Below are 114,841 nucleotides of genomic sequence, written 5' to 3'. Positions count from 1 at the left end.
GTTTTACAAGAAAAGCAAGGGAATTCCCTGGTGGTCCAGTGGTTAAGACTCTGCACTTCCACCCCTGAGGGCGCAGGTTCAATCCCTGGTTGGGCAACAGAGATCCCGCGTGGTGTGGCCAAAAAGGAAAAAAAAAAAAAAAAGCAGTTTCATAGTTTTGTTATCCTTTTTCAGGCTACTGATGGTCAGTGCCACCATTCTGGCCTCAAGAGAACAAGCTTCAAAGGGCATGCATAACCTGTGACTAAACCACATCTGTGCAGTAAAAGGAACGATGTTTAGAAAAGATTCATAGGCACCGGTTTCTTCTTACTAAGCAGTTTATTTGTTTTTAGTTCTAACATTGACTTTTTCATAAATATTCATCTCACATCTCCAATAAGGCTCCTTGAGAGCAGTGCCCATATCTAATTTTTATCATGAATTAGCACCTGGTACACAACAGATGCTCATCAAGTATTCTGCTACCTCTTTCCTAACAATTTCCCACTGGCCAATGCTTCCCCAAATGTGACAGATCAAAGGTTTATAGGAAAACAGACCCAGCGGTATCATTTCAAAAGGAAGGTATCTTTCAATTCTTTTGATTATATGAAAGTATAACTGTTGCTTACTACCCTTTAACACATGCTGGCTTTTCTTTCTTACAGATTCAGAAACTTCCAAAGCAACAGTATTTATCTAAAATAAAATGTTTATTCATTTTCCACTGATAGTATCTATGTATGGCAATTTATACTGGTTTTCCATTCATGAGACATCAAATTTTCTTTTCAAATATATTTAAGTAGAAGTAACTCAATTTAAAGAAAAACAAAACCGAAAAAACCCTGAAGTAATGCAGAGGTGGAACACAAATGAGGTAAAACATTGTGAAGGTGATTCACCAAGGACTGAAGATTGGGAAACAATGCCCTAGGCAAAGTGTTCCCGTTCTTGAGGGGTAAGTAGGTATGCTTCTAATGGTGCAGGTGTGTCCGATTCATCAGGCCTTTGAGAGTTCAGTGATGTGACAGGATCAACATCACATGTTAACAAGATTCTGCTATATCTTGTGAAGGAGGACCACATACCATACAGTGTACCACAAAAGCAGAGATCAAAAACTGAAGCCAAAGCAAATTCATGAAACTTAAAAAAAATCCTTTATAAAGCAAGATATATCCTAGTATTGAACTGCTCCCAGACCAAAAAATAATACGGGGCGGGGGGGGCGGGGGTGTTGGTGGTTGTGGTGGTGCATTCAGCCACTGGCTGTATTTAACAAGCAAAGTGTCACCAAAATCTACTTATCCAACTTTTATTATTCCAACTACAGTGTAAAGAGAGATGTCACAGCCACTTGTGGGAATGTACAACTTCTGCAGCCTTCAAACCAAGGCAGAAAGCCACGCAACTCTTAAGACAAGCCCGTGAGGTACACTTTTCTGAAGGAAATGGCTGGGTCTCTTCACCAAAATAGTATTCCAGCATCATATACCCTAGTACTGCTTATAAACCAAAGAAGAAAGAACAATGCATTATATAACACATCCCCTGAAACAGGGAAAGGAGGATCATTCTGTGGGAATAGCATCTTTGGACTCTGCATCAGTTTGTTCCACTTCGGCTTCTGCAGCAGCTTGGACAGGAGCAGTGACTGTCAAGGTGCCTTCTGACTCTGCTGCCAGGGTTTCCACTTCACCTCCAGCCTCAGCAGCTTCACCTCCAGCCTCAGCAGCTTCACCTCCAGCCTCAGCAGCTTCACCTCCAGCCTCTGCTTCAGTGTTGCCCTTCTCAGGTGCCATTCCACAGGGTGCTTCCGCTTCCAGCTGCTCTCCAGGGTGGGGACCACTAATGGTCTCAGCTGTGTCCGTAGGGCCTGCCCCTTCCACGAGCATTTCACTACTTTCCGGGATAGGTGCTCCTTCCCCATCTACTGCCCTCACTGCTGCCGTAATCACCTCAGCTAAGACCTCGGCAGCTACCTCCTCCGGCGTCTCTTCCTTATCCTCACCTCCTAAATTGTCATCTCCTTCTATTTCTGGATCAACGGCTTCACTGGTGAAAGGATCTTCACCCTGGCCAAGAAGAGGAAACACAGGTTAGTGCAGTCTAAAGAACTGTCCAAATGAGAGACTGAGGCTCAGGTTGCTGGGAGTTAATCTTTTTCTAATGGGCAGAGTCAACGAGAGAAACCTTTTAAATCACACCAGGTGAGTCAATCCTACAGCTGCTCAGAGCCCACAGACTCAGAAAAGACACCTCAGAAAAGCTTCACCAGTACTATTTTGCACTTATTATTCAAGCATGTGAGGAAAGGTTTAAAAGACCTAGGCTTTCTTAACCCAATTAAAGAAAAAAAAAAAAAAGCCTCATTTTAACAGGAAGTTAAGGCTCTTTCGTAAGTTTCGATTAAGCACTCAGCCCAGGCATGAAGGTTATCCCCATTTTACAGAGAAGTATATGAGACTTAAAGATCGTTAACTTGCCAGGTCACACAGCCATTAAACATCAGTCAGGATTCAATCCAAGTGTACCTCTCTCAGAAGCTGAATTTCTCACGAGCATATGCTAAAACTATGTCTAGTTTAGAAAAAGTAAACTAAACATTATCACTAGCAGATTAGAAAACGTGTTTTAAAATACGCTGTTTAGAGTTCCCCCCGATGGCCTAGTGGATAGGATTCTGGGCTTTCACTGCCATGGCCCAGGGTTCAATCCCTGGTTGGGGAACTGAGATCCCGCAAGCCGCAAGGTGGGACCCAAAACAAAAACAAAGACACTTATTAGAAGCTTGAGTCTACAGCTGACTCCAGGAACTTTAAGTCTGTTTAAGCCACAAAGTAAACACTGATCAGTTATGGTTCTTAAACTGGTTATTTAGATTCTATCCCTTTATGGTTGAAATGAACTGTCAAACACTGAAGCAGTTAATAACTGAGAGGAGGGCAAACACATCCTAGTCAGGTTATGCTGAATCTTAACTCCCAGCCCTAAACGCTGAAGTCATGGGGCTGAGCACTTAGCAAAATATGCTTCCCAAGGAGGAACCAGAGACTCTTCCAACCAGACTCCTCGCTAGGGTACCCTCTTTGGGATTCTTTTATTACTCTGCTCCTGTTACTCCGTAGTATGGCACCACTGGCTCTTCCCTCCCCCTCGTTCCCCACCTCATTGTTGGTTGTCTCTGCCTGCAAAACCTTGTTTTAGCTTCTACCTGGACAATTATCATTTACTTTGGTTTGTTCTGAAGCATCTCACCAGCGTTTTGCTTGGTATTTTATGGAAAGTCAGGGTTTCTCATGGTGAGAGTCAGCACCATCACACAGATTAATCAAGTAGGACCAAACTCCAGAGTGCCCAGGCAAGCAGTGAGTCTCAGGAAGTGCGCAGTTGTGGAATCCCAAGCCCGATACATTCCAACATCTCTCAATTCTTCAAAAGACTCAGAAATGCCAAATACTGCACTCTGGATATAATTCCAAACCCACAGAGTTAGTTCATCCTCCATCTCAAAAGCTCTTCCCACCTACTGGACTCCTGAGCACAAACCTTGAGGTATTTTTCCAGCATCTTCACAATATGTCTGTTGTTCAAAACACTCTTAGCCACATGGAGACTTGTTTTCTTGAACTGTTCAGCAGCCAGCTACAAAGGGAATCAAACATGGGCTTTTACAAATGGCGTGCATAGAGAAGCATGAGAACAAATCAGCCTGGTTACACTCAGCTGCTCTGAGAGTAGTCCTATGCAGAGAGACAACTAACATCTTTCTGCACTATGGTAAGTCCCCAAATGCTAGGCTCCAATAATGAAAGCAAGAAGGCACTGGAGAGGCACCGGAACTGAGATTGTGAAATAGTGTAGAAAAGTCTGATAATCTCGAAAGACAAAAGCACAGGCACATGACTGATGTATACTATGTGCACAAGCGAGGATGAAATAAGAACATTTACAGATCAGAAGCTATGGGGACTCAGTAGGGGAAAAGGGCAAGCTGCTTCTTCAGTTTTTTGAGTTTTATTGACTTTACAAGTAAATTCTAGAGCAAAAGTCTGAACGCTGCAACCATTTGACTGTTCTAGAGCTTGACACATTCATAGGATAATCCCATATTCGAACAGTGGTTTTCGGCTGATCTTTAATAATACCAGGAGACGGGTGGGCAGGTAGCTCCAATTTGGTAGTCAGGGTAAACCAACAATAGACAGAGATGCTCAACCAGGGCTTGGCGAGCTACAGCCCGCAGACCAAACGTGGCCACACCCATTCCTTTACTTATGGCCTGTGGCTGCTTTTGCCCATCAGCAGCGGACTTGAGGCGTTAGGCAGGCGTTAGGCAGAGACCTGATGGCCTTCAAAGCTGAAAATATTTACAATTTGACCCTTTAAAAAAAAAAAAATTGCCAACGCCTTGAGCTAAACATTTAGCCTCAGGCCCCATCAGCTAGTAAGGATCAAACCAGTCCTTAGTCCTGGGTCCCCTAGGCCATTCTGCTCTGAGTGGCCCTCAGCCTCAGCTTATAAGAAATCCAGTTTTTCAGCAACTGGGGAATTTACCCGTGTGGTTTACAAAGAACATTCTCAACCCAGGAGATCTGCAGCTACTGGATTTAGTCAATCTTAAGCAACACATTTTTCTCACGTTTTAATAGAAACTGGGGTGCATTTTACAACCACCTGATGAAATGATGGACTTGATGGTATGTGGCAAAAGCCCCTAAAGATGTTAGCTTCCCCATAAGAGACAGAAAGTTCGGAACCCCTCCCACTAGCAGCCAGGACTGCCTGCCCCAGCCAGCATCAGGGGGGCACTCACCCGGCGGTTGTGATTGTGGTCGACAGAGTGCAGGTGCCGCTGGAGGAGCTGGGGCTGCGCAGGGATGAGCATGTCACAAGCCAGGCAGTGAGCAGCCTCTATTTTCTTGAAGAAGTGCTCCTGGCCAATCCCTGTTGACAAAGCCCAAGTCTTGTGGGATCGGGGACAGCATGCAAGTGATGCTTTCTTCCCACCTACTCCCCATCAAGGCCCACATTTTCTCCCTGTAGCCCCTCTCTAAGGATTCAGTTAGGACAGACTCTCAGACGGGCATCACCTGCCCTCCAGAAGGGGTATGGAGACAGACAAATGGCCTCTACACCTGGCAACTTTATACTTAACTTTTCTCATTCTTCTGGTCCTTTCTCTTCATACAAAGGAGAAAAAAACATCAGAGTGCTTAATGTCACTCCAATAAGCTGCCTGTGGAGGTGTCATCTACATTAGGCCACACCTGAAGGCTTCTTTCCCCTGCTAAGTGCCCCTCCCACTTGTCTTCATGTCACATGCTCAACCACCCCGAGCTGGGCTCTGTGATTTGGAATAGCACACACCCCAGGATCACAACTCACCTTTGAAAGGATCTGGTTTTGGTTTTGCAGTTTCCTTCTCCATCAGTTCCTGACGCCGCTTCTCAATTTTCTTATTCCTGTTTACAATGTATTCCTAGAGAGGTTGTGAGATGGCACCAAAGGAAATGAGGAGAGGGTGACACATGTGGATATTTTCCAACTGCACCAGAGGCAGCCCCCCAAGGGTGACTGCCAAGCCCATGGGGGGCAGTGACAGCCTTATCTCAGCTGCTCCAAGGAAGGGAAGACAGCTATCAGAGCAGCTCCATGGGCAGAATTAGTGGGAACTACAATGACGGGAGCTCTCAGTTGTCCCTCTGACTTCGGGACTTGTACACTGCTATTCTGGAAAACGAAATCTTGACCAAGTTTAGGCCTCTTATTTCCCTTCCCTTCTCTGTGAGGGATCTGACACTTGCAGGATCACTGGGAAATGCCGTGATGGAGGCCAAGCGTGATTTACCTGGAGGAACTCCACCGTCTTGTCAGGCAATTTGGTACTTATAAACCGCAGTGTCTCTTTGTGAAATTTGCTTTGCAGATGCTTCTGGATTTCTTCATCTTCAAAGCTACGAAACTTGCACACGGAACAGGCAAACTGAATCCTGGAGAAGGAAGACAAAAAGAAAAGCGGTGATGCACAGATAACCAAATCATCTCTGCTTAGAACTGAAATGGAAATGGGAAAGCAATTTCTGAATTAAGTCTTCTGACTTGTCACAGGGTGTCAGAGCAGCAGTTACCCCAAGTTTCCCCACCTTAAGAATGAGAGTACAACCTTGCAAGTATTTCAGGAAAATGATTCACGTAGCACTTTACTACCTTACCACTCTTTTTGGTCCAAAGGCTCACAAGAGAACAGCCAAAGGTGGAGACTTTTCAGAACTGTGAGCTCCCTAAGTCTCCAGCCCACTGCTCTGGGGGCCTAGTACCTAACTTCAAAGCTTCTCAGATGTCTCCTTCTACAGCCACTCAGAAGATACAAGGCAACCCCATTTAATACAACAGAGGAACTCCCGAAGACCTCACACAGTTCAAAACTCACATATCCTAAGATCAATTCTCCAATGGGACTCAACGTAAAGACATCACAATCAAGTTCTATGAAGGAAAACTGAGGCTTCTTGTGTGCTTTCAAAATCTCACCAAATGCATGCATGCTGTACGGCAAGGGGAGAGCACGCTACAGACCCTCAAACCCCCACAGTGGGGTGCTGCTTCCCTCAGCTCTGCTCCACTTGGGGTGTAATAGCACAGGCCCTGGGGCACTCAGGAGTCCTCCCCTGCCAACTTAGAGATCTCCTGGCCCCCAACGCCTGCCTTCTGATCTCTGGACAAGTGCCACAAGACACTCTTGCCTTTGCAGATACCCCCGAAAGAGGAGTGAAGAGGGAAGTCTCCCAGGCCCTATGTGCAGGACTATCAGGAAGCTACCAAGGAAATACAGGGTTCCTACTTCCCTGCTGCAACTTTACCTCCCCCATGACAATTTCTCCAAGTTTCTTTGAGGATCTTCAGTCACTAGGGCAGTCTAAAGATTCCTTTATAAAAAAGTCATCTCGGTTCCCATGTGGCATGAAAACAGATCTAATATAGCTGTCATTTTATTCATCTGTTTAAAAACAAGGATTTCAATGAATTCTGTGTAACACTTGGAACTCCTACTTTTCAGTTCCTGGCTTTCCAGCCTCTACTGTTAGCTCTTCCGCTAAGCATTTCTTTGCACAGGGAAACCACTACCCCCATTTAAGCCTCAAGGGCCAGGGTTCCCTTCCAAGTCATCAAGAGAACCTGTGCATGGAGACATAGCCACCTGTGGTCATGGGCCTCATCAACCATGCACTCACGTGGCCACCTGTGAGCGGAAGGAAGACACGGGGAGAGGCGCATGGTGTGGTCACAGCACACAGCCCTTTGGGGTTTGCACTTTTGCATTTTTTTCTATTTAGAGACAAAATCTTGAAGGTAGCAACTATACATATGTAATCGTCATGTCAAACTCCACAGGTGGTTTGGATTTATTTGGACAAGGGACCCAAAGCACCTTCTTGGCAGGTATGCTGAATGAACTTCACCTGTCTGGGATGACAGACACAAGCCAAGGGGCAAGGGAACTCCTCACAGCCCTGCAGGAGGGCAATCAAGAGAGCCGCCAGCTGGGAATGTGAGGCCACACAGACCCACCAGCAAGAATAAGATTCAGTGTGTTTCCCAAGTTTTGTCTCCCATCGACCTGACTTGGATTTCCTGACATACACCTGGAGTCAGAAGATCAAACCAGGCCCCACCCCTGCATTGTGGAGTGATGACAGATGAGCTCAGGGGAGTCTTGACAGTGCTCACCTCCCACCTCGCCTGCCTCCTCACCTGTCAGCTGCTCGGTCTCTCATCCTGTCTCTCCTCCTTTGCTTTTCCCTCCTCTTCTTCACTTCATCATCCTCATCGTCCTTCTCTCCTGCAACAGAAAAGTCCCTTCGAGACACTCTGAGGAGCCTGCAGATGAGCTGAGCACCAGGGCCTTGAATGGGGGCCACAGTTCGGCCACCATACCCCATGCCCTGCCACGGCCTCCACACATGGCGGGGGCAGGACACCCTGAGGTACCAAAGGGCTGTCAAAGGCTCCCAACAGGGGTAGCCTTTGATGAGAACCCTCAGTAGTTCCCAAGGGAGTCACCTCACTCCCCCCATGGTCTGATAAGGCTGGCATGGGCCAGGGACATGGCCCGCCCATCCCACTCACACCATGGCCCACCTGCTCTCTGTGTCCTTCCCTATCTTGCTTTTCTAATCCAGCACCCTACAATTGGGTCTTCTCCCAATGTTACTTAAGGAGAGAGAGAAGCAATTCTTCCCAGATAAAGAGGCAGCAGCTGGAAGGCCTCATAAAATAAAGCAAGCCACTCTCCTGCCCTCCGTCCCACCTCTAGGTGGACCATGACAACTGTCCCATTGGCCTCCTCTGAACTAGGGCCTCAGCAGGTCTGACAATCCCTGGTGGCCCAAACTCTATCTTCCACTCACAAAAACCGTCAATCTAGGGCTTTCCCAAGAATATGTGGGAAGCAATCCCAGAAATAAAAATGGGAAGAGACCAACTGGTCCTCCGTCCATCCCGTGGGGCCAGTGTGGGAGCGCCTCTGAGAGCTGTGCAGCCCAGAGTCCCAGCATGAGGCGAGGCCAGGCCAGGTCACCGCGGCTCAGGGCCAGGGCCAGACACTGAAAACAGGTTGGATAAGCATCTGAACTGTAACCCCTACCCCTGATGCCAGTCACGAGACTGTCCCACGAAGATGGCGACCGGCGTGCGCTGCTCAGAAGCCTCTCAAAAGGGCGTGTGGGATATTTGGCAAGAGGTCACTGCCTGAAACTATTACTGCTGTTTAATAGCAAAGTCATCCCGGGTAGGTAGCAGGACCTGCGCGCAATAAACACGTCACCTTTGCTGTAGCATTTACCCCGCTGCATGAGCTGCAAAATGCTCTCTGTGGTCCCATGCTATAAACGTTAACTGCCTCAATCAACAGGGCAGGAGGACCTCAGAGGGTTGGCTGAACCTGAACATATGAGAGAAGGAGCATCTAAGCCAGGGGCCTTCAGAATTTATGGGAGCAGAGTCACACAGGAGGCAGCCTGTGATTCTTAGGGGAAACCAGCTATGGACAGACCCATGGGAACAGGAAAAGAAACAAGTGGCTGCTTCTCCACGTCCCCCCGAAGGGCTTAATACTGCTCTGTTCTTGCTGCTTATTTTGGTCTCTTAGGTTTCCCTCGCTCGAACTGGTGAGATCTGCTGAGCAGTGACTGCCTCTGGAGGATCTGGGCCTGAGTGTCCCGACAGTCCCCCCCCTTCCCGAGCTCCCCACCCAGGCAGGTGTCTGAACTCTGCCCCATGCCGTGCCAGTGTCCCCACCACAGAGGCTGAGAGCATGGCCCTGGCCTGGCAAGCAAGGGAACTGTGGACAGAATGAAGCCCGGGAGAAAACAGTACAGGGACCTGCACTGGCCAAGGGGGGAGCAGAGAAGACAAGCTGGAGGGCGCCTTTTCTTTTCTCTCTTGCATTTCTGAGACTCTCCCTTCCCTACCACTGCGAGCTACTGCAGACACCCAGAGATGAGTTTCCCCCTGCCTCTGCAGCCTGCACTGAGTGAGGCAAACAGACCTGTCTCCAGCAAGTGTTGCTCCAAACACCAAGACAAAGCCTCAGGGTAACTGGCATGGCCAAGGCCCACCTTGCAGGCATGGCCCCTCTTCTGCCCTGAGCCACAAGCCCCTCCACCCAGGCCCTGGGCTCGCTCAGAAACCCAGCCCGCCTGGGCCTTAGGCAGGGCGTGCAAGGTAGCTGGGCAGACACAGGAAAGCTCAAAGAGATGCTGGGTGATGCCTACCTCTCTGCCTCCCGGATTCGAAGAATTCGTCCTCCTAAAAAGGCACAAAGTCAGACCGTGAGGTGGAATTTCTAGAACTCTCCACGACCAGCCCAGCATCCTGCCACCACCTGGTGGTCGCTGTGCCACCAGGAACACGCCCAAAATGTGTCAGGACAAGTTCCAGGGCCATGGGATGGAGCCTGAGTGTCCTCTCACTAGTCCTGGTTGCCTTCTGAGATTCTGTGATGATGACTAACTTGCTTTTTTATTAAAGACAGTCCAGCTTTTAGTTCTTCCTAAAGCTAGAGAACTACCTCTGGCAAGTGAACGGTTCTGCACATGGGAAGACCAAGAGCCCATCCATCAACTGTGTTAAGCAACCTCAATTTGTAGGAAGCTAGTTCCTGTACTCTTTAATGAAAATGGGCTTTATGAAGTTTCCCAGCTACTTGTTTACGTTATTAACAAGCCAGGTATAGATAAAAACGACTCATCTAACTGAAAACTGAAACTGAGGCCATTCCTTAGACATTAAGCTAAAGATTAAATTAGCCATCAGCAGATATGCAGAGATTTTCAGACTCAAGATCTAAGCAACCTAGACATGGAGCAAGCAAGACCCTCAGAAAAGTTGAAAATTCACTGTATCCTGCCCCTTCCTCAAACTCGTCTGACCATCAGAAGCACCTGGATGAAGCCTTCATACACCCAGATTTCCAGGCCCTACCCCAGACCTGGATCAGAATTTGCAGGAGGTGGCGAAGGCTTGCTCCCCAGGTGCTTGTGCATGGTCCTGGCTAAGAGCCAGCCTTCAACACCCATCTCCCATGACTGGTTTTGAGAGCTGAATGACAAGGATGCAGCTCAGCACCAGCAGAGCTGGCAGCAAATGAGTCTTCGGTGCTTGTTTGAAAGCCTCAGCCTACACAGCCACTGCAGTTACCACGTGTATAGCTAGGCACATCACTGCGAGGACACAGGTATGGCTGGGGAGAGGGCTGGGAAGGTCTTCAAGAAAAGAAGGATTGTTGCAAGTGGAAAACTCTTAGAAACCTAGCTGCAAATCTGATTATTAAATCTACTCATGAGGGCTTCCCTGGTGGCGCAGCGGTTGAGAGTCCGCCTGCCGATGCAGGGGACACGGGTTGGTGCCCCGGTCCGGGAGGATCCCACATGCTGCGGAGCGGCTGGGCCCGTGAGCCATGGCCGCTGAGCCTGCGCGTCCGGAGCCTGCACTCCGCAACGGGAGAGGCCACAACAGTGAGAGGCCCACGTACCGCAAAAAAAAAAAAAAAAAATCTACTCGTGAGGTAGAGTTGAATCTACCACAGCAGCTGTTTCTGCCTCTTTGTAAGGAAGACACTAAAGTAAGGAAAAAAATCCCACACTAGAGACACTGGAGGTTGATGAGTAAAGGCGAACTTACACCCCTGAATTCTTCATCTCCTGACCGGAAGTCACCAGCTCCATCATCTACCAAACACAAAGGAATAGGTAAAGTCAGCACCTCGGCAGCTGGCCCACTCCCTGTTTTCACCTCCCAAACTCACTGTCCAGAGCGACTGCGCTTGTCCTGACTACAGTGGGGATTTTGAGAGTGCAGGTGACACACACAGCCCTTGAGTTCCTGTGTGTCCCCTGTCCAGACAAGCAGGCAGAACACCAAGCATGCAACTGACTCATACACAGCCGGGCCTACTGGCCCCAGGGCATACCGTTTTCAGAAAAATCTCCTTCACTGTCAGCCCGGGCTTGTTTGGTGTCTGGCTCATCGTAAATCTGCAACTGCTTCCGTTTCCTGCCCAAGCTATCTGGGCCGCAGCGATCGAACTCTCTCCGCCTAGGCTACAGACAAAAGCATATTCCAATGCGTTGCTTACTCGGACGGTTAACAAACCCCAGAGAAATGAAGAAAAAAGAGGTTGTAAGATCAGAGAACAAGGACAGAAAAGGTCTTTTCAGAAAGCAAAGAAATACAACATGGTTGGACGCCCCCACCCCAACCAAAACACAAAAATTTTATGCTGAGTGAAAGAACCCAGACACAAAAGGCCAAGTATTATATGACTGCATTCATATGAAACGTCCAGAAAAAAACAAATCTACGGAGACAGAAAGTACATTAGTGGCTGCCAGGGGCTGGGGGAGAGAACGGGGAATGACTGCTAATAACAGAGGTTTCTTTCTGGGATGACGGAAACGCTCCAAAATTACGTGGTGGTGAAGGATGCACAATTCTGTACGTTTTTACTAAAAGTTGAAGTGCATTTTAAAATATGAGTGAATCTTACAGACAAAGCTATTTAAAAGGAAAAGCAAATAAGGCAGATGAGAACTTGGCAAGGGCATACCCGATCTCTCATCCGGGTCTGTGACCGGCCACATCCGTAGGGCACAGAGCTGTCATAACCACCTGCCCCCTGCATGCCCATCACGCCAAAGTCAGGGGCCATGGACTGGGAGAAGAGGGAAGGTGGAGGCCTGCTGGCGGAGGGGCCTCCCAGGCCCCGCCCACCCACATAGTTCATTTCCGTCCATGGAGCAGAAAGAGGCTCAGAAGAGGCTGCAGGTGGCATGAAGGGGTCGCTGCGCATAAAGGTGCCGGGGTTGCTGCGGTCCTGGAAGCGGCCCTGGCCTCGGCCCCGCATGAAGTCATCGAGGGAGCCCCGCTCACGGCCTGGGTCCCGGCAGTCACTGTACTGACCACCAAAGCCACCGTTGCGGTCGGGCCCCAGGTCAAAGTCATAGTCATAGCTGTAGCTGGGGCGGTAAGGATTGTGCTCGGGCAGGCAAGGCCTGGAATCATAGGACTCGAACGACTGGAAGCGGAAGGAGCTGCAAAGAAAGCACAACCCATCACCACACTGTCCGGGCACCTCAACGCCTTCTGCAAAGCTGACTTCCCTATATTCAGAACAGCAAAGCCACACCACCACGCATCCCTCCTAAATGCTCAGAAAATAAACAGACCAAAATCCCTTTCAAACACTGTTGAAAAGGGGCATGAAGCCCTGGCCACAGGAATGGGGAGAGTCTGCTAGGCGCCTGATACAGAAATAAGGAGTCTGGCACAGTTTAGCTAACAGTCATGCCCTAAGCCCCACCACTCAAGAAACCAGCAAGTCCTATTACATACCTCGGCCCCAACAATGGCTCAATTTATCTATCCTACACTCAGGAGGGAGCTGGGGAAGAGCCCTCCCTGGAAGAGCAGGTGCCCACTCCCGTCTACACAAAGCTGGGCATGCGGGATCCCCCGGGAAGGGCTCAGGTCTATAATCACCTCTCCCGGTCCTGCATGCCCTCCCCACTGCCGCTGCTCCCGCCCCTGCCTCCTTCCTTGGACATCATGTCCAAACGCTGGTTGATCTTGGCAATGAGGGAGTCGGAATTGTCGGTGCACGGCTCTGGGCCATAAGAAGCCATATGCATGGCGGGGCCCCCAGGTGCCAGGCCATCACTGGCCTTGGTGGCCTCCCATGAGGCTGGGCCGTAGCTGTAGGTTGCTCCTGTGGTGACGCTGGTGTTCTGGGCACCATAATAATTGTAGTTTTCATAACCTGACAGAGGGAAGAAAAACAATCAGATCTCAGCAGCCACAAGGCCAGCCCATGGTGGACAAGTCTGGGGAGGAGCACCCACTGCCCACGGAGAAGGAAAAGGGTCATGGGTCCAAGTGCTTCTGGCATTACCCCAACACTGCACAAGTCATCTGCCAAGAGGCAGCAGGAGGAGGGCAGGGGCACGGCCTCAACTCTGAGCAGTGGGTTTTCTATACCAAATCCTAAGACTTGCTTCTCATCCAAAGCGAGAGCCCAGGAGTCAGCAGTTGGGACTACTGACGGACCCACCAAACAGCTGCTGCTCCCAGAATACAACCACAACTCTCCCCACCCCCCATATCCAGCAAGTTCCCCTGGAGGCCTGCCCCCCAGCCCTCCTCAACACCTCAGGCCCAGTCTGTTGAGCCTTCACAACAGCTGTGAGCACATCTAGGAGTGGAGGTGGGGATCCCTGCACCCCAGCCTCTCTAGGTAGCTGATCGGAGGCCCACTCACCCACCCATGGACCCCCAGAAGGGCCTACCTTGCCAACTGGCCACACCAGTTCCATATGCACCTTAGAAGAAACAAAAACATACGAGTTTTGTTTGCAAAACAAAGGCATCTGAGACACATCCCCTGCCCCCACCACAGCCGGGTGCTGAAGAACAGTTATCACCTCATCCACTATGCACAGGCCAGGGCTGAGGGTGGCTATGTCAGTGCTCCAGGAGGCACCCTTGGCTGCCCATTATGGCCAGGAAAGGCTGCAGTCCACTAGCTGTAAAACTCGTTTCCTACAGAGCACTCAGCGGAGCACAGTCAGGGCTTCTCTCCTAAGCAAGCCTGATCTCCTCCATTAGGGCAACAGAAAGGACACAGCAGCCCTTTTCCAGGAAGCTTGTCCAGCGTGGGCCACCAGCCAAGAGGCCGCCCAGGCCAGGTCCCTAGGTAGAGAGCCCTTCTAAAGTGCCAGTTCTCACCAGGAGCCAGAACTAAGGCACTGCCAACAGCACGGGGAGTGCACTGGTGGAAAATCATGTCTCTAACTCAACTGAGCAAGGGGTCGTCATGTGCCTGAATTACACAGACCTTCTCCTGCGAAACTCAGTGATGGGCAGAAAAGTCACCCTGCTCCCAGTGGTGCTAGGGCCAAGCTCCAGGCTCAGAGAACAAAGTAAACCCTTATCCCATCCCCTGGAACAGATGCTGGCAAAAAGAAGAAAACCTCGCCCGCCAAAAAGCACGTTCTGGTACTTCAAACACACTTAGCACCATGATATAGACTCACAAGCAGGGTCAGCAAATGGGCCAAACCTAGTCCATAGCCCAGTTTTTGTAGGGCCTGCAAGCTAAGAATGGGTTTTATGTTTTTAAATGGTCAGGAAAGAAAAAAAAAACAAAATCAAAAGAATACTTCATAACATACGAATTTTGACAAAAGACACATCATTTACACATTTGTCAAAACTCACAGAACTGTTTAACAGAGTTAACGTTAATATAAACTCTAGGCTATAGTTAATAACGATACATCAACATTGGCTTATAAATTGTAACATATAAGGGAACTGTACTGGGGTGAAGGTAGGGGGAGTGTATGGGATTCTATGCACTATCTGCTCAATCCTATAAATCTAAAGCTACTAAAAAATAAAGTCTATTAATTATAAAAACCTTTCGTTATACCCTCGGCTATTTACTTAGAATTAAACAACAAAAGCTGTTAAAAGAAAGACTATTCCGCAACACATGAAAATCATACGATGTGCAAATTCCAGTGTCTTTAAGTAAATATTATCGGCACACAGGCCTACCTACTTGTTTATAAACTGTCTATGGTGGCTTTTGCACTACAGAGACCACGTAGCCTGCAAAGCGCCCCCAAATTTACTATCCGGCCCTTTACAAAAAAGGTTTCTTGGTCCCAGCTATGTCATGCTGGTGCTGGGGGGTGGGTAGCCCATGCCTCCCTGAAAAGCAGGTCCATCCCACTTACCCTGGGTGTTGGTAGGTCCAGCACTCCATGCCCCATAGCCTGTGAACAGATCTGTGAGTTAGGGTCATATGTGTCATACCAGAGAACAAGTGCTTCTGAGATGCTCTGAGGAACATAAAAGAATCTCCTTGAAGGAGCTCAGTGCCAGCCTTCCAAGAAGGCAGCACAACCACAACAATGTCTCCTTAAAAGTCATCCCACAGCTGGGTGTTGCACTATCACACTCCACCTGCCTGAGGTCAAAGCAGAAAAGAGAGGAGGTGGATGGGCTTCCGGGACAGTTCTGTCCATTGCCCGATGAGGGACCTTGACCTAAGCCTCAACCCGCAGCTGAGGAAGACACAGAACCAGCCACCAGCTAGCTCATCATTAGGACACAGTCCCCCGCCCCCACCCCAAGCAGCCATAAGTATCCCACAACTGAGAACAAACTTCGAAAATCTGGAGACAACAGCTGTGCCTCTCTAGGCCTCGCTTCTGTGTGACTCTGAACCGTCCACTGCTCCGCTGGGCCTTTAAGTCCCAGGGCTTCAGCCTGGCCCTGAGGCATCAGACTGCACTCCTCTCTGTGGTGGCTCCCTCTGCCCCTCCAGACATTCCCATGATAGCATCTGTCTAGCCCTGCTTCATCTGTGTCCCTGGAGCCTGGCACAGAGCTGGGCACGGGCAACCATTCATACCTGTCAAACGACTTCACCTTTACAAAGCCTCCTCTCTCTCAAATACATCCTTTCTCTCCTACCAGGACAACCCAAACCACTGAGTGCCTACTGTATGCCAACACACGACAGGCACTCAGCACACATTAGTTGTGACATTCAGAGAATGACATTCAGAGATGTTGTGGGAGCTAAGGCTCAGAGGTTAGGGGACTTGATCCAAAGTCACCCTGCTGAAGGTTACGACCTCCCCATGTCACACAGCTTTCCACATCTGTGCAGCAGAAAGGCAGTGATTCTAACAGCAACTGACCAACTGTGGGGCACTGGTCTAACTAAGGAGCATGTGGTATTCACATAACCTCACAATGACCCTTGAGATAGGTACTACTTACTCTGTCGTACACAGAGACTCCAGAGGATAAGTCACTTGCCCAAGAACATGGAGCTGAGGAGAACAAGGACCTGGACCCAGATCGACGTGCCTCCTATGGCCAAAGAGTAACTCTTAAGCCTCAACAAATCTTAGGAAATAGCTCTAGATGGAAAAGCTACAGAAGGATTCAGGGAGGCCTCTGCATCTAAACTGAGTCTGAAAAGGTTTTCAGTAAGTAGGAAGATGGGCGTGTGTGTGTGTCTGTGTGTGTGTGTGACCTCTCTAAGCTAAGGGCATGCATAAAGCAGAATTACTACTAGCTGAAAACTCTGGTAGGGAGGCAGGTAAAGAAGAGTGAGATCCAGTCACACTGCAGAAAAGACAGGAGTACCAGGTAGAGCCACAAGCACACCATGCACCTCAGGACCTCTCTGCTTCTCTGCAATTCCTGCTGCTGGCCTCCTGCTAATGCTGCCACCTTTCAAAACATGCGCCTTCGCTGCGGCAGCCATGATCAGATCGCTTGCTTCTCGAACCTCATATACCTGAATAGGGATCTGCGCCGGGTCAAGCCCAACCCTGCATATTCCAACTGTTCCCTGCGGGCAAACGCGGCTTCCAGCATAGAGCAAAGGCCTCCCAGCATAGAGCAAAGGCCTCCCAGCATAGAGCAAAGGCCTCCCAGGCGGCTCAGATTCCAAAGACTGAGAGCAGATCGCCCGAGAAGGTCTGTCCTGCCGCAGGCCCTGAAACCCAAGTGAGTAAGGGCACGTTCCCTCTCACACAGCCCCTCTGGCGTTTCCAGGCCACCACAAAGGACTGCCTTAAGGAAAGCCCCCAATCTGTCACGACCCCAGAGCTCATCGTGTTTCCAAGCTTTGACCAAGATACCCCGCATCTGACCCTTAAATGTGTCGTCCCCGATCTGCACGAGCTAGGTCCGCGGTAGACGCCCAGTGAGGCTAACCACTGCAGAGGCCGCACTAGGCCCCGCTGCTCTGCACCGTGGGCCTGGCGGGGTCCATACGGCTTCCGGGACCGGCGTCCCAGGTCACGTGTGCCGCGCGGAGGCCCCAGCCAAGCCCCGCAGGTCCCCGGACAGGCCCGACGGCCCGAAAAGAGGCAGCGGTTCCACCTCGGCCCCCGGCCGAAGACCCCGCGCCCCACAAACTCGCGCCATAGCTCCGCCCCCCGGCGCCGCCATTTTGTGGCGTCTTCCAAAAGGGACAGCAAGCCTGCTAGCGGCGAGGATCCGCAGGGCCCGGCCAACCCCGCCGGGGTTAAGGAACTGAAACTGCCCCAACCGCCTGAGGCGCCCCCCGAAGCCCGCCGCAACGTCGGCACGCCGAAATCTGCCAACTTCCTCAGGCCCTGTCGGCCAATCCGCACGCAGCGTCCCGGGAGCGACGGGGCCGAGATCCAATAAGCTGCGCGCGCGCGCCCCTGTCGCCTCGCCGCAGGGCCGGACTGCGGTAACCGCGCTCGGGTGTAGTCCCCGGCCCGCAGTCCTCTGCGTGGCGGTGGCCCTGCCACCCGGGCACCACCTGCCGGTCCCACCCCGCACTGAGTTGCCCACACTAACCTCCGTAGCCCTGCTCCATGTCTTCAGCTCGGCCCGCCAGCAGCTCCTTTTTCTAAGCCACCACAGGACGCATGCGCTCAACGCACTTCCCGCCGTCCTCTACTGGTAGACCAGACGCATGTGTCACCCCTTCCACGGGCTACCATTGGCTGGAGTTCACAGCGGGACCGCCCTTACCACCCCAGCTGGCCTTCCGGTTGTTGTGGATCGGTGTTCACAGCACTCTGGGAGTTTTGGTCCGGACCGCGGTGCCTTGCTGCTCGCAGGCGTATCGCTTCTCCTCCCCGCCAGTGCGCAGGCGCAACCCACCCTTCCCAGGCCCCACCCGCAGGCACACACAGCCCAGCGGCTAGGTGCCGACACACGCCCACGGGGACCGCGCCGCACATAGACAAAAGAGGAAGAGGTAAGATGGGAAGAACTTTATTAGACTCGGCTTGCAGCCTCGGCCACGCGGGCCCCGCCCGCCCCGGGCCCGGGTCATGGAGCGCCCCCCCCGCCCTCCTCGTCGTCGTCATCAGCCTCCACGTCCAGGCCCGGGATGCCTCGGATCTGGCGCTCCAGCGCACCGCCCAGTAGGGGCACGGCCGCCTCTTCGTCTTCCTCGGGGGGCGGCGGTGGGGGCGGGGATGCGGCCCCGGGGGCCGGCTCCGGGGGCACTGGGGGCTGCGCCGGCGCGCCCTCTGCACCCTCCGCGACCCCTGCCGCTTCGACCAGCGCCCCCTCATCCAGGGCACCGCCCTCGGCCTCCTCCTGTTCCTTCTCCTCCTCCGGGCTGTCGGTGAAAGGGTTCTCGCCCTGCGGAGAGGGGCGCCATACTGAAGAAAGGGAGGACCCGCGGGGCTGGGGCCGGGACCAGGACCAGGGGCTGGGGCTGGGACCGGGGCCGGGGCCAGCATGCCAGGGGCGTGCAGCTCACCTTCAGATAGCGCTCCAGCTTCTTGCTGATTAGCTTGTTGTTGAGGATGCTGCGAGCCACCATGAGCGAGGACTTCTTAGACTGCTCCATCATGAGCTACGGGCAAGGCAGGCAGGGCTGCAGAGGCTGCCCCCGGTATCCAAAACTCCCCACCCCACCCCGCCGGATCGGGCAGAGACCACTCACACCCGCACACCTCTCCACCTCCACCTCGGGGCCCAGCACCGCCAATGACTACTACCAGACTGCGTAGTTCTGTAAGCACACCCTTGGGTACAAGCGTGGGTCCACTCTACAAGCATGGAGCCACGACCCGATTTGATCTTTGCTCAAATGCTCCATCTTTCCATACCATACTTACTGTATGTAACTGATTACAGACATATGTCTTTACAGCTGTACTGCAGAAATCTGATTTGCTTACTTAAAAATTATAAGCAGCGAACAAATAAAAAAACCTACTAAAAACCAAATGTGCAACACCTAACAAGGGGGCAAATGCCCTAAAATGCATGGAACTCTTTAGGATAAACAGGGAGGATATAAAAGCAGGAATACGAATGTCAAACCGTGTATTTTAATGATATACATCCTTTTAATCCATAGGATTCCCAGGAGGAAGAATTATACCCGCTAATGTAAAGGTTGAAAAGAGACACTTATACTCTGTTGGTGAGAGGCTCAAGTGTTTATTTTCTGGAAAACAGTTTGATAGAATATATCAAAAGTAAAAATTTCTCAGTAATTCCTTCCCAGCATCTAGCCTAAGTTTAAAATTGGAAACATGCATGCACATTGATTGCAGTAGTGAAAAATTGGAAAGCACCTTAATGTTCTTCAGTGGAGAAGTGGTTAAGTAAATCAAACATTGAAAAGAACACCATGCGGTCCTTAAAGTAGGGCTCAGGGACAGTGTGCACAGCATGTCAGAGCCTTTCCCTCTGGGAGGATTTATACCAAAATGCTACATGATTTTCTCGGTGGTGAGAATGAAGGCAACGCTTACTTCCATCATTAATGCAAGTAATGGTAATGCAAGTATAAAGCCATAAACAGGAAAAACAGGTAAAGCTATTTTTGGAGGGGTGGGGATGTTGATCTCTAGGACCTCTACTCTACCCTAGTCACTCTATTATCACATTTCAAAAAATCATCTCACTTTCTGTTTCTACTCCCTTTCCCCACCTTCATCTTTTTTTCCTTACATATTTTTCTCTACTACTTGGGGAAAATATTAATAGCCCTCATGCATGCTGAAAATGAAACAAGTTAAAGATACACAAAAGAAAACTGCCTACATATTGTTTTGTCCTTGTGGGGAATAAAAGGGATAACTGGTTCCAGTCACAGATGTAGTTGTGGGTACTTTAAGGTTTGGCACACTTACAAGGCTGTAGTAGAAATAGATATCCCGTGGATATTACACGTTAAACTATGTGTTATCTGCAGAACACCCAGTCTCAATGTGCACACTGCTGACTACAGCTACAGAAGCGTTCCTTTAGATGTGACCCAATTTACTCTGGATAAGAGCAAAAACGGTTCACATTCCATTATTTATAAAGTTACCTGCTGTTTGCTTTCAGTATTTTTGCTACACTCATTATATTTGCATTTAAATGTTTTAGGCAACTTAAGAACGAATGTACAAGATGCAGTAAAAATGAATCGCTTGGGCTTCCCTGGTGGCGCAGTGGTTAAGAATACACCTGCCAATGCAGGGGACATGGGTTTGAGCCCTGGTCTGGGAAGATCCCACATGCCACGGAGCAACTAAGCCCATGCGCCCCAACTACTGAGCCTGTGCTCTAGAGCCCGTGAGCCACAACTACCGGAGCCCGTGAGCCTAGAGCCTGTGCTCCACAACAAAAGAAGCCACTGCAATGAGAAGCCCACGCATGGCAACGAAGAGCAGCCCCTGCTCGCCGCAACTAGAGAAAGCCCGCGTGCAGCAACGAAGACCCAACACAGCCAAAAATAAATAAATAAAAATTAAAAAAAAAAATGAATTGCTTGATATCCAGTACTTCACGTATATCAAGCACAGTAGTAAAACAAAAAAAACCCATATATTTAATTTTTTCTTAAGTTTTTTTTTGCTTTTGTGATTTTTGATGCTTGACTAACATGCACGTGCTGTAACAATAGTTAACATGGAACTTGAGATGATGGCTTTTTTAATGTCTTATGAGATTTTCATGAACAATTCAAGCATAATTGTTAAGAACACGTGTATTAAGTCCATGTTAAGTGGAAAAAAAGTTTTATGAACGGAAAAAAAAAAAGATGCACAATTAGGATACTATTCTCACTCGCCAATACATTATCCTCCTCCCTTTAGGTGCACGGATGGACACACCAGAATGTCTCCCAACTGAGGCACACTTACAATGTTTTTAGATTTTTGCTACAACAACCACATACCACATACTAGCAGACCTTATAAGAAATACCAAAGGAGGTTCTTCAAGCAGAAAGGAAGTGATCCCAGACAATAATGCAAATCCACATGAAAGAACAATAAAGGTAATTATGTAATTACAAAAAACACTACAAATGCAATATGTTTTCCTGTCTTCTCAACTGGTTTAAAAAGGAGTTGTATAAAACTATACATATATTTAAGTATTAAAAATATATATAGTTCTAAATACATATAAATAATTGTATTGTTTGGCCTGTAACAGAGAAATGTAATATATTTGCCAATAATGGCACAAAGAAGGTTGGGGGAGTAAAATTGTATTGGGCTAATAAGGAAATGACTGTAGATGGTAACTTCAATCCACAGGAAGAATTCAAATGAAGAGAACCAGTAATGAGCAATAAGAAGGCCAATGTAACAAAAACTAGAAATATGTAACTGCTCTCCTTTCTTCTGTCAGCTTCCTTAAAAGACAAATTATATAAAGTAATAACTACATTGTATTACATTATTGGGTTTGTACCACATACAGAGGTACTACTTTACATAACAAAAACCTCCTATGTAGAGAGGTACATAGGAGTAACTTAATCTCACTGAAATTAAGTTACTGTATCTAAAGGAAAACTTAAAAACTTAGTATGTACAAGGTAAGGCCTAGAGAAACCACTAGGAAAATAATGCCCCAAAATGCAGTGCAAAAAAACCATTAAAGAAAATTAAATGTTATACTAAAGAAATACTTAATACAAAGAAAGCAGTAAAGCGTGAATAGAAGAATGATGTAAATCTAATAATATCAACAATAATGTTAAATGTGAATGAATTAAACAATCCAGTCAAAAGGCAGAGACTGTCAAACTGGATAGAAAAACAAGATCAAATTATATGCTATTCATAGGAGATACACTTTAGATCCAATAGATTCAATAAATAGAAATGAAAAGGATGGGAAAAATACACAATCATCAACCATAAGAAAAATGAACTGGCTATACTAATAGCAGACAAAATAGAGTGTTAAAAAATGGTACTAAGACAGAAAGGGACATTTTATAAGGATAAAGGGTCACTCCATCAGGAGGATATAACAATTGTAAGTATAGATGCACCTAACAACAGAGCACCAAAATACATAAGACAAAAACCGACAGAAATAAAGGGAGAAACAGACAATTCAACAATAGCTGATATCCCACTGTCAATAATGCATAGAACAACTTGGCAGAAGACCAACAAGGAAATAAAAGGCTTAAACAACACTATAAAACCAAACAAGCATAACAGGTATCTATAGAACACTCCACACAGCAAGAGCAGAAAATCCATTCTTTTCAAATGCACAAGGCACAGCATAGGCCATAGAACAAACTTCAGTAAATTAAAAGGACTGAAATAATAGAATGTATATTCTCTGACCACATTGAATAAAATTAGAAATCAGTAACAGAAAGGAATTTGGGAAATTCAGAAATATGTGAAAATTAAATGACACACTGCTGAATAACTAGTGGGTCTAAGAAAAAGAAATCAGAGGGAAATTAGAAAATAACCTGAGATGAATGAAAATGAGGACGTGACATGCCAAAAGTTATGGGATACAGTGAAAGCAGTACTCAGAGAAAAAATTATAGCTATAAATGCCTACATTAAAATAGAAAAAACCTAAGCAAGCAGAATATTAGAGTAGAAATTAATGAAGCAGAGGACAGAAAAACAGAAGAGGAAAAAAAAAAAATCAATAAAGCCATAAGTTTGTTCTTTTTAAAGATCAACAAAATTAACAAACCTTAACAAGACTGACCAAGAAAAAAACAAGACTCAAATTACCAGTCAAAAATGAAAGAAGCGGGGGCTTCCCTGGTGGCGCAGTGGTTGGGGGTCTGTCTGCCGATGCAGGGGATGCGGGTTCGTGCCCCGGTCCGGGAGGATCCCACATGCCGCGGAGTGGCTGGGCCCATGAGCTGTGGCCGCTGGGCCTGCGCGTCCGGAGCCTGTGCTCCGCAGCAGGAGAGGCCACAGCGGTGAGAGGCCAGCGAACCGCAAAAAAAAAAAAAAAATAAGGGGACTACTGACATTACAGAAATAAAAAGGATTATAATGGAACACTAGAAATAAATGTGTGCTGATAAATTGGATAATAGATGAAACAGACATATTTCTAGAAAGACACAAACTACTGAAACTGACTCAAGAAGAAATAGAGGGAGTTCCCTGGTGTTCCAGTGGTTAGGACCACTCGGCACCTTCACTGCTGGAGCCCAGGTTCAATCCCTGGCCCAGAAGTAAGGTCCTGAAAGATGCGTGGCGCAGCCAAAGAAAGAAGAAGAAACAGAAAATCTAAATAGACCAATAACAAGTAAAGAAATAGAATTAGCAATGAAAAAAAAGCAGCTACCCACAAAGAAAAGCCCAGGTCCAGATGGCTTCAGGGGCAAATTCTACCAATTTAATACCAATTCTTCACATACTTCCAAACAAAAGGAGGGAAAACTTCCCAACTCATTTTTTGAGGCCAGTATTACTTTGATACCCAAACCAAAGACATCACAAAAAAACACAGATGAATTATCTCTTATGAGTACAGATGCAAAAATTCTCAACAAAACATCAGCAAAGCCAATCCAACAACATATAAAAATATTATACACCATGACCAAGTAGGATTTTTCCCAGGAACACCAAGCGTGGCTTAACAACCCAAGTTAATGTAATATACCATACCAATAGAATAAAAAACAAAAGCCACATGAGCATCTCAATAAATGCAGAAAAAGCATTTGACAAAATCCAATATCCTTCCAGAATAAAAACACTCAACAAGATACGAACAGAAGGGAATTCAGCAACCAGAAAAAGGGCACCTATGAAAAATCCACAGCTAACATCATACTTAATGGTCAAAGACCGATGCTTCCTCCCCTACCAAGATCAGGAACAAGAAGATACTTCTCTTCAAAATTGTGTTGGATGTTCTAGCCAGGGCAATTAAAGAAGAAAAAAAAATATTAAACAGCATCCAGATTGGAAAGGAAGTAGTTAAACTATCTCTATTTGCAGATAACTGATCTTATATATAGAAAATGCTAAGGAATCCACTAAACTATTAGAATTAATAAACAACTTCAGTGAAGTTACGGGATAAAATATCAACATACAAAAATCAATTGCATTTTGATACACATACAAAGAACAACCCAGAAATGGAATTAAAGAACACAATTCCATTTATAATAGTATCAAAAGAATAAAATACTTAGGAATAAATTAAGAGCCCCAAAAGTGCAAAACTTATACACTGGAAACTATAAAACACTGTTGAAAGAAATTAAAGAAGGTCTAAATAAATGCAAAGACACCCCATATTTACAGACTGGAAGACTTAATACTGCTGAGATGGCAACACGCTTCAAATTGATACAGAAATTGAATATAGTCCTATCAGAATAACAGCTGGCTTCTTTGTAGAAACTGACATGCTGGTCCTAAAATTCTTGGAAGCTCAAAGACACAATCTTAAAAAAAAAGGAACAAAAGTTGGAGAAGTCACACTTTCCGATTCTTAATCTTGCTATGAAGCTAAAGTGTGGTAATGGCATAAGAATATAGAGAACAAAAGAATAAAGAGTCCAGAAATAAATCCATGTAGCTATGGTCAACTGATTTTTGAGAAGGGTGCCATAGTGAAAATGGGAAAATAGTCACGGGGGAAAGTAGTTTCTTCTACAGATGGTGCTGCGACAACTGGAAAATCACATGGAATAGAATGAAGTTGAACCTTACCTTATACCATATACAAAAATTAACTAAAATGCATCAAAGATCCAAAATTTTAGGAGCTGAAACTGTAAAATTCTTATTATAAGAAAACATAGGGGGGCTTCCCTGGTGGCGCAGTGGTTGGGGGTCCGCCTGCCGATGCAGGGGATGCGGGTTCGTGCCCCGGTCCGGGAAGATCCCACATGCCACGGAGCGACTGGGCCCGTGAGCCATGGCTGCTGAGCCTGTGCTCCGCAACAGGAGAGGCCACAGCAGTGAGAGGCCCCCTGCGTATCGCAATAAAAGAAAAAAAAAAAAGAGAAAGAAAACATAGGGGAGCTTCCCTGGTGGCGCAGGTTAAGAATCCGCCTGCCAATGCAGGGGACACAGGTTTGAGCCCTGGTCTGGGAAGATCCCACATGTCGCAGAGCAACTAAGCCCGTGCGCCACAACTACTAAGCCTGGGCTCTAGAGCCCATAAGCCACAACTACAAGCCTGTGCACCACAACTACTGAAGCCTGCGCACCTAGAGCCCGTGCTCTGCGACAAGAGAAGCCACCGCAATGAGAAGCCTGTGCACCGCAACCAAGAGTAGACCCCGCTCGCTGCAACTGAAGAAAGCCTGCGAGCAGCAATGAAGACCCGACGCAGCCAAAAATAAATAAATAAATATTTTAAAAAAAGAAAAGATAGGGGTAAATCTTTGTGACCTTTTATTTGACAATGGATTCTTAGATATGATACCCCAAGCACAGGAACAAAAGAAAAAAAACAGATAAACTGGATTTCATCAAAATTAAACTTTTGGGGCTTCCCTGGTGGTGCAGTGGTTGAGAGTCCGCCTGCCGATGCAGGGGACACGGGTTCATGCCGCGGTCCGGGAGGATCCCACATGCTGCGGAGCGGCTGGGCCTGTGAGCCATGGCCGCTGAGCCTGCGCGTCCGGAGCCTGTGCTCCGCAACGGGAGAGGCCACAACAGTGAGAGGCCCGCATAATGCAAAAAAAAAAAAAAAATTAAACTTTGTGCTGCAAAGACACATTAAAAAGGTGAAAAAAAAACAACCCACAGAATGGGAGAAAATATTTGCAAATCATATGCCTGATAATGTACTTGTATCTAGAATACATAAAGAACCCTCAACTCAAAAAGACCACACAATTAAAAAATAAAGTATGTGAACAGACATTTCTTCACCTCTAAGAATGTAGACACATGGCCAACAAGCCGCTGAAAAGATGCTCAACATCATTAGTCAGTTATCAGGGAAATGCGAATGAAAAATACAACAGATACCACTGCACACCCACTAGAATGGCTGGAATCAAAAAGTCAGATAATAACTAGTGTTGGTGAGATATGAATAAATCAGAGCTCTCATATATTGCTGATGGGGATATAAAATGGTACAGCCACTTTGGAAAACAATCTGGCAGTTCCTCAGGAAGTTAAAATGTTACTATTTGACCCAGATATTCCACTCCTGTCTAAAAGAAATGAAAATACATGTCCACACAAAAACTTGCATCATAACAGAATTATCCATAATAGCCAAGAGGTAGAAACAATCCAAATTCTAAAGAATGAATAAACCAAATGAGGTATGTGTCCATACAAGAGAATATTTTTAGGCCATACAAAGGAATGAAGTTCTGACACATTCTACAATATGGAAGAACATTGAACACACGCTAAATTGAAGAAGCCGATCACAGAAGACCACATACTATGTGATTGCAGTTTTATGAAATGTTCAGAATAAGCAAATACATGGAGACAGACAGCAGATCAGTGGTCGCCTAAGGCTGGCGGAGCATGGGGGTTGGCGTGATAGCTAAAGGGTATGGGTTTCTTTTTGAGGTGATGAAAAGGTTCTATAATTGACTGTGCTGATAGCTGCATAACTGTGAATATTATTAAAAACTACTGACTTGTACACCTTACATGGATGAACCGTATGATATGTGAATTGTATATCAATAAAGCTGTCACCAAAATAATAATAATAATAATAATTAGAAGCTTTTTATTCACTTCTAACTCTGGAATTTTAAAAAATATAGTGTTTATATTGAAACTATCTCTATAAACTAACTACTTCTGGTGTCTTCAAAGTAACTTTTATCATGCTTCCAATCCCCTCTACAGTTGCTGGTTCTTTTTTTTTCAACTTGCTTTAGAATCAGTTTTGAGTTTATTTTTTGCTAGCTATCATTCATTTCATCCAGATTTTCCAAGTTTTAATACCATGCACTGTCCAGCCTCTACATCTGCTCTCTGTTCTCTTTTGGTATACCCCTTTTATCAGCTCCCAAACCAAGAATCTCACCTTGGCAAGATCCCTACAGCTTCTCTGCTGCCAAAGCCAACGGACATTTTCCTTATCTTTCCATATCTCTCAATTGCATATGCCAATCCCAAATCTCCTCAACCACCCAAGCCAGATCTCTAAACCCATCCCACTGTTAAGAATCACTGCACTGAGAAAGACCAGCGATGAATCTGATGGGCATGGAAAAAGGTTGAGAAATGCTATTTCTTATACCATTTTGCTGCTATTATCTGCTCATAAATCCCATCAGCCTCCTCCAGGTGATGGCACCCAAGACTCTCTTTCTAGCCCAGACCGGGTCCTGAGCCTCTCAGCTCTTTCCCTACTGCAAAGCCCCACCACCCTCACTTGATCTCTAACAGACACCTCTAACCTAGGATGTCACCCATTCAACAACAAAAAAAACCCACCTACTCTGGCTTCTGTGATAGGCACTGGGAATACACTGGAATGCAAGACAGAATTTTTTCAATTTCTTGCCAAACTCGCTCCTTTCCCTGTACCATATACCGCCCTCCCCATCATAGCAGCAACACTGTCCACCAGCTAAGGCAGAAATCTGCCACATCCCAGACTTCTGGTCCCTCCCTCATGCCAACCTCCTGTTCACTTCCTTAACACCTCTTCTATCCTGCCTGTCTTCATCTCCAAGGTGGAAGCATACCTCTGGCTTGATACTGCAGCAGCCCTTCCTTGATCCCCAACCTCCCTCCCACAACAGGTGCCCAAAGTCTCTAGTCCAACACTGACTCTAATCCTACTGGTCCCCCACTTAAAAGCTTTGCTGCCTACAGGAGCAAGATCAGGCCCCTCAGCCCAGCCCTTGTGAACCTTGTGTCCAATTCTTCCTCCAACAACACTTGCACCATACACGTCTCCCTGTTTGGTTTCTGAACCTATGTGGCCATTGACCCATATGCACATGGAGGTCACCATATCCCACGGACCTTACTTCTTAAGGTCTAGCTCTGATGCCACCACCTGCCAGGCAGAGTCCCCATTTCCCAGCCCTCTCTCTGTAGCTTCGCTGACTGAACTGGGCTGGAAATGTCTACATCTTCCTGAGCCCTGCAGTCCCTGCAGTTTCTCATGGGCAAGCAGGGGTTATAACCCCAGGACCTCCCCAGTGGCCTCACCCAGTCAACCCACAGGCTGGTGGGAGGGCACTGGTAGCCACTCACCCTGCGGTTCCGGTTGTGATCCATGGTCTTGAGGTGCTTCTGAATGATCCCAAACTGCATGGGAATGAAGAGGTCACAGGCTGCACAGTGGGCTGCCTCTACCTTCTTCACAAAATGTTCCATGGCAATTTCTGTAGAGGGGAGAAGGAGGGGAGTTGCCACTGGTCCCAGGCACCTAAGAAAGACCCAGGAGTTGGGAGAAAACAGCAGACCAGCTCCTCACCTCACCCTGCCACTTCCACGTGGGCCTGAGGCTGTTCTCAGTGACCCTCCCTGGGAGAACAGAGGGGTGTTGTGACCCCACTCTGAGAACCAGAGGAGGGAAGGCTCAGGCCCTGCCTGATAGGACTGGGATGGAACCTCCTCACCTTGGGTCAGATCTTGGTCTCTGTAGATCTGCTGGATCAGACCATCAAGGTCCTCCACGGTTTTTCGGAGCTCCTCTGTCTTCTTGGTCTTGTTGGCAACGTAGTCCTGCCGGAGATCCCAAGGAGATATTAAGGTTTGTGTGGGCTGCTCTATGTCCTGAGGGTAAAAGCAGCTGTACCACTCCAAAGCTCACCTGCAGAAAGTCAGCTGTCTGCTTCGGAAGCTTGGTGCCTACGTACTTAAAGTGTTCCTTGTGAAACTTGCTGTCGAGGTGGCTGGCCATCTCATCCTCGTAAAAGGTCCGGTATTTGCAGAGAGAACACACAAACTGGATCCTGCCACAGGAGGGAAATGAGGGACTGAGACCAAGAGGGTCCCAGGGAACAGTGCTGCTGCCTCACCCAACCCAGCTGCGAGCCCTGAAACAGGCCTTGCTCATGGGCCTGTGAAGTACGGTCCCAGCAGGGGGACAGGCTAGGACCAGTGGGGTTGGGTGTAGAGAGGGACAGAACGTCTGCAGGCTGCAGTTACTGCAACGTAGGGGACAGGGGAGGAGCTCTTCCTTCCCGTAGGCAGGAGGCTGAAGCCTGAGGCAGCAGCTGCTGCAACAGGCAAGGAGTCGCTGGAAGGTTGCCGGAGGGCATCTCTACCAAGGCTGGGCAGGAGCTTGTGTACTTGGCCCAGCTGGGGACCGGAAGGAGGATGCCCTGGCGTGAGCCAGGTGGCCCTGAGGTGCAGAGTGGAGTACGCAGTCCTGAGGCAGGGCCCGAAAAGGTGCTGCATCTTCCTTCTGGGGTCTGAGGGACTGAAAGGCCCAGCCCATCCTTTGCTCAGAATGCTTGGGGGTGGTGTCGGGAGGGATGGGAGGCAAGCAGGCCTGGGCACCTGCTGCCTCATCTTCCTCTTCTGAGAAGAGACCAGTCTGAGCTGGAAGGAGGGCGCCCGCCCGGCCTGCCAGAGGGCAGCCTGGAGTCACCTGAGCGAGGTGCTCTGTCTGGGCCTCGTGTCCACAGCAGAAGCCCGGGGTCTGGGGCCTGGGCTGGAGCAGGCCGCCGTGGCAAGGGGCGGAGGAGGCCAGCCGCCACCGAGGCCTTGGGGCAGGTCCCTACCTCTGCCGGACGTCCTTATCTGGGCCACGGGGTCAGCTTTGTCTGGAGAGCCCAGGGGCCAGGCGCCGGCGAGGCTGAGGAAGGTCCAGCAAGAGCAAGAGTCTGAGGCGGAGGAGGAGGAGGCAAGCGCCAGTGCGGGAGCCCTGAGGGCAGACAGACCCGACCAAGGGGCGTGAAGGGCTCAGCCGCAGACAGGCCCGGCCTGACAGGGCCGGCGGGCAGGGCAGAGGGCAGGCCCGAGGCTGCCACAGCCCACAGGTGCTGCCATCTCTCCTGAGCACGGTGATGGCCTCTTGGCAGCTAGCTGGGGTGGCACAGGCGCCTTGGACCTTGAGTCTCTGATGAGCTGGCCCCCTCCCGCAGGGGCATCAGGCCCCCAGTGCACCTCGGGGCTCGTGCGCTGAGTGACCTAGTGCTGGAGCTTCTGGGCAACGGTGGTGAGCAGTGTCAGATCTCAGGCCAAAGTCGCTAGCGGTCGCCAGGCGGCCGCAGAGGGGCAAGGGACGAATCAGGCCTTGGGAGCTGGGCCTGGCGGAAAGCAGGGTCCATGCACGGCCGAGCAGGTGGGCAGCTCCCAAGGGAGGCCAGAGGGCGGTGAGGCAGCAGAGCTATGGCCCTGCTCTCCTGGAGGCAGCCCCAGAGCGAGGCAGAGGCAAAGGGGTGGAGGGAAGCTGGTTACCTTTCCACCATGCGGTCTCGCTGCCGCTTTTTCTGCTTGTCCTGGTTCTTTTTGCCTGCCTGCAACTTGCGCTTGGTCTGGCCACTCTCATCCTGGGTGCTCAGGGCCCCTGTGGGAACAGAGGAGCACAGTTACCAGTTTGTGGCCTCTGGCTGGATCATCCACCATCTACTCCAGAGGGTCCATTCTGAAAGCAGCTGTCGAGCAAGGCCTCTGGCTGTGAGCAGGGCTGGGTACCCTGGAATGGGTGGGGAGTGATTTTGGTCTAGGCCCTGAAGAGGGGAGGACACGTGCTGACCCCACCACTCTCCAGGACATCTATACTCTGCAGAGTGGGCCACAGGGAGGCTGGAAGGTAAAGAGAGGCTGTCTCAGTGGGGACACTGGCACAAGTTCAGAGGGCCCAGGTGGCAGGATGCAGGAAGGCCTCAGTTGGGGCCTAAGAGCAGCCTCCAAGTGGTAAAGGCCCCAAAGCTTGCATGGCCCTGCCCACCTCACACTGGGCACCACGGCAACAGTAGGCTGAGGCTGGATTTATGGTTAGGTACCTGCTGGCACTCATCACTTGAATAGGGGGACAGGGACTCCCAACAGGGGCTGTTGAGGCGCTAAGGGAAAAGACACGCAAACCAGAGCCGTAAAAACTGCACCAAGGGTCCCGGCTTGGACACCAGCCATTAAGGACTCAGAACTGCATGTTACTAAGGGCCTGAGGGCAGGGGGTGTGCCTGGGGTTCCCCCACACTTTTGCTTGCTGCCCCCACCTGAAGGCAAAACCAGTGTACTAGGCAGGGGCCATCACCACCCATAGCCTCGGTCTGGGAAGATTAGGGGCAGAGTGGGGAGGGGGTGAAGAGGGAGGTTACTCCCTACCAGCACATACCCAGCCACACAAGGGAGGATCCAAGCTGGACACGTTTCTGCCAAAACCCTGCCCTTGGCTGGACCCCTCCCACCATGAGCACCTGGAAGAGCCACCCCAGCACCCAGGCCACTCAGAAGACTCACCTTTCTCTGCATCCTCTTTGCCCTCTTCCTTCCCATCCTCTTTTCCCTCTTCGTCTTCTCCTTCCTAAGACATAATTTCAAAAATTCAATGTTAAAGCATGTATAGCTGTTCGTAACAGTTGTAAATGACAAGGCCCTGTTCAAGGCCAGGCACTAAGCCAAGAGCCTCACATCCTCCCAACAGCCCTTGCACAGAGGGCTCACTCTGCCATTTTTCTGATAAGGAAATCCAACCTCTGGTTAGGCAGCCTGCCAGCAGCTTGTGCTCTCTACCAGACCTCCACCTCCTTGTACTAGTCATGTGTGCATGCAGAGATGACTCAGGCGGTCCACTGTTCACAGGTCTCACCTACAGACAGAGAGAGTGCAGGGCTGGGGCCACTTACTGCTCTGAAGCCCTTCTCCACAGCCTCAGCGCCTTCAGTGCCCTCTGCAGCTTCCCCCTCGGTGCCCTCGTCTGAAAGGTAAGAGGAAGCAAGCTCAGCCCAGGAGCCCCAAGGGGCAGAGGACAGGGTTATGCCAGTGCCTGGCCTCACCATTGTCTGAATCACTGTTATCGGAGCAGTCCGTCCGGGTGGCTTTGCTGTCGGGCTCGTCGGGACTGCCACATTGCTTTCTCTTCTTTTTCTTGGTCTGGGTCAGAAAGAGGGAGCAGGGTCAGGGTGGATGGCTCCAGGCCCCTCGCTCTGCTCAGTCACAAAACAGGAAGGCCTCCTCCACTCACCCGAAAGTCAGCTGTGGTCCAGGTCTTCCAGGTCCGCCTCATCTGTTTCATGCCATTGCCAAACCCAAAGCCAAAGCGGGAGCCACCTGGAAAGGTGCCCCCGCCACGCATGCCCTGGAACATGCCGTACTCAGGGATGATGTTCTGGGAGAAGAGGGAGGGCAGCCGGGAGGCACCAGGCATGCACTGGCCCCGGGCCCCCATGGGGTCTTCCCACACGCGCCCATAGCCTGAGGCCATCGGCCGGCCACTCCGGGAGTCCCGGGCCCAGCCCTGAGCCCGTGGGCCAAAGGTGTCGCCACCACGCATGCGGAACTGGTCGCGGTAGGCATCATACTGGCCCTCGTAGGCCATTTCCATCTCAGGGTCAAGCTCGCCGTAGTCATAGCCCGACCGGTACAGATCACGCTCACTCAGGACTGCCCTCGAGTCACAGGCCTCGTAGGAATCGTATCTGCAGGGGCAGGTGGCAAGCATCAGGGAGGGCCTCAGGTCCTATCACCCTTCTGCTCCTGCCTGCCACCGAACCTCTCTGTCATGGGGACAGAAAACCCACTCCAGCACCTACCCCATTGATCCCCATCAGAGGATCAATATTTGGAAATGCCAATTTAAAAGGTCTCTCAGGAGCAGACTTCTAGAAGCCAGAAGGGCCTCTCAGATGATGTCCCCAAGCTTGCATGTGGGCCACACCAGCTTGAGGACCCTAAGAAGGACTGACTATTAGGGTAAAGTAGGTCTCAGTTAGGAGAAGAGACAGCCCACAGCCCATAAGAAACGTGCATGTGTCTGCGGCAGTCACAACGCCCAAGGTTGCTCCTCGAGGGGCAGAGCCAAGCACCCCAGCATCCTGCAGTACATGGGCAGTTCAGCACATCAGTGTTTGTCCACTGGGGCTGATGACACCCACGAGAGACTGCCAAACCCTTCAAAGCCCATCACCACTCGAAACGAAAAGGAAGACAAAACAAGGAATGTTGCCAGGAAAGACAATGTGACCTTGCCCAGGGACAAGAAAAAGAGTTCTTATGAGCTCATATCAACTCTGGAGCCCAGGACAGGGAATCACATCCTACATAGCAACTGGGAAGGCAGGCCAAACATTCTACCTGCGCAAGACAGGGCACCAGAGAGAGCCGTTCTAACCATGGCTGCAACCCACAGGCCCAGACCCCACATGTCTCTTTGCCAAAGCTGGGTAGTCAAGAAGCACCAGCAGCATGAAAGAATAGGCCAGTGCTACCCAATTATAATTGCCACTCCATCCCTCAAACCTGCTCTCCAGCTCCAGGTTGCCACAAGAAGGTACACAGGCAGCTGGCACCAGCAGCAATGTCAGCCCAACTGCACGGCCCCCCGCCCACCCCCTGCCTGCAATTTGGCAGCCTCAGCTCCAAGCACTATGACTGTCAGGCAGGGGATGTGCTGGGCATCCCCCAACACTTTTTGCTTGCTACACAGCCCATGCAAGCAAAAGTCCCCTTGGTACCCTCTGCCCCCTAGTGGTCCTGGTGCCTCACTTGGCCCCATCAGTGCCTGGCCAGGCCCCTCCTTACTCTCTGCTCTCTCCCATTTGTCAGCTGGAGCCATTAGGCCACTCCACTCCAACCTGTGCCAGAAATACATGTGCCCTCCTCACTGAAACCTCTCACTAGGGCACAAGAACTTCTAGGCCAGCACCACTTCAGACAATGACAAATGCCCACAGCATGATGCTGTGGGGTAGGGCAGATCCGAGTGGGAGGCCCAGCTCCACTATTTACTCCTGGGTGCCTGTGGGCAAGAGGTGTGACCTGCCTGCGCTTCACTTTCCCCATTTGCAAAGTAAGGATGTCAACAGTTCCTCACGGGCACTTCTACGGCTCAACAGGTACATGTTTATAAGGCACTGAAGGGTGGCCAGGACATGCCCACATCTTCCTTGTCCCTTATGTGGGATGCGCAGCTCACAGTGGTCAGCCCCAAGGGTTCATCCCACCCTTCACACCCAGCCCAATCTGTCCTGCCCTGACAGAGCGCAGGATGTAAAGTATCTGAAGAATGTCAAATGGCTGTCTCCAGAGGGAAGAGCCATTTAACAATGCTCCTGAGAAGAGCCACTCGGAGGGTACAGTGAAGCCAGCCCAGTCTGGGCTTGTTCCTCTCTCTAAAAGCTGGAAGAGAGGCTCACCATCAGGCAGCTGGGGAGGGTGGAGGGAGGAGGGGACACAGGCCAAAGAAGGGAAGTGCACTGGACCCCAAGCAGTCTCTGGGAAGCCCCGACAGCAGAGCAAAGAAGGAGAAAGCAGACGTAAGAGGCAGTTTAGAAGAGGGAGACGCCAAGGGGCAATAGGCAGGAGGTGACCCTGCAGAGCCTCAGCCCCTAGGCAGGTGTCCACTCACCTTTCTCCACCTGAGCCGTACACGCCTCCTTGTATCATGTCTGTCTCCAAATGCGGCACCATATCTAAGCGTTGGTTAATTCTGGACAAAACGGAATCAGCACTGGCACTACCCATGGCACTAGGGTTTGCATTTGTGTCAGAGCTAGGCATTTCCCAAGAGTTTGAAGTGGCCATACCATACCCATAGTTGGTGGTGTTATCCTGGCCATAGCCATAGCCATAACCATAGTTCTCGTAGCCTGCAATGAGGGAGACAGAAAGACAGACAAGATGGAGGGGGCGAGGAGAGACAGACAAACACAGAGACAAGGACACCTTCGGTCACAGAGACAAGACTGGATCTTAGCCACCTAAGGCTGGCTGGGCCCTAGTTCATACTAATAAGGCCTCCTGGGAAGGAGTAGCCAGCTCCAGGGCACCTGGGACCCCCAAAGGCGACCCCCAGCCCAAAACCTTGGCTAAGCTGGGCAGTGGCTGAAAGACTCAACCAGTTCAATCCCAAGGGAGAGGAGAATGATCATGGGTATAATACTTGCCTCTGTTTGTCCCAGAGCTCCAAGTTCCATATCCTACAAAAAGTAGAACAACAATTACACCTATAATTGCTTACAATACAGTAAGAGTTTAATTCAGGCACAAAGACAACGATTCCTAGAACATGAGCGGTTACAGGAGACTGAACCTCCCCTAATTGAGAAGCTCTGAGCTTGAGAGCACTACATAAATGACCCAGGCCACCTGCTGCCCTGGTGCCTGACCTTTCGTGGTTCTGACCATCTGCTATTGAAGGAACCTCCCATTCCTAACACTCTCAGCTAAGGAATTTGGCTCCTATACACCTTCCTTAAAAAGCCAGAATTGGGGGCTTCCCTGGTGGCGCAGTGGTTGAGAGTCCGCCTGCCGATGCAGGGGACACGGGTTCGTGCCCTGGTCCAGGAAGATCCCACATGCCGCGGAGCGGCTGGGCCCGTGAGCCATGGCCGCTGAGCCTGCGCGTCCGGAGCCTGTGCTCCGCAAACCGCAAAAAAAAAAAAGCCAGTATTGGAAGATTACTCTTGCCCCTGGCTAAACACCAATCAGAGGAGGAGGAGAGCAGTTTCCAGTGCCTTACACCAACACTGTGCTGTACAAGAAGCTCAGCGCAGAGCTCATAGCCACTCTGAAATCGTGTCAATCAAATCACGCGACAAAGCCATATGGAGCAGAGAAACTGACTGCCCTAGTCTCTTAAATGTCTGTCTTAACAGGGAGAGCCACCAACACTTGAATTGTGAGTGTGCTGTGCTGGAACACATAAGCAGAGGGGGACAAAACACCACTCCCAGCTTGAGAAAAGCTGTTGAGAAAACAATCTGGATTATAAACTAAATGTGCTTTGGATTTTATTACAGCATGTAAGAAAAATTCATTCCTTCAGAAACATAAAGCCACTGAAAACTGACAAAGTGCAAAGCCAAGAGGGACCTCTGAGTCAAGCAGACATGTTTCTTTCCCAAGGGAGTCCATTAGAACAGGTGACTGCTTTTCCAGTGCCTCGGGTGAGACCTCAGAGTTACCTGCTACTCCACACTGTCTACCCTGCAGACAGACAGGTCAGGCTCATCCCAGGGCAGGGGACCAAGCTCAGTGAGACGGCAGTGTGATGAACAACAGAATCCAGCCACAGGAAAGCAATACTGCATACACTGAGAAGATGAATCAGAATGAAGGGGGATGGGGGCAGGCTGAGATCCTACACTCAGGCTCCTCCTCAATCCACTGCACAAACGAATGGGGAGACACTGGAAACCAACAAGGAACTTTAGACGAACACTACTTTAATGAACCGTGGGCATGCTAGAGCTCACAAAGCAAAAATCCTCTTCAGCTGGGCTGAAGCAAGGGCTTCTCATTCGTTTGTTTATTCAACAATTATGCTCAGAGGACACAGAACAGAGGCTGGCAGTCCTGGGCACTCCTCAGGCCCAGAGCAATGTGTGTTAAAGGAGACACTAAGTAATCAGAGCAGCAAGGGACAGCAGCTGGACATCATGTAAGGAGTGCGTAGTGAAAGAGGCGTTCTTACAGGCAGAAGAGAGGCTGGCAGAGCCATACAAGGAATAATGCACTTAGTCCCAGCAGCTAACAAGATCCTGGCCACATGGCTGTTTACACCCAGGACAGTGGACACTAGCTATTCAAAAAGAGACAGGACTGGGAGGCAAATGCAGACCCATTGGGGTTATGCTTGTGAGGCCAGAATAGCATGTCCCTGCCCCACCCCAGGCTTCTGCTACTGAGGACTTGCCAGAACGAGCAAAGAAGCACAAGGAGAGGAAGCAGGAGTGAGCATTAATGCTGAACACAAGGGCAGATTGGTGGCTCCTATGACAGGGGCAGGCAAGCACTCCCTATGTGCTACTTGCTATGCCCAGAGCAACCTAGACTCCCTGAATGGGCTCCCCAACCAGGTCCCTGTTTTGGGGGGGGGGGCGGAAATCTTTGTCTACACTATGTTCTTTGGTGACTCCCTGAGATCTGACCCTTGCAGAAGAACATCGGAACTAACTTCCATCCAGAGATGAGACCAGAGTTGACAAAAGAGAATTTTAAGAATATAATTTATTTTAAAAAGGAAACAACAAAAAAAGAGAGAGAGTAAAGAAAAGGAGACAGTCGTAGTAAACAATAAAGAGCAAAAGTAGAAAACAATGTAGGGACTTCCCTGGTGGCGCAGTGGTTAAGAATCCGCCTGCCAGATGGACCTACAGTCTGTCGTACAGAGTGAAGTAAGTCAGAAAGAGAAAAACAAATACCATATGCTAACACATATATATGGAATCTAAGGAAAAAAAAAAAAAAGGTCGTGAAGAACCTAGGGGCAAGACGGGAATAAAAACACAGACCTACTAGAGAATGGACTTGAGGATATGGGGAGGGGAAAGGTAAGCTGTGACAAAGCGAGAGAGAGGCATGGACATATATACACTACCAAACGTAAAATAGCTAGCTAGTGGGAAGCAGCCGCATAGCACAAGGAGATCAGCTCGGTGCTTTGTGACCACCTAGAGGGGTGGGATAGGGAGGGTGGGAGGGAGGGAGACGCAAGAGGGAAGAGATATGGGAACATATGTATATATATAACTGATTCACTTTGTTATAAAGCAGAAACTAACATACCATTGTAAAGCAATTATACTCCAATAAAGATATTAAAAAAAAGAATCCGCCTGCCAATGCAGGGGACACAGTTCGATCATTGGTCTGGGAAGATCCCACATGCTGCGGAGCAACTAAGCCCGTGCACCACAACTACTGAGCCCACACACCTAGAGCCTGCGCTCCACACAAGAGAAGCCACTGCAATGAGAAGCCTGTGCACCACAACTAGAGAAAGCCTGTGCGCAGCAATGAAGACCCAACGCAACCAAAAATAAATAAATTAAAAATAAAAAAAGAACACAATGTAAACATTCAACTTTAAGGCAATAGTTAATCAGAACAGATTATAGCCAACCTACTCAGTGAGATCACATAGACATCAAAAAAGAATCTAAGCCTTATGCTGCACAAGGAAATGCTTCTAACAGTAAGCAAAACAAAACCGTAGACACAATTCTAGCCACCTGCAAGTTATTCAACTACCTAAAGTAACTATGCTGACAAAAGTTAAATATAAAATGGTGGGATCTTGGTTGACTGTTTTTCAAAATGTCACTTAAATGCTATTATATTATTCTTGCAATCTGATCCAGAAGGAAAAGTAAAAATATACCTATTGCTTCACAATATGATTGTCCATGTAAAACTACTCCAAAAAAATCTACAAAAAAGAGTTACTAGTGAATAAGTAAGCTAAGCAAGGTTTATTACAAGGTCAACATACAAAAATCAAATCTTTACATACCAGCAATAAACAACTGGAAACTGAATTTTTGAAAACTATCATATACCACAGCACTAAAGACATGAAATACTTAGCTGCAAATCTAACAAAATGTGTGCAAGATCTGTGTGTAAAAAACTACACCACTGGGGCTTCCCTAGTGGCACAGTGGTTGAGAATCTGCCTGCCAGTGAAGGGGACACGGGTTCGAGAACTGGTCTGGGAAGATCCCATATGCCACGGGGCAACTGGGCCCGTGAGCCACAACTACTGAGCCTGCGCGTCTGGAGCCTGTGCTCCGCAACAAGAGAGGCCGTGACAGTGAGAGGCCCGCGCACCGCGATGAAGAGTGGCCCCCGCTCACTGCCAACTAGAGAAAGCCCTTGCACAGAAACAAAGACCCAACAACACAGCCAAAAATAAATAAATAAAAATAAATAAATTTATATTAAAAAAAGAATGTACAGCTTCTCTTTAATTCCTAAATGAAGTGACCATATCACTTAAAAAAAAAAAAACAAACAAAAAAACTACACCACCAATGAAAGAAATCAAAGACCTGAACAAATGAAGTGGCATACTGTGTTCATGTACTGGAAGGCTTAATACTGTTAAGATTTCAATTCTCCCAAACTAATCTATAGATTCAAGACCATTCAACTCAAAATCTCAGCAGGAATTTTAATAGAAATTGATTCTAAAATTTATATGCAAAAGCAAAGGAACTATAATATCCAAGTCAATTTTGGAAAAAGAACAAACCCAGAGGATTCACATTTACAAATTTCAAGACGTACTGTAGTGATCAAGACAGCAAGGTACTATAGGAAATTCAGACTCAAAGATCAATGGAACTGAATTAGAGGCCAGATACAGACCCACACGTATATGTTCAATTAATTTTCAACAAAGGTAAAAAAGAATCTTGACCTATACTGCACACTTGGTAGAAATATTAACTCAAGTGGATCACAAAATAAAAGTAAAACCTAGGACTATGAAACACCTAAAAGAAAACTTAGGAGAAAATCTTTGTGGCCTTGGGCTAAGCATAAATTTCATAGATACACCACCAGAAATCACGATTTATTAAAGGAAAAATTGGGACTTCCCTGGCGGCCCAGTGGTTAAGACTCCGCGCTGCCAATGCAGGGGGCACGGGTTTAATCCCTGGTCCGGGAACTAAGATCCCACATGCCGCGTGGTGCGGCCAAAAGACTTAAACAAACAAACAAAAACAAAGAAAAGACTGATGAATTGGACTTCATCAAAATGAAGAATTTGTATTCTTCAAAAGACACTATCAAGAGAATAAACAGATAAACTCCAGTCTGGGAGAAAATATTTGCAAATGGCACATCTGATAAAATGCTCTGTACCCAGAATATATAAACCTGAGGGAAAATAATTCAAAAAAGATGTGTGATGTGGGACTATGTCTGATTCAAAGGGTTGAGGCAGGGAGGGCAGGACAGAGAAGCCATGCAAACCAAGTTTCTCCTCATTTATGAACTCCTTGATACCTCCTTACTCATTTTCAGAACATTTTTTTAAGTATTTTTTTAAATTAATTAATTAATTTATTTATTTTTGGCTGCATTAGGGGGTCTTCGTTACTGCAAGCAGGCTTTCTCTAGTTGTGGCGCACGGGCTTAGCTGCTCCGTGGGATCTTCCCGGACCAGGGCACAAAACCTGTGTCCCCTGCATTGGCAGGTGGATTCTTAACCACTGAGCCACCAGGGAAGCCCAATTTTTAAAACATTTTAAATCTCCCCCGCCCCCGCCCCGAGACTATCTGCTAATTCTTCAGGGAGCTTACTTATATCCACCTAATCAGTGACTCCTGAGGGAATGTGACTGTGTAGGCTTAGTCTTTCCCTAGACATTGGCAGTAAAACCAATAACCCATCTCAGTAACCAAGGCAAAATCCTTAAAAGAGGGCTCCTTCTTGACAGACAACTAGGGTCACAGATCACAGAAGGACAGCTTTACTGGCAGTTCTGGGCTGCTGAAGGACACCAACAGACCATCTATGGATCCTGTCACGTGGCTACTTCCGAATTAGAGATTTAGTGTGTCTGTCCAGAGTTGAGAAATCAATGAGAAACCTTCTCTCAACCCTGTGTGTGAGGAGCCTGCTGGCCTGACTGTGACTCTAAAGGCCTGCTAGATTCAGACAGGCAGCCTCTCCCACACTGGAGTCTCATGCACTACCCTGGGGCTAAGTTAATGGCTTCGTTTCTGCTCAGACCAATCCTTTGGACTTTGGCCGTTCTTCCCAGACCCTCAAGGGGATTTTCTGAAGCCAGATCTTTGTCACAGACCACAGGTACTTCTAAGAAAATGTCAAAGAGTCAAAGGAACAAATCTTTTACAGCCCCAAGAACTCCAGCTTGCTCAATAACAGACATCTTTCCCATAATTCCCCAAAGGGAAGCACTGGCTATTCTAAGAGCCCACCATACCATTTCACACAAGTTTGCCTTTGGAAAAGACAGTGTGACAGCAAAGTTAAAGGCAACTAATAAACACCAGATTGCTCTGCCACTAGAATAAGGCAGAGCATGCACCCTCCAATTCCCAGGGGCCCACACTTACCATAATCACAGGTGGGTTGAGCAGTTGTGTCTGAGTATGTAGAATGCAATGTGGTTTCAGATCCCTGGACAAAGCCTAAACAGAGGTACAGTGTGGTTAATTTTCCCAAACAAGTTGCATGAAAATGATCTAAGACTACCTTTCAGTGGAGACTGGCTGGCAGGCCCTCCCGTCACTGGAAAGCCACCAAAACCTCTAGCTTCTGAATGCTTTAATTACACCTCCAGAACATATTAACCAATGGAAAGGCAGGCTATGTTTAACTTGCTATGCCAGAAGAATTGGATAAACACTTTTAAACCTTCAAACTAGTATCCTGTTTTGATAAATGGGTACCCAAATGATTCAGTTGAATGAGGAAAATATTTATTATCAAATCACTGAAAGGTGAGCTCCAATTCAAAAAACAATGGGGGGTCAGTTTTGAACAATGTTAAGGTAAATAATACCTCTTCCATTCCCCCAAATCTGAAGCTGGAACGGCTTTGTATTTTTTAGTTTTCCAATAAAAAAATGTGTGTATTACAATTACCTCTCAAAGGTAATTGTAATTTCAATTGCATTGGGGTTAGCATGTTGACATGAAATAAGTATTATAGATTATACATATAATTTCTTATCTGAACCTCTACCAGAAACTACTGCTCTCAAATGCTGATTATAACAGATTATGATGAATCCTGACATTATCTTTAAAACTACACGTTTAAAACATTTTTTAAATGATTTACACTTAGCACTGAAATTATGACAGACACCATAAGGGGCAGTATTTGCCTGTTCCCATCAGCGCCAACTCATGACCTAAAAATTAAAGCCAGAACCTCCAGTAACTTATTTACAACAAAAGCACACACAAAGTACCTTTCCCTGGGTAGGCGTTCAAATATTTGTTGACACTCTTTCATGTTCATTTCTTTTCTTTTCTTTTTTGGTATAATACTGAATGTTTATTCAAGACTAGTATGTAAAACATTTACAAATAGTCCTGTGGAGGACTCACAAATATTTTAAGTTTAGGATGTGGATTTAACATTCACGGTGCATAAGGCAAAAGGTATATCAACTATGGATCTGCAACTTAACGTGAAAGAGAATTTTACTTTAGCAAATACTTTCTTTACATTGAGGAAAATGTCCTTAAACATATCTTCTTTAATTTTAGTATACTCAGAGTAGGGAAAAAACAAGGTCTTTCTATACAGGTCTTTTTACAGGTCTCAAGGATTAAATAAAATTGACTCCACAGATCATGGTTAAGAAACACATGGTAAAGAACGGTTTCAAAATACTTATATTTTTGTTTTCAATTAAATAAATTCCCCCAAATTGATTTTCTTTAACAACAAATAGTCTTTATTCCACTTGACAACATTTTTCATGTTAAGCAACATTATATGCTTGTCCTCTTTAAACATTTAAAACAATTAGGACAGGGCTTCCCTGGTGGCGCAGTGGTTGAGAGTCCGCCTGCTGATGCAGGGGACACGGCTTCGTGCCCCGGTCCGGGAAGATCCCACACGCCGCAGAGCGGCTGGGCCCGTGAGCCATGGCCATGGCCGCTGAGCCTGCGCGTCTGGAGCCTGTGCTCCGCAACAGGAGAGGCCACAACAGTGAGAGGCCCGCATACCGCAAAAACAAAAAGAAAACAAACAGAAAAAACAATCAGGACATAGAGGCATTATCTAAAGTTTCAAACTGATAGAGAAGTCAGTTTACACACCTTCATCTTACGATTAGTGAATAAAACAAGGTACATTCTTCTGTGAATGTAATAAGAAAAAGCACTCTTACAGCAATAAAGTAGCCCTCCCTCGTTACCATTACTTTAATTCCACCACACAGAAGGCAAAGAAAACAATTCCAACACTTCAATATCTGCTAAGGATGATATATGGCCCTTGGAGTATATGTATGTGTGGACCCCCCCCCACATCTATGTAAATACATGTATTTGTATGTATTTAATCAATACAACTGGAAAGATCACATACAACCATGAAAAAATACAATAAAAGCAATAAATGAAAAACACTAAGTGAATAAAAGTTAACATAAGCCATAGGAGATTTCAGAAAAGGGACAGTCCCATGGATAAGAGATTAAGACTTCAAGGTGAAAGTGAGATTTGTTCTGAACCCTAAAGGACAACTGTAACTGTGAAAACCTGGGAGATGAAGGTAGGATATTCCAGCATCAGAACTGTGAATTAAGATTTTTTTTTTTTTTTTTTTGCGATACGCGGGCCTCTCACTGCTGTGGCCTCTCCCGTTGCGGAGCACAGGCTCCGGACGCGCAGGCTCAGCGGCCATGGCTCACGGGCCCAGCCGCTGCCGCGGCATGTGGGATCTTCCCGGACCGGGGCACGAACCCATGTCCCCTGCATCGGCAGGCGGACTCCCAACCACTGCGCCACCAGGGAAGCCCCTGAATTAAGATTTTTAAAGACGCATGCTCACCAAAGCATTTCAGTAAAACAAAAATGGGAGACCACAGTGGAAGGGGGAAAAGAGGAATCTATGGAGGAGACCTCATATGCCTTTAAATTTGAACTCGATTCTGGAATTACCAATGAACGATTAATGGAATTTTAAACAAAGAAGTGATATGATCAAAGCAGCCCCTTCAGGTCAAAAGGCGGGTATGCAGGCAATACTGGACAAGGAAGAGGCTGAAGGCAGTAAGTCATAATCAAAATGGTTTGGGAGAAAGTGAGGGGGGAGGGGAAGGGAGGTCCAAGAGGGAGGGGATGTGTGTATGCTCATGGCTGATTCACTTCACAGCGCAGCAGAAACCAACACATCATGTTCATTTCTTAAGACCGAAGCAACAAAGATGACAGCAACAGCAGCCAACAACTTAACAAGTGTTTCCCCTGCAGGGTGCTAAGAGCTTTATCTGCATTATTTCATTTCATCCTCACCACAGCCAACAAAAGGAACAGGGCCAAGACCCTTACCCTGCAATTCCAAAAAGGACTCAAAACCAAACCCTGCAATTCCAAAATGGTCTGAAAACCAAGTGTTCTCCTCAAATGTGGTGTCAACACTCATTTTGGGGCAAAACTGACCTGTGAGGATAATTTTTATCTTTCTTCATTTAATTACAAGGTGCTGCCCCAGACCCCAGTGCAGGTCTGTGGAATGTCCTCTCAAGCTAGAATTCCAAAACACACCCAGCTCCAAGGGTTTCAAATAAGGATCAGTGGACCCACACTTTATCTTTACTTCCCAGAGGAGAGAAGTGAGACTGGGCATTGGGGAATGAGAGAGCCGGTGAGAGAAGTAATACAAATCCAACATTTTTTACCTGCCCTAATTAAAGAGGGCACACTGGAATAGATTCCCTCCAGGGACCCAAGACCTTCCTGAGATACTTAAATCTTAACCCTTGATAATCAATAACTGTACACAAGAAACACTGAAAGCATTCCAAAGATGGCTGACCTGTGGGGAAGGCTCACAGGGTAAAAAGTACCTTACACGGGGCTTTTCCACCGTTTGCTCAACTAGCTTCTGGAAACTTGTCTGTTCAGCAATACTGCCACTGGCAAAATGGCTCCAGACTTTAGGTAATGTGGCTGGTATGTACTGCAGCTGCAACTGGAACCTACCACAGGCTAACAGAAATACATGCTGGAACCCAGTACACGAAAGCCATGGAGCAAAAGATCTATGTATATTCAGGGGAGAGGGGGACTGATTCTCCCCGGGGAGAAAGGAAAGACAATCCATCAAACCTTCAGAGCTCAACGGCAAACTGCTCTAGTCCTGTCCTCCCCACATTAATATTCTTTTCCACGATACTGTCTCCAGGGCAGAACCTTCCTTAGCCAGTTATGCTCCAATTATGAACAAATTCTTGTCTGGCTGCGATATCGTTCTCTTCTTAGTTCAATTTACCAGCTTGGTAAGCTCCGAGTAAAAATAATAAAATAAGCTCTGAGTGAAAAAATAAAATAAGCAAGTTTTTGGTCATATAAAGTGAAAGGTCAGACCATGGATTTATAACTCTGTATCACAGCCCCTCCCTCTTGGCCGGCCTCTCTGACATCTTTTTTGCTCAAAAATACACAAAGCTTCTCAGTTTTATTCTTTTCCTTCTTCTTTTAGAAGGGGATTCTTTGAAGAAATGATATTAAGTGACAAAAATTAGAGGACAATTGGAACTGGGTTAGGTTGCCCCCAACCTTTACCATCTGGTGATAACCAGCCTCCAAGTTGGCCTCCAATGATTCTTGCCTCCAGACATTACGTTGTCTCTTCCCAAACTAATAGAGATAGCCAGTGTAACCAAAAAGGTATTGCAAAAATGACTGAGTGTGACTTCTGAGACTTCCACCTTGCTCTCTCTTAGATCATTCACTCTGGGGGAAATTAGCCAGCACAGAGTGAGTACCCTCTAGTAAACCTGTGGAGAGGTCCAGATGGTATAGGAACCAACAGCCAGCACCAACCTGCCAGCCACATGAGTTTGAGTCACCTTCAGCCTGAGTCAAGCCTTCAGATGATTACAGTCCCAGCTAACATCCAAAATGTAACCTCATGAGAAATCCCAAGCCAGAACCATCGGGCTAAACCACCTGTGCATTCCTAACACACAGAAAATATGTGAGATAATAAATATTCCTATAAAATGATTAGTAGCATTTCAGACCTTTGTTTGAAGACCCGATTCTGAATTTTTGTCCTGTTTTTCCACTGCTCCAATCTCCCCCCGTCTGTGCTGGAGATGGAACATTCTTTCTCAAGTACACATAAAGAAACTAGGTTCAAAAAATGGACAAGTTATCAAAAAGATAAATTATTTTAATCACCTTCTATGCTTACTAATAATGGTAACATTTGTTTCAAGGCCTCCAGAAGTTCTCCTTACAGGCAAACAGTTGTCTGAAATGTGACATAAAATGCCTCTGACTTTATTTATTTTTTGGCTGCACCGAACAGCATGTAGGGTCTTAGTTCCCTAACCAGGGACTGAACCCGTGCCCCCTGCAGTGCAAGCGTGGAGTCTTAACCACTGGACCACAGGGAAGTCCCTATATGCCTCTGACTTCGGTGGTCTGCTTCTTAAAAGGGAAAGACTCACATTATAAAGCTACTGTGGTTTTCAGTTGATCAAAATCAAGGAAAAACTAATCATTACCTCATTACCTTGGCTACCTCAGTGCCCACTCAAACCCAGAATTACAGCCTATAAGATGTGGAGTTGAAATTCAGAATTGGCCATGTGTGCCCTCTCTAAACTCAGCTTCCTTGTCTATAAAAAAAACAAATGGTCCATTATTAAGCTACCCCACAGCCCCCCACCATTTATCCCTGGTTTCTTCAGCAATCCTGCCCCCGATAACCACAGAACTGTCTTCCAGTTCTCAGTAAGATTTGGTGAAAAGGATCACATCTCAATTCCAGATATGTCAGCAACAACCCTACTGACTTTCCTCCTGAACCAGGAAGGGTACACAAAGGCTAGGGCAGGGTTGCTCAACCTCGGCACTACTGATGTTTGGGGCCAGATAATTCTTTCCAGTGGGGCCATCCTGTGTACTGTAGGATGTTTAGCAGCATTCCTGGTCTCTATCCACTAGATGCACTAGTAGCACTCCCAACCCCAAGAAGTGAAAACCAAAAATGTCTCCAAACATTGCCAGTGTCCCCTGGAGGGTAAAATTGCCCCCGGTTGAGAACCACTGGGCTAAGGGATGGTTGCTTTAAAAACTGGAATTCTTGCCAAGCTCCTGACCTGGAGGGCTAACACTACCTTCTTGTCTAGGCCAATATAAAGCAGCCTATATAGCAGCCCCAGAGGCTCAGGTTCCATTCTCAGTCCTAAAAACATTCCAAAAGTAGAATGCTGGTTGCCCAACAACCACACATGCTCACGCCTGTAATACCATTACAAGGGAGGCTCTTGGCTGAGAAGCCTCATCCGTTATTCCCAAGGCAGACTCAGGCAGCCTCTGAATTCATCCAGGGATGATCTGAAATCACCCAAGCATAGCCTATGGCCCCTTCTCTAATCTCATCATCCCCCCTTCTCCCCTTAGCTCAAGTCCCACTGATCGCCTTGGCTGATCTTTTAACCAGTCAGGCAGCTCCTGCCACTGCGTCTTTATGTCGCAGGCCCCCTGATATCCTTTACTCCCTCCTTCCATTCAGGTCTCTGCTCAAATGTCACCTCTTCAGAGGTCCCCAACCACCCCATGTTATACAGCGACCCCCTCAAGGTACTGAACACCCCACGATATATACTATGTTTGTCTGTTTGCCAATTATGGTCTGCCCTTCTCTATAAAACGCTTGAGGAGCTCTTGTCAGTATTCCAGTGTCTATTCAACCCCGACACGATGAATTTGACAGATGTGGAATGAGTTAACGCGGAAGCTAGCCATTCCCCACAAGGCTCAGGCTCAGTCCCTAAGGACGCGAGATTCCCATTCAGCCCAAATCCTTCATATATTGATTTATTCATCCCCCCGCCGGGCCTGGCGCCTCTCCCAGCCTGAAGCAGATAAAAGCGGGGGATGATGCGGGCAGCTGCGGCATCTGCACGGAAACTGCGCGGGAAACAGTATGGCAATGGCGACGGCAGCCGAGTCAGCAGACTGACCTGAAGGGCCGAGGCCTGAGAAAGGGCGACCTGAGGCGTCGAGGATCCAGGGGGCTGGGCCAGGAACGGAAGAGACATCTCAGGCGCCGAGGCCAAGGCCCACGGACACAGACGACAGAAGCCAAGACTTCTGGCGGCCGGGAGCCGGGATCCAAAGTTGCCAACACAGAGAACTAAGACGCCTAGGCGTGAGGGGCGCGAAACTGAGGCGACGGGCCTGCGGCGCCATTTTGTGACCGCAGAGAGGGCAGTGTCCGAGCCCCGGGGGAGGCACGGACGAGCCTGGCGCGGCTCTGGCACATCCCTGTCCCTCCCCTCCCGGACCCGACCCCACACCACCCTGCCGGGCCCACCTGTGTAGCTCATGGCAGTAACGACGCTGCACCGAAGACTCAAACAGCTGCTCCACGCGTCAGAGGCCGCGAAAGCGGCGACAACCCCCCAGCCTCCTTCTACACACAACTGAGCCCCGCCTCCCGACCGCATTGGCTCGCTCCGGACCTTGCTTCACGCCTATTGAATAGCCCCGCTGTCCATCTCGAAATGTCCTTATGCCAGTGGCTGAAGGTGGTGCCAATTTCGTGAGAGCCCCACCCTACTCCCGCCTCCCGTTATCCCAGGACCACGGTGATTGGCTCAGAGGAGACGGCCTGGAGGTGGAATCCTGTGGAGTTCGAAGGGGCGGAGCTGTGCACTACGGAAAGACCTGGGGCCCAAGCGCAGTCAGGCTGGAGAAGGGTCTGTGCCCTGGAGGCCAGCAGGTGGGAGCCGGGTCTAACAGCGCAGGGCACACCTCCAATCCCGGATCTGCCATGGGGGTGCTGTGCCAACCTACGCTCTTTCCTAACTTCTCTGGCCTTGAGCTCGAAAACGAATACGGGAAAACCACGTTGGAGTGAAAATTACAACTAAGCGCCAAACAAGATACTGGGCACACGTTCAAATACGTGAGATAATGTATGCAAATAATTCAGTCCGGTGCCGGGTGCTCTAAAGAAATGTTACATTTTGTTATCCACCGTTTCATAATGATAACAAGTATATAGCATGGTTATATTATATACTTAATAACTATATTTGTATTATCATTTCAAATGCCCCCTCATATCTGTGAGGAAATTTTTTAAAACTCCCGCTTAAAAGATAAGAAAACGGAGGCTTGGAATTCATGAACTTGCTCAGGGTCCTTGACACTTAAGTGTCAAAGCTGGAACTACCCCTCTAAACCCCTCTTGGTTTCTTCTGGACTTCGGAGATCCTGCATTAAGTAGCCCAGCCGGGCTCCAGCTCTCTCCTCAGCACCCTCACTGGGATGTGTGGAATACACTGTCAGAGACATTTCATAACTTCTAAGAGATGACTTGACAGAGCTACAGACACTGAAAATCATGCTCAATGGTGCTTGTGAAAATTCAAGTTGTATGACTTTTACATTTTTTTTTTGTTTTACTTATACAGCTACTGGGACTTCCCTGGTGGTCCAGTGGTTACAACTCCGTGCTCCCAATGCAGAGGGCACGGGTTCGATCCCTGGTCAGGGAACTAAGTTCCCGCATCCTAAGATCCTGCATGCCGCACCACATGGCCAAAAAAAAAAAAAAAAAAAGTATGCTGCTGCTCACTTTTTGATATTAAGGAATTGCCCATTTCTTTAACGATGGCACTTTCTTTTTCCGATGGCACTTTTTAAAGCCCATATCCGGGCTCCCCTAGTGGCGCAGTGGTTGAGAGTCCGCCTGCCGATGCAGGGGACACGGGTTCGTGCCCCGGTCCGGGAAGATCCCACATGCCGCAGAGCGACTGGGCCGGTGAGCCATGGCCGCTGAGCCTGCGCGTCCGGAGCCTGTGCTCCACAACGGGGGAGGCCACAACATGAGAGGCCCGCGAACCGCAAAAAAATAAAAATAATAATAAAAAATAAAGTCCATATCCTTCAGAGAAATATGCTGAAACATTAATATATTAATTGATCTGATGACCAGGACGTGCTTCACCGTAATTCAGATGGAGGAAAGAGGAGGGCATGGAGGGCTTATAGCTGAAGACATTGGTCATGAGTTTATAACTGATGAGTAGATGACGGTTCATTTTACTATTCCACTTTTGCGTGGTTAGAATTCCCCATGATAAAATGTTTTAACAACTCCTCCAAAAATGGGCCTCACGCAGAATTTGCTGCCACATGGGACAAGGTTCACGATGCACTGATAAACTCCATATATGAAGTACATAAAACTCTGATTAATGTGCACTCCAGTTGTGGGGCTAATTTCAGTGTCACCCTCAAGGATGCCTGCCTGCCCTCCAAACTAAGGCAGGGCCCCAGGACATCTCTCCTGGATCCCATAGCTTCCCTCACAGCATGTACCAAAGCCATATTTTACCCTCATTTGCCAACTTCATTAGAGAGGCAGTAAAACTGCTTACGAGAAGGGGTGTGCTCACAAGTGTTAGGAAAAGATCCCTTTGTGGCAATTGTATTCAACCCTTTCAAGGACTGACATAGCTATCACGGCACAACTGTGGGTGGGGAAGGGCCTCCCACATTACTTTGTAAGCTCTTGCATAGTTTGAACTTTTTTTTTCATCCAGCTTACATCACTTTTAAAAATTTACTGGGTTTTTTAAACTAATTTATAAAAAGTTGAAAGAGGAGGTGCTCTCATCCCAGCAGATGCCCTACCGGCTTTCAAAGTCTCACACATGCCCACCCACAGCATTGGTTAGACGTTAAGTAATAGAGGCCTTCCTCCACCAGGCAAGATGTGTGTCCTGATTTCACACGAACAGAAAAGCCAAGTGTGCAGGCCAAGACTACTCTTGAGGGCATACTATCACAGCTTGTTAGCCCCTCCTTCCCAGCCAGGGACATGGTGGGGGGCCCAGGATAATAGGGTTGGGGGTGGAGGAGGCCTCTGCCCCATGAGGTCATTTCTACTTTCTAGCCCTTGGCTGTTTAAGTGAAAATGATGAGCTGAGAAACCACATGCAATAAACAAGAAGGAGCAGCCAACAAAATCTCTTAAAATCTCAGAAATGTTCAATAAACATTTGCAGAACGAGAAAATAAATAACAACGAAAAGGAGCCAGCAGCTCTCTTTTTCCCCTCATGTTAGTCAGGTTCAGGGTGTATGTGTCTCCAGACAAGTCACATGTCTTGAAGGCAGGCCAGTCCCAGCAGCTGTGCACTTCACCCTCCCCCAACGAGTCCCCCACACCCTCACTGGACAGCTCCTGCCCTCAGAGAGCCCTTCAGGCCTCAATCACTTCTCAATCCTGGCTCCCTTCCCAGACCAGCTGCCCAGAGTCCTGGTTCCTCTCCTCAGCTCACAGGAGCTGCTTCACCAGCTGGCCAGAGCATCCACACCAGCCATGCCATCGAGCGCCAACAGCTGGGAACTTGGGCTCATCCCCAGAAAGGTCTGGTGGGCTTGGTGGCCAACAGGAAAACCCAGGGCTTCCAGGGGCTTTTGGCGGAGGTGGCTCGATCCCAGCCCTGGCTGCCAGACAGACAATGCCAGCCTGTCCACTCGACAGAAAAACACACGCTGGCTGCCTGCCCTGGGGTGTTTCCAGAAGAGAAATTTAATCTAATTTACATACTTCTAGGTACATCGATAACCAAAATGTGGCCACTGAAAAAAGTTAAAAGGTCAATCAGCTCCCGGTTTCTAGCTGGCCCAGGACTGCAAAATAAAAAGATCCACGTTCCTTATTCTCTACACAAAATGCGGTTTTAAAAAAGTGGAAAGATCTAGGGAGCTATACATAGAAAGCAACAGTGAAAAGAGGGAGGGGGGTGAGGGTGGGGAAGGAGAGTCCCACCCCCACCCCCTCCCAGGCCCTGGAGCCCCCAAGGCTCTGGGGGCCTTGACATGGCAGGAGGCAGCTGTCAGCTCTGAGCTCTTCCCAGCTGGGAAGGCCCCTCTTGTGGGGGTGGCCAACAAGGATTTCCGTGGCATTGTGGGCTCAGTGGGGGGGCTCCCAGGCCCCAGCAGCGGGCCACAGAGGGAGTGTGGCTTCCCCTGAGCAAGCACCGTGGCATGATGTGGTTGTCGTTCGACCCGGGAACTGGAGGGCTGGGGCAGATTCCCGGGTCTCACGAGGTACGTTGAGTGCGTGCGTGCGTGCGTGCGTGCGTGTGAGAGGATATTCATAGGGGCAAGAGGGAACCAGGACAGGGGTCCTTGGGGTCTTTGCAAGTGGCCACGGATGGCAAACATAGCCTGCCTGGCTGTTAGACGTGGGAGAACGCTGGCCTTCCTCCCTTGTGAACAGAATGGCTGCCACCAGAGACCTGGCCGCTGCCCCTGCTGAACTGGGTGGGCAGGTGGGTGTGGGCTGAAGGAAGATGCCCTGTGTGTGGCCCCAGAGTCCTCAGGCTGGGGGAAGCATGGCTAGCTGGCTTCCAGTGCCCCGGATGTAGTGTGCCCGGCTCCTGAAAGGTGCCGGTTTGAGGTTTTGGCTTGCTCCTTTGGAAACGGAAAAGAAAGAGGGAGGAGAGGGAGGAGGAGACTGAGGAGGAAGAGGAGATAGAGGTGGCACGAGAGGGGATCTGGAATGCTTTTGTGTTAGGGCGCCTCTGCTGCCGCTGTCTGTGCCTGTGGGGCCTGGGGCTCCTCGGGCGGAGGGTCCGCTTTGGAGAAATTCATCTCCAGGATGTGCCGCTGTAAGTGCCGCACCCACTCCTCCTGGATGGAGAGGGGCCCCTGGAATTCCACCTCACAGAACCTGTAGGGGGGGAACAGAGAGAAGGAGAAGTGGCCACTGCAGTGAGGAGAGGTGGAAGCATAGCCCTGGCCACACTCTGAGCATCAGGCACACCTACTGCTACTCAGAGTCAACAAAGTAAGCCCAGGATTTGACAGAAGGGGGACCCAGAAGCTAGATGTTCTCCCATGTACAGCTACCTCTACCCATCATGGGGTCACGGTAGGGTCCCCTGGAGACCCCTGTCTCTATGCTCAGGGCAGTCTGCTGGCTCAGGGACTGGGTATGGGCCATCCAGCTTCCCAAGCACCTCTGCCAGCTGACCGAAGCATGTGCTCTGAAATGGAAGAGAACATAGAGAAGCAGATCCTACCCAACCAGGCCCCAGGAGAGAATGATGGGAGCCAGAGAAAGGGAGTTGGGCACTAACTCCTACCCATCCAACTCACTAGCTCCTCATCCTCTCGGCCCCAAGGGAGGCCTCACAGCATAGGGGCCCAGAACCCAAGCTCATGGCTCCGAGACTTAGGTTCCAATCCTACCTCTGACTTGGCCTGTGTGGCCTGAGGCAGACACATCACATCTCAGACTCTGTTTCCTGGCCTCTGATGTACACACGGACTTTGGTAAGAATGAACTGAGACCTATTTTTTTCTTAATCCGGCAAATACTTGCCAAGTGCTTACCATGCGCCAGGCACAGTTCGAACGCTTTATACTCAACTCTTTTAATCCTCATAACAAACCTATTAGGTAGGTCTGTTACCAACCCCGTTTTATAGGTGGGAATATTGAGGCATGCAGCAGGAAATCCTTGCTCACGGTCAGTAAGCTGGGGTCAGAGCTGGCAACTGAACTTAGGTCTTGTTGGCTATAAAGCTCAAGGTCTCAGCCTGATGCTCTGTGGTGCTGCTGTCTGTGAGGAGCCCTTAACCTGGGTCCAGCCACAGCCCAGGGCAGTCCTTGAGGCTACATCTCCTGCCTCCACCAGCCCAAGTCCTGTTCAGAGGCTCTGGAGGGCCAAGTCCCGGGCGGGTAGTCTCTCTCCCTCCCTCCCCTGCGGGCTGCATACCTGCACTTGAGGGTGTAGATGTTGCCAACGAACTTGACGAGTGATGTCTGGGGGGGCCGGGGCACCAGGGAGGGGACTGGCCGGACCCGGGGCGGAGGCTGCCGCACCTCCTCCAGCTTCTGGTGCAGGTCATTGGCCTCCTCACCACCCCGGGCTGCAGAGGAATCTGGAGGGCGGGCTTGTCGGCGCTCAAATTCTGAGGTGGGGAAAGGTGGGGAGAGGGACAGGAGATGAGCCAGAGGGCAAGTCCCCTGAGGAAGTTCCTGCCTTCAGCGAGCAAGGGGCAAATGCTGTGGGGAATTTTAAGTCAGGACAACGGATGACTGGACACCTCCTGGACCTCGGGACAGGTGGGATGAAGGATGGATGACTGAACGGGAGGGCAAACTGGGAAAGCGACTTAAGGGCAGATGCACAGCAGAGAACCCAGGGGGCATCCAGGAGAACCCCAGTAGGTGGCAGCACATGACCCTCCTCCACCAGCACTCACTGTTGATGTTCTGCCGTTGGTGCTCCTCAGCCTTCATAGTGCCTGGTGGGCTGGCTGCCAGAGGCCGCTCACCACTGTCAGCTGCCCGGCCAGCCTCGAGCCCTGGCTCACACCCGGCACTGCGGCCCACCACGGCCAGGCCCCCGGGTGCCAGCCCCAGGGGCGGCCGCTTGTCGCCATCGCGGCCATGGCCGGCACTGCGAAACTTCTTGGTGAAGGGACGGCCGCCCTGGATGTAGCTGCGGTAGGCGCCCACCTTCTGGGGCCGGTGCTTGATCCACTCACTCAGTGTCTCGATGGGTGAACCGTTCACACACCACTCGGTCACGCCGAACTGCCGCAGGTGCGCCCGTGCATGACTGGCCAGGGCCTTGCGGTTTTCGAAGTAAAGGCCACACAGCTCGCAGCAGGCCTCAGTGGCTGCAGGCAGAGGGGGTGCTGCTGAGCCCCAGCCCAAAGGGAGCAAGGGTACCCAGAAGGCGCTGCCCAGGTCAGGAGCCAGTCCCGCCTCCCACTGGGGCCTTGACCCCCACTGGGGATAACTGTGTGCACGGCATTGCCCAGCCCTACAGGCCCTGGCAGATGCCCTCCCAGGACCCTGCCAACCACTGCTTACAGGAGTGGGAGGTCTTCTCATGGAGGGTCTTTGCCTTGAAGGGCAGTTCAGTCTGGATGTACGTCTTGGCCTTAACCTCTGCTGGGAGGAGGCGGTCCTCCTGCAGGGGCCGCTTGGCTGCCACTGAGCCCAGGTAGCTGGTGGCTGAAGGCTTGGCACCAGTGATGGGTGCCAGGCTGAGCTCGCGGGGAACCTGGGCTGGCCCAGCTCCTGGTTTGCCTGGCCGGCCAGCCATTGGCGCCAGCGGCAAAGGGGCCTGCATGGGCCCAGGGGCCACCGTGAGGGACCCGTCCTCAGCCAAGGCAGGGGCCAGGTCTCCGGCTGGCGGCTCCTTCTTGATGAGGCATGGTTTGGATTTCTTCTTGAGGATCTCCCGCAGCGTGTCGATGGGTGAACCGTTGACAGACCACTCGGTCACACCCATCTGCCGCAGGTGCGAGCGTGCATGGCTCGACAGGCCCTTTCGGTTCTCGAAGAACTCGCCACAGAACTCACAGCGGATGTCACGTACTGGCTCTGCCCGGGACGCTGCAGGGGGTCGGGGCAGGGGGAGGAGAAGGAGGTGGTGGCTGTTGGCAGGAAGCCTCCAAGCTCAAGGTCAGTGTTAAGTGCCCTTCTGTCCCATCCATGCAGCCCCAGACCTGAACGACCCGCTCCTTCATCTGCCTCCAGAGGCCCTTGTGTACATCATCCAGCCCTTCTGCTTGTTCTGTAACCTCAAATTCTAGCTGCCTTCATGATGACTCCCTATGACATTGTGAAGTATCAAGGAACAAGCACTCCCTGGATCCTGGGCTCAGACGCAAGCTTGGCTGTGACCCCCTGTGTGATGCTGGGCAAGATACTTGCCCCGAGTCTCAGTTTCCTCCTCTGCAAAATGGAGATGGAAACCACCTCCCTGTGTTACTGGGGTGGGGGGACCCTAAAGCGGGAGCTATTCAAAGCACGTGGTATAAAGCAGACATGAAATGCATGTGAGCACTAAGGCAGAGGCCTGGGCCATCCTCACCTGCTCGGCACACAGCAGCTAAGTGAGTTTGAGAGGGAAATGCACTTGCTTGTTATAACAGGGATGTTACAGCTACTGCATAAAGAGCTTTAACCGTTAAAGCTAAGTGCTTTACACCACTTAAGAAAACCCTGTTACAGAGTTGGGACCATGCTGATCTCCATCTTCCAAAAGAGGCAACTGCCCAAGGTCATATACTGCTAGACTCTGGAGCAGCCGAGACCTTAACTCAAACTCCAAATGTCAAGTACTTAGTGACCAGGAATATGAGGAAGACACCCATTTCCAATACTCATATACTCTTGCCCATGGCAGACATCACCAATTGATCCCTAGGAATCTGGATGGTAGCCACTACCAACAGATTAAAGATGGTACAGAAATAAAATCTTTTTGCCATTGCCTAATGACACAATTCTGCCGCCCTCATAGGAATGAGGAATAATCAAGAAGCAGCTCAGTTGGGGGTCTGCACAGCAGGAACACACAGCTAGCCCCTTGTCCTTTGGGCCTGCGTACTTCCCTTCCATTGCAACCCTGGGTGTTCTGGGTATCCCTGAGGGAAATGTGGGGGAAGACCCCTCTACCTGTTCTCCCTGTCCTGCCCCAGGGACACACTTACACAGGTTCAAGGGGGTCATGTCTTCCCGAGGTGCCACCCAGGGACCCTCGGATGGGTGCGGCTCCCCATGAAGGGCCCCCGGCAGCATCTCCCGCTTGATCTCCACCCGCATTTGTTCAGGCTTCAGCTTCTTGGGCAGGGAGGGTGAAGAGAGGCCTGGGAACATCTTCCGGGCCGTGGGAGGAGAAGAGGCAGTCGGTGAGTGGCCCAGGGGGCTGCCTGGTGGCGGTGGCAACTTCTTGGCCAGGGGTGAGAGATGAAGGTCCGCGGGGCTGCGGGCTTCCAGTGAGCTGCCAGGACCTCCGCTGCCCACCACCTTGGCCAGGGCTTTTGGGCTAGGCCCTGACGGGTTGGGGTGTCCACCAGGCCGGGACTGGGTCCGTCTCTTGAGGATCTCCCGCAGCGTGTCAATGGGTGAGCCGTTGACGTACCACTCGGTCACGCCCATCTGCCGCAGGTGCGAGCGTGCATGGCTCGACAGGCCCTTTCGGTTCTCGAAGAACTCGCCACAGAACTCGCAGCGGATGTCACGTGCCGGCTCTGGGCCCGAAGCTGCAGCAGGAGAAAGGGGCAGTTAGCACCGTGGGCACTGTTAGCACAGTCACCTGTGGGTCTCCTGGTCGGCTGGGCGTGGACAGCAGCACGTCCAGGGGCTGGGGTGGTGGTGGAGAGCAAGTGCAAGTGAGGGAACTGAGGAGCAGGGCGGGGGGGCCAGACACCCGGCAGGAGCACAGGGAGGCTCTAGAGAGCGCATGGGCCCTTGGTCCTGGCAGAAAAGGACAGAACCAAGACTCGACAGCTCTGCGGGTCCTAACGAGGATGGGGGCAGGAAGTGGTAGCCCTGCCATCCAGACCAGGGGCAACCATGGGCACCTTCCACACCAAAAGGCAGCACCCCACCCTTGGCCTTCATTCTCAGGGAAAGTCTCAGTCATGGAGGTCAAAGGCCAAGAGAGAAGGCCTAGCAGCTGACTGCCGACAAGATCTCTGGGCAGAACTGGTCCACTGCTAAGGGCCCCTGTCCACTCCCTGCCCCAGCAGGGAGGGAGTAGGGATGGGGCTGTGACCCCCACCCTGGGAGGGGCTCCAGGGCCCGCAGGGAGGAGGGGGCGGCTGAAGCGAGAACCTACAGAGGTTGAGAGGAGACGGCTCCACATCAGAGGCCCAGAAAATGCCAGCGGCTGCGGCGGCTGAGAGGTCCTGCTTCCCCCAGGGGCTGGCCATACCCTCGGCCTTCAGCTTGGCCTTCGTGGCCGGCGGTGGGGGGGGGAGCAAGGAGAGGGCCGCAGAGGCGGGAGGAGGCCGCCCCAGCAGGGCCAGGGTGCCACGCCCGGGTGGGAGGCGGATCTGGACGCCGTCCCTCCTGATGAGCCCGTGGAGCACGTCTATGGGGGATCCCTTGGCGTCCGGGTCGCTGACGCCCAGGTGGCGCAGGTGGGCGCGGGCGTGGCTGGACAGGCCCTTGCGGGTCTCAAACCAGGCACCGCACAGCTGGCAGTCCAGCTCTCTGCCCCCGTCACTATCTAAAGCTGCGGAGACAAAACACAGGGGGGTTCACGGCCGCCACCTTGGCCAGCCCTGGGGGACTGAGGCGGGAGGGCCTGGTGTGATTCTCGGCTGCCCAGGCTGCTGGAGGTCCAAGACTCGTGCCACAGATTTAAGAGGTTTTGGGAAGCTGAAAGTCCTGTTCTGTGCCTAGCCCTCTGGCATCAAGGTGAGTGTAGAGAGCGTAAGGATGTGGAGTACAGAGGCAGTGGCCAAATTCCAATGGCACAGTCTGATGCTCCCAAGCCTTCTTCCCAGGGACCTCAGCTATGGAGCTGTGCAGGGTGTGGGGCGGGTGCAAAGCAGGGGCCCACAGGCTGCTGAGCATCATACAGCCAAGGGCACACCTGCTCAGAACGCTGCTCCTGGAAGCACAGCAGACAGTGGAAGCAGCTTTGTCGGAATGTGAGGAGCAACTGGGGTGCCCTGTTGGGCAGGGTGCCAGACCCTAGGCTCACCCCCAGACTCTAATGACCACAAATGTGTGGGAAGGCCTAACTTCCTAAGGGATGCCCTTGTTAAATCTGCTCATGCCTGGGAGTTTCTTTGCCATGCTCACAGGCAGCCCAGGAGGTACAGCTCCATCCCTGGGCACACAGGTACCTCTGCAAAGGACACCAGGAGCAGGAGGATGTGAAGGCAGGGCCAACCATGGGACCTCCTGTCAGGTGGACCACTTGTCTACCTGCAGGACCCAAGGTGCCCCACGGGAGCCCTGGTTACCTTCACTGCCCCAACCCTCAGGCCCAGAGAAAGCCAAAAGCTGCCCCTAAGTGGTAAGGATGACCCTGGCAGGCTCAGTAGCCACAGCCAGGCTTCCAGGGGTTAGAAAATCGAAGTGAAATGGGAGACAGATAATATGCAGCGTGTCTGGCCCAAGAGGAGACGCAGCACCTTGATTAACACACTCTGGCCCAGTCGACTCAGGACACAGGCGCTGTAGTCCCCATTGCCCCCACCCTGAGCCCTGCAGCCCAACCTGAGGCCCTGCCCCTCCCAGTGCCAGGACCTCCCTCAGCTCCCAGGACCCACACTCACTGAGGTTCAGGGGCCCCTCGTCCTCAGACTGGGGCCACTGTGCCTTTGGGGAGGCCGGCCGGGGGCTCAGGGACAGCTGGGGGCTCTTGTCCTCAGGATTCTTGGGGGTAGGGGAGCCCGCCAGGGCCAGTGATGCCTTCTTGAGGAGTGGGGAGCTGGGTGGGTGGGCCAGGCCCTTGGCCGAGAAGCCGGGAGGTGACTTGATGGCCTTGTTGACAGCAGGGGCATCGAGGGGCTTGGCCAGGGCGAGCAGGCCGGGTCGTGGGGCTCCAGCAACCATTTCCTTCGGCGAGCTGGACTTCTTAGTCAGGCCCGGGGGCAGCCCAAGGGGTGTGTCGGGCAGGCCCTTCTGCTTCACGAGCTCGTAGAGGAGGTCGATGGGGGCACCGCTGCTCTCCGACTCAGCCACCCCAAGCTGCCGCAGGTGGGAGCGCGCGTGGCTGGACAGGCCCTTGCGTGTCTCAAAGCAGGCACCACAGACCTCGCAGGTGGTCAGGCTCTGGGCTGGAAGGTGAGACGGAGGCCAGGAGAGCTAGCTGTGAGGCTGCACAATCTCTGTTCTCCCACTTCTCCTCCCCTTGGGGCCCCACTCACCCAGGCTCTTGCAAGCATTTTGCTTCTGTCAACACCTCCCACCCTTAAAATGACCCTAATGAGGCAGGAATTAGCCTGTTCAGTTTGCAAATAAGGAAACTGAGTCTCAAAGAGGGGAAGAGTTGTGCCCAAAGGCACACAGCAGGAGCACAGCGCTTCTGTGGTTCGGCCAGTGGAACGCCTTTCGGATCTCTAACGTACCAGGGTGCCCTGGCAGCAGGTTTTCACACAGATGCTGACCTGCCAGACAAAAGCTAAGGCCTAGCCACCATGTGCAGCTTAATTCATGCCCCAAACGCTAGGTTGGAGGCCTCAGCCATGGTCTCTGTGGTGCCCTGCCTGCACCCTCTTCTGCAGAGCCCTTATCCCTGCTTATCTGCTTCTCTGCCTCCCTGCTCCCCAACTTCAGTGACTCCCAAGGACAAGGGCCAGGTCTGTTTTGCATCTCTCACATCCCTAGGGTCCAGCACAGTGCCTGTCATTACTCAATAATGACCTGAGAATCAATGGACAAACAAGGCAGTTTCATGCAGAAGATCACATAGCTATCAGCAATCAAAGTCAGCAAATGAACTGGGTCTGGGTGTGAGCTCTGGATGAACATGTCCACTGCTTCTCCGGATGCCCCTCCCTTGACCAGGGCTCAAGGCCATGCATGCCTGTGACAGCAAAAGCTCAAGAGAGAAGATAGCTGGGTGTCTCCTTGGTGCCATGAGAGGCCAGAGAGAAAGCTGTGGCCAACCTGGGGCCCCACATTAACTCCCGGGCCCCACATTAACTACCAGGCCCAAAAGCTCCCTGTGAGTGTGACCAGCCTGGCCGGCACCCTTGCCTCCTGCGCCACTCACCCTTGAGGTCTGGCAGCTCCTGCTTACTGCCATGAGGAACCTCTGCAGCCACTTTGCTGCTCAGCCGATTGGCCACCTGCTCCAGGGGCCCAGGGACAGGCAGGCTCTTCTTGGGGAGCAGGGGGGAGCCCAAGTCCATGGCCACCATTGCGTTTTCCTCAGAACCCAAGCCTGTGAGGTTGGGAAGACAGGCTCAGCCCAGGCAAGGCGTGGGCTGTCTACCCCTGTAAGGACTGAGGGCCAGGGGTACATTGGTGGTGGTGGTGGGAGCCTTCTTCCTCATCTTTGGTGCCTGCTCTCACTTTGGAATGCAGCTCACCCCATGAAAGCTGAGGCTCCGTCCATAACCCCGAGCACCAATATGACGCAGGGATGTCAAGGCTGCCAACTGACAGCAGAGACTAGGAATGGCTTCCACCTACCAGAACACGGACAGGTCAGGGGACGCAGTGCTAGTCTGAGCCAAGACTCCCACCTTAGCAGATCTCAGAGAAAATATCTCTCTGGGCAGAGAGATCTCTCTGGGCTCCTCTCTGTGGAGGGAAGCATCTATCAGTCTTGGGGGCGGGTAGGTGGCAGTCAGAAGGGGAATTCAGTAAGACAAGGCCAGGGACAGAGGCCAGAGAGGCAAGGCAGAGGCAGGGAGCTCAGAACATGAAGAAGGCTCCAGGGAACTTGTGGGGAATCTCCACCAGACAAGACAGCTGGGGCTGGGGTTGCAGAGACAACTGGGGATCCTGGGGTGGTCTGATCACAAGCTAAGCCCTAGGTGGGGTAAGGTAAGAACTAGGATCCTGGACCAGCAGGGGACCTTACTGGGGACAGAGAGAATAGGAATCACAGAACTTTATAGGAAGTCTCTGAGGCATCCATCAGGCCAGGAAGCTTCTCCGGGTGAGGCGTATAGGAGGACAGTCAGTCAAAGGTGAGTTTTCATGGTCTAATTTTTCAGAAAAAGGGGCTTGAGAAGCCTCTTGAGCCCCGGGTTTAGCATTCAGAGCATGAGAGAGCTCTGAGAATGAAGGAACTGTGTGTCAGACGGGACCCTGAAGGTGCTCAGTGTTGTTAATAGGAGGGCAGACAGGTCCCTGACTCAATTTGACTCCTACAGAGGCAAGGAGACGTAGGTGGTCGGGGGATGCACCGGGGCACGGGACGCCGAGGACTTTGTCAAAGCCTCCGGGTGGAGTGGGCGCGTCTGTCAGATGGGGCAGGGCCCTTGTCAAGGCTGAAGTGACTTGGAGTGGGTTTCCGCGCGGGAGATACAGGGACTGTGTTAAGAGACGATCCAGAGGCTCCAAAGGGTTCAGGGGGCATCTGTCAGATGGGGTGAGGGTTCCGCGAAGTGACGGCAGAGAGTGTTTCTGAAGCCCGGGACCCTGCGAGCCGCGACGGGAGGCCCAGGGTCCCCGCGACTGGAGGGCCTGGGGGGAGGGGAAGTCCCGGAGACTGGATGGCGGGCGTCGGGGCGTCGGCGGCGGCGGCAGGGGGCGAGCGGGGCGCCAACTCTGCCCTCCCCGCACCCTCCCCGGCGCGGGCTCTTACCCGGCGCGGGCGCGGGCCCGGGCCCCGGCTCCGGCTCGGCCTTGGGCCCGTCCCGCGGCGGCAGCGGCGGCGGCGGGGGTGGGGGCGGCGGCGGCGGCGGCGGCGCGGGGAGAGCCGCGGGGCCCGGGCTCTGGGGGCCCAGCGGGGGCGCCCCCGCGGGCGCGCGCTCCCGGGCGCCCCCCGCGCGCGGCCCCGCCGCCGCCTTGCTCTCCGCTTTTGTCACTCGGCACTGGGCGGTGGAGGCGGCCATCTTGGCTCCGGCGCACGCGGAGCGGCCGCCCCAGGCGGGAGCAGCCGAGCGCCGAGCGCCGCCGCCGCGGAGTCCGCTCCGCTCCGCCCCGTCCCTAGGGGCGCGCCCAGGGCGGCCGGCCGAGCGTCGAGCACAGCGAACGAAACCCTTGTCCCCGCCAGGCTGGAGGGGAGCTTGCGGACACACGCACGCATTGCTACGAGCGGCTGCCAACTGCTGCCCCAGCCCAGGTCTCGGCGGACCGGGACACTCTTTCCCCACCCCGGACATCCCTAAAACTACTATAGGAATCCTCCGGCCACACGCATCCGCCTTAACAGCATCCAGGCTCCTAGAGCCCGACGGGCGGAGCTAGGACCTGCCCCGGGACCCTGTTCCATTCCCTTCCTTGCAAGTCTCCCCTCTGGCTCGGGAATCCTGGAAGACACCTGATCCCCAACTAGGAGGATCCCCCGACACCATCCTGGTGTCCAACTGTCCCCCGACGGCGCTGTCCGGCAATCCTGCGGAACTCCCCACAAAAATGTCACCACATTTCAAGCACAACCCGCTTCTCCCTCCCTAAAACTAAACGGATTGCCCCCAGCTGTTATTTGACAGCTGGGTGGAGCCAGCATCTGACCGTTGCCCCGCCCCCAAACTGGCAACGGCTCCCTATCGCCAGTTTAGGGAGGCATGGGAGAGGCTTCTAAGGATAGCCACTTTGCAGGGTCGGTGCCCAGACCGAGCCCTAATCCTGGACATCTTTCCTCAGGCAAGGTTTCCGGGATCTTCTCAACCACTCCTTATCGCCCTCACCCGCAACGTGTTCACTGAAAGACTGATCATATCTTCCCCCCATGTACAGGGCCAGTGCAGTACCAGGCTGACTCCTACGTCTTAATGACTTGGCCAGTTCCCTCAGCACTAACTAGGGGCTGGTACATTGGTCTTCTGGTGGAAACAGCTTAGCCAGAGCTGAACCTGGCTGCTGGATGCAGGCTGCCATTCTTGGGGTGCCTGGCCCAGGTGCCGGGTAAAGGGCGTAAGTTTGACATTCAGGCCTCTGCTGGAGTGACAGAGAAAGAAGGGGGCAATGCTGGAGACTACAAACTGCTTCCTGTGCTCCCCAGCCATCTTCAGAGCAAGCTGCACCTCCTAGCCACAACTGAAACACCACAAACCTAGCCAGGTATGTGAGCTGAATGCCTAGGGGATAGCCTTCACAAAGGCAAGAAGCCTGAGGTCACATCCCCACTCTGCCTCTCCCCGAAGTGTGACCTCAACCAACAACTATCCTCTCTCTGTCCACTATCCACCATCAAATCTCCTCCTTCTCCAAAGAGGAGAGGGAGCTTTGATAGCCCCCCTCTTCCCTTTGCAGACCCTCAAGTGCCCTTCACTGGTAAGGAGGCTTGTGGATGGGTCCAGCAAAGCCCAGAGTACAGAACTAGGTAGGACCCTGGAAACTCCAGGTGGGAGAAACAGAGATGAAAGCCTCAGCCCCAGGCAGCCCCTGGACAATTCCCTTGTTCAGGCACCTTCTCCATTCCTCAGAGCCCACCGTCTCTTCACTGCTGAGTTTTCTGCTTTGAGGTTCAGTAAAGTCTCCCACAAAGTCAGGCTTTGTAAGGCTGGGTCCTTCACCTTTCCACTGCCTCCACGGTGTCCAGCCCCAGGACACCAAAATATTACTTCTGGATTTCCCAAGCCATCCTACACTGGAGAGACCACCGAACACGGTGTGCGTAAGTCTAGCTCTGCTGCTTTGTGGCTGTGGCAAAGCGGAGGACCCCCAGTTTCCTCATCCATAAAACAGGAACACAACAATCCTCAGCTCCACAGAATTGTTTTCAGGTGTGAGATGAAACCCTGATACACAGCAAGCACTCATGTACGGGAGGGGTTATCAATGCTGCTGGACACGGTAGGCACCATTGAAAATCTAGAATGTAGACTCCTGATCTGCACTGTCCAACTGGATCACCACTAACCTTGTACTAGCTGCATTTCAAGTGCTCAGAAGCCATATGTGGCCACTGGTGACCCTGTAGGACAGTACCGTTGTCTAGAGAGATTTCCATCATCTCAGAAAGTTCCACCAGACAGTGCCGTGCTAGATAAAAGATATCATTAACAGAAAGGATTCTGGAGCCTATGCTTCCTGGGCTTTCAAATCCCAGCTCCACATGCTTTCAGCTGTATGACCTCAGGCATGTTAATTAAACTCTCTGTGCCTCAGTTTCCAAATCTGTAAAATGGGGATAATAACACCTGCCTTTAAAGGATTGTTGTGAGGATGTAAATGAGTCCATATTTGTGAAGTGCTTAGGACAGGATCTGGCTCCTAGTAAAGAGCTCAATAAGCCTATGTTAAAATCACTGTCAGGCAGGGCAGGCAGGAACTGGATCTAGAAGGAGCCCTGGCCCAGCCCCTGAGTAAAACAGCAATGACCCCTAAGTGGCAGGACAGTTGTTGACCTACTTTGTAAAGTGACTTGAAACACTTCCAGGAAAGCAGAGTGGCTGCCCCCTCCCACTCCTCCATCCCTCCGGGCCCCTGGGAAGGGTCAGGGCTCTGGCCCTACCTGCCCCTTCTCCCCTTACCATCTCCGTAGGCTGGCCCAGGGTCCTCAGCCCAGGTGGGTGGGAAGGGCACTGTAAGAGGTAAGCGGGGCCGGCGGGAGGTCAGGAAGCCACTAGGCGGCACCCCAGGTTCACGACACAGGGGGCTGGGGGGCCGCTCAGCAGCTGAGGTGGCCAGCAGCTCTTGCAGGATGTTGATGGGTGAGACAGTGAGCTCCCAGTTGGTGATACCAAAGTCACGCAGGTGGGCCCGGGCGTGGCTGGAGAGGCCGGCACGAGTGTCAAAGCCGGCCCCGCAGAAGTCACAGCGCATCAGGCTGAAGGTGCTTGGGTCGAAGTTAGCCACTGCAGAGAGAGAGAGGACATGGACTGCCTGGCTGGGGATGGGGGTGGGGACAGCCCCAGCTCTCCCCGTTCCCGGGGCTGCTCATCCTCAGCGGATCACACAGTGCCGTTCCTCACCCTGGACGCCTCCCTTGTCCTTTGCTGTTCATGCTCCTGCCTGTATAGCTCACTCCAAGAAGTCTTCTCTTCTTGACCTTCCATTTTCTCCCCTTACGTAGCTCAAAGCATCAGGGACCCCACCTTCAGAAATACTTCTCCAGGGTGGATTTGCAATCATTTGGGTGAGTTTGGGTATTTGATTAATACCCTCTTTCGTCTAGAGCTCATATCTATACACCCCAGCGTTATAAATTACGTCTTTGCTGAATGAAGAAATGGACAAATGGATGGGACACCTTCCTCTGGGAGTCTGCTTGGATCCCCCAGGCAGAGTCAGGGAACTTCTCTTGGCTTCCCCAAACTCCTGGTTCCCCGAGCTTCCCCCATCACAGCCCTGGTCACTTAACATTGTAACTGCCTGGTTTTGTGGCTGTCTGTCCCCTGCCCCTTCCCCCCAGTGCCCATACACACACACTCTCAAACACCATACCAGCACCTCCCCACGTAGGCTCCATGTCTGCCAGCATCAGAACCACCCAGGGCACTGGTGTTGGAGACAGACCCCCGAAATCAGAACCTTGGTGCCTGGGAATCTGCATACACCACAGGCAGCCCAAGGGGTTCTAAAGTCAGCCAGGGTCCCACCACTCCTGTTACTGGGCTGTGCACTCCAGGAGGGCAGGGACTGCTGTTCCATTCACTGTTGTTGTCCCAAGTGCCCAGAACAGAGGGGACCTAACTCGATAAATATTTGTTGAATGAAGGAATCAATGAAATTCCGTGCCTGGGGCTGACTTCCCTGCCCATACTCCTTCTTCCAGCTGTTGGAAGGGCCAGGGCATTGGGGTGTCCCCGCACCTCCTCCAATGTGGTGACCTTTGCCTCAGCTCCCAGGTCTTCTGAGAGGGGAGGCCCTGACTTCACCCTGCTTGGCACTACGGGAGGATTTAGAGTGAGGGTTGGTTGGTTCAGAACTCAGCTGCCCAGCTGTGCATCTCCCAGGTGTTGGAGGGAGGTGGGTGCCGGAGTGAAGCTGCCCTACCTTTTTTCTTCTTCTTCTGGAAGGAGAACCTGCGCTCGATAGCCTTCACCTCCTCGGCGGAGATGAAATGCCGCACGTTGTAGCTGACGCCCACGCGGTTCAGGTGGCCCCGAACGTGGTTGGCCAAGCCGATGCCATTGTGGAAGCGATCTGGGCAGTAGGGGCATTTCCGCTCCTCATGCTTCAGTGCCTCTGCTGGGTCCCCATCCAGGAATGTGTCCAGCCCCAGAGGGCCACCCAGCGGTGTGTCCAGGAGCAGGAAGTCCAGGGGGTGGCCACCCCCCAGCCCCAGCTCCTCAGGCTGCAGCCTCGGGGGGGCCCTGGCTGCCGCAGCCATGACTTGCGGCCCGAGCTTCGCCACCACAACGACCGGCACCATCCCACAGAGTTGCTGCTGCTGTGCCCCTGAGGCTTCAGCTGTCTGCAGGGCTTCTTGGAATGTCCGCTTGAGCTCTAGGGCTGACTGCGGGATGAGGCCGGGGGTGGCTGACGGTGCAAAGACCCCATTTTCGGGGGAAAAGTCCATTTCCGAGGCCAGCAGTATGTCCTCCTCCTCGTCCTCTTCGCTCCAAGGGTGCCTCTGGTCCCCCAGTTGGGCTGAGAGCCCCTGTGGGTGGACAGCACTCTTGCTTCTACTGGCCTGTAAGGAGTAGGGGGCAGATGCTAGTGACGAGGGAAAGGCTGGCCTTCCCTGAGGCCTCTGGCTCGAGCCATGTGGGAGTGGCTTCAACAGTGGGCAGTCCCTCATGCCCAGCTGCTGGCAGCCAGGGCCGAAGGACAGGCTGGGGTCGTATCCAGCAGGGTTCCCCTGCCACATGGGGGCCAAGAGCGGCTCAGCTTTGCCAAAGTAGTCAGTGGCATCAGAGAATCGGGCATAAGCATCCTGGCTGGTGCCGGGCCGGCTGGCAGGGTCCTCCTCAAGAGCCTCACCATCCTCCTCCCAGTTGGCATGCACAAGCCTCATGTGCTCCCTGAGCAGGCTCTCGCTGGGCGCGGGGAAGCCACAGAACACACAGGCACTGAGGCCCAAGGAATCTCCGTAGGGTTGATAGGTGAGGGAGGTGGCATCGGGGCTCGGGCTGCCAGCCCTGCTGCCGCCCCCGAAGGGCTCCTTTGCAGCCTGGCCTTGTGGCTCACGCATGTGCAGCTTGGCATGCTGCACAAAGGCCTTGGAGGAATTGGTGCCAAAGACGCACTCGGGGCACTGCAGCCGTGCCTCCCGGCCCTCGTCGCCTGGGACCTGCTTCAGCTTCTGGATCTCCTCGATAATCTTCTCCCGGGAGGCCTGGTGCAGCTGCCGGTGCTGCTCAAGAGCGCCAGGGTCAGCGAAGGCCCAGCCACACTCGCCACAGGCCAGGGGGGCCAACTCGGCCGGGGGCTCTTGGCCCGGGGCTCGGCGGTGCTGGCTCATGTGCTCCAGAAGGTGCTCCTTCTGCTTGAAGTAGATGCTGCACTCGATGCACGGGAACACAGCTGGCTCGTCGTCCTCATCCTCGTCTGGGCTGGCCACCCCCTCGGCCACTTCCTCCAGCAGTTCACACAGATAGGGCCTCGTCCGGACGGGGGCGAGCAGTGGCTGCAGCCGCTCCACAGATGCCTCTGAGTTCACCGTCCAGGTCTGTGTGGCCACCTCTGAGGCCGACCTGGGCAGGCTCCACTCGGACGGCTGGGCCAGGCCTTCCAGGTCTGCCAGGTGTTCTCCGGTGCCCACCACTGGCACATCCAACGCCTTAGTGGTATCTTCTACCGGCACGAGCACTGTCCGGAAGGAGGTGAGGGGTGGCAGCTGGGGCGGCAGGTCCAGGTGCAGCGCTGCATCCTGGAGTGGGGCCTGCTCTTCTGGGTCTTGGAGCCAGTCGAACCTGGGGCGGCCCCGGGGAACCTTCTCCAAGAGCTTCGATTCACCCTGATGGTACAAGAACCTTCTAGAGCCCTCGAGCTCAGCGTGGGGCTTCACGGTTCTTATAATGACCGAGTCCTCGAACCTCTGCTCAGATGGGATGCCCTCCCCGGCCTCCTGAACCATGGGGTGCTCCCAGGGCCCCCGGCCATCGGGGGGGCCAGGGAAGTGGCCCAGGGGATGGGGTGGTGGGGAGCCCGGCTGGAAGTCCAGGCTGCCTCCATCCCAGCAGCTGCAAGGAAGTGCCAATGGGGACAGGTTAGCTGTGGGCCTCAGTTTCCCTTCCTTGGGCAGGGGAGGGGGTCTCAGGCAGTCTGAGACAGGCTCCAGAGACCCAGCCTGAGGGCTGCCTCAGAGGGGCTTGGGTGTGTTGGGGTGTGGGTCGGGAGGTAGAGGGAGTACATGTGGACCCTTCCAGGGCCGTTGGGTCAAACACTAGATTTAGCTCCCAGGGAACACCTATGTATGTAGCCCAGCCCCGCTGCATGTGGTGGTGGTGGGGGGAGTGTGCAGAGACCACAGCGGGGATCACAAGTAGTGTCCCCAAGTCTGGTGGCACAGTCAACTCTCATCCGTCCCCTGGGAGGGTCCAAGGCTCCGACCTATGCTTCAGGCTGCTTTTTTGTCTTGGTCCTCCCCAAATTGGGGTGATCTAGTTTGTTTAGCCTCATCTTTCCAGCAAATTTGGTGAAACTCTGCAGCATAAACAACTCAAGCAAATTTACCTTCCTCCCTGCATCTCCCCTCCCAGAAGGGCAGAGTCAGGAGAGGTGCAAAGTCCCTGCTCAGCCTGTGGCCCCAGTGACCCTGACCTCCTTTGGAGGAGAGGGGAGGTAAGGCAACCCCACTGAGCCTCAGTTTTCCAATCCTAAAAATGGGGATGAGTCCCAAGAACCAGGAGCTTCTGTGCCCTTATGCAATGACTAAGGGAGCTTTCTCGTACCCATGATCAAAGAAAACCTAACACACTGCAGGTGCTTAATTCAAATGGGGACCTTGACCCCATGAAGTGTAGGGTGAGGATGACACAACTCAAAGCTGGGAAACGCTTCACTTGGCCTGCTGCCTGATTCCCAGTAAGCCCATGACCACTGTGGGTTCTTATTATGACTGTTCCTGATCAATCCCCCTCATTTTCAAGATCTTGCCTCCACGAGGGGCTATGGATCACACCCACGGAACAGATGCGGAAACAGGTTCCACTGAGAGGCTGAGCGGAAATCACAGGGTTACCTCTCTAAGCCCCATCAGTGACATGCAATGTTAATGGGACCATTCCCCCCAGGGTTATGGCAAAGACTCAGTGGGGTAAACCTGCGCTGAGGGCCTAGTACACAGCAAGCGCTAAATAACTGAGAGCTATTATTAATCCCAATATGGATGTTATTACATATTAGCACCCCCCAAGCCATTTAATAAAAGGCTGCTGCCATCAGCATTGCTGTCAATTCCTGCTCCTACCCAACGTCCCTTGGGTCCTCGAGGTGAGGTTGTGAGATGTATCTTAGGGTCTCCATTTACCGATGAGGAAACTGAGACTCAGAGAAGCCAAACATTATTCTAAGGATCACCTGGCAGAGACAGGACTCCAAGGGTCCAACCTCCAGGCTCCTGGCCCACTGGCCCTGCTCTTGGCAGGGATAATGAGAGTTGACTGTCTGTGTTAATCCCAATCCTCCCTCCACCCCCTACAAATGCCCAGGGGCTTGCCTGCAGGGAGCCACCTCCTCCTGCCTGGCCTCCAGATTCCCTCCTAACCCCTTCTCACTCTTGGGGGCTTCTCTCAGGCCTAGGCATGTCCTGCTTGCCCCCCTGCCCTCCCTGAGGTCAGGGCCAGCGTGGCACTCACCAGCTGCTGATCCGATGGGTGGCGGAGGTGGCACAGGGGAGGGCTTCGCTGAGGCCAGGATGGGGCTGCCCGTCTGCAACAGAGAGGGGAGACCCTGAGGGGCTGGGGTCCCCCTGGCTGGGGCCCTTCACAGCACCCCAGCTCTGGAAGCCCTGCCGGGCACCTCGGAAGGGCCCGACCGGCTCCCCGCTCCTCTCCCCTGAGAGGCCTTTGGCCTCTGTGCTCCTGAGCCTTGAAAGGGGTTTCTTTGGAGGAGTCCCCTTTGCTTTCCTAGGGGACCACCAGGGCTTGCTGCCTTCAACCCTTCTCTCTTTGCCCCCATCTGGCAGCCAGGGTAATTTTTTTTAAGTCACACCCTGGTAAAATCTCACCTGGCTTCTCATCATACCTACAATAAAAGCCAGATTCCCGACCACCACCTACAAGGCCCCGTGAGGTCAAACCTCTGCAGGTCTTTCCAGCCTCACCTCCCTCTCCTCCTTACCCCTCACTCACTCTTCCCAGACTCCTCGTGAAGCCTCAAACCTACCTAACTCTTTCGGACCTCAGGGCCTTTGCACCAGCTATTCCCTCTGCCTGGAGAACCCTTCCCTGGCCACCTGCTAAACTGAGCCCCTACGATTTTCTCTCTCATTACCTGTTTTTTTTTTTTTTTTTCTTAGCACTCTCTGAAATTGCCTGTGTCCCCTGCTAGCACATAAGCTTCCCCACCGCCCCCCCCAGGGCCTCATTCACTGTAGCACCTCAGTGCCCAGCACACGGCAGGTGCTCCACCAATACTTGCCAGATGAAGAGTGAGGAGCCCTCTAGTCTGAGCTGCAGAGGGCCCGTCCCTGCCTCCTGCCTCCCAGAACCCCTTCCAGGCCTACATTGTAGAATCACATGCCCTCCTAGGAACCCTCACACAGATAGAGCCAACTCTCCATTATCCGCCTGTGGAGCCAATGCCTGGAGCGACCACAGGAATCCTGGCCTGTGCCTCCTCTGCCTGCCGCACCCGCCTGCCGCAGGCGAGCATGCCAATCGGGGCACAGGCCAATTGCGTGGGCCAAGGTTAACACACTGGGGGAACTTGTGCCCCATCCAGAGCCCAACAGATGCAATTGCTGGATTAGCTTCAATTTGAGGATGGTCCAGAAAGAGCGCTAGTGCCGGGGTTTGTACTTTTTCAAATCCCCTACTGTCCAATTTGCCCGGGAAATTGAGAGCTGACTGTCAGAGGCCAAAAAATTAAGAGCTGTTGAGGGTAGAGGGTAGGGGTCAGCAAGTTGTGATACTGCCAGGGGTCTTTCTGCTGAGTCTGAGAGAAGGGTTGTGACTGTCATGTGGCCTCTGGAAGGTGAAGGTGGTGATGAGGATACAGAAATTTGCATCATCTAGAACAGTGTCTCAACCTTGGTGCTACTCACATTTGGGGCCAAATCATTCTCTGTGGTGGGGGGCATGCTGTGTATTGTAGGATGTTCAGTAGCATCCCTGGCCTCACCCCCAGATGCCAGTAGCCACCCACCGCCCTGACCCTTGGCCCTGCAGTCATGAAAACCAAAAATGTCCTCAGACATTGCCAAAGTGTCCCTTGGGGCAGAATCGCCTCCATTTGAGAAGCTCTGGGGTAGACTGATGGGGAGCAGGGCCAGGTCGGAGTGTGCTCGGATGAAAGGGCTGGTGTCGGGGGCGGGGGGGGAGGATGGAGTGGGTGGAGTGTTGCAGAGGGTGGGAGGATTGGTAAGTCAAGGCCTGGACCAGCTAAGGGAGTGAGACCCCAAGAAATGGGTCTCTTGAGAACACAGGAATCACAGACATGAGTTCTCAGGAAAGGGCAACCATTTCACAGGCAACAAGCCCCAGCACAGGCTAGAGGTGCAAGTCTGAGGGTCCGGGTGTCCTGATTCTGAGATTCTGGGACCCCAAGCTCCTGAGATTCCGAGTGTCCCAGATTCGATGATTCTGCGATTGCCGTTGTCTAAGAATTCCACGAGCCAGGGGGCCGTATTGGCCTCTTTGTTTGAGCGGCTCCAGTGAAGCTCCTATTTTTAGTGGCAGCAACTTTGGAGGAAGCAGACCCAGCAGGGCTCTGTGTCCGAGACACTTGGGGGCTGGGGGCTCATCCAGAGGCCTCCACAGCCGGTGGGGGTCCAGACAAGGCACCTTGGATGCAGCCCCCGGCAGTGGCCATGCCGAGGGGCCCTCATTGGCTCCTGCCATTTGGGGTCCCCGAGGGGCTTTGAAAATGAGAGACTGAAAATGAAGAGCGTGTCCGTGAGCAGCTTGAACCCCAAGCCAGGCAGCTTGGCAGAGTGGCCAAGAATCTAGACATTGGAGTCAGACAGATCCAGTTCCAGCCCAAGAGGGAACCTGAAGGGCATGCCTTTCCCGCTCCAAGCCTGTTTCCTCCTCAATATAATGGGAACAGCTACGGCCCCAGTCTCGAAGGGCCAGTGACCCGATGCCAAGGAAGATCACAGAGTAAATGCTCGATCCAGAGAGTCGGCGGTGGAGGGAAGGAAGGGAGATGGGTGTGCCCGGGGCGGGGTTCAGGGCTGGCTGAGACATGTCCCAGGTTGGAAGCTGGAGGCTTGACCGGGAGCCTCAGGCCCACTCACTCGATGCTCTGATTTCCTCCTCAGCCTGGGGCCCCACGAGGGCAGAAATGACGCGTTGTTCATCCCCTAGCCCCCTGGTCCCAATGCCAGGCATGCACCAGACTCTTCAGCAATCCATGCGGACCATCTCAGCCCCACAAGCTTTGGATGCACCCAGGAGGCCAACTAGAGAGGCCAAACTGTGGGTGAGGGGCTGCAGGGAGGCTGTAGGAGCTCCAGGCCAACAGCCATAACGGAGGACAGAGAAGGCAGGGGATTCATCCGTGTCTAGGTGGAGTTTGGAGGCAGCCACTCCAGGGGTGCTCTTGAGGGGCTCCAAGGACTAGGTGGGCATGAGGGAGGGCCCAGGCTTCTGCATGGAACAGCAGCCCCAGAGGCTGTTCCTATTTATAGGCATCACAAGACTCCTAGGGCAGGTGCCTGCTTCAGGGAAGGCGGGGTGGAACGGGCTGAGAGGGCAGCGGGGGGAGACACTGTGTCCGACGCCCAGGTCCTCCTCCAGCTTCCAGGCCGCGACCCTACTCCAAGTCAAGCCACCCTTGCCCCGTGCCCCATATGCTCAGGGACACCGGTAAGGGTGGACCTCACCCCCCTCAGCAGCTACATTCCCCTCCTCCCCAGGCACATGCACTGGACCCTGGATGATTCCCCGGGGGGAGTGAGGACATACCTACCCACCTACCTACCTTCTTCTCTCCAGACCTGGGACTTCTGCCAGGTACAGCAGAGCGCCCAGTTTCTCAGAACCAGACTCAGAGAGGGCCCCAGGACCCAGAGTCTGTTCCGCAGGGCTCCCACAAAGTCAAAGTCCTGGGCCTGTCTTGGCCAGCCGCATGACCTGGGACACGGTCCTGCCTCTCTTTGGGCCTGAGTTACTAATGGTTTGGAGGAGGGGATTGCTAAGGTTCTCTGAGCAGGGGTCTCACCCCCTCATCCCCTTCAGGTGCCACCAGTCACCTCCACGCCATTGCATGTGTGGAGCCCCCTGCCTAGATGTCCCCTGCCTCTTTGTCTGACTCCATGTTCCTCATCCAGGACTCCTGGGTGTCCCCCAGCTTGGGCTTCCCCCATTGCAACCTCAGTGACTGTGTCCTAGCACCTGGTTGCTGCTCTGTCTGTCTGACCCCAGATGGCAGGGTCCAGTGGGGGCGGGGATGGTGTGTATACTTGGTCGCTGTGCACCAGTGACCCTTAGGAGGTGCTCTGTAAATATATGAGTGTCATGAGCATTGCCAAGGTGAACTGGGGCAGGTCAAGGATGCCCTGACACAGGGTGGTGGTTAAGGATGAGGGCTGTCAAGCCAGGTTACTGCCTAGCTGTGGGCCCTTGGGCAACTTACTTGACACCTCAGATGGGGTCTGAGTTTCTCCATCTCTAACATGGGATAATAATAACCGAGGCTACCGCAAAGGGTTTTTTTGAGAATGACATGAGATGATCACATAAAGGGCTTGGTGTGTAGGAAACCCCTGACAGAGTGCTTGGAGATTCCTGGAAACCAAGGCCTTTAGAGCAGGCCAAGGAGATGAAGGGAGACATGTAGTACATCAGCCTGTACTGCACTCACCACTCTTCACCTACACCAGGCTCCTGCCTGGCCCTTGAACATGCCAGGCTCCTCCTCACCACAGGGCCTTTGCACCTGCCGTTCCCTCTCCCTGGCTTGCCCTTCCCACCATTCATTCCATGCTCCACTCAAATTCTACCCCTTCAGGGAGGCTTTCCCAGGTTCCCCAGGCATGATCCTGGCACTCTGTTTAATACCTTCACAGCACCTGTCACTACCTGCCCGTATGTTATTTTTATAGTTGCTTGTTGTCTGTCTCCCCTACTAGAATGTCAGGTCCCTGAGGGCAGAAACTTTCGCCACTTTTGTTTACAGCTGTATCTCCAGCACCTAGAACAGAGCCTGGCACATAGTAGTTGCTGAGTATTCAATGAAGGAATAACAAATCTTGAGGTGGGGACAGTGTGAGATTCCCTTTTGCTGGGAAACCGAGGCATAAAGGGGTGGCTGTCATCCCTGACTACCCAGTCTCTCCCTAACCACTAGAGGGCATAAGCTGTTTGGGGCCAATGGCTCAGGAGCAGGACTCGCCAAGACAGTGCAGCAAGAGGGAACTGGGATAGACTGATGGGAATGGGGTATGCCCATAGGGAACAAGTGGGCTCAGGGAGGGGAGCTAGGGGTGCTAAGCTGGGCACCTGGACCCAATTAGTATGCTCAGAGAAGGAAGCCAGGCAGACCTGAGTCAAGTCCCGGCTCCTTGTCACCCAATGGGGGGCCTTGGTCAGGTCATTAGCTCCCAGGACCTCTGTTTTCACAACTGTAAAATGGGAAACTAAGCATAATGCAGAGGCTCCGAACCCAGGCAGAATCAGAATTCCAACTCCGCCCCTGCTGGGCTGGGTGACTTGGCCCTCCCTGAGCCTCGGGGACCTGGCTGGATGCTCCCCCAGGGCCACAGGGCCCACCCTCTTACCAGAAATGCCACCTCTGCCATCCAGAATGTCTCGAGGGCCTTCCTTGGTGACAGGCAAGTAATGGGTGGACCGGAAGATGCAACCTTCCCCCTCAGCAACCTCAGCCCCACCTTCGATGTCCTCCCTCGGCGCTGGGCCAGGCAGTCTCTCGGGGCCTCGAGGACGATCCGGGGCGGCCAGGCCGCCTGCCAGGGGCCCATCCATAGATGCTCTCTGCTTGGCTCCACTCAGCTGCCCGCCTGGCTCAGTGAGGCATTGTAGGTCTGGGGGCAGAGAGACAGGTGCTTAGGGGAGGTAGGAAAGGCACGCAGTCTACCTCAGTTTCTCCTTCCTTGAAGCCCCAGTCCTCACCCTTGCAGCTCAGTGCCTCAGTTTACCTCCCAGCACAGGTGAGCAAGTACATGGTACTGAGGCCCCATCCTCACACATTGTATCCCAAAGGTCCCTAACCTCAGCATGCCTCAGTCTCCCCATCCATGACTCCTCTCTTTACACAGATCCTGCACTGCCTCAGTTTACCCCATTTTACAACATGCACACTCAGCTACCTTGTTTTCTTGCAGCATTAATCCTATCACTTCTTGATGGCTCCCTTCATTCATACACCGCTGCACTTTCCCCAATTGTGCCCTCACTTCCATGCACGTGCATATCCTGTGCGCATGCCTCAGCTCGAATCCCGAATCCCGGCCACTTCTACACTCTGATCCTATACACTGTCTCAAGTCCCCCGCCCCCCCATCATTACCCCTGCACTTTTCTTGCTTCTGTTGCCTGTATCAGTTACCCCTGCACTTTTCCCACACTCCAACCCTCCTTCCACACACAACCTTAGGATTCTCCAGCATTAACCCCTTCACCCTCACACTCAGCCTCAAGTGACCCCAGCATTAAACCCCCTCGCTTCACCCCAACATTACCCCTCATGCATACCCAGCCTGGGTTCCTTCATCCCACCCTGCCAAGATCTCTTTAGTCTGAGGGCAAAAGGGAAGGATGGGGCTCCTGGTCCAGAAATGAGGACCCTGGGGAGGCTGTGGGGGTGGGGGCTGTCTTCTCCACCTATAAATACCTTCAAGGTAACGGCGGAAAGTGAAGGGCAGGAATGAGGCGCCCTCCCCAGGGAGATGGTGGGAGGCCGAGCCCAGGCAACCGGGGCGGGGCCGGGGCTCCAGGCCTGGCTGCAGGCGCTGCCCTCGGGGGCCTGGAGGCTCCCAGGGGGCCCGTCCGTGGACTGGCCGTTGTGGTGGGGGGTCCCTGCCCAGGCCCCAAGGAAGCACTTGCGGGTGCCCACCGGGTGGGCACTGCCCGCGGGGAACGGGCGGGACCGCAACTTCGGAGCACTTTGGCAGCGTGGGGAGGAGGGCTCCCTCCTGGACACCCCCGGGGGTCGCAGGGGTGGTGGCGGCGCCGCGCCAGCGCACCCCTCGGGGCGCCAGGGTCCGGGAGATGCGCCCTCCGCCCGTGCACCCCGGGGCGGGAGACCCCGCGGGACGCGCCGAGGTAGGGGGGACACCTGCCCCAAGACCCCCGCTCCTCCCCCCAACCTGTGCGGCCCCGCCCCCGACAAGGCCCCGCCCCTGCAGGCCCCGCCCCCGCCCCCCGCCCCGGGGGGTCCCGCCTGGCCCTGCCCGGCCCGGGCCTCCCCCTCCCCGTGCCGGCTCCGCCCCGCCCGCGGGCTCCCCAGGCCGGGCCGGGCCTCACCGGGGAGTCGGCGCCGCCGGCTGGGCGCCGGGGCTCGGAGCTCCCTTCTTTGGTGCGGCCGTCGCTGCCGCTACGGTCCTCGCCGCTCCCGGTGCCGGTGTCGCGGCCTCCGCAGCCGCCGCCGCCTCCACAGCTCGGGGGACATTGTCCCTTTAAATCGCTCCCCCCGCCGCCCCGCCCCCCCGGCGCGCCGCCGTGACCTCAGCGCGACAGCCCCGCCGCGCCGCCATGATGGGGAGGTCCGGGGGCACTCCCTCACCCCCACCCCCGCCTGCTCCACCTCGGTGGGGGGGCAGCTAGCAGCCGCGCCGCCATGTTGGGAGTGGCCAGTCGGGTGGCCCTTAAAGGGCCCGCGCGGCTTGAGAGTCCAGGGAGAGGCTCTGTTACCATGACAACATTCTTGTCCTCCTGCCCTCAATGGCTCTTCATCACCCCACTGGTTCTTCCAATGCTAGGACTGCTAATAGCACCAGAAGAGTGGGGAGGGGGCAGGGAAGTTCCCCCGTGGGTCATTCATAGGTCACTATTGAGGACTGCACATGGCGAAGCCTTAGCCTGCAGTCCCCTGCTCCCAATCAGCTACGTTCCAACCACAAGCTCATTCCCTCCTTCCTCATTATGCACAGTGAACTTCAGTACCTCCATGCCCCTAGAGCTGCCCTAGGTCCCCAGTGTAAGACCCCCTTCTCCACCCAACCCCCAGGTTCACAGTCACTAGGACTACCCTATAATGCGCACATAATAGGACTGCTGCTTCGCCCACCCACCACCCATCCACATGTCCAACCACCCATCCATCTCCCCACCCATTCATCCACACATTCAGTGGATCAACCACTCATCTACCCATCCAGTCAACTAACCAACCACCTATCCACCCACTCCTCCAACCACCTGTCAATCCATCCATCCCTCCATCCAAATACCCACTCAAACCAACCATTAACCTCCCATCTACATACTCATCCATCCACTACCCAAGTAAATACCTACTTATCCAAACAACCAAGCAAGCATCCACCCATCTCTACACATAATCCTTTCACCCAGTCACCCATTCACCCAACCATCAATTGCATGTTTGTTTGTTTGTCTTCTCCAGTAGAGGGTAAGTTCCATGAGAACAGGAGTCTGTGTATCTAGTATATTATTGTTCCCCACTGCTCAGCTCAAGAGTCTCAGGAGACCTCAACAAGTGTACATGCAATACATATAACCACTTAATTAATTCAAATGTTTATTTCCTATTACCATCCAGACCTTCTCTAGGCAGACATACCCATCCCAGCTAACCACGTACTCAACTAATCACCTACCAGGGCAAACATCCAGCAAATGCTAACCTATTCATCTGCCTTTTGTCCTACCCACCCTATCCCTCACCCATCCACCCACCCATTATTCAAATGCCCACTCATTTTCCCAGTGACCACTCGCAGAGCTTAACCATCTCCACACCTACCCACCCCTTCCTTCATTTGCCTCCCAGACCCACGCCCTCACTGCATGAGGGAGCTGGTGTGGGATTTGGGGTCCTAGGGAGATGCTCTCGTCTGGGACCTGGGAATTAGTAGAGGTGGGATCTGGGCTTCACTGAGAAGCAAGTGCTGCCCCTAACAATGACAAATGCCTTTTACTGAACACTTTAAACTATGGGTCTTCTACTGTGTAAGGGACTTTAGATCCATTTTACAAATGAGGAAATCAAGGCTCTGAGAGAGTGAGGGCCTAAGGTCACACAGCTGGTGAGACTCTCCCTATATCACTCCCCTCCCCTGAGACCTCCAATTAGGGGAGAGTTTGGGAGAGCTGAATGGGGGGGGAGGTTGCTTTCTGATTGGCAACACTTAGGCGCAAAAAAAACCCATCAATTTTTTACTGAAATCAAGATTTTACTGGGCAACCTGATAGTGCCAGACTGGTTGGCACCTACAGCTCCACTCCTTACTGCAGGCCACGTGGGTTTGAGGCAGGGGTTGGAAAGGCCCCTAAGACCGCTTTCTCTCTGCTCCCAGAACACGTAGGGCCGAGTGCGCAGCTCAAGTGGTGTCTCCGTTGATGCAGGGTGCTTTGAGGGGCAGGGGCTGGCTCTGGGACCCCGATGTCCTGGGAAGAAGCTGCAGGCTCTGAATGGTCTCCCTCACCTGGGCCTGAGTACTCTCTATCTCGGCCAGGCGGCACTCCTGGGGAGGCAGCGGCAGTGGGGCAGTGGACTCAGAGCCGGGGGAGGGTTGCACCCAACTCTTGTTCCCTTACCCAGCCCAGATATGCCCCAGGGCTCGGGCAGGGGTCTCACCAGACTTTTCAGCCTGTGGCCCTCATTGGTTGGAGGATCGCGCTCTGGATCCAACTTCGCGGTCCTGTGGGGATCAGGCGCAAAGGGAAAGAGTCAGAGGCTGAGGAACATCCCTCTCGCTCTTGGTAGGAGAGTCAGGGGCTCGGGGGCGAAGCTTGGAATGGAGGCGGGGTTTATCCAGGCTGGGGGGTGGGGCCTAGATCAGTCTGAAGAAGGGGCTGCTGAATTAGAGCCTGGACCGTAATATGATGAAAGGACAAACCAACCAACCGTTGGAGGCGGGTCTTGGCTAGTCCTGAGTTGGGTCACGAGAGGGATGGGGGAATGCCCAGACTAAGAGATAGTGGGTCTGTCCCAATCTGTGTGGGAGAAGCTGACTGAGGGACTGGACGAAAGGCCCTCCCAGGGATTTGGGGCTGGTGGAGCTCAAGAGGCGGGTCTTAGGTGTGTTGGGGCGGGTCTTGCAGAGGGGGCGTGGCCGTGACAGACATGATTTGGGTGGGACTGACTGGGAGGCGGGGCCTGAGCCGATCTCTTTAATAGAAAGCCCACCTGGGGGCGGAGCTAGTGGGGAGTGCGGGGCTTACCCTTCTCGGAGCCTGGTAGCCAGGTTCTGAAGCTGGCTCCGAAGCTGCTCCTGCTGCTCGCTCAACGCCCGGATGTGGGTGCCGAGTGACTCCACGAGGCCGGACAGCGCCTTCTGATCCTGGCGCAGGGCGGCCACCTCGCACCGCAGCTCCGTCATCTGTGGGGAGGGAGCAGCTGTAACCTGAGCCATCGTCCCGCCTCTTCTCCCCAAGGACCCTGACCTCCCTGTACCCTGTGCTCTGCCTCCTCACCGCCCTGCCTATTGGGGAACGATGCCCTAATTGTACAGAAGAGGAAACTGAGGCTCAGAGAGGGTTGGGTTATGCCTGGGTCACACAGCACAGCAAGCTCGGTATTTGAACCGAGACCTGCCCATCTTTCAGTCTTTTTCCAATCCTGTCTCCCCACTCTGTGTGCGGGCGGACCTGGGCTGTACCTCACCTTGCCCATGGGTCGGTGGGTGCCCAGCGTTTGGTCTCTGTCCCGTGGCTGGTCCAGCTGGCGCTGCCAGGGAACCGACGGCTTCCGAGGCAGCGATGCTGAGGTTCCGGTCCAGGGCCGGCCGCGGGGCACGGGTCCCGTGCGTAGGGAGCCTTTGGGTCGCGGCCGCGGCCCTGCAGACGGGCGGTGGCGAGCCGGGCGGCCAGCCGGGACGCTCTGCGTGCGCTGCACCGGCCGAGGCTGCCGCGGGGGCTGCTCCTCGTCCGGCCGTGGCCGGGCCCAACTACCTGCGCCGTGAACGCTGCGCAGGGACTGGCTCTTGGAGATGAGAGGGGTGTGCTTGGGGAGGTCTCGGGGGGCCAGAAAGCCAGGCTTCTCTCCTGCAGAGATGCTGGGGGTGGGATGGGGGAGCTCAGACGCTCCACCGGTTCCTGAGCAGACTGCATCTCTACCTCTGACCAGAAATAACCCCGCCCCTGATCTTTTACTTCTGTGTGACCCTATTGCTGAAGGGATCACATTTTGACTTCTGATCCTGTCCTGGACTTCTGACAATACTGTCCCTTCTATGACCTTTGACACAACGTCAATCTAACCTCTGATTTCTTTCTAGCGTTGTCCCTGGACTCTGACACAGTGTTACCCTTGGCTTGAGCCTCTCTGTAACCTCTGCTTCCAGTTTGCCTGAGCTTGGCCTCTGCTCACAACTGTACCCTCTTCCTTCCCAATCTGACTCCATCTTGTTCCCAGTCTCTGACCTTAAACTCACCCTGTCTCAGCCTCCTGAAAGAACATAGTCCCTGACTTCTGACCTCCAAAATGACTCTGTCCATAACCCTTGACCCCATCTGACCCTGGGCCCGACCTGTTTGCAATATGAACCTGTCCCTGACCCTTGATGATGTGTCTCAACATCCTTCTGACCCACTCTGACCCCTGATTTGACCCTATCCACAACCTCTCACTGAAACCTGCCCCTCATTGCTGACCACAATGTCACTTTCTCTCTGACCCCAGATGTGACCTCTCCCTGATCTCTGCAATGCTTAATCCCCACCTCAGATTCCAATCTGACCCTGTGCCCGCCCTCTGACTGTACTGTGAGCCTCTTCCTGACCCCGAGATGATCCTGTCTCCAGCCTCTGACCTCCATCCTACACTGCTTCTGACACTGACCCCAACGTGACCCTGTTGTCTCTGACCCCTGACATGATCCTGTCTTCATCTCTGACCACAGTTTGACCCTGTGATGCCTTTGGCCCTTCCCCTGCTCCTACCCGTCAGAACTGGATCAGACTTGAGGCAGGTAGGTTACCTGGAATGGACCTGGGCTGGAGGTGGTGCAAGACGCATTGGCACAGACACAGGTACAGGTCGGCCCTCCTCGATGGCACTCAGGATGGTGGGCAGTGGTTCCAGGCTGTCACGGGTTGCCTGGTAAAGCAATGCAGGGAGGATGCTGAGCAAGCTCTCCAGGACCAGAGGCTCCCTACTCTCTTGCCTCCCTACCTCATATTCTGGGCTTTGGGCTCAGGCCACACCTGGTCAAGTTCAGCAAAGATGGTACAAAGCTGGGCATGCAGGACTGCCAGCTGGAGGGCCAGGTCACTGCTGCCCTGGTAACCACTGGGTGCTGTGTGCACATCCACCATGGCCACCTGGTCCAGGAAGCGTTGCATGGCAGGTCCATGATCCTCCAGGAAGCTATTCATGAAGCTCATGTAGGCCTCCTTCTCACCAAACCTAGATCAAGGCCCAACTGGGTGGGTCAGGTCAGGCATCTGCTACCCCCACGGCCCCAGCATGGCCTCCCAGCCTCCCAGGACTCACGGAGCATGGTTGGCGAGGTTCTGGATGACCTTGGCGATCAGCGTGAGGGTGCGGGCTGGGCCAGGTGCCGGGTGCTCTGGCGCTAGGCCAAAGAGGCTGGGTGAAAGAATGGCAGGACACAGGAGCCGCAGGAAGAGAGAGGCACACACTAGGCGGTACCCCAGTGCCTCAGAGCCACGTGCCTTGCATGCTTCTCGCCAGCCTGAGAACACAGTGCCCAGCTCTGCTGGGAACCAGCTGGGGCAGAAAAGACAATGGTCAGAGTGGGAGGATATGGGCATAAAGTTCATGGATGATCAAAGTGCTACGGTCAGGTGTCAGGAGACACCGGCATTCTGGGTCAGGATTGAAGACATTGGGGATAATGATGCTTGGGGTTATAGGTCCATTTAGGGTCAGGGTTTGTTTGTGGTGTAGTTATCGTGGTGACTTCTGGAGTCAGTGATCTTAGATTTGGGGGTACAGGTTCACATGAGGATGGAGGCCATGAGCTTGGGGTGTAGCTATGACTGGACATGAAATTGGGGTGCCAGACATGATATGAAATAGGATGGGATTGGGGTTACAGGGTCACCTAGGTTCAGAAATCATGAGATTGATATCCTAGATGGCATGGGATTAGGCATACAGGTTAACCTAGGGTCAGAGGTCAAGGAATTAGAATCTTAGGAATCCCAGTTACATGGGATTTGGGACACAGTGTTACTTAAGGTCAGGGATCATGGAATTGGGGGTATGCCATTACTGGAGTCAGAGGTCATAGGAGTGAGATCCTATGTTAATTGGGGTCAGGTGGCATGGAATTAGGGTATGGGGTCACCTGTAGTTTAGAAGACAAAGAATTTGGTCCCAGGTTACTTGGGGTTAGGTAGCATGATATTGGGAATGGGTTGCCAAATTTAGCAAATAAAACTTTAGGATCAACAGTTAAACCTGAATTTCAGATTTTAAAAATGAACACTTTTTTTAGTGTAAGCATGTCCCAAATATGGTATCACATTTAACTGGGCATCCTGTATTTTATCTGGAAACCCTAATCGGGAGTCAGGGTTAGCACAGTGGCTAAGAGGCAGGGTTAGGCTCGGGTTCTGGGGCCCTGATTCTCACTCGTAAGAGTGGATGATGCTCTCAAAGACCTCCTTGCAGCTGTTTCGCAGTCTGATCTGGTGCTGGGGCAGCTCTGAGGCCGGGCACTTGCTGGGGTTCACCTCACAGTCCTCAGTGGAGGCACAGAGACGCCGCACGACCTGTCCTGCAGTCCAGCACAGCCAGAGAGGGGCCAGCCCGTGACCACCACAACCCACAGCACCCAGCCTCCAGTTCTATCTCCAAATTACTCTGGAGGCACCTAAAATCTTGGGGAACCCCTGATTCCTTCTAGGATCTGAGCATCCCCAGGGCACCACCCGCTACCAGAATCCAAGTTACTCAAGGATTCTCAGATCTCCCCTGGGGTGTCCTAGCCGGCTCAGCTAGGCCTCTGACCCCTGCCCCACTCTGCTTACCCAGTGTCTTTTGGAGGTAATCCTGTGCTACCAGCTTCATGTACTCATCGATGGCCTTGGTGGCCAATGTGTTTTCCCGGAACAGAAGAGCCTCACGGCCTCCACTGCGTGCCAGCTCCGCGGTGCCCAGGTCTGTCACCAGTGCCTGGGCATAGTGCGGTTACAATGCGTTGGGCGCAGACTGAGTCAGGGGGAATCCCTGCCCTTGGTGGGTCCCTCACCCCTGGGGCACAGGCCCACTCCTCATAGCTGCTGCCCAGGCCCAGCCCTCGCTGCTGGGGCTCTTAACAGGCCGGAACCTCCACCCCTCCAAGCGCAAACTTGGGCCTCGCAGTGCAGAGGCTCAGCTCAGACCCCGCCCCTCAAGCTGCCCAGCCCCTCGAAAGTGCCACTCTGGTATTGTCCCCACCAACTCCCCCCTGGAGCGCGCGATCGGTCAGCCCCTGGTCACCCGGGTTCGTCCCGTCGCAGCGCCGCACCTGAGCCCGGCCGGTGGCCCGCAGCACGCGCACCATGGCAGCCGCCAGCTCTTCCTTGGCCTGAGCGGACAGCGCGAGCTCGAGCGCCCCGCAGAGGCGCGCGTAGTGGAAAGTGAGGAACTCAGCCAGCTCCTTGTAGCGTTCAGAGGGCAGCACGCGCAGGCGCCGCGCCCGGATTCGTGCCCGCAGCGCCGCGCCCGCTGGCGCCCCGAGAAGCGGGAACCAGCGCTCCAGGCCCGCGGCGGGCGCGCGGGGGACGCCTAACTCTTCCAGCGCCAAGGCCACGCGGCCCAGCACCGCGTTCCCCGGGCCCGCTCCGCGTAGCCGCAACGACAGGCGACGCGCGGGCGGCAGCGCCTCAAAGTGGAAGCGTTCCGCCCAGAAGAGCTGGCCCGGGCCAGCCCTCGGAGTTGTGCGAGCCAGCAGCGCGCCGTCCAGCCACAGCTCCGCGCGCACTCCCGGCGCCCCCGCCGCCGCCCGGGGCAGCCCCTTCACTTCGTGCACCCACACGCTCAGCCACGTCTCTTCCCGCTCAATGTTGTCCTGCGGACCGGAGTAGGGGCGGGAGCGTGGCGTCTGTGCTCCACATCGGGCACCAGAGGTGAAGAACGGGGCCCGTGCTCCCAGGGGGTCGCTGGGCCCTTGGGGGAAGACAGTGAGGCCACGGGGGTGCCCAAGATGGCTATGCGGAAACCCTCTAGCTTTTCTGGGCTCTCCCGGAGAGATCAGGGCTCTAGGGTATGGAGGAGTAGCCGCGGGGTGGGGACTTGGAGACTGCCTGGGGTGCAAATAGGGCTCGGATTGAATACAATCCGAGCTGTGCAAGGGGCTGGTAATAGATGCAAGTGGGGGGGAGGATCTCGGAGTGGCTGCAAAAGTGTAGGGGGGCAGGTGTGTCCAAGGGGCAAGGTTTTGGGGCGAGTGGGATTTGGGGTGGGTGGAAGGGGCGGGGCCCGGGCTGTGGGAGGGGTCTCCAGGTCCGACCTTGCGCACTACCGACCTGACTAGGCTGGAAGTGGCGACGAATGTCCTCTATCCAGCGGTCTCTCTCAGCAGCGGAGCGACAGGAGAAGCAGCGGCTCCCGCCCGCCCACGTTACCTGTTGAGGAGAGGCATCCAGCGTGCGGTTGAGACCAAGGGTGGAGCCAAAGGGTCAGGCGAGGCGGAGAGTTGCCTGCACGTACCTGGAAGCAGTGGGGCTCCTCCAGGAGGCTGGGGTGCAGTGGCCAGACCCGCACGTCCCGCTCGGCGCCCAGGTCCAGTTCCGAAAGCTTGGCCAGCGATTCCCGAGAGCCCAGAGCACTGGGGGGTCTGGTGAAGGCGCACATGAACAAGCTGTCATTCCTACCCACTACCCCTCCCCCACCCCAACTACCCCTTACAGCCTGAAGGGTGGAAGTCAGGAGGGACTTGAACCTAAATTGGACTTGAATCCTCCTTTTGACACTTAATTCACTGTCTGAACTCCAGTCACACTGGCCTTGTTTTTGTCACTTCATCCGTCCTCTTGACCTTTGCACTTGCTGTTCCCTCTGCCTGGAATGCTTTTCCTGACCCTTTCGGCCTAGTTAACTTCCATCTGTCCTTCAGATCTCAGCTCAAGTGTCCCTTCCCTGACACTCCCAGACCAAGGTGTTGACTCAGCTGCAGTTGTAGAGTTATTGTGTCAGACTCTGCCCCCACCATTCAACAGAGGGCTGGCTCAATGCTAAGGGTCTTTCGGTGGCCCCAGCATTGCCCAACATGGGGCAGGACACAGAGGGCCACAGGGGATATTTGGTGAAAGTCAGAATTATAGGCAGGAGGAGGGGGAGGGGCAATGTTGAATCCCAGCCCCTCCAGCTCCTCAGAGACCCTTACCCATCCTGGGAAGCATTGGCTCCTAGCTCCGATTTGGCCTTTTTCTTCTCTTTCAGCCGCTTGAGCAGCCCCTGTGGGGAGGGGGATGTCAGCTGGGCAGAACCCTGTGTTCCCTCCTCAGCTCCCTTCCCCCCAGGGTGTCCTGGAAGATCTGTTGGTCTCGAGGGATCACAACCTCAGGCTATATTAGCAGGAATATTAAAGGCAATCAACAGCTCCCATTTCTAAAGCACCAATCATATGCTTTCCTACATTCTCTATGGACTTTTCATAAACAGCCCCAAGAAGGAGCTTCTCTTTCTGGCTCCGTTTGACAGATATGGACACTATGATCCTGAGAGGGTCAGTGACCTGCCTAAGATCACCCAGGAAGAGTCCCCCTTTCACCTCTGAAGGTCAGAAAGTCTTTGCTCTCCCCTCCACCCCCCACTTACCCGAATGTTGTGGACCTCGTTGGGGCCAGCAGCCTCTGGCTCGGTCTTTCCAGAGATCCGATCTGTGGGTGGTCAGGGGTGGAAGGTTGGGGGGTGGGATCATCGTGGATTCTGCCCCACCTTGAGAGGCTCCCAAATCCCCAGCCCCCATCTCTCAAGCTTACCTGGATCCCTGAGGTTCCCCAAGGCCACCTGGATGCTGCCCTCGGAACTAGCGCTCCCCATACGGGGCCTGCAAGGACGCTGTCCCCCCAAAAGAGTGGGTGGTCAGAAAGGAGAGGCAGGCAGACAGACAGAGGGAGAGGCAGACGCCTTTCTGTTATGCCCCCTCATCCCCTGCCGTTACCACTGTTCTGTCTCTCTTCCTTCCTCTCCTTCCCTCCCCTTGCCCAGGTGCCCCCTCTTACCTCCTCCTCACCCCCAAGCAGCACCAGCCTCCCATCAAATAGGGTGAAGGCCCCGATGTTCCAGATGGGCACGTCGGGTGGGGGGGCCTCTGGGATCTGTGGGGCAGGGGGCTCCAGCTTCGGCTCAGGCTCTGGGTAGAGGAGGAGGTGCTGGGGATGTGGGAGTCCTTTCTCCCTCAGAACAACCTCTCCACTCACCAAGGCTCATCAGGGGTTCCCTCCTAAGTGCCCCCTCTTCCCAACCCACCCAGCAGCCATGTCAGGTGTTGGACAAGCCTCCACCCCTCTCCGGGCCTTGTCTCCACTAACCATGGCTGGTGATGGGTGGTGGACACAGCCCCACCGACTATGTGCCCCGCGTACTGTGTTTACTGCTTCACACACCTCTCATTTAATCCTCCAAAAGCCATTCGATGGGCTATTATAACACCCATTTTACCAAGGAGGAAACTGAAAACACATAGAAATTGGATGACTTGCCCAGGGTCACACAGCTTGTGAGTCCCTGAGCTGGGCTTCGGATACAAGCATTCTTCTCTCTCTCTCTTTTTTAATTGACTTAGTACCATCTTTACACAAATCGAACATACACGCAAACGCATCAACAACTATGGAACTGTATCTATTAAACTTTGATAAGACAACACAAAAGAACTAACAAATAGCTAAGATGTTGCTGAATTGAAAGCATTTCCAATGAAATTTTAATTTTAAGAGGTCCATATTTACATAGTATGTTAAATGCTTCTGCATCTCATTTTAAATGCATGATAAATAAAGAACAAAGGCAAAGGTCGCAACAGATCTTCCGGGAGGGTTCAGCCTTGTGGTGGTCTGATCTCACTGCGAGAAATGCACTGAAAATGGAAATAACATTACTTGCTAATTTTCCTTCTTTCCTTTTCATAGTTTCCTTCAAGGAAACTAAGCCTTTGTTCCAGGGCCTGGCTGGCACTAACAGAGCCCATACTCAAGGGTCGTGTACATACAAGCATCCTTCTCTTAAGCAAGACAGTGGGCAGGTCCAAGAGGTTCAAAAACAGGACAGCAGCCTTGGTTCCTTACATAAATAACAAGTCTAAAGGGAAAAGTGTTCAAAGTTTGAGAAAGGAACAGAAGAAGGGCAGGGTTGGGAGAGGTGCAGTAGGAAGGCCTCCCAGAGAGAGTAAGTTTACAATGGGTCTTTTTTTTTTTTTTTCTCTAATTTCTTGGCCATGCTGCGTGGCATGTGGGATCTTAGTTCCCCAACTAGGGATAGAACCTGAGCCCCCTGCAGTGGAAGCGTGGAGTCTTAACCACTGGACCACCAGGGAAGTCCCCTGCAATGGGTCTTGAATAACAGATTGGGTTTTGACAAAGATGAAGGAGATCGTGGCATGAATGGCTTGAGCAAAGCCTGGGAGGTGGCACATGGCCTGGCCCAGGGAAATAAAGGGAGGGGTGAGAAGGGCTTGGAGGGCTTGGAGGCTGGAGGGGAAGGTTCAGGAAGAGACTAGTGCAGGGCTTTGGGTGTCAGTTAGAAGAGCTGGGGTTTTATCCTGGAGGTATAAGGAGCCATGGGAGGTGTTTGAGTAGGGGAGGAGCAGGTCTGCTTGTTAGAGAGCTCTCACTGGATGCTATGGCGTGGGCAATACCTGATACCGTGGAGGGGGCTGAAGGGATGCCTCTGCAAAATGGGAATATGAATGATGAGGATCAGATGAGCTTCCGGGAATAGGAGGGCTGGATCAGGCCACCCAGATTACCTGTCTGTCCCATTGTTTTACCACCAGGGGAATAAATGATGATTCCCACTTGTTCACGGATCACATAAAATGTGCTGAGTCCTAGGCCAGCGTTACATTCATGAGCTCCAATTCTCATGATATCCTTTACTCTTCTAGATCCCTCTGTGTGACACTTAGCCCCATGTGTCATTTTCTTGTTTGTTTACTGTCTGTCACACCCACTACACTATGAGCTCCACAGGGCAGGCAGTCTCGTCTGTTTTGTTCACTGCTGTGTCCTCAGTGTCTAAATCAGGGCGGGCCTAGAACGCAGTAAATGCTCACAGACCTCTGTTTGAATGAATGAGTGAACGAATGAAATAATATATCCTTCAAGGCAGGAATCACGATTCCCATTTAACTTATGGGGAAGCTGAGGCTCAAGGAAGTGAAGAAACTAAGACACGGAGGCTGGAAGACAGGAGAGCAGGAGGCAGCAGAGATGGGTATCCAGGCAGGAGAGAATAAGCCTGGGCCACTGAATGTGAGGAGAGACCTACTGGGGCCAAGAGCCATTTGGCATCTGGACCGTGCTACCATCAGTCTATTCCCTGTCCCTTCCCAGGGCTGGACCCCCAGCTCACAGGTCCCTAGCCACTCCCACCATGCCCAGGCCCTGGGTAAGGGGGAGAGAGAGAAGAGGGCAGCCAGCCGGGCCCCAGCCACTTCCTGTCGGGCTTTTGCACTCCCCACAACTTCCTGTGTCTGTAAGGCTGATGCTCCGGAGGCAGACAAAACCCAAGCATCCGGGCCTCCCAGCCTGGGTGGGGGAGCCATGTACCTGAGATCTCTGGCTCTGGTTCTGACTCCAGCGGTGGGCTCTTATGCTTTCCCCAGAGGGTCTTGGATATTCGGAGGCGGCTCGAGCGCGACTCCTTGTGGGGCGCAGAGAGGACACGACGAAACAGCGAGCGAGGGGCCGGCTGGCTGCTGACTGTGGGCTCCTGGTGGCTCAGCGCCCTCCCCCATCCTGCAAGGCGGCCCCAGCGGGACCCTCCAGCCCCCTTCTCCCCACAACCTCCTGAGTGCCAGTGGTAGGAGGTTAGCGGCGATGGGGCTGCTGGCTGGGTTTGGGAGGCCAGGCTCGGCGAAGGTGGGTCCATGGCAGAGATTCTCCTGGGGGGATGATAGGGTGACAATTCTGCCCAGTGTCTGCCCACATGTTGTCTTCATCTTGGCCCCTTCCCTACTCTCAGCTCTGCCCCCAGGGAACCCCCTTGGGGGCCATATGCACTCCCTCTCTTACCTTGATTTCCTGACCAGCCCCAGAATCAGCAGCCGTCTGCACCCTGCCTGGCTTCCTCCCGCTGAACGCAACTCCACGTGACCCCGTCTGTCCCACCCCACCCCACAGCCAAGCTGGGAGGGCACAGTGGGGGCAGGATGCAAGAAGAGAGGAGGTGACAGAGCAGGACTCAGAATCTCTCACTGACCAGGAGGAAGCACATGCCCCTCTCTGAGCCTCAGTGGCCTCCTCTGCAAAACGGGCACATGCTGACTAAATGCTGGAACTCTCATCTACTGCTGGTCAGAGTGTAGACTGATTCATCCAAGTTGGAAAACTGTGGTGACCTATGAACATTGACCACACCCTTCTCCTCCGACCCAGCAGTTCCACTGCTAGGTGTACACCCAACAGACATGCCCACCAGCGCTATTCATAATAGCGCCAAATGGAAAACAGCCCAAGTGTGCATCTACTGTAGAATGAATAAATTGTGGTCTCTTTACACAGTGGGATATTATGTATCAATAAGAAGGATTGAACTCAGATGAATCGCAATGTTGAGCAAAAAAACCCAAAGAATGAAGAGTAAACACTGTGTGGTTCCATTTACATGAAGTTCCAAAGCAGGCAAAACTCTGTTTAACAATTCAGGATATTGGTTTCCTTTGGAAGGGCTAGAGACTGGGGAGGTGGGGAAGCACAACGGAGGCTTCTGGTAGCTGATCATGGCGGGTTTTTTTTTTTTTTTTTTTAAATTGAGGTGAAATTCACATAATAGAAATTTAACCTGTTCTATTTCTTGAGCTGGGTGTTGATTACATGGGTATGTTCTGTTGTGAAAATTCATTAACCACACATTTTGGTGCCCTTTCTTGTATCTCTATTATACCACAATAAGTATTTACTTGAAAAAAGAGGTGGCCAAATGCTGTCCTGAGTAATAAGTGAGATAACTCGAGAGTCAGTAGAATCCTGGCCCACTGGCCCCAGAGTGGGTTTGAGTGCCAGCTGGTCCTTCTCTCACTGTGTGACCTCAGGCAAGTGATTTCCTCTCTCAGAGCCTTGGTTTCCTGATTTGTACAAGGTGATAACATCAGTTTCAGAAGGCTTATAATGGGACACTTTGTTTATTCAGCAAATGTTTCCTGAATGCCTACTAAGTGCTGGGTACTGGAAAAGCTACAGGGAACAAAATAAACTTGGTTCCTGCCTTCCTGGAGCTCACAGTACAGCGAGAGAGACAAATCTTGAACATGAATGCAGGACATTTCTAGCTGGTGAAGACTTGGAAGCAAATAGACAGAGTAGAGTAGGGGCTGAGCAGAAGTGATGCACTTTGAGCTGGAAAAATCCAGGAGGGCTGAGCATGAGAAGGAGCTGGCCATGGGAAGAACATGCCAGGTAGAAGGAACAGCTTGTGCAAAGGCAAGCGTGACCGGAATTCACAGGGTGGGATGGGTAGGACTGCCTTCGTGAGCATGTGACCTGTGCAGTCACCGGGCTCAGAAGGGCTCTGCATTGCGCTTGATTTAACTTTTTGGACAGGGCCTGCATGTTTCATTTCGCACTGGGCCTTGAACATTCTATAACCTGTCCTGAGGAAAAGGGTCTTCAGCGAGGGTCAAAAATCCTTTTCCTGGTGCTGGACATGTTCTTGCGGGTGCACATACCTTAGCTATGCCCACCTCATTCTTACCACACTCAGTCCACTCACTGCACATACAGGTAGAGTCTCCCTGTGTTCTACCATATCTCTGAGCCTGTACCACTTCACTGCATACTGGCCCCACTCCCAACTCCCTGCATTTTGGCTGGAGGACTTTCTCTTACAGGTGGAGTCCACACTGCCCGTGCAACAAGCAGTCCCAAAGTGCCAACACATTAACACTGTCCTGGGAGAAGCCCTCAGCCATTGACTATGGAAATTGGAGGATCAGTACTCCAGCTGCCTTGCCCTTTGAGTGGGATGACTCCGTGGTGTGTGACCGACACTATCCCCCAAAGGTCCCTGGTGGGATTGAGCTCCACGTGCCTCCCATACCCACATGCCTGATAAAGCACCCTTTCCCAGCTGCCTTCCCTTCCCTGTGTCAATTCCTTATTCCTCAGCTGATATGTCCTGGGATCACTGCTCAGAGAACTACTTATCAACAAGGATTCTTGTCCCAGGGTCTGCTTCTGGGCAACCCTAAACTAAGACAGAATGTGCAAACGCAGATGATGCATGGACACAGGCTTTCTTCCCATGGTCTCTTTATTGGAGGTCTGTGGCTAGCAGGATCGTTGGAGGTGGCCTCCAACTGGATCACCTAGAGGCCCTCCTGGATCTCCTAGAGGCCCTCCTGGCAGTTCTTGGTTTCACATTCTAAAAAAGACAAGGGAGTGTGAGGTTTGGTGGTGGGGTGGGTGAGGGGTCGTGGGGCTGGGTCTGCCTTCCTCATGGTGGCACCCTAGATGGTAAGAGGACAGGGGCCCAAAGTGAGGGGGCAGGTACAATGCCAACTGCAGGCCAGCCAAATGAAATGGAGTGGTAGCTTGGAGGTAGAGCTAGATAGCACAGGGATGTTATAGAGGCGTTTTTGTGATCATGATCAGAGGTTGGGGTGCAGTCATCAGGCTGAGGTTGTGCTGACTGGGCCTGGATTGCTCCAGCGTAAGGGTTGTCATCAAGGGTCAGGAAGGCTGGGGCTAGCAAGCATCCTCAGGAGAGGATTGTCTCTCTGAGACTCTGAGATTGTCTGAGCAGAGGATTGCAATACTAGGTTAGGGGCTGGACAGAAGCTGTGCAGGTAAAAGGGTTTTCTGTAGAGGGTCACAGTCTGGGTCAGTGTTGTGTGGATGGGTAGGGGCGGGGCTTTGGGTAGGGGGCAAGGATGAGGGCAAGTTTGGGTGGCTGGGATGAGGTTGTGCAGACAGAGTGGCAGGGTGGGTAGGCTATATTGCAAGCAGAATGACTGGAGTCTGAGTCTAGATTGCTTGAACAGACGAGCTGCAATGGGGTTCAGGGTCCTGACTGAGGCTGTGTGGGCACAGGGTTACAGGAAGGAGTGAGGGGCCTGCTGAGGTTAGGCAAACAGGCAGGGATCAGGGGCCGTGCTGAGCTTGTGTGGACAGATGGGCCTCAGGCCGAGGTAGTGCAGGCGTCGGGGACTCACCTTGTCGAAGTGCGGCCAGGTGCGCAGCTGGTTGAAGAGCGCGTCGCCAGGGCAGTCAGTGCGCACGAGCTGGCGGTGGCCGAGCAGCGCGTAGCCTGGCCGCAGGAAGCCGGCGCGCACAGCGCAGCGCGGGAGCTCGTCGCGCACCGCGCGCAGCGCGGCCTCTGCGGGCAGCTCCGCAGTGTAATTGCCTATCAAGGCCACACCGAAGCCGCGGGAGTTGTGGCCGAGTGTGTGCGCACCCACCCAGTGCCAGCCGCGGCCCTCGTACACGTAGCCGTCTGAGCCCACCACGAAACTGCGAGGATAGAGGGAAGCATGCACCACTCGGCGTGAGGCCCCGGCTCTCATCTGGCCCTCTACCCCAGTTTCCGCACCTGTGCCAAGGGCCGCCGCCACCCCAAGTCCCGCCCGGTCGCGCTGACTCTACCCCGTCCAGCCGTGTCCCACTCCCCGACCTAATGCCACCCCAGAAACCGTCCCGTTTCTCTGGATCTGCCCCCAACATTGGCCTCATCTCTTTCTACCCAGCTCCCTCCCCATTGTCTCAAGTCCAACTCCTGCCCAATTCAGAGCCCTTTTCTGTTTTAGGTCATATCCCATCACTGCCCCGTCCCAGACTCAGCCGCTACCACAGGTCCTGCTCCTCTCCCAAGTCCGGACTCCTTTCCTAGTTCCCACCCCAAACTCGGGAATCCCACTGTTGAGCTATTTCTGGTCCCTGTTAAGGCCCGGACCCTAGTCTAGGCCGCTCCCCTCTCCACATTGGCTCCACCCACCCTAAACTCCTTGCCAGCTTCGCTCAGGTCCAAACCCCGCCCCCTCAGTCTGGCTCTGCGCCCCCAGGCTCTACACTGCACCACCACTTGGTCCGCCCTGCCAGCGACTTGCAGGTTGCCGCCCACCTGTAGCCTATGTCGTCCCAGCCGCGAGTATACTGGTGGAAGCGTTGCATAGAGCGCATGTCGGCGGCGCAGCGCTCAAAGTCCGTGCAGGGTGACGCGGGCATGTATGTGTGGTGTACATACAAGAACCCGAGCGGCAGCTGCAGCGGCGTCGGGCGGCCCTGGTACGGGGCCGCGCCCCAGCGGCAACGTGGGTGGATGGCTGGACACCCTGAGAGGAAGAGAGTCCAGCACGGGAGTAAGCAAGCGTTTCTCTGCCTGCCGCCTCCTCCCACACTAAGAGTGCATATAAGGATCATCCCTTCAGTCTCCTCCCAGATTTGGGGACGGTTCAGTCTCACACCACACTGGCCCCCATTGGGATCTAACTTAACTAAATCTCACAGCATCCTAGTCCTGTTGGCCTCCCAGCCAAAGCCCTTATTGCTCACTCTGGAATCCCCCAGTCCTATATCCTCCTGACCTGTGGGGCACTGAGAATGTCTGTATATGTGAGAAGGAGCATTACAGGAGGTGGGGGCCCTTCTCACCTAGGAAGGCCTCAGTGAACTCCTTGGTAGCGTGGGTGGCCACCTGTGCCAACTGTTCTTGGCTCATACCCTGAAGGTGAGGGTGTGCTGGCTCCAGTCTCTGCAGCAGGATGAGGGCCCCCCATACCTGCTGGGTCAGAATGGGAGTTGGAGTCAGAGCAGCTCCGTTCTGCCGTCGGAAGTTGCTGCGAAATCCTGGGTCTCCTGCTACCCCGGCTCCATAGTACTGGCTCAGCAGGTGGCTGAGGGGTGGCCGGGGCTCAGGGGACCGGCTCAGGTAGTCTCCAAGGAGGGCCCCATCCAGGGCACCATTGAGGAAGGCCGTGGTGAGGGTTGATGCTTCAGGGTCCAGGAGCGTGAAGGTCCGGGGAAGAGAGAGCTGGTCCCAGCAACCCTCCGTTCCCAGTGAATGGCTCCAGGTCTGAGGGCCCTGGAGGAAGTTCAGGCCTAGGTCTCTGGCCAGGGTGACCACTAGGAGGCTGTCCACAGTGGTTGGGAACTTGGCTTTGGTATCTGCTGAGGAGGCTTGGACATCTGGAGAGGTGACTTGGACATCTAGATCTGTGGCTCTAACATTTGGAGACACAGCTCCGACATCTGCCCAGGTGACATCTGAAGAGATATCCCTGAGTCCTGGGGAGGTGGCTCTTACATCAGGAACCGTGGCTCCAAAGTCAGGAAAGGTGACGCCAGCATCCGGAGGGGTGTCCGTGCTGTCTAAGGGCAGGTTTACGACCCTGTTCCCCTGCAGCCCTGCCTCCAGCCCTGCCAGAAGAGGCTCCACAGCCACGGTTGAGCCATCGGACGCCAGCACCACCCCGCATTCCTTCCCGTCCCACACACCATGTCTCGCCACCTCCATGGTCAGGCCTTGAAGCTCTGGGCTCAGTGAAGGAGGATCCAGCATGGTGGTCTTGAGACTCTGTTCCTCCAGCAAGAAGTGTTGGAGAGGGTTGTGGGCACAAGAGTCCTGGGCTGACAGCAGCCATGCAGAGGCAGTGTGGCCAGCCTCGGTGGCTGGTGCCTTCTGCTCGAGCTCAGCCAGTGCCTGGATGACAGAGTCCATGAGCAGGGGCAGGGTCGCTGAAGGAGGAGGGATGGTATTAGCCCAGCAGCCCAGCACCACCTGTTACTGAGCCTCCCCCTGCCGTTTCTACATCTTCTCAATGCCCCCTGCTCTTTGTTGGGCAATCTTATGATGTCTGACATTGTCCTTGTGTAGGTGAGGAAACTGAGGCACAGACAACAGGTTAAGGAGCTTAGACTATCAGCGAGCACTGGGGAGCCATGGCAGGTTCATGAGCAGGAGAGATACATGGCCAAGTTGGAATTCTGATTGCTCCTTTGAGTGCCGTGTGAATAGATTTTGGGGGGACCAGAGTAGAGAAGGGGAGAGAGTTTGGAGGTAAGCAATGAAGGTGGCTGAAGCCAGGATGGTGACGCTGTGATGGACAAGAGTGGTCAGAGTCTCCAGATATTTTGAGGGAAAGATGGACCGTTTTTCATGATGAATTGGAGTTTGGGGAATTTTAGAGGGAAAGGTGTCTCAAAGGATGTCCAGGGGAGGGTGGGCCTGTGCCTTGTGGGAGAAATATCTATGGCTGAACTTAGAACTTAGAAGTCTGGGACTCAGAGCTGGGGTGTGTTGTTGAATAATTAAACCTTTACTATGTGCCAGGCACCATTCTAGGTGACTTATATAACAACCCAGTCAATCTTCACAAGGACCCTATGAACGTAGAGAGGTTAAATTATCTACCTAAGATCACATAGCTAGGAAGTGGCAGAGGCAGGATTTGAACACAGGAAGTCTTAATCCTTACACTCTGCTGACTGCTGGAATTCAGGTTCTTCTCCAGACAGTTCACTCAGTGATTCCTCTATAACTTTGTTCTTCTCTCTGCCTAAAATATCCTTTCCTGCTTCACCACCAAGTAAAATTCTTCTTCCTGTCCTAGATCTACATCCCCTCCTGCAGGAAGCCTTCCTGATTTTTGCTCTTTTGGCCCCAGTTTCTTCCCCCAACCCTTGCCCTGATCCTATGGGGCTGGGAGCATCTGTGTTCCCAGACTGGAGGTTCCTTGAGACTGGGGCCTCCTGGATCTAGCCTCACCCTGTACAGGGCTGGACACAGCGGGGCAGCAGTATACTTCTGCTGAAATAAGAGTCCTGGCCTCAGGCCTCTGCCTTTTGACCTACCTGTGCCTGGCTCCGGCTGCAGCAGCAATCCGTACAGGATCCATAGGATAGCCTGGACCACCATTGTGGGCTTCCAGTTTCCAGGGGAAGTATCCAGTTTACCTCAGTGGAGACTTTGGCAGAGCTGGAAGGAGACAAGCATGGAGAACTGAGAGTGCCTTTGGCTACTGTCAAAGTCCAGCGGTGAATGACACGGCTGCCACTTGCAGAGCTGTGGGCGGGAGGCAGTGGTGGCGTGGGTACAGAGTGCCCTGGCTCAACGTCATCTGGGTCTCAGGGGCTTCCCCCATCCTATCCTGTTCCTCCCAGGGTGAGGTCAATGGTCAGTAAGCCAAGCGCATTGCAGGAGTGGCCTGGAAACTAGGTAGTTCAGATTCCAGCAAACTCTGCCCATTCCCCAGGAGAGGTAAACTGAGGCTAATGCAGCGATCCACCCTTCCTATGGTGATCGTTCTGTAGCTGCTTCTGGCCACCAGAGGGGACTCTCAGGTGCCTGCCCGACTGGTAAGACTGGCTGTGATGAGGGTGAGGAGAGAAGGAGAGGCCTGAACTCGCACTGCCGCACTGCCGTCTGCCTTCTTTGATGTCAGCACTTTAGCCTCAGGCAGAGGTTGAGTGCAGGGGCTGAGGATTGTTTTTGTTGAAGTAGCGTAGGGGGACCTGAAGATGTCATCTCTCATCTCATTCCGGCTCCGGATCCTAAGCTACCAGTGGTAGTTGAGAGCAGGAATTGGGCTGGGGTGTTTGGGACCCTGGCTTTGTCCCCGGAGCGGACTTCTGGGCTCACCTGGGTTGGCAGTGAGGGGTCCTCCCTCTTCCTCTGGTGCCTGTGGCCAAGTCCTGCTGAAGAGAGCCCTCCTCCTCTTTATCCAGCATCAGGTGGGATGGGCTTATCATGGCTGGGGCTGCCGTGTAAATTACTTCACTGTTGGCCTCCCATCTCGAAACTAGCCTGGGGAATTTCCAGGAGACCCACCGGCCTGAGCACTCAGCACAGGGCGGGCCTTGGGCGGGCCTGGGAGTGCCCAGGCTAAGCCAGGCCTGGGATTCCCCAGGGGACCTACTTAGATATTGAGTGTCCTCTTTCTGGGCACTCAGCATGGCCTAGCACAAAGCTGGACACACAGTAGGGGCTCACAGAGTTAGATGCTAAGAGAGGAGGATGAATAGAGGCTGCTCCCCAGGAGATTCTGAGGAAATCTCCTCCTCCATGTCCCAGTTTCTGAGGATTTGGGGTCAGGGGCTCTGCCTGATAGAACCACGTGGAAGATGTGGGCTGTGTGTCCATCCGGTGCAGGACTAGAGTGAGGAGAGTGAGGGTGTAAAATTTAAGGTGGTGCCGAAAATCTCAGCCATCAAGATAAATAATATTCTAGCACCATGTTTTAAAAGACTAAAAGAAATGCAAAAAAAATCCATGATGAACAAAATATCAACACTTTAATAAAGACAGGGTCAGGGGCAGTGCTGTGCTTAGACATCTTGGAGCCAGAAGTGAAAGGAAAAATCGGGAATTCTGATCCTGTCTTTGTGCCTCCCTTGCTTTACCTTCATCCAGGCCCTACATCCACCAGGGGGTAGCCCCCAGGATGTTGCGGGGTAACTGTCACACGAGATCCTCACCTAATGTCTGCTTGGTCCGGGAATGACCTTGATGTGGCATCATGGACCTTGGGTTTGTCCCTCTGATTCTCCCACTGATTGTGGCTGTGGAGAGACCCTTACCATTTTATCTAACTGCCAATTTATGCTCATTTTACCCAGCAGGAGGGTGAGCTCAGAGATGTTAAGTAACTTGTGCTAGGTCACATAGCTAGAACCTGGGGAAGGCTCCAAGCCCAGTGCATGTTTTCACTATCCTGTGGCTAGGTCAGGGTCAGAGTAATTATGACTCTTCATGCTGGGCAAGTGTTTGCAGACTGGCTACAGAGCAACTTCACATCCAGTAATTCTTGGGCCAGCCAGATGGGCAGCCTTGATACCTGTTTAAACCTTGAAGTTTGTGGTAGGAGCTGGGTTGTATTGGAGTCAGGGACATGACATGGCCAGCCAACATTTCCCTCAGGGTCTATCTGGGATTTGTGACCTTCTTGGGTAGGACCCTTCCTTCAGGAAGGCTCCTTGATTACCCCCGGCTCCCCACTTCTCCCATTCTGGCTCCCTAGCCCGGATTCCTACCTTTGACCCAGACCTGTCCATACAAGGTCTAGAGTTTCTCTGTCTGGTTCCATCTCCCCCAGACTAGGAGATGTTGAATTCTCTTGGGATGTCCAGAAATGCCCACCACAGGTCAGGGACCAGATGGGTAGCAGGGAGTGACTGTTGAGTAGACCTGATTGAGGATGTGGGGTCAATGTGAGGTTAGGCTCTGAAACACACACATGCAGACACCCACACACCAACGCACCTGGTCTTGGCTGGGCCTGGGAGGCAGCACAAAGGCTGGGATTCCCATGATGAGTCATTCCCCGCCCCTGCTTCCCTCCCACTTCATGAGGCCCACTGCCAGGATATGTCAAGGCCCCTCCAGGCTGCAGACAGACCAGGGGTCTCATAAGAGTACCCAGGGCCTGGGGTCATCTCTAATGGAGGTAGCATTGGCACAGAAAGACAGAACCCTGGGCTCTGGATCTGAAGTGAACCTGGGATCGAGGCCAGAGGCCAGAGGAAAAGGAACTTGGGGCGGGGCGGGGCAGGGCTGGGCTTGGGGCCAAGATCAGAGTTAATAACATTCATTTTGGTAACAGTAATGATAATAATAATGAAGACCCTGATAATAATAATAAAAACTTGTGTGCAGTTCTCTGAGATAAGATTTTATATGCCTACATTTTTTTAAATTTAATTTTTTAAATTGAAATATAGTTGATTTACAATGTCGTGCCAATCTCTGCTGTACAGCAAAGTGACTCAGTTATACACATAGAGACATTCTTTTTTTTTTTTTGGCCACACCTTATGGCATGTGGGATCCTATTTCCCTGACCAGAGATTGAACCTGTGCCCCCTGCAGTGGTAGTGCAGAGTCTTAACCACTGGAACGCCAGGGAAGTCCTGAGACGTTCTTTTTTAAAATATTCTTTTCTATTATGATTTATCACAGGATACTGAATATAGTTCCCAGTGCTATACAGTAGGACCTTGTTTATTCATCCTATATATAACAGTTTACATTTGCTAATCCCAAACTCCCAGTCCTTCCCTCCCCCACCCCCATCCCCCTTGGCAACCACAAGTCTGTTCCCTATGTCTGTGAGTCTGTTTCTGTTTTGTAGATAGGTTATTTGTGCCATATTTTAGATTCTACATATAAGTGATATCATATGGTATTTGTCTTTCTCTGACTTACTTCACTTAGTATGATAATCTCTAGTCATATCCATGTTGCTACAAATGGATTATTTCATCCCTTTTTATGACTGAGTAGTATTCCATTGTATATATGTACCACTTCTTCTTTATCCATTCATCTGTCGATGGACATTTAGGTTGTTTCCATGTTTTGTATATGCCTACATTTTAAAATTCAGCTCTGGGTTTTGTGAAGAGATGTAATATTCCATTGTATATATGTGCCACACTGAAGAGATGTTTTAAAGCAAGACTGGGCAAACCACAGCCTATGGATTGACTATCTCTTTTGTAAACAATATTTTTTGTTTTTTTTTCAAGGTGAAATTCACCTAACATAAAGTGATGTTTTTATTATTTTTTAATTTTTTCACACCTTTATTGGAGTATAAATGCTTTACAATGTTGTGTTAGTTTCTGCTGTATAACAAAGTGAATCAGCTATATGTATACATATATCCCCATATCCCCTCCCTCTTGAGCCTCCCTCCCACCCTCCCTATCCCACCCCTCTAGGTGGTCACAAATCACCGAGCTGATCTCCCTGTGCTATGCAGCTGCTTCCCACTAGCTAACTATTTTACATTTGGTAGTGTATATATGTCAATGCTACCCTCTCACTTCCTCCCAGCTTCCCCTTCCCACACTGTCCTCAAGTCCATTCTCTACATCTGCGTCTTTATTCCTGCCCTGCCACTAGGTTCACCAGTACCGCTTTTTAAAATTCCATATATATGCGTTAGCATACGGTATTTGTTTTTCTCTTTCTGACTTATTTCACTCTGTATGACAGACTCTAGGTCCATCCACCTCACTACAAATAACTCAGTTTCATTCTTTTTTTTTTGCAGTACGCGGGCCTCTCACTGCTGTGGCCTCTCCCGTTGCGGAGCACAGGCTCCGGACGCGCAGGCTCAGTGGCCATGGCTCACGGGCCCAGCCGCTCCACGGCATGTGGGATCTTCCCGGACCGGGGCACGAATCCATGTCCCCTGCATTGGCAGGCGGACTCTCAACCACTACGCCACCAGGGAAGCCCAGTTTCATTCTTTTTTATGGCTGAGTAATATTCCATTGTATATATGTGCCACATAGAAGAGACGTTTTAAAGCAAGACTGGGCAAACCACAGCTTATGTATTGACTATCTGTTTTGTAAACAATTTTTTTTGTTTTTTTTTTCAAGGTGAAATCCACCTAACATAAAGTGAACCATTTAAAAGTGTACAATTCTGTGGCATTTAGTACATTTACAATTTTGTACAACCATCACCTATATCTAATCTAGTTCCAAAATTTTCATCACCCCAAAATAAAACCCTGTACCCATTAAGCAGTTACTTTCTGTCATCTACCAGCCCCTGGCAGTTGCCAGTCTGCTTTCTGTCTCTGTGGTTTTACCTATTCTGGTCATTTCATGTAATATGTGACTTTCTGTGTCTGGCTTTTTTTTCATTGAGCATAAAGTTTTCAAGTTTCATTCATATTGTAGCATGAATCAATGCATTTTATTATGAATCATTCCTTTATATGGCTGAATAATATTCCATTCTATGGATGTAGCACAGTTTGTTTATGTAAAATGAAAGTTTATCGGAACACATCCTCCCCCATTTGTTTACATATTGTCTATGATTATTTTCATGCTCTAATGGCAGAGTTGAGTCATTGTGATGGAGACCATTTGTCCTGAAAAGTTGAAAATACTTACTATGTTCATCCCCCACCTCCAGCTTTATTGAGATATAATTGACATATAACATTGTATAAGTTTAAGGTGTGCAACGTGATGATTTGTTATATGAATGTATTGCAAAATGATTACCACAATAAGGGTAGTTAACATATCCATCGCCTTACTTCACATATTTATTTTTTGTGTGTCTGTGGTGAGAACTTTAAGGTGTACTCCCTTAGCAACTTTGAAGTATAAGAAATTGTTGACTGTAGTCACCATGCTGTATGATAGGTTCTCAGAACTTATTTATCTTATAACTAAAAGTCTGTACCCTTTGACCAACATCTCCCCATTTCCCCCATCCCCAGCCCGTGGCAACCATCATTCTACTCTGTTTCTATATGTTTATTTATTTTTTCTTTTTCAAATTCCACATGTAAGCGAGACCATACAGTATTTGTCTTTCTCTGCCTGACTTATTTTACATAGCATAATGCCATCAATTTCCATTCAGGTTGTTGCGAGTGGCAGGACTTCCTTATTTTTTAATGGCTGAATTGTATATTCATTTATATTTATATCTATCTATCTATCTATCCATCTATCTATATCACCTTTTCTTTATTCATTGAGAGGCACTTAGGTTGTTTCCCTGTCTTGGCTATTGTAAATAATGCATCAATGAACATGGGGTGCAGATACCTTTCTGGGTAGTGGTTTCATTTTGTTTGGATTCATGTGGTCTTTAACTAAAGTTTGCTGACCCCTGCTGAGCCATCCCACCCAGATTCCTATTCTCACACTGTTTCTTACTAGCTAGAGAAAGAGCCTTAGTCTTGAGCCCTCATTTTGTCCATCTCTGAAATGGGATAATAGTACCAACCTCATAGGGGTTTTGTGAGAGTTAAACAAGGAGATACATGCAAAATGTTTAGGACCATGCCAGCGTGTGGAAAGCATTCAATAAGTAGAGTCATTTCTGCTCACCCATCTGACTGCCCCAGCCTCCCCAGCAGAGGGTCAGCCCACAGGATAATCTATTACGGCCAGACTCCATGTCCTGGATGAGTCCAGACTCACAGTCATTTATTATTTCTGCATCTGGGGTACTAGTCCAAGTCAAGTCTTCCCTACTGGCCCCAGTCCCCCACAATACACACATATCATCTCAGAATAACATAACAACAGTACCTTAAACAATGTGATTGCTGAAAATCCATTTAAGACTTTTTTTCTGTTTTTTTTTTTTTTGTCTTTTGGGTATATCCCATTGGGAATGTGCCATCAAATTATGGTCCTATAATGTCTCTTGAAATAGTTTCATTTTGTAGTTTTGCCCCTAACCTGAAGCTTTTGATTTTTAGAAAATTTCTTTTTGAGGACAGAAAGTTTTTATTTTTTAAAAACCGTAACAGCAATAAAAACAACACCTCATGATAAGATTGTGCATTATAATTATGTGACTAGAAAAAATGTGGGATTAGAAAACATCTCAAATAACAGTATTTATATTATTATAGTAACTGTTATTATTATTGAAAAATTCACCTCACTATATTCCACCATCCCCATTTAAAAATATCTCTGAATATTGTACTATAACAAATGCAACTTAGACTAACTGGTCATTCAAATAAGGTAATGCCACTTTACCTTTTTTTATTGTGGTTAAATATACATAACATAGATTTTACAGTTTTAACCATTTTTAAGTGTACAGTTCAGTGGCATTAAGTACATTCACATTGTTGTACAACCATCACCACCACATCTATCTCCAGAAATTTTTCATCTTCCCCAACTGAAATTCTGTCCTCGTTAAACACTAACTCCCCATTCCAGTTTCCCCCAGCCCTTGGCACTCACCATTCTATTTTCTTTCCCTATGAATTTGACTGCTCTAGGGACCTCATATAAGTGGAATCATATAATATTTGTCTTTTGTGACGCGCTTATTTCACTTAGCAAAGTGTCTTTAAGGTTCATCACTGTTGTAGCATGTGCCACCATTTCCTTCCATTTTAAGGCTGAATAATATTCCATTGTATGGATACACTACACTTGGTTTATCCATTCATCTGTTGATGGACATTTGGGTTGGTTCCACTTATGACTATTGTGAATAGTTCTGTTATGAACCTGTGTGTACAAATATCTATTTAAGTTCCTGCTTTCACTTCTTTTGAGTATACACCTAGGAGTGGAATTGCTGGGTCATGTGGTAATTGTATGTTTACTTTTTTGAGGAACTCCCATACTGTTTTCCGTAGTGGCTGCACCGTTTTACATTCTACCAACAGTGCACAGGGTTCCAAGTTCTCCACATCCTCACCAACATTTGTTATTTTCTTTTTTTTTTTTTGCGTAAGCGGGCCTCTCACTGCTGTGACCTCTCCCGTTGCGGAGCACAGGCTCCGGACGCGCAGGGTCAGCGGCCATGGCTCACGGGCCCAGCCGCTCTGCGGCATGTGGGATCTTCCCGGACCGGGGCACGAAACCGTGTCTCCTGCATCGGCAGGTGGACTCTCAACCACTGCGACACCAGGGAAGCCCTGTTATTTTCTTTTTTTATATTAGCTATCTTAATGGGTGTGAAGTGGGGAAATTATTTATTAAATCTAATATTATTTTAGAATTATGTAAATACTTAAATGGTTCCAAAGTCAAATCTACAGAATAAGATATATATAGAGACATCTAGCTTCTATTCCAGTACCCTCCATCATGTTCTTTCCCTTCCTCTCAGATAGCAATTTACAATTTTTTTCATGGTTTACTCTCTCTCTCCCTCTCTCTCTCTCTCCATATATATATACACATATATATATACACATATATATGTATATATATATAGATAGATAGATAGATTCCATTTTGCTGTTTTTCCATTTAACACTGTTTCCTGGAGATCTTTCCACACTGGTATATGGAGCTCTTCCTCATTCCTTTTTATAGCTACATAGTACTCCATCATGTGGCTGTGCCACAATTTGTTTATTCAACCATTCCCTACTGTTGGACATATGGACATTTCCAGTCTTTTGACAGTTTAAATGGTGCTGCTATGAATAACCTTGTTCATTCATCTTTTCTTATTTTTGCAAGAAAACCATTGGGATATATTCCTCTAAGTGGATAAATACCTATATAATTTTGCCAGATATTTACTAACTTCCCTTCTCCAGGGCTCATATCACTTTGCATTTTCCCTAGTAAAGTATGTGAGTGTGTAAAATACAAACTTTTTCATTCAACCCAGTGGACTCCTATACATACTTCAAAACCCATCCCCAGTGTCCAGGAAGCCTTCCCTTCTCCTCAGGCTTTCTGTTCTTGCCTTTCCCAGCTCCAGAGTCCTTTCTCTGGTTCAGCCCTGACACCAAGAGTCTGTGAGTGTCTATGTCAAACTCCATACTCTCCAGACTAGGAGCTCCTTGAGTGCTGGCTCCAGGGATGAGTCTTCTTGGGGCATTCAGCCCAGGACTGGGAACAGAGAGGTGACAATAACAAAGGTTTTCTGCCTGAACAACAGACAGCTCCTTAGCTCTGGGTCTCCCTGGCTTGGTTCTCCTGGGCCAGAGGAAAAGAACCAGGTCAAGCTAGCCAATATCCTGGGTTCTTCTGTTTGCCTTCTTGCTGAGTCACCTGTGCTTCCAGGGTGATGATCTCACTGTGGGTATCTATCACCTGCATGGCTCCCAGGCAGAGGAGTGGAAACTGCTTGAGGTCAGAGAGACCCCAGGTCCAATTCAGACTTCCCCACTCCCTGAGTGGAGCACCTCCTCTCTCTGTGCCTTGATTTTTCTATCTCTAAAATGGGAATAATAATGTATCTATCTTACGCTTGTAGCAAATGTATGGGTGATATGAAATCACATCAACCTGCTTCCCACCATTTATATCTAATTTATTTATTATTGAGGTGAAATTCATGTACCATAATATTAATCATTTCAAAGTGAACAATTCAGTGGCATTTAGTACATTCACAATCTTGTATAACTATCATCTCTATCTAGTTCCAAAACGTTTTCATCACCCCAGACGGAAACTTCATACTGATTAAGTAATCACTCCCCGTTTCCTCTTCCTCGCTCCTCCCCAGCCTCTGGTAACCACCAATCTGCTTCCTGTCTCTAAGATTTACCTACTCTGGACATTTTATATAAATGGAATCATACATTATGTGACCTTTTGTGTCTGGCTTCTTTCACTTAGCGTAATGCTTTTTGAGTTTCATCCACGTTGTAGCGTGTGTCAGGGCTTCATTCCTGTTTATGGCTGAATAATACTCTAATCTATAGATATTTGATATTTTGTTTATCCAGTCATTATTTGATGGGCATTTTGGTTGTTTCCACTTTTGGCTACTGTGAATAGTGCTGTTATGAACATGCCTGCACATGCACTTGTTTGAGTACAGTTTTCAATGCTTTGGGGTCTATATCTAGGAGTGGAATTGCTGGGTCATGGGGTAACTCTACGTTTAACTTTTTGAGAAATCAGCAAACCCCACCATTTATTTTTACACATTTGATATCTCTAATGCCTCCCAAAGCCAGTGAAGAGAGAATTCTTAAGTCCCCATTTTGCAGCCAAGGAAACTGAGGCTGGGAGAGGTGGTGTCACACCATCCTGAGGTTAATAACCATAGAATAGTTCCCATCTGCTTAGTGGCCACTGGGTGCCAGACACTTCCTAAGGAGGGTCTTTGGTTTGGACCCCCATAGCCTCACCATCCCTGGAATCTAACAGATCTAGTTTAGCTCCCAACTTGGGCAAGTTATATTCTGAACCTCCATCTCTCTTTATAATCTGAGTCCCAACCTTAATGTGAAAAATGAGTGTGGTAATGTAGGCAGACAATGGAGCATGTATGAAGCCTTTGATTTACAGATGAGTCAAGCAAAAAAGTGGTCGACTCAGGCTCAAAGGGGTGAAGTAACTTGCCAAAAGTCACATGGCAACTGGTGGCTAGATCCAGCCTGCAAGCATTTTTGAGGTTTCCTGAAGTTTAACCCCTTTGGAAGCTAGTGAGGTGAGGTCCATAAGGCAGGTCCTCTTGTGGGGAGGGGTTTGCTGCTGTGTTGCTTTGTTCTTTGGGGAGCTGACCTTTGACAACACAGAATCTTGCTGAATCAGCCTAGGGTGGCCTGTGGTCAAGAACAACAACAGATTCCCTGGCAGAGGTCAACTTTGCCGCAAACTGTTCACTCCCTTCCTGCTCTGCAGTTTATATCAGCACAGCTGAAGGCAGGGTGACTTCTGGGGCCGCAAACAGGCATGGACCAGGCACCTCCTTGCCTCTAGGCATTGGCTCCTGCAGGTCCCTCTGCCTTGAGGCACCCACCCCGCTTCCCTCTCATTTCTGCCTTGCATACACTAGAATCTTCACAATTGGCTTCTTCCCCCACCTCTGATCTCCTCTCCTAGTGCGTTTCCTGCTCCAGCCCATTGGCCTCTTGCTCCGTGAGGATGCCACCCTCACTCAGCCCCAGGGCATTTGCACTTGCTGTTCACTTTGCTTGGAACAGTCTTCTTCATATCTTCCTATCATTCAGGGATCATTCAAACACCTCCTAGAGGGAGGCCTAGCTCTGACCACCTTATCTAAACTAGGTTCCCAGTCCTTCCCTGCGAGAACATCCTATTTACTAAGATCCTTACCAGACATTATCTTATTCATTTGTTTAACTACTGCTGCCTTCCCCACTTGGATGGAAACTCCAGGAGGGCAGGGACCTGTCCTGCTCAGTGCTGCATCCTCAGGGCTGAGACCAGTGCCTGGCACACAGCATTCAGGTGTTCAACAAATGTCTGTCAACTGAGTGACCACTTGGCTCTTCATTATAAATATGAATTTTCTTTCCTCCTAAATTGGATGATGAGTGTGAAGGCTTTTTTCACACTGTGCATCCAAGTCCCAGAACTCTCAGATGGGTCACAGGAATTAAAATCCTGACTCTGTTTTCACCACCAGGCAGTGTTACCTTGGGCAAGTCACTGGCCCTCTGTGGGGCTCCAATTTGTAAAACAAAGTCCTTAATCCCCTTTTTTTTTCAAAATCTGGTGAAAGCTGTTGCTCTCAGTCTCCACTGAAAAAATGAATTCATGATTTGGTACTTGATATTAAGGGATTTAATGATTTCCCCCAAAGTCCAATTCTGGGTTTCCTCTCCAGATAATCAGTATTAAAATTGATTTGTTCATGGACTCAGTTGGTCAGCAGTTATTCAAATGGCAGCAATAGTCTGTGCCCAGCCTCATGCTGGGAGATTCTGGGGTCCCAAAAGACCTAGTCCCAGGCTAGCTGGGAGGGTCCACAGTGGGAGCTTGAGTACAGCATGGGAGAGGAGCACAGAAAGGCTCCTGGAGGAGGGGCTGCTGCAGCTGGGTTTTGAAGGATGAATAGGAGTTTTTCTGGCAGGAAAGGGTATTCTAGTAGAGGCAACAGCTTTTGGGGATTTGAGGGAGAGAGGAGAAATACTAACACACATGTATACAACATATAAGGGAGAATCCACTTTTCAGGTTGGAGTCTTGGGACCACCCCGACAGGGAAGGAGATGACTGCCCTCGTTTTATAGTAGAGAAGAATGAGACACAGAGATGCTAAGAAGAGCACTCCAGTCCACAGAGCTGGCAATTGGCAGAGCCAGGCCTACTGCGGGCTTCACCTAAAGGGGCATTCTTATTGATTGAGGGACAAGAAGGTTGCTTCTGACAGGCTGAGGTGGGGAGGGGGAGGGCTGAGCCAGATTAGCTGAGGGACAGGAAGGTGGAAGTAATTGGTTAGGTGGACAGACAGGAAGAGTCTAATTGGCTGAGAAGTAGGATATGGGAGTCTGACTGGTTGAGGATTAGGTGAGTAGTTTAATTAGCCAAGGAGCAGGAAGGTGGAGTCTGGTTGTCTGAGAAGCAGGAGAGTGTCTGATTGGCTGAAGAGAGGGAGGGCAGAGTCTGACTGGCTGAGGGCTAGGAGTGAGGGGGGAAGGGGCGGAGTCTAATTGGATGAGAAACAGGAGATTGGAGTTTGTTCAGCTGAGGGATAGGAGAGCATTTAATTGTCTAAGGTGTGGGAGGAGAGAGTCTGATTGGCTTAAGGGAGGTAGAATGAAGTATCCGCGGATGTCAGTGGTATCGTTTACCCTCTATTTCACATATACTGTGTCCCTGGGCCCTGATGCAGGGAGGTGGAAATTAATCCTCCCGGAACTATGGGGAAATGGAGACAGGTGTTTGCAGAGGAAGGGTGGGGGCTGGGTCACACTAGACAAAGGCCAGAAAGGACACCTTGTTCTTTACTGCTCATTTCGCCTTCTCCACAGTAACTAGGTCACTAAGATTCTGCCCATGTGGGAGTTGAGTCACCCCTGAGAGGGAACAGAATTCTAGGCAGAAGGAACAGCAGTGCAAAGGCTTTGAGTTGGGAGAGATGGCCTTGGTTGGTTTGGAAAAAATGGTCTCAAGTGGCTGGCTACTGTGAATAATGCTGGTACAAGCATGTGTGTTCATGTATGTGTTTGAGTCCCTGTTTTCAGGTTTTTTGGGTATATACTTAGGAGTGGAAATTAGAGAGTTCATATGGTAATTCTATTCCTCAAAAAAGGAACCACCATTGGGATTGACATATATACACTAATATGTAAAAAATGGATAACTAATGAGAACCTGCTGTACAAAAAAAAAAAAAAAAAAAAAAAAAAAGGAACCACCACACTGTTTTTCCATGGTGGCTGTACCATTTTACATCCCCATCAAGAGTATATGAGGGGATTTCTCTTCTTTTCATCTCTGCCCCTTAAAGTCTGCTGTGAGGACCAGATGGCTTCACAGGCGAATTCTATCAAAATTTAGAGAAGAGCTAACACCTATCCTTCTCAAACTCTTCCAAAATATAGCAGAGGGAGGAACCCTCCCAAACTCATTCTACGAGGCCACCATCACCCTGATACCAAAACCAGACAAAGATGTCACAAAAAAAGAAAACTACAGGCCAATATCACTGATGAACATAGATGCAAAATCCTCCACAAAATACTAGCAAACAGAATCCAACAGCACATTAAAAGGATCATACACCATGATCAAGTGGGATTTATTCCATGAATGCAAGGATACTTCAATATACGCAAATCAATCAACGTGCTACACCATATTAATAAATTGAAGGAGAAAAACCATATGATCATCTCAACAGATGCCGAGAAAGCTTTTGACAAAATTCAACACCCATTTATGATAAAAGCCCTCTAGAAAGTAGGCATAGAGGGAACTTTCCTCAAAATAATAAAGGCCATATATGACAAACCCACAGCCAACATCGTCCTCAATGGTGAAAAACTGAAAGCATTTCCACTAAGATCAGGAACAAGACAAGGTTGCCCACTCTCACCACTCTTATTCAACATAGTTTTGGAAGTTTTAGCCACAGCAATCAGAGAAGAAAAAGAAATAAAAGGAATCCAAACCGGAAAAGAAGTAGTAAAGCTGTCACTGTTTGCAGATGACATGATACTATACATAGAGAATCCTAAAGATGCTACCAGAAAACTACTAGAGCTAATCAATGAATTTGGTAAAGTAGCAGGATACAAAATTAATGACAAATCTCTTGAATTCCTATACACTAATGATGAAAAATCTGAAAGAGAAATTAAGGAAACACTCCCATTTACCATTGCAACAAAACGAATAAAATACCTAGGAATAAACCTACCTAAGGAGACGAAAGACCTGTATGCAGAAAACTCTGACACTGATGAAAGAAATTAAAGATGATACAAATAGATGGAGAGATATACCATGTTCTTGGATTGGAAAAATCAACATTGTGAAAATGACTCTACTACCCAAAGCAATCTACAGATTCAATGCAATCCCTATCAAACTACCACTGGCATTTTTCACAGAACTAGAACAAAAAATTTCACAATTTGTATGGAAACACACAAGACCCTGAATAGCCAAAGCAATCTTGAGAATGAAAAACAGAGCTGGAGGAATCAGGCTCCCTGACTTCAGACTATATTACAAAGCTACAGTAATCAAGACAGTATGGTACTGGCACAAAAACAGTTATCAAGGTCAATGGAACAGGATAGAAAGCCCAGAGATAAACCCACGCACATATGGTCACCTTATCTATGATAAAGGAAGCAAGAATATACAATGGAGAAAAGACAGCCTCTTCAATAAGTGGTGCTGGGAAAACTGGACAGCTACATGTAAAAGAATGAGATTAGAACACTCCCTAACACCATACACAAAAAAAAACTCAGAATGGATTAAAGACCTAAATGTAAGACCGGACACTATCAAACTCTTAGAGGAAAACATAGGCAGAACACTCTATGACATAAATCACAGCAAGATCCTTTTTGACCCACCTCCTAGAGAAATGGAAATAAAAACAAAAATAAACAAATGGTACCTAATGAAACTTAAAAGCTTTTGCACAGCAAAGGAAACCATAAACAAGACCAAAAGACAACACTCAGAATGGGAGAAAATATTTGCAAATGAAGCAACTGACAAAGGATCCATCTCTACGATATACAAGCAGCTCATGCAGTTCAATATCAAAAAAACAAACAACCCAATCCAAAACTGGGCAGAAGACCTAAACAGACATTTCTCCAAAGAAGATGTACAGATGGCCAAGAAACACATGAAAAGCTGCTCAACATTACTAATATTAGAGAAATGCAAATCAAAACTACAATGAGGTGTCACCTCACAGCAGTTAGAATGGGCATCACCAGAAAATCTACGAACAACAAATGCTGGAGAGGGTATGGAGAAAAGGGAACCCTCTTGCACTGTTGGTTGGAATGTAAATTGATACAGCCACCATGGAGAAGAGTATGGAGGTTCCTTAAGAAACTAAAAACAGAATTAGTATATGACCCAGCAATCCCAGTACTGGGCATATACCCAGAGAAAACCATGATACAGCTACTATGGAGAACAGTATGGAGGTTCCTTAAAAAACTAAAAATAGGACTACCATATGACCCAGCACTCCCACTATATACCCTGAGAAAACCATAATTCAAAAAGAGTCATATACCACATTGTTCATTGCAGCTCTATTTACAATAGGCAGGACATGGAAATAACCTAAGTGTCCATCGACAGATGAATGGATAAAGAAGATGTGGCACATATATACAATGGAATATTACTCAGCCACAAAAAGAAATGAAATTGAGTTATTTATAGTGAGGTGGATGGACATAGAGTCTGTCATACAGAGTGAAGTAAATCAGAAGGAGAAAAACAAATACCGTATGCTAACACATATATATGGAATCCAAAAAACAAAAAAGGTTCTGAAGAACCTAGGGGTAGGACAGGAATAAAGATGCAGACGTAAAGAATGGACTTGAGGACATGGGGAGGGGAAGGGTAAGCTGGGATGAAGTGAGAGAGTGGCATGGACATATATACACTACCAAATGTAAAACAGATAGCTAGCGGGAAGCAGCCGCATAGCACAGGGAGATCAGCTCAGTGCTTTGTGACCACCTAGAGGGGTGGGATAGGGAGGATGTCCCTCTCCACGCCCATGCAAGTGGGAGGAGATATAGGGATATATGTATATGTATAGCTGATTCAGTTTGTTATACAGCAGAAGCTAGCACGCCATTGTAAAGCAATTATACTCCAATAAAGATGTTAAAAAAAAAAAAAAGTCTTATGTGAGCTTCTGGAGCCCCAGGAAAAGCCCTTCCCAGCACCCATGCCATGCTCCACCTTTACCCACTTCCAGATGTCTTTTTGGTACCATCTCCCTGGTCTGGCCACTGCCTCCATTTCCTCCCCTCCCACTCTGACCTTAGTCTATTGAGCCAGGCTAAAGACTCTGGTGAATTGGTAACCACACAGTTCTGTCTCTTGCTACGGCCTGAGCTCCATGACCTCTGGCACAGCTGATGGAACTTATTACCATGCTTCCTCAGCCCCCCAGATGTGACCCATCTCCACCTCCAGACGCATGCCTCTGCCTGTCCTCTTTCTAAGCGCGGTTGTGATCAACACTTCTGCTTTCCCATCCTCTTCTCAGTCCAACTCCTGGAATAACATCACCGACTCACTCTGCTGGCATCCACTGTCTTCCCAGTACAGGTGACTCACAGATGCACTTCTCCTGATGGGCCTAGCTGCCTCCTGGGTGTCTCCCTGAATGGCCCACAGGCCTTTTAGACTCAAGGTAACCCAGAGTTTCTCAACTGTGGCACTGCTGACATTTGTGGCTGGGTCATGCTCTGTGGTGGAGGCTGTCCTGTGCATTGTAGGATGTTGAGCAACGTTCCTGGCCTCCACCCAAAAGACCCCTGTAGCGTCTCTCACTCCACAGGGTGACAATCAAAAGTATCTTGAGACATTGCCAAATGTCCTCTGAAGGGACAGTCTGCCCCAGCTGAGAACTGCTGGGATGGCCCAAATCAAACCACAAACTTGAAGTGCTGTCGTTTGTCCAGCCCATGCTCTGTGCCACGCATGGGGCTGAGTGCACTGCAAACACCATCTCATCCTGTGGTCATCTCCCCCGTTTTATCGGTCAGGAATGGAGGCCTACAGGGGTCACATGACTTGCCCAGGGTCGCGTGGCCAGGAAGTGTTTCCCCATTCCCGGGCCCCTCAACTTGCTCCTCCTTCCTTTCCTCCATCTCTCTAAAGGCAGAGAAGCTGGGCTGACACCCTCTCTTCTCCTCCTCGGTTCTCTCGAAACCCACATCCAGCTAGTCACCCATGTGGACATCCTCCACATCCCTAAAAAATAAAAAAGCTCCAATGTGCTTTAAAACAACCAACTGGGAATTCCCTGGTGGTCCAGTGGTGAGGGCTCCACGCTCTCACTGCTGAGGGCCCGGGTTCAATCCCTGGTCGGGGAAGTAAAATTCCACAAGCCAAAAAACAAGTCAACCAACAGGGGGCTTCTTCCCCGCTCAAGCACTGTCCATGGCTCCCCACTGCTCCCCAGGTCAACCCTCAGCCACTGGGACTGGCCTTCAAGGTCCTGCACCCCTCCAGCCTCTTTGTCTCTCACACCCCGAGGCCAGAGAAAGCCACTGACCCAGCCACACCCTCTGGTTTCTCTGTGCTCGAGCCCTACTCCCTTTCCTGCACCTGTTGAAATCCAACCTCTCCCTGCCGTCCCAGCTCAGATGTCACATCCCTCATGTTGCCTTTCTTGGCCTCCCTTCTGCCTCCTCCAAAGCAGCAAAGTTTCAGTTATTTGTATCTCCTCTTCTTCACCTTGAAACACTGTCCCCTCCCACCCTCACCGCCTAGTGAGAACTTCATGAAAATGAAGGATGAAGAAATCATCCAAGTTTACCACCTGCTGGGGCAAAGCGGGGCATCTTACACTTGTTCTAGAATTCCCTCCTTCAAGTTTTGAGCCCTCTGCTTCTTGTTTTCTGGAATTTGTATTTTTCCAAAACTCAAATTCAGAGATCTTCAGCCTCCTTCTCTGTCTTTATCTTAATCCAGACTGATTGTTTTTGATTCTGAAATTTCAGCCATTCACAATTACCTGTCACCACTTTTTGCCCTATGTACTTATTAACTTTCTATTACTTAATGAATAGTTTTCTCTCGGGGCTCTTCCTTTTAAACCTTATGATTTTAAGCAAAATTTATAATGCTATTATTATATCCATGAGACTGTAGATTTGATGTTCAGGCCAAATATATATTTTTCTTCTACATATCCAAACGAATCTCTCATTTAATATAACTCCATAAACCAGAAAATGAATAGAAAATGTTCCTCCACGTGCCATATAAAATTACTGGGCTTGAGTTCAGGTTTTTTGTAGCAGGAGCCACCGGTTTTCCTTACTTGGCCCTGCAAAAAACCTTTCTCTGCTCTAAAATGAAATGAAATGAAATAAAATGAAATGAAATGAAATAAAATAAAATAACCAGGCTTAATAGCTAAGGATACTTGTATCAGCCTCTGGGAACCAGCCAGAGCATTTTCTGTAAGGTTCAGACTTGTAAAAATTCATTCATTCATTCAAAATTTATTCTTTTCTGTCTTTATTTAGGTATAATTGACAAATAAAAATTGTGTATATTCAAGATGTACAACATGATTCAACATTTATTCTTGTTATTCAGGTTTTAGCCAGTGACCTGATACCCAACCTCATACAGTAGAATCCCTTCTACCTCATGTCAAAACCCTTTGTTATATCCCTTCATTGATGGAAATATCTGTATCTATTTCCCCACTTGAATCTCAGTTCCATGAGGACAGGGATTTGGTCTGTTTTATTCTCTGCCATATTCCCAGCACCTAAAACAATGGTTGGAGCACAGTGGGTGCTCCATTGTTGCACAGACTAATTCTGAGCCAATCACTGCCCAGCTCAGCACCAG

The 114,841-nt window shown here is 51.2% G+C and overlaps 5 protein-coding genes and 1 long non-coding RNA gene across 18 annotated transcripts; 1 reads left to right on the top strand and 5 right to left on the bottom strand.

Moving 5' to 3' along the window:
* Nucleotides 1–676: 676 nt before the first annotated feature.
* Nucleotides 677–18,029, bottom strand: AKAP8 (A-kinase anchoring protein 8). Of its 5 annotated transcripts, XM_032625145.1 has the most exons (15): nucleotides 17,223–17,843; nucleotides 16,339–16,431; nucleotides 15,285–15,323; nucleotides 13,830–13,862; nucleotides 13,027–13,303; nucleotides 12,095–12,578; nucleotides 11,459–11,588; nucleotides 11,170–11,216; nucleotides 9,762–9,795; nucleotides 7,741–7,828; nucleotides 5,837–5,978; nucleotides 5,374–5,467; nucleotides 4,802–4,932; nucleotides 3,535–3,630; nucleotides 677–2,060 (listed from the first exon to the last, which is right to left on the bottom strand). In XM_032625145.1, exons 5-15 carry the CDS (start codon nucleotides 13,173–13,175, stop codon nucleotides 1,557–1,559), a joined length of 1,899 nt encoding a protein of 632 aa, XP_032481036.1. In that variant the 5' UTR covers nucleotides 13,176–13,303; nucleotides 13,830–13,862; nucleotides 15,285–15,323; nucleotides 16,339–16,431; nucleotides 17,223–17,843; the 3' UTR covers nucleotides 677–1,556. The 5 variants fall into 5 exon arrangements, with proteins under 5 accessions (XP_032481036.1, XP_032481034.1, XP_032481035.1 ...); XM_032625143.1 differs by lacking the exons at nucleotides 16,339–16,431; nucleotides 17,223–17,843 and adding an exon at nucleotides 17,902–18,029; XM_032625144.1 differs by having other exon boundaries at nucleotides 13,209–13,303; nucleotides 16,339–17,848.
* A 177-nt stretch (nucleotides 18,030–18,206) lies between these two features.
* On the top strand, nucleotides 18,207–23,052 carry LOC116750466. The gene is made up of 2 exons (XR_004349029.1): nucleotides 18,207–18,307; nucleotides 19,427–23,052. It is a non-coding gene; the product is annotated as an uncharacterized LOC116750466 (long non-coding RNA).
* AKAP8L (A-kinase anchoring protein 8 like) lies at nucleotides 18,309–48,318 on the bottom strand. Of its 3 annotated transcripts, XM_032625149.1 has the most exons (15): nucleotides 48,218–48,318; nucleotides 41,256–41,330; nucleotides 35,327–35,359; nucleotides 34,972–35,029; nucleotides 34,789–34,869; nucleotides 32,407–32,860; nucleotides 32,219–32,315; nucleotides 32,069–32,139; nucleotides 31,683–31,746; nucleotides 30,675–30,783; nucleotides 29,080–29,221; nucleotides 28,886–28,991; nucleotides 28,518–28,648; nucleotides 18,821–18,916; nucleotides 18,312–18,699 (listed from the first exon to the last, which is right to left on the bottom strand). In XM_032625149.1, exons 1-15 carry the CDS (start codon nucleotides 48,228–48,230, stop codon nucleotides 18,382–18,384), a joined length of 1,848 nt encoding a protein of 615 aa, XP_032481040.1. In that variant the 5' UTR covers nucleotides 48,231–48,318; the 3' UTR covers nucleotides 18,312–18,381. The 3 variants fall into 3 exon arrangements, 2 of the variants coding, with proteins under 2 accessions (XP_032481039.1, XP_032481040.1); XM_032625148.1 differs by having other exon boundaries at nucleotides 18,309–18,699; nucleotides 34,789–35,029; XR_004349028.1 differs by having other exon boundaries at nucleotides 18,557–18,699; nucleotides 28,518–28,571; nucleotides 34,789–35,029.
* Nucleotides 48,319–51,427: 3,109 nt separating this feature from the next.
* On the bottom strand, nucleotides 51,428–76,954 carry WIZ (WIZ zinc finger). 6 transcript variants are annotated; one of them, XM_032626329.1, is made up of 13 exons: nucleotides 76,796–76,954; nucleotides 75,091–75,354; nucleotides 70,004–70,076; nucleotides 66,255–68,386; nucleotides 64,790–65,113; nucleotides 60,409–60,579; nucleotides 58,967–59,470; nucleotides 57,514–57,912; nucleotides 56,384–56,935; nucleotides 54,753–55,280; nucleotides 54,137–54,556; nucleotides 53,647–53,842; nucleotides 51,428–52,596 (listed from the first exon to the last, which is right to left on the bottom strand). In XM_032626329.1, the coding sequence occupies exons 2-13, from the start codon at nucleotides 75,293–75,295 to the stop codon at nucleotides 52,437–52,439; spliced, it is 5,664 nt and encodes a 1,887-aa protein (XP_032482220.1). In that variant the 5' UTR covers nucleotides 75,296–75,354; nucleotides 76,796–76,954; the 3' UTR covers nucleotides 51,428–52,436. The 6 variants fall into 6 exon arrangements, with proteins under 6 accessions (XP_032482220.1, XP_032482222.1, XP_032482221.1 ...); XM_032626331.1 differs by lacking the exon at nucleotides 66,255–68,386 and having other exon boundaries at nucleotides 76,796–76,929; XM_032626330.1 differs by lacking the exons at nucleotides 57,514–57,912; nucleotides 60,409–60,579 and having other exon boundaries at nucleotides 76,796–76,929.
* Nucleotides 76,955–78,254: 1,300 nt separating this feature from the next.
* On the bottom strand, nucleotides 78,255–90,028 carry RASAL3 (RAS protein activator like 3). 2 transcript variants are annotated; one of them, XM_032626335.1, is made up of 18 exons: nucleotides 89,648–90,028; nucleotides 89,183–89,517; nucleotides 86,636–86,766; nucleotides 86,393–86,471; nucleotides 86,229–86,290; nucleotides 85,795–85,865; nucleotides 85,119–85,245; nucleotides 84,935–85,033; nucleotides 83,935–84,576; nucleotides 83,456–83,600; nucleotides 83,058–83,202; nucleotides 81,951–82,187; nucleotides 81,662–81,863; nucleotides 81,436–81,554; nucleotides 80,121–80,511; nucleotides 79,679–79,836; nucleotides 79,092–79,155; nucleotides 78,255–78,978 (listed from the first exon to the last, which is right to left on the bottom strand). In XM_032626335.1, exons 2-18 carry the CDS (start codon nucleotides 89,502–89,504, stop codon nucleotides 78,835–78,837), a joined length of 3,138 nt encoding a protein of 1,045 aa, XP_032482226.1. In that variant the 5' UTR covers nucleotides 89,505–89,517; nucleotides 89,648–90,028; the 3' UTR covers nucleotides 78,255–78,834. The 2 variants fall into 2 exon arrangements, with proteins under 2 accessions (XP_032482226.1, XP_032482227.1); XM_032626336.1 differs by having other exon boundaries at nucleotides 78,668–78,978; nucleotides 83,935–84,477; nucleotides 89,648–90,025.
* Nucleotides 90,029–91,891: 1,863 nt separating this feature from the next.
* Nucleotides 91,892–96,531, bottom strand: PGLYRP2 (peptidoglycan recognition protein 2). Its single transcript, XM_032627819.1, has 5 exons — nucleotides 96,419–96,531; nucleotides 94,220–95,302; nucleotides 93,690–93,900; nucleotides 92,785–93,082; nucleotides 91,892–91,994 (listed from the first exon to the last, which is right to left on the bottom strand). Exons 1-5 carry the CDS (start codon nucleotides 96,480–96,482, stop codon nucleotides 91,935–91,937), a joined length of 1,716 nt encoding a protein of 571 aa, XP_032483710.1. The 5' UTR covers nucleotides 96,483–96,531; the 3' UTR covers nucleotides 91,892–91,934.
* Between the last annotated feature and the right edge of the window lie 18,310 nt (nucleotides 96,532–114,841).

The sequence above is a fragment of the Phocoena sinus genome, chromosome 3, assembly GCF_008692025.1.
Source record: "Phocoena sinus isolate mPhoSin1 chromosome 3, mPhoSin1.pri, whole genome shotgun sequence".
NCBI classification, from domain to species: Eukaryota; Metazoa; Chordata; class Mammalia; order Artiodactyla; family Phocoenidae; genus Phocoena; species Phocoena sinus.
This window is presented reverse-complemented; position numbering and strand designations above follow the sequence as displayed.

What these genes read in the sequence shown, in the direction of transcription:
- AKAP8 (XM_032625143.1), bottom strand. An exon ending in TGGACCTACCAACACCCAGG is followed by an intron (nt 13,863 to 15,284) that starts GTAAGTGGGATG and finishes GTTTCTTCTAAG; the next exon opens with GTGCATATGGAACTGGTGTG. An exon ending in AAAACCAGATCCTTTCAAAG is followed by an intron (nt 4,933 to 5,373) that starts GTGAGTTGTGAT and finishes CTTTGTCAACAG; the next exon opens with GGATTGGCCAGGAGCACTTC.
- AKAP8L (XM_032625148.1), bottom strand. An exon ending in CAAAGAGGATGCAGAGAAAG is followed by an intron (nt 30,784 to 31,682) that starts GTGAGTCTTCTG and finishes CTGTTCCCACAG; the next exon opens with GGGCCCTGAGCACCCAGGAT. An exon ending in ATCACAACCGGAACCGCAGG is followed by an intron (nt 18,917 to 28,517) that starts GTGAGTGGCTAC and finishes CCTTGCCCGTAG; the next exon opens with CTCATGATGGAGCAGTCTAA.
- WIZ (XM_032626329.1), bottom strand. Translation starts at nt 75,295, where the DNA reads ATGGATGGGCCCCTGGCAGGCGGCCTGGCCGCCCCGGATCGTCCTCGA. An exon ending in CGAGGGGCCCCTGAACCTCA is followed by an intron (nt 57,913 to 58,966) that starts GTGAGTGTGGGT and finishes TTGTCTCCGCAG; the next exon opens with CTTTAGATAGTGACGGGGGC. An exon ending in CATGACCCCCTTGAACCTGT is followed by an intron (nt 55,281 to 56,383) that starts GTAAGTGTGTCC and finishes GACCCCCTGCAG; the next exon opens with CGTCCCGGGCAGAGCCAGTA.
- RASAL3 (XM_032626335.1), bottom strand. Translation starts at nt 89,504, where the DNA reads ATGGACCCACCTTCGCCGAGCCTGGCCTCCCAAACCCAGCCAGCAGCC. An exon ending in TGCTTGGGGGTGAGGAGGAG is followed by an intron (nt 86,472 to 86,635) that starts GTAAGAGGGGGC and finishes TTGGGGGGACAG; the next exon opens with CGTCCTTGCAGGCCCCGTAT. An exon ending in GCCAATGCTTCCCAGGATGG is followed by an intron (nt 85,246 to 85,794) that starts GTAAGGGTCTCT and finishes CGCCTTCACCAG; the next exon opens with ACCCCCCAGTGCTCTGGGCT.
- PGLYRP2 (XM_032627819.1), bottom strand. Translation starts at nt 96,482, where the DNA reads ATGGTGGTCCAGGCTATCCTATGGATCCTGTACGGATTGCTGCTGCAG. An exon ending in GTTCACTGAGGCCTTCCTAG is followed by an intron (nt 93,901 to 94,219) that starts GTGAGAAGGGCC and finishes TCTTCCTCTCAG; the next exon opens with GGTGTCCAGCCATCCACCCA. An exon ending in TGGGACGACATAGGCTACAG is followed by an intron (nt 93,083 to 93,689) that starts GTGGGCGGCAAC and finishes CTATCCTCGCAG; the next exon opens with TTTCGTGGTGGGCTCAGACG.